This window comes from Elgaria multicarinata, chromosome 10 (assembly GCF_023053635.1).
Source record: "Elgaria multicarinata webbii isolate HBS135686 ecotype San Diego chromosome 10, rElgMul1.1.pri, whole genome shotgun sequence".
NCBI classification, from domain to species: domain Eukaryota; kingdom Metazoa; phylum Chordata; class Lepidosauria; order Squamata; family Anguidae; genus Elgaria; species Elgaria multicarinata.
The window spans coordinates 84,030,321-84,157,738 of record NC_086180.1 but is presented as its reverse complement, the minus strand read 5'-3'; the positions used below and the strand labels follow the sequence as shown (position 1 = coordinate 84,157,738).

The 127,418-nt window shown below is 41.3% G+C and overlaps 1 protein-coding gene across 2 annotated transcripts; it reads left to right on the top strand.

Annotated features, from left to right (window-relative positions):
- Positions 1-22,378: 22,378 nt before the first annotated feature.
- Positions 22,379-102,011, top strand: TBC1D19 (TBC1 domain family member 19). 2 transcript variants are annotated; one of them, XM_063135615.1, is made up of 21 exons: positions 22,379-22,506; positions 31,980-32,052; positions 33,445-33,490; positions 34,378-34,453; positions 36,229-36,303; positions 36,501-36,564; positions 38,241-38,287; positions 41,939-42,049; positions 43,199-43,271; positions 45,906-45,944; positions 51,497-51,609; positions 68,892-68,966; positions 70,799-70,861; positions 79,407-79,491; positions 81,011-81,055; positions 83,550-83,582; positions 84,499-84,608; positions 87,050-87,141; positions 89,043-89,158; positions 90,347-90,417; positions 99,909-102,011. In XM_063135615.1, the coding sequence occupies exons 1-21, from the start codon at positions 22,408-22,410 to the stop codon at positions 99,981-99,983; spliced, it is 1,581 nt and encodes a 526-aa protein (XP_062991685.1). In that variant the 5' UTR covers positions 22,379-22,407; the 3' UTR covers positions 99,984-102,011. The 2 variants fall into 2 exon arrangements, with proteins under 2 accessions (XP_062991685.1, XP_062991686.1); XM_063135616.1 differs by lacking the exon at positions 81,011-81,055.
- Positions 102,012-127,418: the final 25,407 nt, after the last annotated feature.

Sequence of the window (127,418 nt, the reverse complement as noted above, 5' to 3'; positions counted from 1 at the left end):
AGAGTCAGCCGACTGAGATTCTTCCTCACTTTGCAGCACTGGCTTTAGCTTGATGTCTTCCTTCATCAACAGTTTTCTGTTTTAGCAGACTCCTGGTTCTGATACTGCACCGTTCCCATCAAGTTCTGGTTCTTCTGCCTGGGTTAGGCTGGCGTAGACTTGCCTGGACTGGACTGGGCTGGGCCCATAACCTTTGTTGGGTTATTGTGCCAGAACTTTTCTCTTTCTGGAACTCTGTTTGTGCTCAGAAACAAACACACATCACGCAGGTCTTACACAGCAGAGCTGGTTTATTTCCTTCAGGCTTCTGTGCAGTTCAATTCAGATCAGTTCAGATCAGCACTCTGAGGCATGCACAGAGAGCAGTGATCATAGAGCAGTGATCAGTAAGCAGTGATCGTAGAGCAGTGATCAGTAAGCAGTGATCAGTTCCATTTTACACAAGTGAGAAACTATATACACATCTTACACAATTCTTATCTACATTACATACAGCTGTGATGAGGCTAACTTAGAATCTTGGCAAGGTTCCCAGAACAGCCTTTATCTCAAGGTAATTGCCCACAGATAGACTTTCTCTGTTTAACCCTGAGATAGCCATACACACACAATTTTAATGACTAAGCAAGTATTTCTTTTCATATACTTAACAGTGTATGTGTGTGTGTGTTTTAAATTGAATTGGTTATTGTGTACATATGCAAAATGTCAGCTTCCTCCTGCTCCTTGATGGAATACATTCTTTCTGTTTCAGTGTTTGGGTGATCATAGCTAATGGCTTAGAAGTTTATCCTCTTATGGCTAGTAAACATGATAGCTAAATGGAGCCACCATATCCTGAGACAATATGCCTCTGAATCCTACATGCTGTGTAGCCAAACAGCAGGAGAGGGCCGTGCCTTTGTTCCCTGCCTATAAATGCTCAGAGGCATCTCTGGTGACTGCGGCAAAAAGATGCTGGACTACATTCAGCTATCCTACATTCACTATCCTACATTCATTATCCTAAAAATATATGTCAGGTTAAGTACAACGCAGGGATTGATAACAAGAGCTGTTCTTCCACGTTAACGTTCTGCTACAATAGCTTCCTTCGATGATAATATTTGCTGCAACACATTATCAAAGACCTACCCCTGGAAGATACAGATACAAAAGAGGGCAGGGCTCCTGCATCTTTAACTGTTGTGATGAAGAGGGAATTTCACCAGATTCTGCATGCATACAAATAACACCTGTTGAAATTCCCTTTTCTATACAACTGTTACAGGAGCCCTGTCCTCCTTTCCATATGGCCACCCTCGTTTAATCTACCCTTTTGGTATTTTCCACACACACACCTCCATCCATCCATCCATCCATCCATCCATGATTCTTTTCTCCCAGTGGGGTTCCAGGTGTACTTTTAAAAAGCGTAATAATAATATATCTGGAACTGCATACCTGGAGGGAAACAGTTTCGGTGCAATTTTCTGCAGGAAAAAAGGATAGAAAATGAGGGGGCAAGGGAGAGGTGGTGGATATGTTGCGAGTTGAGGGAAGGGTGGTGGGTGGATGGAAGGGGGCCAAAGAGGAGAGAGAAACAGGACCCAGGGGGAGGAGTAGGGATCAGTGGGTAAAGAAATGTGAGGTAAAGCTAGATGGGAATAAGGAAGAGAAACTGGGGCTAATAACCACCTGCCCGCTGCTCCAGCTCATCTGTATAGCCGTATTTCCCATTTTCATGATTTCCCGGCCTTCTTGCGTTTCTTGTACTAGCACTTATTCCATGATTATGAGTAAAAGAAAAATGAGATTATACTAAATTATTTCCATGTAACTTCATAAAAGAATCTTATCTGCCAGCAGTCAAGGACAAAAGTTTCCAGAGACTTACTTTGGATGAATTTTTTAGATTATGCTATCAGCCTCCTCAGTAATGTTTTTGTCTACATTATCCTTAAGAAAATATATTTTGGAGAAGAATGGCTCTAGATAATCTGGACAGTGTTCTGTGTTTATACAATATTATATTTTGCAGGGAATAAGTGCGACTGGAAGGATGTAAACGTTACATTCATTCCCATTAGCAAGTCTTCATTTATGTTATAACATTTTTTAAAGCTTCAAACGTGATATACACATCACTCCATGACAAAAGAAAAGCAGAGCTTAAGAACAAAGATATTCAATGGCTCTGTTCATCTTTAAGGAACTCCTTCCTAAAGGAGACTTCCCAAAGAACTGTCATAAACAAATCTTCTATTAATAAGTCTTCCAAGATTTGGTTCTTTATATTCTTCTCAGAAGTATCTACAGCTCTAGGCCCGAATAGGGCACAAGCAACTTGAGTAACAGAGTTCGGGCTGTACACACTAGCTCCACCCCCATGGCCTTGCACATACACAGTTTCTGCATCATAAGTCCTCAGCGTCCCTGTGTTGAATGAGGAAATCTGCAATGGGCTTCTTCTCATATTCACTTGAATGCAAGTGGTACCTTCATGCAGTCAGGAACACCGATAAAGCAGGGGCCCCAGTTGCACGGAGGCTTCTACTCAAGTTCATGCAAATACTTGTTGAACATGGGGAGGTTGGATACTTAGGGTGTGGGGCTGGCATGCACTGCTCCAGACCACTTATGAATCTTGTCTGTACCCTATTCAGCCATAACACCTGAAGATCAGGTATTAGCAGTGGTGAAGAGCTTTCAGTGACACTGGCAAAGCATTCATCCTGTAGGGCAGGCAAAAGGCCAAAAGCCGAGGTTGCAGTCCATGGGGCATTGTCCTGCTTGGGACAGCCAAAACGCATAGTTCCAATTCCAAACAGAGGGCGGTAGCTAGTTCAACATTACTTTTGATGTAAATTCCATTGTGCTAGCATAAGAGACCTCTATGCAGTGCCAATACCGTAACTGGTGCAACGTTTGCTTTGTGCTAGAAGTCTCTTTCGCTAGCGCAACATGATTTATTATGTTAGTGATAGTGTTGAATTGGATACCGCCCAGAGGCTGTGATCAAACCTGGAAATGCTGTCCAACATTAGAAGGGTCATCAAGAAAAGCCAAGGTTAAACACAGAGGAGTAAGCCAAAGGGCAAGCATGGTCTCAGCCTACAAGGGTGCTGGAGTTGAGTGGGTCTCATGGAGTCTTCAACCTTGGGACCTTAAGCAGAGGATATTTCCTGACCAGGCCCTAGGTCAGGCTTGACAGGTACTGAGAGAAAGGGTAAGGCAAAGCAGTAATAATGGTCGTGTTCATTACACCAGTAACCCCAGCAGCCTCTGAGAACCCACAAAACCACCAGATGGCTCAGATCTATCCAGAATCATGTGGAAGCACTGACTGTATGCAGTGGTGCCTTCAGGAAGGAAGACATGCTGTTGCCACACTTTGCACAATCCTGGCAATTAAAAAATGCTGTCAATGTGCTGATGACACCCAACTGTATCAATTCTCCCCACCCCCAGTTTGTCAGGTGGAACAGATGAAGTGTTGATCCAGTGTTTGGGAGCAGTAATGGGTTCCCTGAGAGTTAATAAAATGAAACTCAATCTTACTACTTTGTTAGCTGCCAATGGGAACATCAATTAACATTGAAGGTGCAGGATAAACATTATGGTAGGGTGACCATATGGAAAGGAGGACTGGGCTCCTGTATCTTTAACAGTTGTATTGAAAAGGGAATTTCAGCAGGTGTCATTTGTATATATGGGGAACCTGGGGGAATTTCCTCTTCATCACAACAGTTAAAGCTGCAGGTGCCCTGCCCTCTTTTAAATCTGGTCACTCTAGTATGGCTCCTGCACTTTAACTGTTGTGATGAAGAGGGAATTTCACCAGGTTCCCCATATATACAAAGGACACTTGCTGAAATTCCCTTTCTATGCAACTGTTAAAAATACAGGAGCCCTGTCCTCCTTTTCATAGGGTCACCCTAATTATGGGCTCATCTACACCAGGCAGGATATAGCACTATGAAAGCAGTATATAAAAGGCAGGAGCCACACCAAGCAGGATACAGTGGTATGAAAGTGGCATATCTTAATGGAATAGGTACAGGGCAAGTGCAAGAGGCACGGCAGGATACAATTAAAAATAATATTAAATATAATAAAACAAGCAGAACTACCCATTGGCTTCCCACAGTGATGAGTTGTTGTATTCATTGTGTGGCATTAAAGCATTTTTTCCCCAAGAAGGGAAGGGAAGGGAAGCACCCTTGTGGAACACTACTCTGTTTAGTTATATTCCACACCTCAAGTGTTTCTATTTTTAAGTTTTCCTTTGAAGTGCTTCTAATTCCCTTTTGGAAGATAATCTTCAGTTCTAGATTTACAGCAGAGCATGTCTGGGAAATCTTGGTTACAGGAACAAATATTATTCTTGTCTGTGGTATATGGTCTTCTCAGACATTTATTGAAGCGGGTCATTTCCCAAGCCGTTCTGTCAAAATTGAAAACTGCTCTACAGTCTTGTGGGTTTTTTTCTTGTCCACAAAATGTGTTAAGAAACAAATTCTTCAGGCTAAATGCAACAGAAATATTTTGGGAGATATTTTTTTTGTTCAGAAAAGAAAGAAAAAGGAGGCTGAGAGGCGATAAAGACAGGACTTTGCATAGACTCCTTCAGCACCCTGTTCTGGTGAAGCATGGTGATCTTCCAACTGCCATTCTGAGGACCAAACTCAGAATATGGAGGTTTTAAAATAAATTCTATTTTATTCTATCAGGTGGAAGGGGGCATGATAATTCTATCAGGTGGAAGGGGGCATGATAATTATTGAGATTGTGGCAGGTGCGGGGGTAGGGAGCCAGCTGCTTCCTCCCTTTCTGAATATTTGCAAGGAAATCTCCCATTGGAACCTGTGGGGGATTTCTTCCCAATACAAACAGCAACTTCAGGGGAGATTTTCCTGAAGACCACAGTGTAGAAGGAATGGGTTAAATTTCCCTTCCAATGATCAGCCCCCCTCCATCTGATGTTGTTTGCATTTTTTTAAAAAAATGTTGCCACCTTGACACTCTTTGAATCTCTTTTTCTGCCTGCAGTTTCATCTTTCTACAAGTGATAGAAATCACCAGCCAATATCAAAAGGAGATACAAAACCATCATTAATAGAGAGGGTTAGATGTTCGTATGGTGTCTTGACTGAGTTTGGAGACTGATTGTAGTCCCCCCCCCCCACAGTTGAAGGTGGTTATGATGAACTCATTCTACTATAGTTTTTGTAGTGCAGAAGTGGGCAATTTGTGCCCCTCCCCCGATGTTTTGGCTACAACTCCCATTATCCCTCACCCTTGGCTATGCTGACTAGAGTAGAAGGGGTTGTAGGCCAGTCTGGAGGACCACAAGTTGCCCACTCCTGTTGTGGTGCTTTAAAAGTCTGTTTGACCAGAAAAGGCACTGGAATGAGAAATGAGTATGCACATGTGAATCTTGGGGTTCAGGATTATCCTTTTGATATCCTGCCTAGCCCAATTCTTTTCTGAGCTATCAGAAATGATGCACAATAACATATAAAACATTTGCAAGAAGCAGTTGAGATAACTGACCCTACTGGAGAGAAGGTGCACACCAAACAAAAGGCTGTTTGACTGATAGGTCTTAGAAATTGATAAGAATTTCCTCAGGAATACCACTGCATGCAGTTTCACAGAGGTCAGCAAGAGGGTGTTAACATTACATCACATTTTGTACAAATCAGCCATCCGTGGATGATGGGAGTTGCAGTCCAGCACTAGAGAGGGCACTAGGTTGGGAGATGGTGTCCTACAAAGATGAAATCTTTTTTTTCTTTATTACATAGCAATTGCAGCTAATGCCCTTGTAGAAATATGAGAGATGCCTGCAGGGAAGGCCCAGGGAAGATCAAGGGCAAGACGAGCCAGAAAAACCATGGTGGGCTAATAATAATAATAATAATAATAATAATAATAATAATAATAATAATATTTCTTACCCGCCTCTCCATTTTGATCGAGGCGGGGAACAACAGTACGTATAAAATACATAAAATACTGATTAAAAACATAGTATACATTGTTAAAACATCCTTAAAAAAACCATCCTAAAAGCATCCTAAAATTCCACTGGATAGGCCGGCTGGAAGAGATCAGTCTTTATAGCTTTCTTAAATGCTAAAAGACTGCTAAGTTGACGAATCTCCTCCGGCAGGCCATTCCATTGTAAGAGAAGGAGTAAGACAGAAAGGGAAAGTTTAATAGAGCACCGCGAGCCGAATGATGGGTGGAGACAATGGATGAGTTAAACTGGAAGAATAGAGCAATAGAGGTACTGGACTTGCAAGGGCAGGCACATGAGGAACAGGATCGGACCCAGAGCTTATGATGGGTACCAAGAAAATTGGTGTGCAGAGGCGGAAGCAAGCCAGGCCAAGGCCTGTAGCCATCAGTGGTAGGATCCCCAGCTCCAGAAACCTGGTCATGTAGGAGGCACGTTATCCAACCAAAGCGACCCTCTGGTGGATGAAATGTGAAGCCAAATTCCCCAAGATTTTCAGGGCCAAAGGAACTCTGAGCTCTGAGTGGTACAGCATAAGGATTCAGAGATATAGGGGTGAAGTGCTTGCCTAGCATGATACTGTAGCTTTCAATAAACCACAAATTTTAGCATCTGTTTGCCTCTGTGAGCTTCTTTAAATGAGCAATTTATAGCACGCTTATGGTTGGCCACTCATGGAAGTTTGCGGGCCCATTACAAAACGTTGCCAACAGTCAGGAGGTGTTCTGTGCTATTCCCTGGACATTTAAAAAAACCCACGGATAATGTGGTATTATCTGGATATAGCAAGATGAGGTCTTTCCAAGAAGGGAACAAATCATGTGTTTGTGTGTGAAGGAGTGTGTCACGATACTACAAGGACAAAATCCCTGGTAAGGCAAGGTTTTTTTCCTGTATGTAGAGAAGCTCAGTGCCTGGAAAATATACAGTTTACTCTTAATAATGTAAAGCTATCTTCCATAAACCCAAGCGGGACAAGAAGGAACTAAAGAGTGCCAGGCTGATCCTATTGAAATGTCAGACAATGCAAGTAGTATTAACTTTGACAAGTGAGTCTCTTTCTAAGTCATCCAGGAAATTAAAATATCTGTCTTCCAACTTAGCGTTGAAATGTTTAGAAAACAAATGGTGAGAGAAATTTGCGAGGTTTTAAAGCTCGGTTCACTCACAGCTCAATCTCAAACTGTGTGCTATGGGATGCTTTTAAAGCATATATCAGGGGGGATTTACTGCACTCATAAAAAGAACCAGAGCCCAACACCTAGCTGAATTGAAAGTACAGGAGACAGAAACCATTAAGGCTTACACGGCTACCCCTTGCCTAGAACTTCTTAGACAAATACAGAGACACAAGTATGAAATCAACAATTTTTATTCTGTTAAAGCCAAGTTTGCCTTGACATGTATGGAGTAAATGTATGAGGAAGAAGACAAGCTTACCGGCACTTTTTTAGTTCACAAATTAAAAAATATATAGTTCCTGTGCCAATATCTCTCTCTTCAGAATCAAAACCAACATTGTACCTAAGACTAGTACATCAAATATTTTTATTCAGAACTGTATACCGCAGAAATCAAATCCATGAAGGAGGCAATTGAAGCCTCTTTAGGCAAGATTCAGCCCTCGCAACTGTCACAAGCATAGATCTCTGGAAATAGAAGAAATGGAAAAGAGAATAAAACCTTTAAAGAATAGAAAAGCAGTTGGGCCATATGGTTTGTGGTCTCACTGGCGGTTTTACACCAAGGTGTTAGGGAAAAATACAATTTCCCACCAACAATCCTTAAGTGTAACGCATCAGTTATCCACAAACCTGGTAAAGATAATACAATCTGAGATCAATTACAAACTAGTTCGTAATTCTAAAATCTTTTCTGTTATTTTAGCAGAGAGGTTACGAAGTCCCATAGGACTACTTATTCACAATAACCAAACCGGAGATATCTGATAACAGTCACCAACACAATTGGTATCACAGTAAACAAACAAGGACCAGCTGGCCCTCCGTCTTGTCCTGAATACTTAAATAGCATTTAACAAAGTCAAATGAAATTTTCCATTTACTGCCTACTTAAAATACGGCCTATCCCTTGAATTCAGATGCCCATGGGAAATAACTTATACATTGTCATTTCCATCAAACTAAAGTGTGGTAAATTATAAGCTAATTAACCAAAGGTATCACCATGAGTGCCATTTTTGGGGGGTAGAAAGGCAGGGTATAAATCAAATAAATAATAAAATAAAATAAAAATACCACATAATTAGAAGGAAAGGGTTTGTTTAATAGTAATTTTAATTTTCTATTAGACACCCCGTCACACCAGAACCCAAATAGCTTAAAATATGTAAATGTGTGCTCTTAAATTGAAAACTCGCCCTTTAATCTAATAAAGTTATATTCAATTTATCTACTGATTAAAAATTGCAGCCCTAATCTCTAATTATTTTCATGGAATTTTCTGCCATTTCAGGGTAGGAATGAGGGGCTAGACATATGTACATATAGCTCTCTTGTGAGCAAAGGAACAAATAAGATGTCTTGCTATTTACTGTGTAATCTGTACAGCACCATGTACATTGATGGTGCTATATAAATAAATAAATAATAATAATAATAACAACATATAATACATATAAGCAAATAAAAAGGTTATATTTAGAAGCAAAGTCGCAGTTAGAATACTGGGCAAAACATAACATGTCTGTATGCAGCAATTTTAGCTTCCTACTGTCCATATTTATGACAGTGATTTACAAGGGGGGGATCTATATATTTAACTATTGGTCAGAATGATGTTTGAGTACTTAATCCTTATAAACTGTAAATTCCTGGGTTAAATGTTTTTCTTTGGCACAATACTGAGGCCTACAACAGGAGTTGACTTCAGTGATGGGGCAGGCTGGATATCTGTTTTGCACCCCAATTCAGGCTGTATCCAGGGTAGATTGCATCCCTATGGCTCATTCACCTTAAAATGAATTCATAGAGAGCTAGATTGAGTTTATTATAATGTCTGCACAGGTTTATGATGAACTATGCTGTGATTAAATTGAGGTGAGTCAAAAGCCCGACAATATTGAGAAGATTTCTCCCCAGTTCCAGGTCAGCTTCAAAATGACTTCTTGTTCAAATAATAGAACTAAAATTTATTAGCTTATTATGCATACGAGCTCAAAGATTTACCTAAGTAACTCTTCAGTTTTAAAAGTATGAAAAACACTATAGCTTCCATTTGTAAAACCACAGCTGCCGTGTTCTTGTTCTATAGTTAAACTGCATAAACCTGAAGCCTAATGAAATTAGTGAGTGCTTTTAAGTGAGTGACAAAACTCCACCTTTGCAGTCGTAAAGTCCCAGAATTAGTTTATGACATCTCCAGTTAAAGGACCCCAGGTAGTTAGTGCCACAGAGAGCTCTGGCAATGTAGATAGAATTGGATTGAAGAGACCATTGGTCTGCCTAACAAGTTGAGATCTTGTTTATTATAATCATATGCCATTCTTCAAACTGCTGTTGTTGGAAAGACCAAATATATTTTGGCACCATCAAGGGAAATTTGCTTTTCCAAACAGATCAGCAATCAACTTCACTAATTCTTTAGGTGCCTAAACAAGGAACAGCTCAGGGATGTGATAGAAATTGGCAAGATTAAAAATCCTCTCTGCCTGATAGTACATTCTGCTGTGACTAGGGTGACCAACTGTCAGGATTTCCCCGGATTTGTCCTGGTTTTTGTTCTTTCCATGGTGTCAGGGGGGATTTTCTATAATTTTCAATAATGTCCTGGAATGATACACCTTCCCCTTTAAGGCTGCCATTAGCATGGCAGAAGGGAATGACATGCTTTCTTGAGGCACATCATTCCCCCACCCCGAGCTCCAATTGAGGTCTTAAAGGGGAAAGTGGGTCATTCGTGGACATTATAGAAAAGGCCCCAATTGGAGTGGATGGTGGTGGTGCAGAATGAAATCCTTTCCCCTCCTCCACTCCAATCGGGTTCTTTAAGGTGGCGGGGGAATAACGTACGTTCTGCAGGACTCAGAAAGCTGCTTCCTCCCCCCCCCCCCACACACTAGGTGTCCTCTTTTTTGGTTTCCCAAATATGGTCACCCTAGCTGTGACCTTTGTGAGGTAGTGGACTTTACTAAACTCCATGGAATTGGAGGGGAGAATTTGAAGGTCTTGGTGCTATACTTTGACCTGTGAAAGGCAGTTTTGTTTTTTTAATCCCAGATTCATCATCACTATTTTGTCAACTGATAAGCTCTGTTAATGTTGAAGGCTGGTTCATGAACAAGTAGATGAAGAAACTGAACATATTAGAGGGGAATAGTAGAATCTTGAGATTTATTTAGACTCTTCCAAGTCCTTCAACTGCATAATCTTTGGGTAGGGGTCTTCCAAATCACATGATGGCATGGAGGATTAGAGAAGAACCCACCCCTCAAATTAGGGAGATTTCCATGAAATAAATTTATGTTTAAAGTCTAAGAATTTATGTGGTATTTGGAAGGGCATGACATATTAAAGAAGTCATAGTTTTGATCAATTTGGATTAGACCAAACTGTCAAGCTATTCCCTTTCCTGGACATTTTCTCACGCTCCCCTATCATTAGCAGAGACTTCTTTTTAAAATCATGTCAAATTTTCACTGTTCACCTAGACAATGTGCCACTTGGTAATTTCTTTTAGCAGAATAATTTTTTTTACATCTTCATAGATCAGAACCCTGATGGGCAAAACTGAAATTAATTTTTGCCCGTTTCCCTGGGTTTAGAGTTATTACTGTCAGCAGGTAGGAGGTCTGCTAATAAATATATTTGCAGCAGATTAGATGACCAGCTAATTGGTATCTCTGGTTTCTTCCCTGTATTGAATTGTGCATTGCCTTTTTAGTTATTGAACCATTTACAGGAGCAACTCCCTTATGAGGAAAGATTACAACAGCTGGGATTGTTTAACTTTGAAAAAGAAGGCAAGTAAAGGGGATATGATAGAGATTTACAAAATTATGCATGTGTTGAGAAAATGGTTAGGGAGACATTTATCTCCCTCTCTCATAATACTAGAACCTGGGGTCACCCCATGAAGCTGATTGATGAGAGATTCAGGAGAGAAAAAAGGAAGGACTTCTTCACACAGCGCATAGTTAAACTATGGAATTCACTTCCACAAGATGTTTGGATGGCCACAAATTCGGGTGGCTTTAAAAGGAGATTGGACAAATTCATAAAGGATAAAGCTATCGATGGCTACTAGTCCTGATGGCTATATCCTACCACCAGCATGAGAGGGAGCATGCCTATGTACACAGTTGCTGGGGAACATGGGCAGGAGGGTATTGGTGCACTCATGTCCTGCTTATGGGTTTCTCATGGGCAGCTGATTGGCCACATCAGGGAGGCTGGCAACCTTGGCAAATTTGAGGTTGGAGCCAATTAGAATTATCCTCCAAAACCCAGATATCACTTCAGGGCCCTGGTAGTGAATTCTGGCAATGCTCCCACGACCCCAGGGCCGGTGCCAGATTATTTTGCACCGTAGGCAAGGCGAGCTACTTGCACACACACACACCCAAATTGCGCATGTGCGCTGAGTGGAGAGCTGGGACTGGCTCACTTCCATTTGGGACCGAGCCGTCTGGAATTCACCGAGACTTTCTTCCGTGCGAACACAACCCGCTATGCATCCTGGCGTCCCGATCCCCTCCGCACGTTTACTCGGGGGAATAAGGCTTCCGAGTAAGGAGGCATAGATGGATCAGGCCTCACTGGTGCCTCCCAGTGCAACGCTTTCTCGGATGCAAGTCCCGTTAATCCGCGCGCGCAGGATCAGGAAGCAGGATAGTTTGCCTTGCGAGGAGTCCACAAGTCCCTAGCTTTCCTGGGGGAAGGGAGAGGGAGTCCCACTTGCCCGCCTGCCTGGACATTGTGGCCTGTTTGAGGAGAGAGGCGAGGTGACCGGGTGCCCTTTACTTGGGAGTAAGGCAGAGGCTGGCTTGAGTCAGGGTCGAGCTTGCCACGTGCTTTTTCTTCTTCTTCTGGCGGCGGCCTCCCGGGTGGCTAGAGTGGCTCTGGGAGGGTGGCTTCTGGGTGGAAGTCTGAACATGGAGCCGCTGCCCCCCCCCCAGTGTCCCTGGCTTTGCTTCGGCTCGGTGGGCGCGGGTCGCCATCTCGCCCACCCAGGCCCAGCTGAATCCTCAGGCCGGGCCGGCTCACAGCCAACAACGTGCAGGAGTGTTGCGCTGCATGGCGCCCCTCTTAGCTTGGTGCTCTAGGCGGCCGCCTGAGTGGCCTCTATAGTAGCACCGGCCCTGCACGACCCCACATTTTAACAGTCTAACAAGGGGAAGAGTAATTGACTCTTCAGATACAAACAAAATTTCTAAGTGAGAAAAGTCAACAACCTGTTCCTAGGCTACATAATTAGGTAATTAGGAATGTTTTCCTGTGTTCCTTCCAGCACATGTATTTAATTAAAATTCGACATTACATGGTTAGAATTCATTAAAATTCATCCCATATTTTTTTGTCTAGAAGTCATAAATGTATCACCACTAGAGACTCAGCTGTGATTTGTTACAACAACATCTTGCTCATTTCAAACTCTTGCTGATTTAGTTGATGGTCACAGAACCTCATGTGAGGCTTAAATTGCCCTTGTGCATATTGTGCACTGTTTCTTTTTTTAATAACACTGTGAGGCTTAGGGTGAAGACAAATATGATGTTGAAAAGGAAACTACAGCAAGTCCTTCAGCCATAGTGTGAGTCCTGCTTCACAGATGAATGGGTGAAATATTTGCAACAAACAAAATGCTGGTTCAGCCATTAGTCTTGCTTCCCCACCCACCTAGTTCAAGCAGGCTACCTGCATATTTTTTCAGAGATGACACATATCTTTTTCTCTGTTCATTTGCCACTTTTCTAAGTATAGCTTCTAAATCATGAGAGGCACTGGTTCCTCTCTATTCAGCACTGGTTAGGCCTTATCTTGAGTACTGCGTCCAGTTCTGGGCTCCACACTTCAAGAGGATGCAGACAAGCTGGAGTGTGTTCAGAGGAAGGCAACGAGGATGATCAGGGTTCTGGAAACAAAGCCCTATGAGGAGAGATTGAAAGAACTGGGCATGTTTAGCCTTGAGAAGATAAGATTGAGGGGAGTCATGATAGCACTCTTCAAATTATTATTATTATTATTATTATTATTATTATTATTTATTTATATAGCACCATCAATGTACATGGTGCTGTACAGAGTAAAACAGTAAATAGCAAGACTCTGCCGCATAGGCTTACAATCTAATAAAATCATAGTAAAACAATAAGGAGGGGAAGAGAATGCCAACAGGTACAGGGAAGGGTAAGCAGGCACAGGGTAGGGAAAAACTAACAGTAGAAAGTAACAGTAGAAGTCTGCACAACATCAAGTTTTAAAAGCTTTAGGAAAAAGAAAAGTTTTTAGTTGAGCTTTAAAAGCTGTGGTTGAACTTGTAGTTCTCAAATGTTCAGGAAGAGCGTTCCAGGCGTAAGGGGCAGCAGACGAAAATGGACGAAGCCGAGCAAGGGAAGTAGAGGCCCTTGGGCAGGCGAGAAACATGGCATCAGAGGAGCGAAGAGCACGAGCGGGGCAATAGTGTGAGATGAGAGAGGAGAGATAGGAAGGAGCTAGACCGTGAAAAGCTTTGAAGGTTAACAGGAGAAGTTTATAATGGATTCTGAAGTGAATTGGAAGCCAATGAAGAGATTTCAGAAGCGGAGTAACATGGTCGGAGCGGTGTGCTAAGAAGATGATCTTTGCGGCAGAGTGGTGAACAGAAACCAACGGGCTGATGTGAGAAGAAGGAAGGCCAGAGAGAAGAAGGTTGCAGTAGTCCAACCGTGAAATAACCAGTGCATGAACAAGCGTCTTGGCAGAAGAGACAGACAAAAATGATCGAATCCTGGCAATATTATACAGGAAAAATCGACAAGATTTAGCTACTGCCTCAATATGAGGAATAAAGGAGAGCGAGGAGTCGAAGATAAAGCCAAGGCTACGAGCTTCCTTGACCGGAGTAAGCGTAACATCATTGACAGTAAGAGAGAATGAGAGATGAGGAGAAGGTTTAGGAGGAAAAACAAGCAATTCAGTCTTTGCCATGTTAAGCTTCAAGCAACGATGAAGCAGCCAAGCTGAGATATCTGAAAGACATGCCGAGATACGATCGTGAACATCAGGAGAAAGTTCCGGAGATGACAGATATAGTTGTGTATCATCGGCGTACAGATGATATTGGAGACCATGAGATTGAATAAGCTTGCCCAAGGGCAACATGTATAAGGAAAACAACAACGGGCCAAGCACCGAGCCTTGCGGAACCCCTACTGAAAGGGGAAAGGAGGAAGACGAGCTGCCATTAGTCAACACGCTGAAAGAGCGACCCGCTAGATAGGAGGCAAACCAGTTATAGACAGAGCCACAAAATCCAAGGTCATGAAGGGAATCTAAGAGAAGATCATGATCAACCGTGTCAAAGGCTGCAGTTAGATCAAGGAGAATAAGAACGGAATAATGGCCTTTAGACTTGGCAGTAAGGAGATCATTGGTGATCTTAGTAAGGGCTGTTTCGGTGGAATGCAGAGGACGGAATCCAGATTGAAATGGATCCAAAGCAGAGTTACTAGAAAGAAAGTAAAGACAGCGAGAGTAGACCGCACGCTCCAGGATCTTTGAAACAAACGGCAACAAAGAGACAGGTCGGTAGTTAGACAGAGATAGCCTATCAAGAGTAGGTTTCTTGAGAATGGGAGAGACTGTAGCATGTTTAAAAGCAGAAGGAAATGAACCAGAGGACAGAGAAAGATTAATAATATGTAGCAAGGAAGGGAGGATAGCAGGAATAAGATTAATAAAGACGCGAGAAGGAATCGGATCACGAGAACAAGTGGAAGGCTTCGAAGAGCGCAGTATTGTAGACAGTTCATCCGCAGAGACCGAAGGAAACGCAGAGAAATTTGCAGGAGGAGCTGACAGATGAGGAACAGGAACTGGAAGAGGAGCAGAGCTGGCCAGATCAGAGCGGATAGTTTGGATTTTAGCATTGAAAAAAGAGGCAAAGTTGTTAGCAGACAGAGAGGCGGGGAGAGATGGCGGATTAGGCTTCAGAAGAGAATTGAAGGACGCAAAGAGCCGCTGAGGATGCCTAGCATTTGACTGGATCAGCGTTGAGTAGTACTGCTGTTTGGCCAGTGAGATGGCAGAAGAGAAAGAGGAAAGTACAAATTTGTAATGGACAAAGTCTGCCCGGTCCCTGGTCTTACGCCAAAGGCGTTCAGCTGCCCGGTTGTACTTGAAAGGTTGTCACACAGAGGAGGGCCAGGATCTCTTCTCAATCCTCCCAGAGTGCAGGACACGGAATAATGGGCTGAAGTTACAGGAAGTCAGATTTCAGCTGGACATCAGGAAAAACTTCCTGACTGTTAGAGCAGTGCGACAATGGAATCAGTTACCTAGGGAGGTTGTGGGCTCTCCCACACTAGAGGCCTTCAAGAGGCAGCTGGACAAGCATCTGTCAGGGATGCTGTAGGGTGGATTCCTGCATTGAGCAGGAGGTTGGACTCGATGGCCTTTTAGGCCCCTTCCAACTCTGCTATTCTATGATTCTATGGTTGCTAACAGGTTCAAACCCTTCTTGTCCATTCCCCAACATAGAACTGGGCATGTTTAGCCTTGAGAAGATAAGATTGAGGGGAGACATGATAGCACTCTTCAAATACTTGAAAGGTTGTCACACAGAGGAGGGCCAGGATCTCTTCTCAATTCCAACTCTACTATTCTATGATTCTATGAAAATAATCCCCAGAAATAAATTAAAAATTACTTAAAAATTAAATATTAATTAAAAATATTAAAAATTCTGAAGTGCTCCAGGGAGTAGGGTACATATGACTTGGTGACATCACTGGTGCTGATCAGTAGCATGCTCAGCTAGCTTTTGCTGCAAACTTTCACAACTGTTTCTTTCAGAGCTTGACCCTGGAGAGGAATATGTATGTACATGTGTCAAATGAATGCAGTCTGGCCATTTCCAAACTGACCCAATTGCTCTATACATGTTATATCTGCCGTGTCTTCTTTCTAAAATTGTGTTTACGACTTTTGTCATGCCATTTATGTTAACGTCTGATCATTGTTCATGTAGAGAAGAAAGTGAAGAAGAGGAATTTGTAATGTGAATGAGTATTCCAAAAGATGCAGTTTTACATTTGCAGTATGAACCAAAGCCAGAATGGCGTCAAGTCTCTGTAAAAAATACCCCTTATATTGGTCAATCCATTTCTTCTGAGCAGTACTATTTCAAACTGCAGGTGGATTGCAAGTGTTGTTCGCAGGGTTGAATGATCCTTGATACAAACAAATTCCATCCACATATTTTTTTAAAAATGACCGTGTCAATGAGAAGAGTTCTGAGAGCAGCAGGCCTGATCAGACAAGCCTGTTTCTAAAGTACTTCATTGTTGTGCAAAAATCTTTTGGCTACTTTAGGCCTGCAAGAAAACAACTCTGGAGGCAGAAAGGGAAGTTGTCAGTTCATAGTTGTCCCCTTTGGTTTATCACTGTTATTCCTGTGGCCCTCTTTTTCTTTCCATTTCTGCCTGTTGCTTTGTGATCACTTTCCTTGTCTTCTTGTTTTCTCAAATGTTTGCACATAGATAGTAGGGAACACCTTATCTTAATTTTGCGGCCAACATTTTGAGGGAACTCCAAGCTGTTTAAGTAGGGTTTGGTGGTGCCACTACTGTGTTTGGGACCACAGTATATATATGAAATATACTGCCATGTTTGCAATTTAATCTTGAATATACCTAAGGTGAAGCCTTTAAAGCTTGCTGTGAAACTTGTTCCCCACAACTGAATTTTATCTTCCCTACCCCGCCGTGTGAAAACCGGAAATTGCATCCTTGCCATAGCTGGGGAATAGCACAATAGCTAACCTGTTTGTGCATTTTGATCACCATCCTGAGTAATCTAATTGAAATCCACATTATGTTTTTCAGAGTAAGCGGATTGCGAATTGCAGCCACAAGGTTATGTCTGTCAGAGAGCTGAAACCTTAACCTATTTCAACTAATACAAAGATAATAATGTATCTAAAATCTAGAATTAAAGCAATATAATTCCCTAAATACAAACACTGAGTCTTTGGCAGTGAAATTTAGTTTTCAGATTCATTCCTCAGTTAATGAAATATATTGCTCTCCACAAAGAATAACTGACAATGGAAGTCCTTTTCTGCTGATATGTCAAAATATATTATCCATTCCACTCTATACTCTGAAGATTACATCTATAACACTAGGATAAAAATCACATTATACTGATATCTATGAATTGGTTATTTTAAAGAAGGTATTAAAATTTTAAGCTGATATGCCATATTTTCAGCAATGAGATCTATTGTAGCTATTTCAGGCCAAAGTTGTGGTTCTATCTATACAAACAAGCCAATAAAGTTTTGCTGCGACAAACAAATTAGCATTGCAGGCAGCAGCCTGATACAAAGGCTAGAGATACAGTAATGCAAAATGTGACTCCTGCAATTGACTCTTGAGCTGCTGTAGGGATAATGTTTACTGACTTGAGGGTGAATGTAACACGGCGTAGGGCTAACTATGGTATGGAATAGGGCAGTTGTGTAAATAGATCTCCCCTGTCCCTGTTTTAAAGGTCATGTTGGTCTTGGCCTTGTAGTCTTATATTCTCTCCTCTATTCCCTTCTGTCATTGCTATTTGCTTCCTTAAGGAAACTGACAACTTAATTAAAATGTAATGGGCTTTATCAAACATTGCATGAGCAGACGTTGTATGCACAAGGGGGCTTTCCTGTCTCTACCTCCCCACTACAGCCCCCAAAATTCTTGTCTGAAGTTTGCAAAACCCTTAGGCAAGACTGAGTATGCTACATACAGGAGTCGTAGTGAAAGGGAGGAAGTATCTCAGATAGATTGGAAATTGTGAACAAACAAATAAGTATAATTTTCTAGAATATGTTTTTGAAGTTTCGAGAGGGATTCAAATGTTCATCCCTCTTTAGTATTGCTCTCTAAATGTACCTTTTTAGTTATTAAGAGTGTACAATATGTATCCAGGGATATGGCATTTAAATATTCCTTAGAGACACGTTGAAAGAGTAAGTTGCCATGTCGTTAAAAGCTATTCTATATTATGGATATAGCTTGCTTCCAGATGGACAGCTCCTAGTACTGCCAGTGAAAAGACACTGTGGAGCTATTCCAACTTTTCCTCCTTAGCAGATTTTCTTTGGTAAGAAAGAAGACGGAAGAAGTGGTGGGGAAAGACGATGGCTGGGGGTGGGGATGACGACAAATATTTTGTTTATTACATTTTTATACTGCTCAATAGCTCAAGCTCTCTGGGTAGGTTCACAACAATTAAAACCATAAAATACAAAACAATAAAATACAGCTTAAAACTACAATATAAAAAATAAAATAATCAAACAGAAGCTAGCAGCAAAAGATTTAAACCAAACTGAACAACAAAAGTGTCAGGGAAAATAAAAAAAAAGTCTTCAACTGGTGTTAAAGTACAATGTAGGCACCAGGTGAACCTCTCTGGGAAGCTCATTCCTTAATTGGGGTGCCACAGCAGAAAAGACCTCTTCCTAGTAGCAGTCTCTTCCTAGTAGTAGTATCCACCTCACTTCCTTTGGCAGGGGATCCCAGAGGACTGCTGAAGCTTATGTTAGGGTCCAAGCAGGTGTACATAGGAGAAGACGATACTTCAGGTAGCCTGGCCCCAAGCCATTTAGGGCTTTGAATGTTAGTTAGTACCAGTACTGTGAATCAGACCTGGAAATAGACTAGCAGCCAGTGCAGATGAAAGAGGACTGGCGCAATATGATCACGTTGGCCAGTCCCTGTTAATAGTCTTAATGCCCTATTTTGGACCAGTCAAAGTTTTTGGATCATTTTCAAAGACAGCTCCATGTATAACAGATTTCAGTAATCTAAACAAAAGGTTATCAGAGCATGGATAACTGCAGCTGGGGTATCTCTGTCCAGATAGAGGCATAGTTGGTATATCAGCCCAAGCTGAATAAAAGGTGCTCTGTGCCATCGGGTCCACCTGTGAAATAGAAGACAACACCATGTAGATCCTCCCATAAAATTCCATGAATGAGGCAGGGTGATAGCACAATAAAGGCCTTGTTTACAAGCATCCATAATGAATATAAGAAAGGATATATAGCTAGGCTGTGATGCAGCTAAAGTTAGTCATAGCTGAGGGCTAAACAGAGGGAGACAACTGAGATCCATGATCTTCCATCTTTTTTAATGTTTGGCAAATAGAAGCTCCAGCAGTGAGAACAATCCAGATGGGGCTGTGGCACTCTGGAAGGGGGTTAATTCTTTCCTCTGTACTGTTTCCTAATGGCATTGGCCCCAGGTGTTATTTGCCGCATTTAAAAAAATATATGTGCATAATCATAGAATCATAGAATAGCAGAGTTGGAAGGGACCTACAAGGCCATCGAGTCCAACCCCCTGCTCAATGCAGGAATCCACCCTAAAGCATCCCTGACAGATGCTTGTCCAGCTGCCTCTTGAAGGCTTCTAGTGTAGGAGAGCCCACAACCTCCCTAGGTAACTGATTCCATTGTCGTACTGCTCTAACAGTCAGGAAGTTTTTCCTGATGTCCAGCTAGAATCTGGCTTCCTTTTACTTGAGCTCACTCCCTGGTAAATGGGCATAGGATTGCAGTCTTGGTTTTCTAAGTTTAGGGGTCAGTGTATGAGATGCAACACGGTAACCAAAATCATTAAAAAAAAGATTAATGAGATTTTGGCTTTGTTGTTCAGAAATATGACTGAGCAAAGGGCATGATAAAATAATAAACAGTGTTGCGGGAATGAACAGAGTCGTCCCCCCCCCCCCCCCGTTCTCATGATATTAGCACTTGAAGTCATCCAGTGAAATTGATTGGCATTCAGTTTAGGACATAAGAAGGAAGCACTTCTTTACACATAACTTATGAATTGAACACTGCAAGATGAATTAAAGGACTCTAGCTAATTTTTTAAAGAACAATTAGACCAATACACAGAGGATGTCTATTAATGAATTTTAGCTATGGTAGTTTTTAAATGGATCTTTCCTATTCTGAAGCAGAGTTTTTTTTTCTTTTGTCCTTGTTGCAGGGCTGTCTGCACTTCTACCTGCCACAGTTTTTTTTCTTTTACTCTCTTTATATACTGTTTCTATCCTCATCTCTCTATGCCATCTTGTGGAGTTCATCAGCGACAGTACACAAGGCTTTCACTACTGTGGACAAAAAACAGAGGATGACCAGGATCTTCATGTCTTGCTTATTATTTATTTATTTATTTATTTATATTATTTATTTATATAGCCTATGCGGCAGGGTCTTGCTATTTACTGTGTAATCTGTACAGCACCATGTACATTGATGGTGCTATATAAATAAATAATAATAATAATAATAATGTATTTGGTGCTGTACAAAATATACAAATAAAACAGTGATACCCTGCCTAGAGGCTTACAATCTAAAATTACATTAAAACATATGAAAGGGGGGGGAAAGGGGTTCACAAAGCAGAAATAAGAGAATAATCATAGTAAAAAGAACAGTAAATCAAGCTAAAACACCAAAAGCTATTGAAAACAAATGAGTTTTCAAATGCGTTTTAAAATCTACAATGGGACTCGTGGTATGTAGTTGCTCTGGAAGAGCATTCCAAGCAAACGGGGCAGCCAGAGAGTATGGGCGAAGCCGTGCAAGAGAGATAGAAATTCTTGGGCGGGAGAGCAACATAACATTTGAAGAACAGAGGGTACGAGGGGGATGGTAAAGTGAAATGAGAGAAGAAAGATAAGAAGGTGCAAGACCATAACACGCTTTGAATGTCAGCAAAAGAAGCGTATACTTAATTCTATATGGGATCGGAAGCCAATGAAGAGATTTCATCAAAGCTTGTGAGCTTTCAGAGTAGTCTTCCCTAAGCAGATGTCCTCCAGGTATTTTGGATTACAACTCCCATCAGCCACAGCCAGCATGACCAATGGGCAGGGATAATAGTGGTTTTAGTCTAAAACATCTGAAGGATGCCTTATTGGTGAAGGCTGCTCCAGAAGCATTTCACTGGCCTTTGTCAAGGACAGAATACTAGACTGCATGGATCTTGGTTTGTTCTAGCAACACAATTCTTATGTTCTTATCAGCTTTACAGCCTTAGAAAACTAGTCCTGGCCTCTGGAGCCTTGGAATATATTCTGTAGTGCGCTGCATAAACAGAGGTAGTCTGAAACAGTTTCATGATATTGAAATGTTCAAAAACAAAAGGCAGTCCTTTAAAATAAATGGCACCCAGGATTAGTAACTGACTACAGTTGTGTTCCTAAAACTATTGATAAGCCTGTGAAATGTGAGAATTTTCTTTGCATTGTTTTGTTTGTGTTTCTGAAGGGAAAATGCACACAGCAGCAGGACACTTTAGGAACTGAATGACATCATACACCTGACATTTCACTGATGAACACAGGAATACTCCTTGTGTATGTGCAATAATGTGTACATGCACACCCTACTCCCACACAAAGACCATTGCTTCAGTTTTCCCTGCCCCATATTATTAACACATAATAATGATCTCCTTCCGGCATCATGCATTTATTTTCTGACATACCCTTTAAATTCTGCCATTTCAGATGTCAGAACAGAACTAGACCAAGTCCTAATTAAAGGCAACCAATTAATATTCATATTTTACAAGTAAAGAACACTGAGGCTGAGATGTATGTAGAAAGCCCCCAAATCCTTGGCAGAGGGTTATTATTTTTTCTTACTTTCAATTTTTAAGGGATAGCAACAAGCTGTGTCAGCATTGTTAAACAGAAAGTCCAATTTTAGAGCTAAAGAGTACAGAATCTAGAGATGTTCAACTGCCTAGGAAAATAATTGTACATAGAATTGCATTTGAGTCCATCCCCAGCCTTGCCACTTTAGAAAGAAAAGCAGGCTTACTTCTGGGTAGGGATGTATAAGATTACACTGTAAGTCCAATTGTAAGAGCCTGAGCGTATGTATATATTATTTTCTCAGCGACTCAAATTTGTGTCCAGGATAGCGTCTAAAATTGTGGCTAACACTGACTGTGGAACGGATGCGGAACTTTCCTTTCCAGGGAGACATTTCCGACGGAATCCCGACAGATGCACTTGCTTCTCGCCGTTGCCTGGAAACGCCTTGGTTGAGACGGGGCTGGGCGTGAGCGTCGTTGAAATCAGTCCGCCCGCTGCGCAAACCCAACCTGCAGGGGCCGAGAGGCCGAGGAGAGTCGCCTCCCCTGCGGGTGAGAGATCGCGGGAATCATGCTGGGCCAGGATGGCGGCCTCTCCCTAACCATTGCCCAGACCGTGCAGAGGCTGAAGGGCTCCGGACTTCACTCCCAGCTGGAGCGGCAGGCCCGGGTGAGGTTGCTGGAGTTGCATTTCAGCGCTCCCCGCCTTCCCTCGCTCTCTTCTCCCCTGCTTCTCTCTCCTCTTCCCCACCTGCTGTTCCTCTCCTTTTCTCGTTATGTTGCTTCTCTCCTCTCCACTTTTATTTCTCTTACTCTTTCGTTTGCTCTGTTATGCCTTGTCTATGTATCCAGTCTTCCCTCTGTACCTCCCGCTTTTCTTATCCTCATCATTGATAATAATGCTTCAGAAATTCAAAGTGCATCTCATATAGGGTGACCATATGAAAAGGGGGACAGGGCTCCTGTATCTTTAACAGTTGCATAGAAAAGGGAATTTCGGCAGGCGTCATTTGTATATATGGAGAACCTGGTGGAATTTCCTCTTCATCACAACAGTTAAAGCTGCAAGAGCTATACTAGAGTGACCATATTTAAAAGAGGGCAGGGCACCTGCAGCTTTAACTGTTGTGATGAAGAGGGAATTCCCCCAGATTCCCCATATATACAAATGACATCTGATGAAATTTCCTTTTCAATACAACTGTTAAAGATACAGGAGCCCTCTCCTCCTTTTCATACAGTCACCCTACATAAGGAGCAAAGCCAAACACAATAAAGGAGCAACCTGTTCAAGAAAACTTTCATGAATGCAAACATTAAATGACTCACTAATTCCTTGCTTAGCAGGTTAATGTCTATATAAATTTAGCAAGGCTAAATGAGGAGATAGATGAACACATTGCTGGATAAGAAAATAAGTGCATTACTTGTGCAATTGCATTAAAAAAATATCTTGTGATCCATATTTGTCTAAGGGATGCAGAAGGCAAAATGCCAAATGTTCAGTAGAACTCGGAACTAAGCCATGTATTGGGTGACCATATGGAAAGGAGGATAGGGCTCCTGTAACAGTTATATTGAAAAGGGAATTTCAGCAGGTGGTATTTGTATGCATATTGCACCTGGTGAAATTTCCTCTTCTTCACAACAGTTAAAGGTTCAGGAGCTATACTACTAATAATAATAACAACAACAACAACAACATAAAAATTATTTCTTACCTGCCTCGCCCTTTGGATCGAGGCGGGTAACAACATTAGAACAGGAATCAATACATCTTAAAAATTCTTGATTTTACATTGATCTGGATAGGCCTGCTGGAAAAGGCTCAATTGAAGTTACAGCACAACAGTAACAGTATTATGTTTGTGCCAATTGTAATTTTGATGGCTATCTGGTTACTTCCATCTTATGATGTGTATTATTTCCAAATTGCCAGTGTATTGCCAACAAGGACTCCTTCCCGTAATTTAGAGAGAAGTATGTAGATAAAGAGGTAATATATTAATTTGCAGTGCAATCCTATACATGTCTGCTCAGAAGTAGGCTGTACTGAGTTCAAGGGCACTTACTTCCAGGTAAGTGTTACCTTAGGGTGCAATCCTATATTCACTTACTTGGGAGTAACATGTATTAAACACAGTGGGATTTATTTGAGTAAATGTGCATAGGGTTGCTCTGTTAAATTAGGGTGACCATATGAAAAGGAGGACAGGGCTCCTGTATCTTTAACAGTTGTATTGAAAAGGGAATTTCAGCAGGTGTCCTTGGTATATATGGGGAACCTGGTGAAATTCCCTCTTCATCACAACAGTTAAAGCTGCAGGTGCCCTGCCCTCTTTTAAAGCCCTAAATGGTTTGGGTCCAGGTTACCTGCAGGATCGCCTTCTCTCATACAGTCTGCCCCATACACTCAGGTCCTCTGGGGTGAACTTACTTCAGTCAGTTAAAACTAGGCTGACATCAGTTTCCTAGAGGATCTTTTCTTCTGTTGCCTCCAGATTGTGGAATGGTCTGCCGGAGGAGATTCGTAAAATTAACTCTCTGTGTGATTTTAAGGCATCCTTAAAGACTAGCCTTTTCCAGCAGGCCTATCAAGATCAATATAAAATCAAGAATTTTTAAGATGTATTGATTACTGTTCTAATGTTGTTACCTGCCTTGATCCAAAGGGAGAGGCAGGTAAGAAATAATAATAATAATAATAATAATAATAATAATAATAATAATAATAATAATATCTGGTCACTCTAGTACAGCTCTTGCACCTTTAACTGTTGTGATGAAGAGGAAAGTTCACCAGGTGCAACATGCATACAAATAACACCTATTGAAATTCCCTTCTCTATGCAACTGTTAAAGATACAGGAGCCCTGTCCTCCTTTTCATATGGTCACCTTAATCACATACATCCTGTATGGGTCAAGACACAGATATACAAAAGTGTGGTCAGGGCTGGCAGAGTGGGGCAGCTTCTGAGACCTCAGCACCTTTGTCCTTGGTGGGCTGCCTAAGAAAACACCTACCGAGGGACCCCGTGGGACGTTTGACCTACCTGGGCAACGCTTCCTATATCTCCTATCCAGAGTCAAAGAGACATGACACAAGTGCTGCTTTTTCGTCTGCTGAATTTGGCAGGTAAATGGTAGCTGCAAGGAATAGATAGCTGTGTTGACTCACCTGCCCTCTTGTTCTGGGAGGTCGCTGCTTCTTGCCACCATGCCCAAATGAGAGAGAGGGTGCTTCCAGACAACACTTTTATTGTGCAGTCACACTGCCTCATTCATGGATTTTTACTTGCGTGTGTCTAGATGTTGTTGCCTTCCATCTGTAGCCCTCCTGTGTTTTCCCACCACTTCTTCCATTTATTTCTGTCCACAAAAAAATCTTGTTGAGGAAGAAAAGCTGGAATAGCTGCACCATGCCTTTTGATTGTTAACACTAACAACCCTCTGCCTGGAAGTACCCAGAGAGAGTACAGGCAGTAAAATCAAGAGGAGGTAGCGATAGGAAGGAGCAGCTGCCTCTGTTCCCATGCCAGCACTTCATCTTTCTGGAGTATATAGAGTTGGCTCTTCCTTGCTGTTGTCACTTCTTGCTTCCCCTTGATTGATCACTTACCCTCCCTCTCTGGGTATTGGGCCTACCCCTGCTGCCCAGAGGAACCAGATAGGATAGAGGTGGCTGCTTTTTGCTACCATCACTACGTTTTCAAGAGGATAAGTGAACGTGTAATGGTGGCAATGAGCAGGTGCTGCTTCTCCCTTTATTGCTTGTCTGCCCTCTCCTTCTAGGAAGAATGGGAATTAGGATTGGACTTTCTGGGTGGGACCATAAGTTACCTCCTGGGAGGAGGTACTCCACTGGACCCAATTCCAATTGCCCATAGACCGAGTGAGAGTAAGTGCTGGAAGCCTCCACTCAATCATGCACTTCTCTATTCAATCATGCACATTGAGAGGGCAGGGAAATAAGCAGAAGCTGCCACAAACTCCACTCACATGCTTATGCTTTGCCTCTGAGCAATGCAGCAGTTGGAAGCACTGTCTTCGGGCAATGCTGTAACTTCTTGCCACACCACCCAGATGGAGGCAGTGAATGGAGGTGGCTCCTTGATGCTTCTGCCACCTCTGCTTATTTCTCACTTGCTAGCCTCTCTGGATGGTGTGATTTTTGAGGCTGGGCCCAGCAGGCCCAACCCTCAATCCCTTGAGGCGATGAGGTAGTTATGATGGCGCCCAGTCCTAACTTATACACCTCCCAAGACCTATTGATCTGATCAGACCTGGAGTCCTTCACAGCTGCTTTTAAGTGTGCATGCATGTGGGGTTGAGGGGTCAAATTGTTGGGAGATGCAATATGTAAGGTCCCTGATTGGGTCTATTTCGGCCTTCAGTCAGCCTTAGAACTATTGTGTAATACACAGATTTGTATCATTGTGGCATATTTCAAATGGTAGACTGAAGCTGTGCTTACTAACTAGTGAGTTCATGACATAGTTGAGGCTTGTACTAGGGGCTTCCTGGCTTACAGTACAGCATCTTAGGGTGCAATCCTGTGCATGTTTAGAGGGGGAAAAGCTCCTACAACTCTCAGCAAGCTCCAACCAGCCATGTTCGGAATTCTGGGACTTTCCTCCCATCTAAACATGCATCGGGTTGCGCCTTTAGTCACTATATTACATTCATTTCTAGAGCATTCCCCCTCCCCACATCCCTTTGTTCTGTCTCTTTCCTAGCCCTCATACCCAATACTCCTTTTATTATCTCTCTTCTCTGCCTATAGTGTAGAGGACAGCCTCTTGTCACCCCTGCCCTGACATGCTCATGATGCTGGAAGAGGATGCTTGTGTGTGTGTGTTAGATATGTTCACTATGAGCCTTTCTTTTTTAGAAGTATAGAAAAATTCAACTCCTCTCCCCCATTTTCTCCTTTTGCTGTTTGGCACTAATTATTTAGGAGCAGTGTATTTCCTATTTCTTTCTCTAAGGAGGAAGTTGATTTTGTTGCTTGTGCCAATAAGGATACTGAAGAATCTTACTCTGTTTTGGTATCTCAAATTATTCTGATTTGACCTCCTTCATCCCCATTGCAAGTGAATAGTTCTAATCCTTAATGTTGAGAAGTTTCTTTTGTTTAAAAAATATTATCCAGAGCTATCTCCCATTCACAAGTATAAAGTTTCTGTTTCAATGAAAGATATGCACAGTGAAATCAGTTGCTGGAATTTGCTTTAAGTACTTTAACATGGAAGATAGCTCTATCAGTGGCTATGGAGATTCAGAAGCTGTAAGTACTGGAATGAGTATCACCATTACATGGAAACATTTACCAAATAATATACCTGAAACTTAATAGATAACTAATAACTTCTATTTCATGCATTTCACGAAAGCCTTTAAAATTTTGTAAAATGCGTGTCTGTATTGGTTAGTTGAACAAAGTGATAGGTGGTAAATATTTACAGCACAACAAGTCATGTAGCACTAAATTGAGTACAGCTCTGAATACATTGAACAACTTAAGGTGCTTCAAAACAAAGGTTCATAGAAGGTGGATATTAGTAAGATACGTTCGTATGTGAAATACATTGTGTCTTACTATAAAGAGGACAGACCTGTATTTGAAGATCTATCATAGTACAGCCTTCTATTTGAAGGCATCCTCTATTTGATGGGTAGCGCAATCCCACTGCGGTTTAAAGATAACGATCCATCAGAAAGGAGAGCAGAATGAAAGCCTTGAAGTTGCCATCAATAGTTAAGTAGTAGACAGTGTAGGCACACAGGTCAGCTGCTCACAATTTTTCCCACTGTGGTGAAATGTATTGTATTTCTATTTAAATTATAGTAATTATTTATAAATATACACATATAAATTAGCGCATGCACATTTTGTGGAAACCAGTGCCCTCTTTTGTCTTTTCTTTTGATGATACATTTCCTTTTTTAAAAAAAATGCCAATGCATAATTGGCCACCTACTTGTATATTTGTTTCTTTATCTATTCCTAATTTCACTCCATGCGATTTATACAATATTTTAAGTTATCTCATTTTTGTAATATCTAAAATGACCAACATATTAGTGAGAGAACTTAGCTTTTACTTATTGCTAGGTATTTTCCATTTCAACCATGAGGCTCTTTTTCATAACTGTGAAAAGTGCTAGGGGTGTGCACTCCGCCCCAGAATTAACTGGAAACTGCGAACATCCGTGGAACATTCAATCTTCCAGAGCAGAGATTGGCCGCTTCCAAACCCATCGATTAATATCAGAGTGGAGATGTGCCCAATCGGAGCTTCTAAAGTCTCAGAAATTATCCTGCTGTGTGTGTTCGTGTGTGTCTAAATTGATTATCTTCATATTTGGAAGACACTGAGTGGGGTGAGGGGTAGCTTTGATATTGGCTTCTGTGGCTAACCAATTAGGAATTGCCACAGCACTGTCCGTGACCATGTTCTCCTCCAATCACAGTGTTCAGGGGAGTGGGAAACAGTAACTGGCTGCTGATTCTGGCTGTTGGGAGAAAGTGAAAGAGTGGGTTTCTGCTCAGACTCCTAGAAGTCAATCATCCACATTTCCACAGTGTGAAAGTGCTGCTGGGCTGGCATAGTGAGTGAGAAAGCTTCTACACCTGAGTCAGGTACAGGCAGGCTCTTTATTTCAGTGTCTGGGTGCAAAGGGTGGGGAGAAGTTCGGGAAATGTTCTTACCCATCCTAAAAAAGCAGCAGCAGCAGTTTAGGTCACAGTAGAAGAGTAAGACATGTTCCTTGACTAAGGGAACAATTCTGTTGTGATACCCATAAGCCTCCGAAGCTTATGGGCATCCTATGCAGTGTCAGGAGCAGTGGAAGCGATTTTCACCTCTACATACCTCCCACTCTGCATTTTGGCTAGACATTTTTTTTCACCTATCTCGGTGGGGCGTGTTGGAGTGGGAGAGAAAGAGGCTGTGGAGGTCTCAGGACATGTTGTATCCTGGCATCCCCAGTCCACTCCCCTCTCCACCCCCGGCATGCCCCATTTATCCCCTCTCTGAGGTCGCAATCTTGGAGAAGCAGCTGGTGTGGTTCTCTCCATGCTGGCTGCATGGGGGTGAGGAGTGTGGATTCTGGATCCACAGAGTGCTGTCTCTGACCTCGGATCCAGAAATCCAAATTATCCAGTCTCCATTTAGGGGCCGTAGGATTTCTCCCTATTTGATATGTATTATGGAACTTCCTGTTTATGCTTGTTATCTTTCAACAGAACATTTTCAGAACAGAATATAACCTGTACATATGAACTTTCCAGGTGACAGGACCTTGAATCCAAGTGCTAGCAAGTTTTTATAACAGGCAGTTGGACAATTTGGAGGTGTGAAAGGATACCCTGGAGGCCTCCCTTAGTGAAGGAGCAGAGTAGAACTGGAAAGGCTCTTTGGGATCTTCTGATTCTTAGGATCAGGAGAATTCTGGGCTGTGGAGCTAGTGTCTTGGCTGAAACTCCCTGCAGCACCTACCTGTGACCAGCAGTCCAGGTTTAACAAGGAGTAGGAATTCAGTGCTTCACCGACAGGGATCGGGATATAAGGTCCACAGAACATGTCCAGGACAAGGAACACTTTCAGAATAAATCTAGCATGAGTGCTAACAAACCCACTGAGCACTTTGTAATGACAATTTGATAGAATATCAGTTAGGATACATCCACATCAATACTTTTAATCTAGAGTGTCAACCTGTATAGCTTTAATTTTGTTTTCGGTGTTCCAGCACAAATATTTATGTATTTACTGCACGTACATGCTTTTTCCTCCAGGAGTTGTGCAGTGTGTATTTTTTATTTGTCTTTTTACTGTAACGAATACTGAACCCGCACAATTGCAGCAGTAAATCTTCTTTGCTGATAGAAGGACGAGGAACCTTGCTGGATTGTGAAGCCAGGTTTAGATTTGCTAGAAGAAATTAGCTGATGAAAATAACAAAAGGTCTGAGTGGTTAGATGTATGCTCAAATGCAAAGGTGAAATTTCATTGTCTAAAAAGGCAAAATGCTCAGCTAATAAAGAAGTATTGAGTAAAAGGCTTGAAAGGTGAACAGTAAAAGACTTCTGAGGGATTACTAAAAAACTGTTATATTTATGTATTTATTATTTTTTAAATTAGTTCTTCTAAAGATGTGCCACATTTTAGCCCAGAAAGGGCCCCCAACACAGTCTACAATAGAACAGTTAAAATTCAATCAAACCAGATTAAATACAGTAAAATGAAGATCCAAATAAACAGCTTGCATCTCTTTAATATGGTACAAGCCATTGCATGAAGTGAACGGATCACCCACAATTCACAGAGATCACAGTGTGTGCCTGCTGTTTGTATAACTATCAATAGCAGCTAGCATGAAAAATGGCTGGCTTGGATGCACCCTTAAAGAGATGTCATCAAATAAAACCAGACGCCTTTTTCTCAACCACAGAATTGATTTAAGGAGCACATGTAATAATCCTGGGATTTAACTGCAGCAGATAGTATTAATGTGCGCTAAATACAGCAGAGTAGCTCATTAGTGGTTCAATAACCTCCTGGTTTTGTTGCCTGCTGGAGACTATGGATATAATAGGTTATGTTCCGCTTAGTGGGTCACAGGAAGTACAGGCTGCCTTTACTAACAGTAATGACACACTTGCTTCTAAAAATATTTTTACTGTTTTTACAATGGAACCAGTTACCTAGGGAGGTTGTGGGCTCTCCCACACTAGAGGCCTTCAAGAGGCAGCTGGATCAACCATCTGTCAGGTATGCTTTAAGGTGGATTCCTGCATTGAGCAGGGGGTTGGACTCGATGGCCTTCCAAGCCCCTTCCAAGGCCGTAGCTAGACCTAAGGTTTATCCCAGGATCATCCCGGGTTTGTCCTTGCCTGAGCGCTGGATGCCCTGTGTGGGACTTAGATGAACAGGTTTGACCCCAGGACAATCCTGGGATAAACCTTAGGTCTAGCTACGGCCCAACTCTACTATTCTATGATTCTATTCAGCGATCGGTTCATTTTTGTTGCATATAGCCAAACCTGTGTTTCTGTCTGTGCAAGCATAAAACACTTAAAAATGCTTTGATTCAGGAAGCTTTGCATAGAAGTATTAGATTTTGAATAAATCCCGGACATTAAATTAAAATTTTCTTTACAAAAGTTAAGAATGGGATGAACTGGAAACCTAAGTGTCCCCCCTCCCCCCCAAAAGAAAAAAAAAACTGTGAGCAAGGTGGTGTTTGTCATTTGATCAGTTACTTAGACTGTGGCCAGAACTATATATTATACAGCCTGGATTTCAATACAATTCTTTGCAAAGTGATATTACTTAAAAGAAGACATTTTGCAAAAGAGTAATAATGGATGATGGAAATGTGCTTAATCCTTGCCTATTCCATCTCTTTGCCTTTTAAACTTCTTTTCCTCTGCTGCTTTTTGTTCACCCATTTCAACTTTGAGTGTGGAACCCTAACTAAGGCAAATTGGACGGGGAAAATGGTAAATGGGGGAAGGACTAAGCCCCTCCCAACATTTCTCCACTTCCTGAAGAAGCTGCTTACAGAGGAGCAGGAGCAGTTGGGGTTTCAATACAGGAAGTATCCACAAATTGTGCAGTTCTTCTAGCCTGTATGTCATCACAGCATTTATTAAGAACACATCATAATCCTTCCCTTGCTTTTTGTGTAATTGTTTATCTATGTATCTAATTCTGAGGAACTCATAAGAGGGTGCTCATAAGAGGGTGCACCAATATAGCTTCATAGATTTTGTTGTTGTAAGGAAATGGTGATTCAGGAAGCTGATGAAATATATGTTGGCTGGGATCCAAAGAACCCAGCAACTAATTCTGTGCATCCAAGGAGGTTTTGGGTTGTGTTTCTTCTCAGCCCATCATGTCAGACGGTATGCTATTTATGAAACCGAAATAGCTTTCAAAAGTGCTTTCTGATGGTGATGCAGCAAAATATATTTTGGTACTTTGAGCATTTAATATGCCCCAACTAAGAATATGTAGAATCTTGTTTCCAAAGATAAGGCACAGTCTATTTCTATTTAAATGTTGAAACTCAAAATTTCTAAAGGAAGTTTATGATGCTGACATTTCTTACCTTTCCCCCCCTTTCACGTTAGCTTAGTCTACACAATCCAGAGATTAAACTAGAATCCTTGAAGGAAGATATTAAGAAATTTCTGAAAACATCAGGTTTGTGGTCTTTATTCATTACTTTTTAAGACCTTTAGACTGCTGAGTATTTGGGCACCATCTACCTACCTAAAGCTTGTTTACTCCAGCTTTGTAAATAAATGTACCAATGTTACTAGTACACACGAGTATACTAGCATACATGATAGAATGCTCCTCCATAAAAACAGCAGAAATATTTATATTAAAATTTATATTCCCATCTTTCTAGCTAAATGAAAACAGAGATAGCTTCTTGAAACATTGTCCATTGAATGGTGTAATTTGGTCTTGATCGTGTTTGGGAAACTTGTGGCCCTCCAGGTGTTGGTGGACTGCAATTCCCATCAGCCCTAGCCAGCATAGTCAATGGTGAGGGTGAGGGCCTAGATCCTGCTGTGCCACACTGGCACGGTGTGGTGTAGTGGCTAAAGGAGTCAGGAGATCTGGGTTCCAGTCTCTACTCAGCCATGGAAACCCACTGGGTGACTTTGGGCCAGTCACACACTCTCAGCCCAACCCACCTCACAGGTTTGTTGTTGTGAGGATAAAATGGAGAGGAGGAGGAGGAGGATTATGTACGCTGCCTTGGGTTCCTTGGAGGAATAAAGGTGGGATATAAATGCAATAATAAAATAAATAAATAAATAAAATCCCTACCCAGTTTACCAACATACCTAGGATTTGACCATTACAGTCTCTTCTGAAACCGATTGTTTGGAAGTAAGTTTGGTTAATTCCATTGGGATTTGCTTCCAGATAATAAACTCTCATCTTAGTGAATGGCAGTGGTTGCTTCCACTCAGCCTGTGCCGTCATCCAGCTACATGCGTTGTGCGCATCCTGGCAGTATGTATCGAAGCCCATAATGGTTCACTTTTGGCACAGCATCAATATTGATTTGAAATCTGTTGTTGCAGTGGTATGCCTGAAGACTGTCTATGTCAGCCTTTCTCAACCTGGGGCGCTCCAGATGTGTTGGACTACAACTCCCAGAATGCCCCAGCCAGCTCTGCTGGCTGGGGCATTCTGGGAGATGCAGTCCAACACATCTGGAGTGCCCCAGGTTGAGAACCACTGGTCTATGTGGACAGATGCAGGATGACTTTCTGCACATGGCACCTATAGATGAGCTTGTGCAATTAAGGTCACAGCCTAAAGTTACAATGTATACCTGGAAATAAATTCTATAAGATGCAATAGGATTTATTTTTCCAAACAAATGTATTTAGGATTGGGGTGGCTGATCCACAAAATACAAACTATGGGGAAGTGCTGAAATAAATCAGATGTGGATTGTGCCACTTGAATGCTTTTAGTAGTGGAATCTCTGCATGCCAACTTCAAAGAGGTTTGATGTCGTTTTTAGAATATGAATTCTTCTAACTTTTGTTTATAACCTTATTTTACCAGGATGGGAAAAGAAGCTACAGAATGCTGTTTATAGTGAACTCAGCATGTGAGTTTGTTTTTGTCTGCATTTTTGCATAGGCATAGTCCTTCTTGTCTTCATATTTGCTTGCATATTTTTTTTGTAATATCACTTAACATGTACAACAAAGAAGGCTTATTGTTTATTGATTATTTTTTCAGTCTGCAGTGGATTGTAAATTTTGCTCTGTGTAGGGAGTAGCGCAGGAATGATTTAGAAAAGATGAATCACAACAAGGAAGTACTGCTTTTTAAAATTCATCTTAATAAATGTGGAGATAAGTTTTTTTTCCAGTTGGAAAAAAGTCAGAATTTAATTTGATGCCTTTTGATTAAAGTTGTAAAGGCCCAGGAAAACAAGGAAAAATCCAGACACTCCTCCCCTCCTTTTTTTTCTGAGGACTTTGGAAAAATAATAATAATTTGGGGGCAACTGGAAAAAACTTGTTATGAAATATTTTGTCTTTTGGAATGAGATGCTCTTTAAGAGAAGGTTCTTTGAAGCTTTGATCCAGTTTGAAGGTAACTAGAAGCAAGAATCCTGCATCTGCTTCACTTTTGTTAATATAAAACTAAAGGATTCAGACTTTTGAGGCTGCAATTCTATACATGCTTACTCCACTAAACAAAGTAGGTCTTACTTCAGAGTAAACTTGCATAGGATTGCTTTAAATGTCATAAATATGCCCAGTAAACAGTGTTATATACTAAGTAATAAATGACACATTTTGTGTAATTCAAAGTTGGCAGTTAATTCATCATCCCTTTTGGACTGCCTTCCCATAGATATGTAATTAGTGTCTCTGAGAATTATTATGGTGATGGGGAAAATTGATCTTCAAGGATTTACCCTGAAGAGTGGATCCAAAACATACATGCACTAAAACCTACTTGTTTTTGTTCTTTTCCTTCAAGTTTTCCTTTACCGTGCCATCCATCAGCACCTCCTGAACACATAAAGGAATCTTTGGCTTATATGAGGAAAGCCCAGGTCTGCTGTGATCATATTGTTTGTATTGGAGTATTGACGTATACCTTTTTTGTACCTTTTCTGATGGGAGGGTTTTCACTCAGTTTGTAATACAAGTGGGACCTGCAGCAAAATATTGCAGTGCGGAGTACTTCTTTCAGCATTCTAGCTATGCCTTCTTTCATTCCATCACTACCTGACTCCCCCCCCCAATATTTGTTTGTACTTCTGCAAACCTTGGGGTTCACCTGAGCCCTCTAATACCTCCCTCTTGTCTGTGGATGGTGCCATTTTGACCACATATGGGAAAATATCTGGAGGACGAGTTTATTAGTAGTATATACAGGATATTAAGACTGAAATCCCTAGCTTAATAAGATTGAACTCTCTGGCACTTGTCCAAGTAACCATGTTTAGGATCACACTCCACAAGTGTAATCAGATTGTTTGTGTCTCATTTCATGGTAGTACCCAAAGATAAGGCAGTAACACCAGGGAGTGAAGGGCTTATTATAAGAGTATAATATAAAAAATGAACAGTCTTACAGGATTGTGAGGAACAAATTTACAGAACTCTACCAAATTGTATTACTTCATCTATTCAACTGTTTAGGCATCATCAGGGGCTTTTTGTTTGAGAGGTCGTATAATATAATGAAGACAATTCATTATACCAGCCTTTAAATTTTGGGCTTTAACATTTAAAGGAGAACTTGGCAAAAGTCAGGAGGTACCATCAAAACCCTGCGTGATTACACACAAAGGAGCGAAAAACCTGGGTGCACCAAAACCGGGATGGTACAAATAAACCCTTGGAAGTTTGCAGGATCAGGACCAAACGTCGTACACAGCCTCCTCTAGCACGGATGCACATGAGGCCCATTGAAAACCCTGCACACTGAGAAAGACACGTGAGCGAAAACACCTTTTCGCCCCAAAGGGATTGGTAGCTATCACTACATGGAGTTTTGCAGGAGAGGGGCAAAACTTCATACACAGCTTCCTCTGGCAGAGACAATGGACGCAAGACAAAATGATGGCACTGTGCAGCTGACAGCACCTGTCTGAAATGGTTTTTGGCATTTGGGGAAGTTGCAGAGCACACCACTGGGGGCAGGGTTAGGGTGAGGGCAGATCTGCCAGCGGTGGCAGCAGTTTTGACCGCTCTTGCCAAGGCACTCTGTAGGCAACCGAAATAACCCACTGTGACCACCACAGGACACGATAACCCATGATGGGTTAAACAACTCACTCTGCAGACTGTTGGCTTTCGGAGTGGGTCATTTTGGCCAAATAGGCCAATTCCCGGCAGACAACATGATAACCCACAATTACTCCTTGGAGGCTTTTTGTGAAACTATATGTTAAACCAATATCAGTAGCAATCTGAAACAGTAACCTGGGCCCGTCCAGCCTGCCATCACCTTATGTGTTCCCCAGCAAGACAGTTTGGTGGTAGCTGGGCAGTGGGTAAGGTGCTTGTTTGAACAAATATGACCCATACCATGCCATTTTAAGATTCAAACTAAAAAAAAAAAACCCACAGAAACAAGCTAATTATTTATTTATTTTATTTATTTACAATATTTATATTCCGCTCCCCATTGAAAATTTCAGAGCGGTGTACAAGATAAAATAAAATAAAATCAGAATAAAACACTTTAAAGTAGATTTTAAAAGAAGCAAAATGTACAGTAAACCGTGGCTAGTCCTAATATATCAGCTCATGAACTGTTATGGATGATACGTAAAAGGGAAGATGGAAGTGCTATGCTGATTTTTGTCATCCGTTGCAGGGAAATTGGGAAAAACGCATTTTGAAGAGTCTAAATAGCATGTGCACAGAACTTGGCATTCCGTTGGCACAAAAGGTAGCTTTATTAACTCCTTTTTTTCTGTGAAGTTAATCATTAGGCATGTCTAGGCCTAATATATCGGAAGGGGGAAGAATTGTTTTTTTAAAAATTCGACATGTTATTAAATGCTAATTAATGGAGCCTTATGTTTGTTTTATTTTGATTGCTTTATTGTAAAGCCATTTTATTCTACTGCTTTTTATGATTGACAGAGGTCAGTGAATGAGCAAAAAGAACTTCTAAATAAATGGAATGAAATGGGAACAGATGAGCCAGGTATGTCAGTCCTGATTTATGCAAATTAAAACCATATAGATATTTGTACTACACCCGTGCAACATGTGTGTGCAAACGTATCAAATGTTATATTTAAAGCATTTTTGAAGTTATGGCCCGGAAGGATGCTGTGTGCTTGATGGTATCAAAAGCTGCTGAGAGGTTCAGGAGAATTGACAGAACCACACTCCCCTTATAAATTTTATGGCACAAATATTCTACTAGTTGGACCAAGGCAGTTTTAGTCCCAAACCTAGGCTGGAAACCAGACTGATAAGGAATTAGACAATCAGTTTCCTCCAGGAATACCTGGACCTGGGAAGCCCCCCTCGTGCTTTGTAGCAGCCTTCTCCAGTTTCATATCCTCCAGATGTTTTAGACTACTGAGGATTCCTGACAGTTGCTGGGAGTTGTCCAAAACATCTGGAGTGCACCAGGTTGGGGAGGCTGCTCTGTTACTTTGCCCCCAAAAGGCAAATTGATTGGACAAAAAGTATCAAGTGAGAAAAGGCAAGATTTTATCTATATTGATTTGAAAGTTTTGTGTATTTGATGATTCTGCATTAGCTTTATGCAACCCATTGTAATATATAGATCTATCAATAATATGACTGTTTAACTTGTCAAGACAGAGTAAATGACAAAATGGAAGTGTTGTTGGTAAGTAGAATGGGATTCAACTTATTCTGGAAAGAGCTGCACTCTTCCTGAAGGATCAGGTCCATAGCTTGCGAGACTTCCTTGATCCTACACTGTTCTTGTACCTTCCGGTGGCGACAGTGGCAAGGACTTAGTTTGCAGAATTACGCTTGATGCGCCAGTGGTAACCTTTCTTGAATTGATCTGACCCGGCAACAGTTATCCATGTCTTGGTTACATCTCGTTTAGACTATTGCAGTGTGATTTTTGTGGGGCTACCCCTGAAGAGTATCCGGAAGCTTTAATTGGTGCAAAATGCAGCAGCTAGGCTGCTAATTGGTGCACAGTATCAGGAGCAGATTACACTTGTTCTGAATATCTGCACTGGTTGCCAGCTGCTTTCCAGGCACAATTCAAGGTGTTGGATTTAACCTTTAAAGCCCTAAATGGTTTAGTACTTGGCTATCTAAGGGACTTGGCTATCTTGCTATGAACCACACAGGTATTAAGATCTGAAGGAGAGGCCCTTTTGAGGGCACCAGTACCCGCAGAATCCAATTTGTTGGGCATGTTTGAGAGGGCCGTCTCCTGTGTTGCCCTCAAACTATAGAATGCGCTCCCTCAAGAACGATGGTTGGCTGCCACTCTCTCAATGTAAAATGAATTGTTTCAAGTTAGCTTTTTAAAATGTGTAATTCTAAAGTTCTAATGTTTTTACTGTTTTTAATCTTGTTTTCACTGTTTTAAGGTTTTATTGTTTTAAATTATTATAATTTACTTTGATTTTTTTAGCAGATAAGGCAGTATATAAATGTTGATCATAGAAATACATAATAATTTGTCATAAACTTTGATACATTTGAAGCATGTTTTGGAGCAGTAAGTGTATGTTCCCAATGTACATTGTTTTGAGCAAATATGAAGCTTTCCAGTTATTACCTGTAAAAATGTACAGATGGAAAAACTACAAAATTATATGAACTGGAAACAATCTGTTGATACTTTTAATTAAATAAGTTTATCTGATCTAATTTCAGATCTAAGTCTCTTCCGGCCTGTTTATGCACCTAAAGATTTTCTTGAGGTAATTGTAAAGAACCCTAGTCTGACCTTCTATTACTTATGTATAGATCTTTGCTCAAGTCTCTCCACCAGTCTTAAAATCTCTTCACTGGCTGCCAATTAGTTTCCGGGCGAAGTATAAAGTCTTGGTTATCACCTTTAAAGCCCTACATGGTTTGGGTCCAGGCTACCTGCGGGATCGCCTTCTCCCGTACAATCCGCCCCACACACTCAAGTCCTCTGGGAAGAATTTACTCCAGTTCAACAAAAACAAGGCTGACAACTATTACCCAGAGGACCTTTTCTTCTGCCGCTCCCAGATTGTGGAATGGCCTGCCGGGAGAGATTCATCAACTTAACAGTCTTCCGGAATTTAAGAAAGCCATAAAAGCTGATCTCTTCCGGCAGTCGTACCCAGTTGAATTTTAAGATGCCTTTTTTAATGGTGTGCTGCTTTTAATGATGCACTGGTTTTAAATGTTTGAATTAGTTGTATGTATTTTATGATGTTTTTATTTGTGTTGTACCCCACCTCAATCCAGAGGGAGAGGCGGGTAACAAATAAATAAATATATTATTATTATTAATATTATTAATATATTTCTCAAGAGTGGGCCATTTGAGCCAATGGATTAATGAATTGGACTTAAGATCATCTTCAATACAATCCTGTGACTTCTTTAGTTTGAGACATGGCACATTGTTGCTACGCATTGCAGGGGAAGATAAGTTGTGTTGGAAAGTTGCTTTTCAGGAAATCTTCCGTGTTACTGAAGCTTTGTTATTGGCAAACCCTTGATATGTTTTTTAAGGGGTCTGCAGGGTTTCCATTACAGTTTAAAACCCCATATCCTCAAGTACTTTGTTCTGGCTAGAATACACCATGGAATGTCTCTGTTGGGACCCTTTTCTCTGTATTTTAGTACTGCTCATTGGGGCAAACTGAAGCCTTTTACAGTCATATGTGCTTGCTGTACTGTTTGGCCTTTCTCATGATGGATTCAGAAGTCAAAGAGCTCTTCTGTGGACAGCTAAGAGGGGGGAAAGCTGGTTGTGCCAGTGAGCAAGCTACCTGTACAAAGGAGGAGGATAGAAAAGAACTAGTAAAATCCCGAAAGAAAAGCATTAACAGAGGAAACCCAGACACAATGTCTGCAAAATTCATTGAGAGTCTTTGAGCATGGAAGTCGGATGGTATCTGATTTTCCAAGAAGCATTTTAATATGGCAGTATAAATCTTAATTAGCTTTTCTAACAAGAAAACAGGACAGAAAGCAAGCATTTGGATAGCTAGTTGCAAAAGTAAATCAAATGTGTCATATTTGAGAAATTTTCCTGTATTGATAGGAATTTCTTCACATTTTAGAATTGTAAATACTAATAGTTGACTCTATCTTAATTTGCATGTATCAATGAAAACTATATTGTGCACATGCTAATGTGGGTAGATCGCTTACCTTGTGAGACCTAACTCTTAAACTTTAAGCGTTCTTGGGTTTCTTAATTTTACTGATGGCTTGAATTATAATGCAACAGCAACATTTATCTGCATACAAGGCTAATTAAATCTGTCTAAATTTAACCTTATAAAAGCAGTTTGCATAAGTAAACAGTGTTTTGTTATGCCTCCTGTGTTTTCTATTGTCACTTGTCATTCTTTGAGGTTAACCTTTTAATGCTTGGCTTCCTTACATAAACTTTCATAGTCCTGTATAAACTCAGAGGAATTATTCCTGTATATGCTGGAGTGCTTTATATGAACAAAGGAAGCAGGGTGAATAATTTACACACTCTTCCTTTCAACGTGACCTTTTCTTACAGGTCATAAGCCCTAGAGATCCCATGAATGCTATGCTTTCTCAGCATCATAGAGTGTTATCAAAATGATTGACAGTAGCTGCATTAGATAAATGAACCTTGGTGAAAGTTGCAACTTTGGTACTGTTGTTGTGGAACAATGTACCACCAGTTTAGAGAATAGAGGCTTCTTAAGGGACTGTCTCCCCAGTGTAGGAATTTGATTTTTCGGAATGAACCAAATAGGATACTTTTTTAAAAGTGGGAGATCAGGGGAGAGGTTGTACCTTTTCTAGTAATTGCCTAGACCTTAAGAATATAGGAGTTGTCTTGTTGGATCAGAGCACAGCCCATCTGGTCTAGCCTAATGCCTCTGGGCACTTAGGAGTACAGCATGCGGGCAACAGCCTTCTGGTGTAGTTATTCCCCACATCTGATTCTCTGAGTTAGATATCCATTAATTGATCTATCTTCCATTTGTCTAATTCTTTTAAAAAGCTTAAACTAGTGGCTCCCTCCACCATATCTCATTGAAGTGAATCCCACAGGCTTGTTAGGCTCTGCCCTCTGATTGAAGAAGTATCTGTTTGCTTTTGTTTCCTTTGTGGAGGCTCATCCTTTTGTTAGTTTTCCTTGAATTGAGCCTGTACAGGCGTCATGCTAACCCACAGTGGATCACCCAAAAACACGATCCACGAAGGGTTAGCTTGTGATGGGGTGTGTGTTCCCCCACCCCCATGACGGGTCAAGTACTCACCCTCATTATCTACCTTCTGTTGTCAGAGTAATGAGCCCTGAGGGTGGTTTGCATGTAATTTGGTGGACTCCCCATAGTTTGTGGTGGCTCTTCTGCAGGAAAATCCCTGCGACCAGTGAGATGGCAGCCTAGAGTGCCCGCCAGTTCCAGCAACACTCTAGAGCGTGCGAACTTTCTCTATGGTCACCATTATATACCAGTAGTTGGAGCAGCCAATTCATCCCTTTTCCCACCATGCTAGCTGCCGGGATAACCGGCAGTGGCAGGAGGACACGATTTATCCACTGAGTGGAGAGCAGTAAGTGAACTATGGGGTGCCACGTAGTTTCTGTGATGGGCTCCCTTATTGTGGTTTTTCTACCTCTCCTCGCTCTGTAGTTCCCCTACCCACCCTCCACCTGTGCACGTGTGAACAGTCCCTGTGGCTCAGTCCAGGTATAACTATGGTTTGCTACTAGGAAGTTCTATGCTTGCCCTTTGTATTTCCTCTCCCTGCTCCTGTCTTTTCTGTGGGTTCACATCCACCAATCTGGATGGCTTTAAAAGGGGGTTGGATAAATTCCTGGAGGCGAAGGCTATCAATGGCTACTAGTCCTGAAGGTTGTGTGCTATCTCCAGTATTCGAGGCAGTAAACCTGTGTGCACCAGTTGCTGGGGAACATGGGTGAGAGGGTGCTGTTGCACCGTGTCCTGCCTTGTTGGTCTCTGACCAATGGCTGGTTGCCCACTGTGTGAACAGAGTGCTGGACTAGATGGACCCTTGGTCTGATCCAGCATCAGGGCTCTTCTTATGTTCTTGTTAACCAGAGTTTGCTGTAATGTCTGAATTGGCAAACTTGCCAAATCGGAATTTAAAACAAATGCACCAACCATCACAGCAAACTATGGTTCATAAAACTAGTCAAGAAGAAAGCAAGCATGCGAGCCCAAGGGCAATCTCTGTTCCTAACCATAGTTATGTTAATTCAGAAATGAGCCTTAGTTCCAGTAAGCTTGGCAAACTTTTGAAAATATCACTTAGATATTGATGCTAATGTAGACATCTTCTGAAGTTTTAGATTCTTTTGAATTCTTTGATATGTACATATACAATACTCATTTTTAGTGATCTTGTTAAAGGTATTGATGAACCTTCGCAATCCAAATTATGAGAACAATGAGCAACCTAGTTTTAGAAACCACTTGGGATTAATTCAGGTTCCACTTAAGGTGAAAGATATCCCTGAACTGGTAAGTATCCATTATCTTTCAAAGCAGATTTTTTAAGAAGTAAATATGAAATAAATAAGTTGTCTAACTTTAAGGTACTAAAACAATTGTCTTTATAGAGTACAGTGTTTGAGAATTACTGAATAAATTTGATACATGTATAGTTTAAAATTCCAGCTGTGAAGGGCTGTTCTTCAGAGTTTCAGCCTGGGTCTTTAAAGAAAATACTTTGTAAACAATTGGAACTAATTTTGTTTCTTCTAGAAGTTTCTAGAATATGTGTAAAGTAGTGTTCCATTATTTCATTGTACTTCCAACGGAGATAGTAGGATTATAATATCCTGGGGCAGGGGCATTTATTACTACACTGTAGTTCCTATCAATCTTACGCCAGATTTGTATTTAGCTTGCAGATTAAATAAATAAATAGATACTTAACTGTTTCTTGACCTCAGATTTCTTGAGCAGCATGGGACATGCCATGGGTTAGTGCTTTACAAGAAGAAGGGCCAAGGTTCAGTCCTCAGCGTCTCCAATTAAAATATTATAAAGAGCTTGGAGAACTGCCGTTAGTCAGAGTAGAGCTGGATGAGAAGTCTGTCTCTTCGTGAAATCAACTGACCCCTCTCAGCTGGCAGCATCACTTCCAGTTCGAAGTGATGCCTCCAGTTCAACCCTTTGATCTTCAGCAAGAAAAAAACTTGCAAGCATTTTTGCTTCCAGGGAAGAAGCTCACTAAGCATTTCAAATATGCTTTTGAGCACTCTACCTTAAGCTCCCTTAACTATGTTCCCCACCAGTAGGATTTTTCTTTCTTTGAGAGATGGGGAGAGGGTAGCAGGTGTCAGTTTGCTTGGGATGTGGGCAGAAAGAGGGTAGGAGGTCTGCGTACACTAGGCTGTGCTTGCCACAATGCTGCTTACAAGCACCCTAGCAGGGTGCTTGTATAATTGAGCAATTCAGCTTTGAATTCTTGCCCCACTTCTAAGTCAGAAAATTCAATTTGTTGGTCAGATGGTGTGATGCTGCATAAATTGGATTTATCTGCTTATATTATTGATAGCAGTTTGGAGATCTGCTGGCAAGTAATTAAAATGTAAAGAAATCTCCACAGTTGTTAATAAAGTATTTGTGGGTTGTTTTTTTCATGTGTGCATTATTTTTCTTAAGAAAGAATATTTCAGTGAGCTAGACTTGAACACAAGCCAGCTGGATATTGATGATTCTGCACATGTGCCCCCAGGTTAGTGTGTCTGTTTAACGTAATGTAGTAAAGATTGTTATTGTTTTTCACAAGGACTCCTGTAAATTTTGTTGCCAACACCAGATACAAAGTTGGCTCTTGTGTCTCTATTTGCAGTGTGTTAGGGAGTCAGGACAGTGGGAGGTGTGGAACCAAAAATACACCCTAATTCCAGGAACTCTCTTTTGATCAGGAGTTGGTGAATTTTAAAATGTAATTTACATTAATGCAAGTGTGAAAAGTCTGATTGGAAAGATACCATATATTTTATTTCTTTATTAAATTTCTGTGCTGACCATTAGCCGAAGTTCTCTGAATGGTTTACAAGGCTGAATAATTGACTTCATGTGAATCTTTTGGTTCTGGAGTTTTAGGCCTTAGCTAGACCTAAGGTTTATCCCGGGATCGTTCCGGGGTCGTCCCTGCCTGCTCCGGGGATATCCTGCGTGTCATTTACATGAACAGGGATAACCCTAGGGCAATCCCGGGATAAACCTTAGGTCTAGCTAAGGCCTTAGTCTCATTCTACATTTAGTCTCAGTTCTCGCGGAGGCAGTAAGGCTGAGTTTGGACTGTATCACTTCAGACTGCAGGCAGGGACTGCTCATACATCCTCCGTGTTCGTCCATACAAAGAAGTCACTGCATATAGAGAACTAACTGTCAGGGGAAAGGGTTCTAGCCTAGCTTTCTTTCTGACATGTTGTAATTCTAGATATAGGATTTCCTGTTCCCATGGGTATTTCATCACATGGGTTCCCACTTACACCCTTAAGAGGTACATGTTTCCCACCTAAGTGAGAATTAGGCTTTATACATCCCATAACAAGACACCCTGTATAGTGTGTGCATGTGAAAAGTTTTCAGTATTTTTAATAGAAGTAAATGTTAAATTGCTATACTTGCCATAGAAGTCATGCAAATATTGTTGAGAATGGGCTTCTTAAATATAATGTGTGTAGATTCTAAGTTTCTATATTGAATGTTGTATAGCTTGCAAATATGTGTTTCCCGCCTGTGTTTTGTGCTATGATCTATTTTGTGCTAGCATCTCGTAGCTATGTGCTACCTCCAATAGCAGAGGCGGTAAGCTATATACATCAGTTGCTGGGGAACATGGGTGGGAGGATGCTATTGCTCTTGTGACCTGCTTGTGGGTACCTGGTCAACAGGTAGTTGGCCACTGCGTGAACAGAGTGCTGGACTGGATGGTCTGATCCAGCATCAGGGCTCTTCTTATGCTCTAAATTAACTTTCTATTGAAATGTCTCCTGATTTTTTAAAAAATGCTGAAATGTAGGAGGGCTAATCCATAATAGCAAGAAGAAATAGTGTTGTGATACTTTAGAAACTAATAATGTTATTGTAACATGAACGTTTGTCCTCCAGCGTAATTCAAACTGTGCTAATTTACTAATATGATCTCAGACTATCTTGATTAATGAAGGATGGCTTATTGTTAAAGTTTGTGCTACAGTAAACTTGTTAGTGTCTTAAGCAACATTTTGTCTTGTAAGTATTATTTAATTGAGCAATCCTATGCACATTTACTTAGAAATAAACCCCACTGTGTTTAATACTCATTACTCCCAAGTAAGTGCATATAGGATTGCACCCTAAGGTAACACTTACCTGGAAGTAGGTGCCCTTGAACTCAGTGCAGCTTACTTCTGAGCAGACATGTATAGGATTGCACTGCAAATTAATATATTACCTCTTTATCTACATACTTCTCTCTAAATTACGGGAAGGAGTCCTTGTTGGCAATACACTGGCAATTTGGAAATAATACCCATCATAAGATGGAAGTAACCAGATAGCCATCAAAATTACAATTGGCACAAACATAATAATGTTACTGTTGTGCTGTAACTTCAATTGAGGTGTCTTTATGATGAACGTGAAATAAATGTAAAGGGCAATCTAGATTGAAAGTTCATTGGAAAATCTGCTAGTATAAATGATTTTTTTTAATGTTAGATCTTTATATCACAACTTCGAAATTACTCTTTTCCTAAGGGGGCTCATAAAAAGAGAGAGTGAAACAATAAAATGTTACTTAAAAATCATACATTAACAAGCAATATGAATAGATTTCATAAAGCTATGATCAGAAGGACACACACAGCAAAATTATTCCATCTTCCATCTAAGGCCACAGCTAGACCTAAGGTTTATCCTGGGGTCATCCAGGGTTCGCCCCTGCCTGAGCACTGGATCCCCTGTGTGTCACCTAGATGAACAGGTTTGACCCCTGGACGATCCAGGGATAAACTGTAGGTCTAGCTATGGTCTCAGATAGTACTCTGACAATCCCTGTCACAAACTGGTCTTTTAAACGCTTTAAAAGGTGGAGGGTGCGGTGTGTGTGAACCTGCAAAATTTGCCTTTTAAACAACAACATCTTTTGCTTCAGATTGCTTTTTTTGTCACGTTCCTATAGTTCAAAATGCAATTTGGAGTAACAAATGGGTGCCATTTTCTAAGAGAAGCTCTGAAATAAATTTGGTTGCACATGTGTATTGTGAGTGTGTGCATATACGATAGCGTGAAATTCTGATAGTTAAATCAAATATTCTCATAGTGAGCTGAAATAGTTTTGGTCTTTTAACACTATTCTTGCTTACTGTTTTAGAACTCTTTGAAAATGAACATGTACGTATTGGTCAAAAAGGTAAGAGCTGGATAATAATGTAACAAATTGCAAGCGTCACCACTGGTTTCTTTCATTTTGTCTTATCTGAACTGTAATAAGGCTGTAATCCTAAACACAATTACTGGAGAGTAAAATGGATACTGTATACTGTTGTTTTTATATTTTTTGATGGTTTTAAATTTTGTATACTTTTTAATGTCCACTGTTTTTTAACTTTTGTAAACGCCCAGAGAGCTTCAGCTATGGGGCAGTATATAAATTTAATAAATAAATAAATAAATCCCATTGAATACAATGGGACATACCTCTGAATAAACATGCATAGGATTGCACTGTAAATGACATAAAATAAAATGTAACTTATACCTTTAAAATGGCAGAACACCTTGCACCTTTGAATAGTGAGTTCCAGATAAAGAACTTCACAGCTGGCTTATTAAAAGCAAAATAGCAAGTGTGTGTGAGAGAGCGAGAGAGCTTTATGCCAAAGTTGAATTCCTGTTTTGAATGTCATTTTAAAATCACCAGAGTCTCCTCTCCCTTCTGTGCACAAAGAACTCTCATTAGAATTAATGGAGTGTATGTCCATGCATCAGAAAAGAATATAAACGTAATTCTACTCAATGGTTAGACATTACTGCAGAACCTAATGAATCCTGCATGACTGACTACCTGTGCAGAATGGTGTGTGTAGCCGTCTCCTTTCAAATAGGTCATTATTCTACCTGTTGAAAAGAAATCAACCCCGTTCCTTTAATTAAAAGAAATCAAGCACATGTGGGAGGGATTAATTTTCTCTGCCTCTCCTTTCAATGCACTCAATGAACTGCTTACTTAATATTTAACTCTTAGTCAGGATAATTTGCATTCTTCTTCTTCGTGGTCTCTGTGCATCACACATATGGGCTCTGAAATTTCCATAGCTAAGAGCCATTTTGGGTGGGAACCCTCCCGTCTCCACTGCGCATGTGCAGGAGGGTCCCCGCCCAGATTCCCCAGTTTTTCGACCGTCTTCATGACTGCCTCGTCGGGATCCTTCTCCGTTCAAAACAACCCATATTCCTTTCAGCCCATATTCTTATCCCCAATATATTATCCCCATATATCCCCACCCCTTTTTTCAGTGCAACTCCTTGGTTGCCATCCATCTGTTTCCTGAGTTCCTAAATAAATGCCAAAGGTAGCTTTGTCAGTCTGTTAGGAAAAACAAACAAATATATTTGATGCCACAATACTCTTTGCTGCTTTTACCTAAATAAATGTTTTGCTTTCCAAACTTTGCTTTGCCAAACTATTTTTTCATATTACTATGAAGATAATACATTTTTAAAAAAGATGATCTATTTAACATACTTTATTTTTTGTTTGTTCCATTGGTTCTTACATTTTATATCCTGACATCCCTACATGGAGCTCAGAACAGCATTTTCTCAGCAACATGAAAGCCTATTGAAGTTCTAGAAGAATGAGTCTGAGCTTGTTGGGAAGTTTGTTAGTGAACTTGCATTCTTCCAGTACTTATGAGGGTGACACCTGAAGGTGAAAGGCATTTGTTTCTAAATGATCTTTAATGGCAGGTTCCTAGAAATTTTTGGGGAATCTCATACAAAACTAGAGAAAACCCTTCTTTCAGTTTTGAAACTGATGTATTGATATCATAGATTACTTATATTCCCCCAACCATTGTACAGTGTTTTCCTCCCTCCTAGGACAGAGTCACACATTACAGTAAATGCTGCTAGTGGGCATGGTTTATCTTAAACCATATCAAAAGACAGTATGGCAGCAATGAATTTTTGTTTTGCTTCTGGAAGATAGGAGAAAACCCATAATAATCTGTTCCTGAGTAGACAATCGCTTCAGATATTGAATAGGCCATCTGGAAATCAGTGACCACCTTGATTTGTTAGCAGCACTTCAGATTTGTATCAAGCCATTGTTGAAATGGCTTATATTCCTCAGTTCCTTGAAGCTTTTACATTACATAGGATTATACGAAAGCTGGTGGGTCATTTTTCATGGAATATTAAATGCACAAAAGGAAGAGGAAAGGAGGAAAAATATGTGAAGATCTAGAAGGTCTTTGGTAAGTGACAAAGAGGTGCAAAAGCGTAATACACTGGGAATTGTGATTTGTACTCTGTCATAAGCTCATTGTGTGGCTCATAAGCAACAAATTAGGCCAACTTATTAACTAAAGGTTTTATCCTTTCCTTGTAAACTTTTCAAGAAGAGCTTCAGTTTTATTATTTCCCGACATTTCCTGGTTATTTGAGACTGGAATCAAAATTACACCGAAGCCTTCATGATCCTAAGCAGCCTTTAAATGAGGCATCTGTTGCTATTGAGTTATCTTTGACTTGCTGCTAATTGGATAGCCTTAACATTCATGTCACTTGCTTAGCCAGTGAATGCCAAGTATTAGCTTGGCCTATAGCCCCAGTAATTTATTTTTGGTTTGTTTGAATCTTGCCAAGAAGCAGCAGGAAAAAAACCCCACACATCCATGATGGGATTTCTACCGTCACTGTTCTGATTTACTGCTCGAGTGTAGCTTTGCCTATACTTTGTGGAACAAGGTATTTGAAGAATGCAAATACTTTCAAGTATTTGCACTCTTCAAATACTTGAAAGGCTGTCACATAAAAGAGGGCCAGGGTCTCTTCTCGATCCTCCCAGAGTACAGGACACGGAATAACGGGCTCAAGTTAAAGGAAGCCAGATTCCGGCTGGACATCAGGAAAAACTTCCAGACTGTTAGAGCAGTACGACAATGGAACCAGTGACCTAGGGAGGTTGTGGGCTCTCCCACACTAGAGGCCTTTAAGAGGCAGCTGGACAACCACCAGTCAGGTATGCTTTAAGGTAGATTCCTGCATTGAGCAGGGAGTTGGACTCGATGGCCTTATAGGCCCCTTCCAACTCTACTATTCTATGATTCTATGAATTTTCATTTTGTGCTTCAAATGTTAGAAAGAAGAAAAGAAGGTAAATGCTTTAAAGGTGCATTGTGGAGTAAAAATTTGCAGGATCAAACCCCCTCTTTATTAAACTGAGGCTTGCAGTGGATATTTCAAATGGAGATGATTGGTTTTTTTTTTTTTATCCAGCTGTCTATATGGTGTATTTGTTCTATGTGAGAAAGAACAAACTTATTTAATGCTATATTTTAATCACTTGTAAGATAAAAATACAGGAATTGAGAGACGTGCCTGGTAGATTTGATATTTTTGCACCATTTTTCTGGTAATCTGGGGTATTTATTCAGATTTTCACAGCCAAGTTAGCCATACCTCAATCTTTACCTACAGTCGGTTCCTGAGTTCAGTTGCTGGGTAGAAGATAACTGCATGTTAGCAACTGGTTCCAATTATTTATACCGGGCTTGGCTGTCCGTCTCATAGGAAGTTGTCATATACCACTATTGATCCATCTAGGTCAGTATTGTTTCTACTAACTGGTAGCAGTTCTCCATGTTTTGAAATAGGATGTTCTCTAGCACGGACAACTTCCTTCCCCCAAAAGTCCTTTATCAAGTGCAATTTCCCCTTTGCTCCTCAAATGCCTACAGTGTCTTCTGTAGGCTTGTTAAATTCAACTCTATGGTCGTTTAGCTGACTTGGAACGTTTACACCATCCCTTAGGGATGTGTCATCCTGATCCAGATGCTTCCCTAGAAATCAATTTAAATGCTGCTCTGCCACCTTTTTGATCGTACCCGACATCAGTCTGGTCTGTACCAGAACCCACAGTCTACTAGGTATAAATTAGTAGTTTCCTTTAAGTCAACGGATCACTGTCAAATTCTTCTCATATTTAGTACAACAGTTGTATTGTTGCACAGTTGTACACCATTAAGCTGAAGATTCTTTGTTTCTCAAGAAAAATGGTGATACTGTTTTATAGTGTTGTTTGTTTTATACCTGAATTGTCTTCATGGTTTTAAAACCACCTAGAGAGCTTTTATACATTGGACGGTATAAAAATGCAATAAATAAATAGATGCCTAAGGGTGCTGACAGTTGGGGGACAGGCAGCCCAATGTATGTAGGCTTGTAGGGAGAGGGAGGAGGGAAGATTGTGGACTTACCTGCTTCCGCGATCCTCCCCCAGTGTCTTGATGGCTGTGCAACGTCCTGGAAGGTAAGAGGGATGTTGGGGCTGCCAATTTTTTTTAAAAACGGGAGACAGAGTACAATTGCGCTCCCCCGCAAAAGTAAGGTTTTGTTTTGCTTTTATTAAAAAAACCTGCTATCCCCCCATGGGCACGGAGCCTCCCCATACAGCTCTGTGCCCATTTCCACGTGGGGAGGAAAGGAAGAGGTGGGAGCGGCGGCCACACCATCTGCGGGATACTTCCGGAACCGTGGGAAACATCAGGTTTTCCGCGGTTCCCGATATCCCGTGTAAAGCCTGTAGCCATCCCTGCTTGTCCCTGGGATTCCCTGTGCATCATATGGACGCACAGGAACCCACATGAGACCAGCTTGGATTTAATGGCTGGGTTAGACATGCCCTATGTTTAGAAATCGTGCTTTAACGCTAAGAGGACAATGGTATAGTCTTTCTTTAACTGATTACAAAATACTTACGGACGAATAAGTGATAGGATGTTAGGGAGAAATGGGCTGCAACAGAAATATACCCCATAATGAGGGCTAAAATATTAAGAGGGTAAAGAAGAAGTTCAAATACCTTTTTAAAATATTGTAAAATGGAGTCAAAAAATGGTGTATAAAGGTAATGGAGAAATATTTGTTGATAATGGCAGTGCAGCTATTTGTTAGTGAAGAGAGAAGAGCCTTTGCTCTTGAGGAAATGTCATATCTTCGGTATACAGTCTGTGGTTTGGGAAGGCCACATAGAAAACTTAACAGGTAGTAAAATGAAGGCTTATTGATTGGTTTCAACACCCATAGTGCTAAAGTGCAGTCCTTGTTTTATTAGTCTCTACACAAGATGAAAAGGGAAAATGTTTTTTTAAAAAGTATATCTCCATGTTGTGCCTGTACATTTTCTTTCAAGAAAGGGAAGTAAACCAGAAATTTCAAGTGAAGGGAAGAGTTCTTCCATCACAAAAAAATAATATTTGTGAGAGAAACTCTGCTGGCTTTCTGGATGTGGGATCAGTACAATTTCTCAAGAGCAATAGAGATTTCAGGACCTTCAGAGCAGTTAGTAGCCACCAATAATTTAAGCCAGCCTTCCTCAACCTGGTGCCCTCTAGATAGGTTGGCTTATAACTCTCGTCATCCCCAGCCACCCTGGCCAATGAGTGTGCTGGCTGGGGACAATGGGAGTTGTAGTCCAACAAATCTGGAGAGCAAGGGAAAAAGGGAGAGTGGAGCTTTGGTGGTATAAAACTATATTTTTTATTCTTAAATCAGTACTTCAATGTACTCTGGAGAGCACCAGATGGAGAAGTCTGAGTTTAGTCAATGTGATGGAGCTACATTCGACAGCCATCTTAAATCAGCTTTTAGAAACAAGGTGAAGTGAAATGTTAAATATATAAACTTGAAATGTGTTTGTATGCTGGTTATGTATATTAACATCTACGTTTCTTATAGTTCTAAATGAACGGGATAGTGCAGCAGCTCAACAATACGTTCGGCAGGGATGTCCAAATTTGCTACGAGCTGAGTTGTGGGCGCTGATTCTGAATATTTCTAGTCAACCTGAGGTAAGTAGGAAAGCAGATTAAAAACATGGCTGTATATGTTTTAATCCGTTTATATCATGTTTTTATACTGTTTGTTTTATACTTTGAATTGTTTTAGTTTTTGTGAACCGCCCAGGGAGCTTCGGCTATTGGGCGGTATAAAAATGCAATAAATAATAATAATAATAATAATAATAATAATAATAATAATAATAATGCTGCGTCCAGTTCTGGGCTCCACAATTCAAGAAGGACGCAGACAAGCTAGAGCGTGTTCAGAGGAGGGCAACCAGGATGATCAGGGGTCTGGAAACAAAGCCCTAGGAAGAGAGACTGAAACAACTGGGCATATTTAGCCTGGAGAAGAGAAAATTGAAGGGAGACATGATAGCACTCTTCAAACACTTAAAAGGTTGTCACATGGAGGAGGGCCAGGATTTCTTCTCGATCCTCCCAGAGCGCAGGACACGGAATAACGGGCTCAAGTTACAGGAAGCCAGATTCCAGCTGGACATCAGGAAAAACTTCCTGACTGTTAGAGCAGTATGACAATGGAATCAGTTACCTAGGGAGGTTGTGGGCTCTCCCACACTAGAGGCCTTCAAGAGGCAGCTGGACAACCATCTGTCAGGGATGCTTTAGGGTGGATTCCTACATTGAGCAAGGGGTTGGACTCGATGGCCTTGTATGCCCCTTCCAACTCTGCTATTCTATGATTCTATGATTTGTTGTATTTTCAACAGCTAAACTATATCAATGTTTGGCTGTAGAATTAAGTGTTTACACTCATTTTGCTTGTTATTACACATGTGTGTTTGTAATCACGTAATGGTATTTCTTAGACTTTTTGAACTTGAGCCTTTATTCCTTTAGACTATCACTTTGGAGCATTCACACTGCTTCAGGGCCAAATTTGAATCCATGGGGGAAAAAACATTTCCCCCATTTTGTCCTGAGGAAAAAGGAATATTTTTTTTGGAAAAAATAAAATAAAATGCAATATTAGCACTTTTTACAGATTGAAAGTCAATTTGTTACTTCAGGAACATCAAATGTAATTATGGTCAAGTTGGTTTGGCATACAATTATTACATTTGTTATATTAAAAGTACAGTGTATTCAAGCAATTATTTCAAATTGAATTTACTTTTTAAATTTTTTACTTTTTTTTGCGGTAACAAATAGAGCTACAAGCTCCTGAACTGTAAGGAACCTGTTTGGTTTTGCCAGTTTATGAGGAGCAGGCAAAAAACAATTAAAAACAAGAACAACAGAAGAAACTATTAACATTAGTAACAAAGAAAATTATTTATGTCTCCGCTAGTCCTCCACAGTGTCAAGCAGACATCAAGTACCCATTCCCATAAAAAGAACTGAGAAAAAGTGTGTTGGGGGGACCAAGATTTTATGAATATGCATTAAATTTATTCAGACTCATTTCTTGACCTGTAGCTATCACTATCACTTTTGGTCACTGCTTCAATGGCAGTGCCCCCTAGAGGAAGAAATGCATCTTGCTCTTGCATTTGAGAGTTGTAGTCTCAGTTTGCAACGTAGGACTTGCTCTTGTCCTCCGTGCACAGAAATTGTAATAATCTGATACTGTACATAGTTTTTAGAACTCATTTGGAGAAGTAAATATCTGAACTCCTTGTCTTAAATATTTTATTCATCATGTTAAAGTAAAAATTTCCATAACCCATTTTTTCTGCACATTTTTTCAATTTTTTCAATTTTTCAGAAAATAAGATGATAGCGTGTGTTATGATGAAATCAGACTTCATTATTAATGTTTTAAAAGTAGTACAAAAAAGACTTTGCTACGTCTAAGTGGAAATGTTTGGTTTTCTGATACATATACTTAAATCAGACACTCAAGAAGAAATAGTCCAGGTCTTTATTTATAGTGAGTAATGGATTATATACTTTTGAAACGGAAAGCACTGCTAAGGATGGTTAATGTAGCTTTGAATTGTTCAAAATTATCCTGACACTTAAAGCCTTGTTAGTTTCCTCCTTTCGTACAGTAAACGGATGAGAGAGATGAATTGCAATTGGCTGGCTTTGATGTGTGTTATAATATACCCTTTCCTGAATAATTTGTATTTTAGTGGCATTTTTATCTTAACTTCTGCAGTAAAATATCTGGAAAATATTGCCTTGTAAAGATGTCAAGAAGCTGTGTACTAGCTGACCAAGCTGATCTGTCCCATCGTATGTTTGTCCTGTAACATTGCTAGCATTCGTTGCCAGTGTTATGGAGACAAGTGTAAGCCGGCAACAAATGTTATGGCGGGGGGAGAATTGAGGGTAAACGTTGAGAGCATAAGTTAAGGCAAAATGCCAAAACCTTAGATAAGATCCCTGCTGGATCAGACCAAAGGGTTACCTAGTCCAACATAGTGTTTCTCACAGTCGCCAGTCAAGATGCCTATGCAAAGCCCACAAGCACGAAATGATTTGTATAAAGGCTTTACGATTTTGGCAATTTCATTTCCAGGCCCTTTCATAATGAATTTGTCCTTTTCACAATTGCCACACACTGGCTTGATGTTTTCGTTGGGCTATCCACCCATTATAATAAAATTTGAAAAGTAAGTGCTACCTACCTGTGTGCAATGGTAATCACAATGTCTTTGCACTCCTTGTTCAAAATATTAGGAAGCGGAGGCAGCTTTACTTCACAATGAACCCTTTGGTAGTATACTGCCTATATGTTTTTCTTTACATTTACCGAAAGACCAGTCATCTTAAGTAACCAAGGCCTTGCTGAAGCTAAGCAAATCTTGGTGTAGTCAGTAGCTGGATGAGAGTCCATCTATGAACTTTAGGTACACTGCTCTAAGTTCCATTGTGGAAGAAAGGCAGGATATAAATACAAAAATTAACTGAAGTAAGTAAAGGGATAGAACTATATCTATTTTACACAAAATTTAATGCTGAACATTCAAATGTGTATCCTGGAATATTTAGAAGGGGTGCAAGCTGAGAAGAGAACTCATTCCCTGGCAATTCAGCAGAGGGGTAGGTCCTTTCAAGTTGAGACAGACGTCTTTCCGTGTTCAGAGGGCATCTGTGCTTTAGGTCCCCCTTTTCTCCGACTTTGCTTGGCCAGAGCAGGGAAATTATGCGACTCCTTATATTTTCTTAGTGCGTGTCATACTGCTTATGATGCACACTAGAGCCTGTGTGGTGTAGTGGCTAAAGTGGTTGGACTTGGAGTTGGGAGATCCGGGTTCTAGTCTCCACTTGGCCATGGAAACCCACTGGGTGACTTTGGGCCAGTCACAAGACTCTCAGCCCAACCTACCTCACAGGGTTGTTGTTGTGAGGGTAAAATGCAGAGGATGAGGAGTATTCTGTACGCTGCCTTGGAGGAAAAAAGGCGGGATCTAAATGTAATACATACATACATACATAAATTATATGGAGTTGAAGGAATAGTGATGCACTATTGTGCTTATTGGGCTTAGTTTCAGGTACTTTGAGCTTGGGCTATTCTCAACTCTGGCTATGGTACCACACTGGCTAATGTTATAGTTGAAGCAGCGTGGCACTGGTGAATGAAATAATCATGCTTAGGTGAAATGTTAGTGGTTGTGTGGATCGTTAAGACACTTCCTGGAGTTATGCAAAAGTTGGTTCAGGGTTGAGATGAAACGTGACTCTCTGTGAATGTTCACAAAACAGCATAGGGTGAAACATACACTCACATCTCACAACAACTAGAAGTTTGATTTTAAGAGAGAAGATAATGTACCTAGCACCACAATCTAGGTGCTTGGAAAAGCAGAATGTGGGAAACAGGCAGGATACAATCCTGGCTCACAAACAGAAGCTGGGGGTGGTCAATAGGAGGAGGAACATAAAAACACCATGCAGGGAGGAAGCCCTTCAAATTACAGCACCTTAAAAGGGGCTTGATGTGTTCCAATTAGCTGCTGTGGCTTCAAGCTGTCCGAATCCTTCACAGGATCAAGAGGCTGTACAAAGGGGCGCTGGTTTGTGTGTCTGTGTCCAGTACTATTTGGGAAGCTTTATGGCTCCCTCTAGATATGTTTGTTTAGAAAGGTTTGTGCAGAATCATGCCCATCCACACTCACTCTCTTAAAGTGTTGTAAATATGGTTCTATGGTATATAATTGTATACTAAACACTCTTGTTTCTAGTTGACTTTTATAAAACTATTGTTATCTGTAAGTATCAATATTTTAGTATAAGAATTTGGACTGCAAGGAGTGATATGTATGTTTACTGTGCAACTCTTAAAATGTGCTTATTTACCATGTAATTTTTAGAAGCTATGGAGCAAAATGTAGAGGTCCTTCCATATGGTCCTTCCATGTCATGCTGCTATGGTTTATCCCTACAACTCTACCTTGTGCCATTTGGAACTGAATTGTGCGCTGAGTTACATTTTTCTTTATTAATGTATTCAGGAATATTTCTATTTTTCCTGTAGATTTACAGTCCTATGGCTTTTATTTGCTTTTAAATCTAATTCAGGGAAATAGCTTTTCTTGTTAGAAGCTGAAAGGTACAGCAGAGCTTTTTTGGGAGAAGTGTGTGAGCATCCAAATATGCTTATTTCAGAGGAGAACTTCTAATGTGAACCAATTTGTATTCCAAGAAGCTTAGGTACAGCCACCAGTCCGCAGTTCAGTACCACATTATACAGATAGGTTGTTTACAGGGAAACACATTAAATAAGCAGTTAAGCTATTCATGCTATAGCTTTTATTAGATATTTGAATACCAATTCAAAAGTTACGTTGAGGATGTGTTTGAAAAGCAGGATGTCCATCTATAAAGAGCTGTGTGGAAATTTATCATCTGTTAGGCTTTTTCTTCATGAATAATATTAGGAAGTGTATCCACATTTTAAGGGGCTAAATAAGTTCAATAAGTTGTTCGTTGAAGTTAACAGCAGAACCCCTGCAGGTATCAGATGTATGGTCCATATCTTGAAGAATCACAACTTTTCAGGAAGTTCATCCATGTACACCTGTTGGCGGTACTCCAGATCTTACTCTGGATTTATATTATGTTCTTGGATATAAATGTCTAGAATATTATTTACACATTTCAACCAATATCTCATGTCTCTACGAATTGAGAATTCTATGTTTTAATTTCATTTGGGAATATATATTATATTGTATGGTTGCTCACTGGGGCATCATTTAAGAAAGCAATCAGTCTCCTGTTCTGCATTTCAGATCACATGTAATTACTTGATTATTACCAGATATTTAAAAAAAACCGCCACAACAAATGTTATTAAAATGCCTTTGAGGGCAATTAGTATTGAATGTATCCATGAAAAGTTCTTTTTTAAAATCTTGTTATGAACAGTATAACTGGAATGATTCACTTGTTTGAAGCTACTATTTATCTGAATCTTACTCCCCACTCCGCCTCAAGCCCTCTAGAATTTTTCTTAATTAATTAAGGAACTAGTTGAGAGCAATTTCCGAGTGAGGATATGGTTTATCTTTTGGAAACTTCAAAATGAGAAAGTAATTGAAACTGACTTCAGAATTAGCCAAGTAGGGAAGTAACAGGATGTTTGCTTGCTTTTGCAGTTTGTAATGGATTTATTTATTTATTACATTTTTATACCACCCAATAGCCGAAGCTCTCTGGGCGGTTGGCTCCAGCATTTGTCTCCCATGGAGAGAAGGGCTTTCTAAAGGAGGCTTCTGATCCAGCCGAGCATTTCTGCTGACAGATTTGGGGAGGACATGATTTCTGTCAATGCACCCTCCTTCTACAGTCTCCCATGCCCCCAGAAAATCTACTCTGTGGTGCTGGGGGACTCCCCAGAACAGTGGGAGAGGTGGTGCTTGGGGCTTCAGAAGGCTGGGGGAATTGGTAAAAAAACACCTTTCTATCATTGTGGGCATTCTCTGGCTGTTGGCATGTTTTGATGCCAATCGTGTGTATTATTATTTTTAATACATCCATATCGATGCGCAGGAGCGCACCTTCAACACAGTAATTATGCCCCCCCCCGGTGTTTCTGTGTATTTGCGCTGGTGTGCTGTCAGGATCTGTCCTGTCCTGCATCACCATCTGGTGGCAGCTTTCCATATAACCAGCCGCAGGGCTTCGCAGGATGTGAGCCCTGGCTGGTAAAGTCTTGCAGGGTTCAGACCCAGACCAGTAGGCACTCCCAGGTGGGCTCATATGGAACAGCTGGGAGCTGCCAGGAAAGGCCAATATAAGAGCTGCATTTCACCTTCAGCCATTGCCATAGCAACACGGTCTCTTTTGCTAGCTGCAGCTGGTTCCTGACCATTTGCTACCACAGTTTTTGCCTCGCCTAGCTGGACCTCTTGCTTGTCTTGACCACGCCTCTGCCCCGTTTGCTACCTGGTACATGCCTGAACCTTGCTTTGTCTTTGCCCCCTTGACTTTTGCCTCTGGCCCTTGTTTGGACTGTTTCTCCTGGACTCTGCCTCTTGCCTTGATCCCTGCCCAGACCTTGCCTACTTGTTGACTGGACTTCTCTTCTGCCTCTGGCCCCGCTTAGACTCTGAACCTGTGTCTGACCTTGTGCCTGTTTCCTGGATCTGCCCCTTGCCTCTGGCCCTCTGTTGGACTCTGTCACCTGAGACCCGTGCCTCACTCCCAGCTTGCTCCACCAGTGTTCCAACCACCCAAGCCAGTTCCGTTTCATCCGTCCTGGCCCCGGCGTTCCTGCGTAAGGATCCTGCCGCCCACGCCCCGGATCGTGACATGTGCATCTGGGAGGAGGTATTTAAAAAAAAAAATCCGTGCCCCATACCCATACCCATCTGTCTGTTTCCGCCCACTTCTCTTGATATACCTTTGGAAGCGCCATCACGGGGCACATGTCCTTCCACAATGGCTCTCCTTTATTCACGTAAAACTTATTTATTTATTACATTTTTATACCGCCCAATAGCCGAAGCTCTCTGGGCAGTTCACAAAAATTAAAACCATAATAAAACAACCAACAGGTTAAAAGCACAAATACAAAATACAGTATAAAAAGCACAACCAGGATAAAAACCACACAGCAAAATTGATATAAAATTAAAATACAGAGTTAAAACAGTAAAATTAAAATTAAAATTAAGTGTTAAAATACTGAGAGAATAAAAAGGTCTTCAGCTGGCAACGAAAGGAGTACAGTGTAGGCGCCAGGCGGACCTTTCTGGGGAGCTCATTCCACAACCGGGGTGCCACAGCAGAGAAACTTCCCTCGCGTGTGGCCCGTGAGGGACCACTGTGGAAGCAGGAAACCTCACAATTATCCCTCCTCCATTGTGAAATGGCAGTAGGTGTAGATTCTCTGCTTATTATGCTGAAATATGCAGAAGTCTTCACACACCACCGCTTTCCTCTGCCCTTTGCCACAACTGAAAATTTCCTGGTTTAATGAATCATAGTTTCCAGTGACATCCAGTCTGGTACGCTGTGGCCACCAAGTTCAGGAACAAACAAGGATCTGAAACCACAATTTGATATTGATGGATAATTAGCTCCGGAAGTCTTCAGTAATGATATGCTGAGAAAGAAAGAGGAAGCGAATGGCACGGGTGAGCAACACGGTTCTCTCAGCATTGCAATACCGATGAAAATCAGCCTTGCATGAGCTGCCCCAGCAGGGAATGTTCTTTTAAAAGCAGTTTTTATCTAGATTGTGTTCTTGGGAGAAGGAGTTAAGCCCACTTCCTGTGCATGGCAGCACAGGGAATAAGCAAGACAGGAAGTAACAAGGTTTGGCCCAATAAAGAGAAGCTGTGCTGGCACTCCCAGAGGTTGTGGTTGCTACAGTGATGTCTGACTGGCCAAGTTAGGAAAGGGGTGCTGCGGGAACAACAATATTTTGGCAGGCGTGATATTAAAAGGCGCACTACTGGGATACTTTCCAGGTGCCTAGTAGGAGTTGGGAGAAAGCCATTGAAAGCTTGGATCAAACCCCACTCAGGACTCTGGTACTTCCACTTACACAACAGCATAATATAGTGCACGATCATTTCTTCTTTTGAGGTACCCAAGTAAACAGCACCCTAGTCAGCATCTAGTTTGATAAGATTATGGATGGTTGAAGGCCAAAACTTCTTTTGACCTTCAAATTCTACAGCTACAAATGCAGCTCTTCCACAAACCAATTTTTCATTTAAAAGACAATCAAGTAGGCCAGATGATATCACCTGGCAAGCCAGATCTGGCCTAGGGACAACGAATTGCTCACCTTAGCATACAAGTTCAGTTGAGTGTCTTTTTTCTCATGTTTAATTTTGAATAAATACACCATATCAGTAGACAACTGTGAACACCTTGCAGTAATTTTCCATAGTATGTTAACGTTTTATCTCCCCACCCCTCATTTTCTTGGTAAATATTGGGGGGGGATCATTGCCAATTCTACAGTACCTCCTAACACTAGGGGCTTATCTACACCAAGCAGGATATTCCACTATGAAAGAGGACTGGAAGTGGTATATAAAAGGCAGGAGCCACACTACTGCTTTATAGTGGTATTGAAGTGCACTGCAGGATCTACACTACTGCTTTCTAGTAGTACTGAAGTGCACTGACAACTCTTGGGGCCCATGACACATCTTCACCAAGCAGGATATAACACCATGAAAGCAGTATGAAAGCAGTATGTGGTATGTGTCAATGGGCCCCAACAGTTGTCAGTGCACTTCAATACCACTATAAAGCGGTAGTGTGGCTCCTGCCTTTTATATACCGCTTTCATACCACTTTCATAGTGGAATATCCTGCTTAGTGTAGATGCGCTCCAGATCTCTTGAAGCTTCCAGTATTCAAATTAGTATGGAATGATTTAGCTAACTATTACCTTTTAGCGCTCTACTGTGTTAGAAAATCAATTCCGGAAGTTGATTTTACTCTAATTTCAGTCTAATTTTACTCTAAGGAATTCCCAATTGTGGTTTTTGATTTAATTTCTAGAGTGCTAGTATGTCCAACTCTGGCGTATAATGGCATGCCATATTTTTTTCATTATAGCTTTGTTTCCCCTCAGATGTCTCTGTTATTATTATTGGTTTGGGGATGGGGTTAGTTACAGAGCAAAATAGAATTCAAGAAGAGCTATGGATTTATTTTTAAGGAATTGGTATAATTTAATTTCCTTGAGCTTTTTAAATTATTGAAAACAAACACCTTATAACGAGATATTTGTCATGGTAGTGAATAATTTAAAATTAGTTTCTGGAAACCTGATGAGATGAGATTTGTATCTCCACAGTACCATAGACTGACTAGTCACCATGAAGGACTTCTTTGGGTTGTTATTCCATACTGTAATTTATTTATAATCATAGTTGCCTTGCTTCTTAAGCTTGAAATTAATAATAAAAGCTGCCCTTCAAGTGATAAGCAGATAATAAATATTTCAATAAAAATAACTTATTTTTCAACCCTGTTTCCACATGATGCCACACAGAAAGTGACATTGAAGCAAGTGTTAATTTCTTCAGAAGAATCGTGATTCACCATGCTTCTCTTTGAACACCGTTGCATGTTAAGGTTACTGGTTCCTTAGTACTTGTTTCGGCTTGTTTCTTTAATTGAAAAATGAAATTCTGCTTGGGCTCATCATTACTGACAAACTTGTTTCCTCCAACATAGTATGGGATGTCGTTATTTCAGTCATTCGGGCATCAACGTAAGATGATCTTTTTACAGCTGGCTGTATGTATTATACTTGCGGTAAATATGCCATTGAGAACAGCATCTCTGTGGTGGATCCTTCCTCCGCCATAGCGTCTACAATGGGGTGAACAGATGATAGATTGGATGTAGTAGATAACAGGATTTTTTTTTTTTAAATCAGGCTGTTAGAATCTCTGATCTGTAGTAAATTTGATGTAGATTTGTAGTTGTGTATACAGGACATCCCAGTGTATGACTCATGGAGTGCAGAGGGGAATTGGCTCTGCCTTCTAAACTGCCATTTTGCATTTGGCTCCACAAGGTCCTAGTTGATAGATTAAAAAAAAAAAGATTCTGTAAAGCTCATTATATGGATTGGGATTGTTGTCAGAAAGTAATTTTCTCCACTCTTGCTGCAGCTGAGATACGAACAACTCCTTCCGTCCTCTCTTCCTGGTATGCTGCAATTAACATGCTTCCACAATTAAACCTAGAACTCTTCAGTGGACCATAACTTCTCATTTTGCCTGAACCAGGAAACTATGTTTAATTGAAGAGTTCTGCAATAACCCAGACACAGGGGGGTTATGAGGAGGGAGGAGGTGGCAAGAGGAAGGAGCATATGGTCAAGGTAAGCATATTTCAGCTTATTAAGCTTGATTGTTTGAACTTGACCAGTGACATGGAGCAGGACCTAGGAAACTGACAGTGTAATGGCCCCAGTGCATACTATAAATGCTCCGAAATCCAGATGCACTGCTAGGAGAGGGAGAATTCAACACAGTGCTACTGTTTATGACAGCATTCCTGAGTGAATGTAACATATAGTCTGGTTCTTAATGATAAAACTTCTACAATATAATGTTGGGTTTCTTTGTTTTTTTGCTGTTACGTTTTTTCTTCCCATTATCAGATTAATGTTTTACCATTTGGTTCTTTTCTGTTATATACTAAATGGGGTTGCCATAACATCTAACTTCCCTCCCACCTCTAGCACCAAATCTTGGGAGTTTAATTTATGTAACAGGCAATTGAAATGTATAACGTTGCTTATTTGTGCAATTTATGATATAAATAACAAAATCACTTTCAAATTTGTGTAAACCCTTTTTATTTTCAAAACCAGGACCAGTTCCTAGCATAACTTGTTTTCTTATATTTGTTAAGTGTTTTGTGAGAAATATCTGCATATTTGACAAGCAGATTATTTATATATTCTGAATGTGTCTAATTTACATTGTATTTCATTAAAAGTGGCAATAAGGTCTTATACTTTCTGCTGCTGAACTTACTACATTTTTGCCATTTGCGCAATAATAGACATTGTCTATCATCAACTTTAAAATCCTAAAACAGGAGAAATTGTGTTTATGGAAAAAGCTTAAGTACAATAAGCACAGCTTTGAAGTGTATATTTTGCAACTATTACATTTTCATGCACTGTCTTTTAAAAGGAGACTCAAATTACTGTTATCTTCCTTGCTTTTCCCTATTATGCAGAACTGCTTGAAATGACCACCTACAGAACTATGTTAGCTGTCCTGATACTTGAATACCAAATCATTAATGTTATTCTTCCAACTGTGGGTTCTGTCTTCTTGACAGGTTCCATGTGAGCTGTGTTTATGGCCGTACCATTGCTTCTAGGTTTTGCTTGGCTGGAGTCTGCTTTTAGCTACTTTGTTTTGAAATTGTTTGTGAAGAACAGGTTATGGCTCTGCACAAATTCTTCAGAAGATCTCTAATGTTCTTAGTTATGGAAAATTGTTAACTGTTGCCCTCCAGTAATGAAAACTTTTCAGTAGGCTATAGAATTCCCTTTGTCCTACAGGTTTATTTTATGGACTCTTTAAGAATCCCCCTCTTCTACTGTCTGCTCAGAATATTTATTTATTCATTCATTCATTCCACTTTTTGTATGCCACTTTTCACAGCGAAGACCTTTGAAAGTGGCTCACATAAAACAAAACATAGAATAATTCTTTAGAAAATATATAAACCCATTATCTAAACGTTTACAGCTGCAGATTAAAACAGCAGATTAAAACAATCTAGAGTTTAGCACTAGTCCCCTAATTAAAAGCGGATTGAAATAAAAACAAAAACTGGTTAAGATGGAGTCATATTCTTTTTAAATTTACAAATGTTTTCTGTGCTACCAAAATGAAACCTCTACAGCATCAGTACAATTAAAAAGACCATTCAAACCACAGTAAAACAGATAAAATCATAGCACGCTGAAAGCGTGGTGGAACAAAAATGTCTAAACAGCCCTAGTAAAGGAAAACAGAGAAGGGATCCTCCCTTGGGTGGGAGTTCTACAATATGGGTGCTGCCACCAAAAAGGCAATGTCCCTGGTGCCCTCTAGTTGGATAGATCTCACTGGTGGGCATATGAGCAAAGCCTGAGAGGCTGATCTTAAGGCAGGTTCAAATAGATGCAAGCAGTCCTTCATATAACTAGGTCCCAAATTGTTTAAGGTTTTGAAGTCAGCAGGAGCACTTTACATTTGGCTTGAAAACAAATAAGCAACTGCCACAGTATAAATGTTACATGTTATGAATGTCTGAGCAGCTGCATTCTGTTCCAGTTAACATTTCTGAACAGTCTTTCAAGGTAGCCCCATGCAGAACACATTGCAGTAGTCTGGATGTAAGTGAGGCATATGTAACTGCATCAAAGTACACCTTCTCTAGATAAGGGTGCAGCTTGTGAATCAGCCTAAGCTGGTAAAAAGCACTCTTAGCCAACAATGTCATTTGCATATCATCAATATCATTGAGTCCAGGAGAATCACTCACGGTATCTCTGTCTTATCTGGATTACTTCAGTTTGTTTGCCCTCTTCCATCCCTAAAGTGCCTCCATACCGCCTGTTCAGGATTTCCATTGCTTCCTTGGCACTAGTACCATATTTCTTTGATTGTAAGATGCCATCAATTGTAAGATGCACACTAATTTCAGTACCACCAACATAAAAAAAGCTTTGATTCTAAGAAATAATAAACGCACCCATGATTCTGAGACGCACCCTGTTTTTAGAGATGTTTATATGGGGAAAAAGTGCATCTTAGAATCGAAGAAATACGGTAGTCAGGAAAGAGAGTTGCTTATAACTTGCATACTAATAACACTTCAGCCCAAATGTCCAGATGTCTTTCCCCAGTAATTTCATGTAGATGTTAAACAGCATGAGGCACGAGCCCTTAGGGATCCCAAAAGCCAATGGTCATGAGGTGGAACACAAATCCTTCAGGATCACCTTCTGAGTCCAACCCCCAGGGAGAACAGAAGTTAACGTATCACCGTGCCTTGAAGGTCCATTCCATTAGTCATTTCAGAAGGATACCATGGTCGATGGTATCCAAACCTGCTGAGAGGTCAAGGAGTAAGAGAAGATGAGGAGTTCTTAGACCGAACAGTGGAACTGCAACAGCAACAAGAAGCACATGAGATTGAAGAGCAACAGCCAGCTGAAGCAGAAGTGGAGTATGCTAAGGGGAGGAAAGCCAATGAAGAGGAAACTCTCTGGAAAAGAGTGACAGTTAGGAGCAGAAGAACTAGAAGGCATTCTGCACCGGTGGAACCATTAGAGTTAAGCAACCGCTTTCAGCTTCTGGAGGATGAGTCTGAAGGACAGCTTGCAGAGGAAGAAGTACACAGACACCGTGCAACAATGAACAAGAGGCAGAAGGTAGGTCAACCAAGAAGAAGAGAAGAGTAGTCATTGTGGGAGACTCCCTGCTGCGTGGGATTGAAACCCAACTATGTCATGAAGACCCATGGACTCGCCAGGTGTGCTGTCTCCCTGGAGCACAGATTAGAGATGTGACTGAAGGGTTACCGAAGCTCATAAAGTCCACGGACACATACCCCTTTCTTCTCATCCATGTGGGAACAAATGATGTCACCAAGCAGAGCTACGAAGAAATCATTTCAGACTTTGAAGCTCTGGGAAGGAAACTGAAGAACTTTGGGGCCCAGGTAGTTTTCTCATCCATCTTCCCGGTTCTTGGAAGAGGATTAGAAAGGGAAAGAAAAATACTCCGGATGAATGACTGGCTACGAAGGTGGTGCCGACGTGAGAGTTTTGGATTCTGGGACCATGGACTACGCTACGTGGAACATGGACTGCTGGCAAGGGATGGGTTGCACCTCACAAGGGCTGGAAAGAATGTGTTCGGCCACAGCATGAAGAACTTGATCAGGAGGGCTTTAAACTGAATCTTACGGGGGCAGGAGACGTAAACCTCGAGGCAACAATAGATGAAGGCCAAGGCACCACAGTACAGAGAACAGCTCCAATAGTGCCCCAAAATAGTGTCCGCAACAATGTGGGAACAAAGCCAGACTATAAAACACATGGTCTTCGATGTCTATATACTAATGCCCAGAGCATGGGAAACAAACAGAACGAACTTGAACTCTTATTACATGAAGGCAAATACGACTTGATAGGTATAACTGAAACTTGGTGGGATGACTCCCATGACTGAAATATAGCAATTGAAGGATATAACTTGTTCAAAAAGAACAGAAGAAATAGAAAGGGAGGTGGAGTTGCACTATATGTTAAAAATGCCTATCCCTGCACAGAAATACAGGCGGATCAGACTGGGAGCCCCATCGAGAGCCCCATCGAGAGCATCTGGATTAAAATAAATGGGGCAAAGAATAAAAAGAACATTATAATCGGAGTCTACAACCGACCACCCAATCAAGGAGAAGACGAGGACGAAACTTTTGAGAAACAAATTGCCAGTGTTTCAAGGAAGTGTGATGTAGTAGTGATGGGGGACTTCAATTACCCTGGTATCTGTTGGGAGACCAATACTGCCAAAAGCGGCCCTTCCAAGAAATTCCTGACATGCGTGGGTGATAACTTTCTCCTACAGAAAGTGGAGGAAGGAACTAGAGGATCGGCAATCCTTGACTTGATATTGACCAATAGGGATGACTTAGTGGATAAAGTGGCAGTTACGGGAACTCTGGGGGAAAGTGACCACGTCATACTTGAATTCTTGATTATGAAGGAGACAAAAGTTGAGTGTAGGCATACACGTACTCTGGATTTTAGGAAAGCTGATTTTAATAAACTCAGAACTATGATAAGTAAGGTCCCGTGGCAAATGAGCCTAATGAGAAAAGGAGTCCAAGGTGGGAATTTTTATAAAAGGAAATTTTAAAGGCACAATTACAAACAATTCCAACAAGGAGAAAAGATAGAAGACAACAGAGGAAACCAATGTGTAGGGTGACCATATGAAAAGGAGGACAGGGCTCCTGTATCTTTAACAGTAATGTAGAAAAGGGAATTTCAGCAGGTGTCAATTGAAGAGGGTGAAATTCCCTCTTCATCACAACAGTTAAAGCTGTAGAAGCCCTGCTCTCTTTTGTATCTGGCCACTCTACTATAGCTAGTATAGCTTTAAACTTTGCAAAATCATGGAAGACGGGTGAGGTGCCGGACGACTGGAGGAGGGCTAACGTTGTCCCTATCTTCAAAAAAGGCAAAAAGGAAGAACCTGGGAACTACAGACAAGTCAGTCTGACATCCATCCCTGGGAAAATTCTGGAGCAAATTATAAAGAAGTCAATCTGTAAACACCTTGAAATCAATGCGGTGATCACTAGAAGCCAACATGGATTTGGCAAGAACAAGTCTTGTCAGACAAATTTGATCTCATTTTTTGATAAGGTAACCTCCCTTGTGGACCGTGGGAACGCTGTGGACGTCATATATCTTGAATTCAGCAAAGCTTTTGACAAAGTATCACATGACATTCTGATTAACAAACTAGCTAAAAGTGGGCTAGATGGAACAACTATTAGGTGGATTCACAGTTGGCTACAGAATCGGACTCAAAGAGTACTTATCAATGGAACCTTCTCAAACTGGGGAGAGGCAACGAGTGGGGTACCGCAAGGCTCAGTCCTGGGCCCAGTGCTCTTCAACATTTTTATTAATGATTTGGACGAGGAAGTGCAGGGAACGCTGATCAAATTTGCAGATGACACCAAATTGGGTGGGATAGCTAATACTCTGGAAGACAGAAACAAACTTCAAAGTGATCTTGATAGGCTGGAGTGCTGGGCTGAAAACAACAGAATGAAATTTAATAGGGATAAATGCCAAGTTCTACATTTAGGAAATAGAAACCAAAGGCACAGTTACAAGATGGGGGACACTTGGCTCAGCAATACTACAAACAAGAAGGATCTTGGAATTTTTGTAGATTGCAAGCTGAATATGAGCCAACAGTGCAATATGGCTGCAAGAAAGGCAAATGCTATTTTGGGCTGCATTAATAGAAGTATAGCTTCCAAATCACGTGAGATACTGGTTCCTCTCTATTCGGCCCTGGTTAGGCCTCATCTAGAGTATTGCGTCCAGTTCTGGGCTGCACAATTCAAGAAGGACACAGACAAGCTGGAGCGTGTGCAGAGGAGGGCAACCAGGATGATCAGGGGTCTGGAAACAAAGCCCTATGAAGAGAGACTGAAAGAACTGGGCATGTTTAGCCTGGAGAAGAGAAGATGGAGGGGAGACATGAGAGCACTCTTCAAATACTTAAAAGGTTGTCACACAGAGGAGGGCCAGGATCTCTTCTCGATCCTCCCAGAGTGCAGGACACGGAATAATGGACTCAAGTTAAAGGAAGCCAGATTCCAGCTGGACATCAGGAAAAACTTCCTGACTGTTAGAGCAGTGCGACAATGGAATCAGTTACCTAGGGAGGTTGTGGGCTCTCCCACACTAGAGGCCTTCAAGAGGCAGCTGGACAAGCATCTGTCAAGGATGCTTTAGGGTGGATTCCTGCATTGAGCAGGGGGTTGGACTCGATGGCCTTTTAGGCCCCTTCCAACTCTGCTATTCTATGATTCTATGGTTGCTAACAGGTTCAAACCCTTCTTGTCCATTCTCCAACGTAAGTTATCCACCAGGGTGACCAAGACTGTTTCTGTCCCAGAACCAGTCTGAAACCCAAATTTAAATGAATCCAAATAGTATAATCTCAATTTGGGAGGCCACCACTCACTTTTGTAATTGACAAAAATAGTAATTAGAAGCTGGAAATTAAAACAGTTGGATCTGAACATTTTTTTCCAGACGGGTTCTAGTTATTGCATTGTTCAGGGAAGTAGAGACACACCATCCTGCAAAGAGGCATTAACTGCCTCTTAGGTCCACACTGCATGAAGACCGGATAGTAATCATTGTCTGGATATGTGGAAGGAAGTGATTTGAATTTAAGTATTAGGCTCACAAAAGTATTTTGTCTATATTTCTTAGTCTGAAAAAGGTTATGGTCTTTGACGTGCATAAACTATACCCTATTTATTTTAATACCGTAAGTTACATTCAACACCATTTTTCTGATTGTGCCCAAATATACTTGGTGAGCCTGTTTTTAAGACGACTTCTCCTCCTCTTCCTCCTCCTCATATGTAGGGTGAAAAAGGTGGAATACAATAATAATAATAATAATAATAATAATGATGATGATGATGATGTTTGGATAGAAGAAAAATCTTCCAACACTCAGCATGCCCCAGCCAGCAAGGGTTAGAGTTACATATTGTGATATTTCTTTTAAGTATCACATGATTAATATTTAGAATTATTGATTATTTCGTTCTAGGATATTTTATACTATGAACAACTCAAGTCTAATGTGATCCAGCATGATCTTTTGGTGGACAGTCTGATATATAAAGTGAGTAATTCTGATTTGTATACTTTTGTCTGTCTGTCTGTCAGTAATATACACACTTATTTTACTGGGCACAGTTTAGACTTCATAAAATGAAAAGAAGTATCAGCATCCTTCATTGTTAAGGGCTGTACTGTTACATTTGTAAAAAGGTTTATTTAACATTGCATGTTTTTGTTTGTAAACTGCCCAGTGCGCTTATTATTGGGTGGATTATAAATACAATAAATAGATATAAATACACAGTAAATTTCTTCTAGCTCTTCTAATTAAGTCAACTGGTTTTGAAATGGGAAAGAAAGAAAGAAATGTGAATATTTTGACAGGGCCTGAGCAGACTTCCTTCTTACCACTTGGATCCAACATTCTGGGCAGCGCCATTTTGTGTTCTGTAGTGCTGGCAGCCCATAGTTGGAGAGGATGCTTTTCCAGGAACAACGTTAACAAGAAAATAATTGTATCCGTCTGTGTTTTTTATTTATTTATTTTGAAGATCACCTGGATGATCCTTAAGGTAGATTACAATAGATTGCAATAATATTAAACAAACAACTGCCATTTGTCCTTCCTTCAGTTCTTTCGTCCCAGGGCTACTGGCAGTTGGAGTAGGGTGTCTCATGCTTTTGGCGGGGGATGGGTAAGAACCTAAGAAGGGCCCTGATGCTGGATCAGACCAAGGGTCCATCTAGTCCAGTGCTCTGTTCACACAGTGGCCAAGCAGCTGTAGTCCATGGAACAACAAGGCAGGAAATTTTATTTGGGTGGTTCTTTGGGTGGTTCACAAAAATTAAAACATCCAACAGGTTAAAAACACAAATACAAAATACAGTATAAAAAGCACAACCAGGATAAAACCACGCAGCAAAATTGATATAAGATTAAAATACAGAGTTAGAGCAGTAAAATTTCAATTTAAGTTAAAATTAAGTGTTAAAATACTGAGAGAATAAAAAGGTCTTCAGCTGGTGACGAAAGGAGTACAGTGTAGGCGCCAGGCGGACCAGGCAACAGCATCCTCCCACCCATGTTCCCCAGCAACTGGTGCACACAGGCTTACTGCCTCGAATACTGGAGATAGCACACAACCATCAGGGCTAGTAGCCATTGATAGTCTTCGTCTCCAGGAATTTATCCAACCCCCTTTTAAAGCTATCCAAATTGGTGGCCATCACTACATCTTGTGGTAGTGAGTTCCATAATTTAACGATGCGCTGTATGAAGAAGTACTTCCTTTTATTCTGAAGAAGAATCTGCAAAATTAAATCTTGCCTCTCTTGCTGTCCTAGAGTTCTTTAAGAGTATGAATATGTATGTCGATAGCAGTGATCCAGTAGGCATTTTATACTTAGACTTTCAAAAAGCTTATGACAGAGTTTATTACCAAAGGCTTCTGAAGAAACTTAGCAAAAGAGGAGGGCTTCTCTTTTGGACAGGTAAGTGGTTCAAGAACAAGAAGAAAATAGGAATAAAAGGACAGTTGTCAAAATGGAGGGATGTTACGTGGTGTTCCCTAAAGAATTTTATTGGACCAGTGTTTTTTAAATCGCTCATAATCTGGAATTAGGACTGACCAATGGTGTCATCAGGTTTGCTGATGACACCAAATTATGCAGGGTGATAAAAACAAAATGGATTGTGTGGAGTTCCAAAGGGATCTCTCCAAACTGAAAGAATAGGCAGCAACACTGACAACAGGCTTTTGGCCAGTATGTGAAGGGAATGGTCACTGCTCCTAAAGCTTTACAGTACTGTCTTGTTGTGCTTACACGCTGCAGGAGCATCCCAGGCAGAAAAGATGTCTCACAACTTCAAACTGTTATGGTTTCTGATTGCAGGATGTGAAGCTGACAGCCAGCAATGATGACTACTACTTTGTGTTTGAGGATTATTTATATCAGGTAAGTAATTACTGCTGTTGGTGGAAAAGTGGCATGTAATGTAGAGTACAGTTTGTTCCATGCACTGTATAAACCAAATAAAAACAACAGTTGTCCCAAGAAGACTAACAACACAGTCTCATGGATGTCTACTCAGGTGTAAATTCCACCGTGTTCAATGGAGCTTACCTCCAAGTCATTGTATAGAATTGCAGCCAAAGTGGCTTACTGCTGCAATTGATTGGATCTATCAATCCTGTTGATTGCTAACACTTGCCATAGATCGCTTTAAGCCAGCAAAGTTGAAGATAACCAGTAGCCACAAACCAATATGATTAGGTTATATGTAAGCCACATGTGGGATGGGATGGGCATGCAATGTGGATTATTAGCTTCATTTGGTTAGCCGTCAGGTATATAGATCTGGGACTTTTTGATACCTGGATCAAAAATAGAGTCCAGGAAAGGTTACACTTTGGGATGCTTGATGTTTCTATATTTTCAGTTAATGTCCCCATGGGAATACTTGCAGTAGTGGCTATGTAGCCTATTCAGAGTAGCTTCAGGGAGCAATAGGGTTTCTCCAATGTGACTAGTACGGCTGTGCACGGATCCCCCGAACCGCTTCGTGGCCCGATCCGGAACTTCTGGATCGGGCCCAAACCGCTTCGGGTCGATCCAACCCTCCTCCGCTCTGCGGAGCGAGATCCGGAGGGGCGGATTGAGATTCTCCCCCCCCCTTCCCTACTTACTTGCCTCCACGGCGGACGGTGGAGGCAGGTGAGTGGGGAAGGGGGGACAAAATGGGGGCCGAATAAGCCCCCCTGCCCCCTTACCCTGCCTCCTTACCACGGACTGTGGCGGCAGAGCCAGCTAAGCCCCCCTCCCCACCCACTTCTACGACCTGGAACGGAGCACAGCCCTAGTGACTAGAGTACATTCTTCCACATGAAGGAGAATGGAACAGATTCTGCATGTACAGAGCGTCATATACACATCAGACTCCTGTGGAACCTTGGGTTGTGCCATTACTTTTGAAAATGCTGCACATCAATGGGCAGGGGAGAAGTAGTAGTGCTGTTATTTTATTATTTATATGCATAGTGCTTTGCAGTGTGACATAAGCTAAAAGGGGGAGGGGTCTAGCCCCCCCCCTCAAGCAAATTGCAGTTTAAATTTTGACATTGGATGAAATGCAATATTGAGAAAGAAGGAAGAGAGAGGTAAGTGTTACAAGGAGGAATGTGAGCAAAAGTGGTTACATGTACTAAAATCTTGTTTCAGTTGGGAACAGAACTTAAAAGGCAAAAACCAGGGGTTCACAGAAAAGGTGGGTTTTGAAAGATGTGAGATATGTGGAACCACTTAGGAATTCTTGGAGAGACTCCCAGAAGTAAATGCAAGTTTTCAAAGTTAGAACATAATATTCTGCAGACTCCTATCCTAAGCCTTTGCACAGGAAAGGTTGTCTTCTTTTTTATATATAATACTGTTTCCTACCCTGAGTACTAGAGATGGGATAGTGTAAGTCTAAATAATAAAGCAACCATAATTTATTATCTTTGCTTCTAGTAAAGATAAACCATCTAATTTGTATGGAATTCTCTATATTGCTTCTTTCAAATCTCTTCAAATGGAAGCTAATTACATTTGCAACTTTCCTAATGTGCATTTGATTGCAATGTCAATATAAATGTCATGGGGGAAGCTTCTCATTTTCGTGGTACTTTCAACTCAATTAGTCGTCGCTATTAGGGTGGGCTTGTCATTTTGCTCTTTGTAGTGACATAAAATAAGTTTTAAATCTTCTGATTGCTGAATGTGCCGCTCCTTAGAGGACAGTCTAATCTGCGTAGTCCTGTGATTTTAGTGGTGGCAAGAAATTAAAACAAACAAAAAAATCATTTTTATCCTGCATATTATAAATATACATGTTGCCATTCATTAATTAAAAATTACCTAGCAGAATTTATATCACCAAGTGCATCTTCACTAATGCTACAATTATCTTAACAGATCCATTCAAGTATAGATCTTTATGTAACCAAAAGATCACCATCCACAAGCGGGGGAGTTGTATGGTGTGTTTCTTTTTGTGGGGAGTGCCCTCAAGTGAAGACTGAGCAGGCCCACTGCCCATTTTACTGCAGGTCTCACTTGTAATCCTTAATAAATCTTTTGTTACGTTATTTTCATTCTGTTATGACATTCTGAGGAATGCACTTCTAATTCAAAACTAAGTTTCATACTCAAGGGAAGCTTCTTGACTGGCATCGGTATTAATAAATATTTTTCAGTTAGTGCTTGCTTGACAGTTTTGATGGATGAGAGGCTCAAATACCACTTTCCAAATGGATTAGCTCTGAAAAACTAACAACAGGACGGACTCTTCTCTATCGGAGTAAATAATCAGATGCTATTCAAAGCCCGTCAAGGCTGCGGATTGGGGGACGATGGATAAATATGCAAAATCAGTTCATTCTTTTTCGATATACCAAACTGTATGTTGTATGTGCCCTTATATGTGTAATTCATCAAGGAAAATGTTACGCGATACAGAAATAAACAGAATTAAATTGCCTTGAAAGTTTGGCCATAGCAATTTTAGGCAGCTACCTATAGGTATAAGTCCATGTCTTATTATTTATTTAAGCATACTTGACTTTTCATATAAATGTAGGGATTAATCATTTGCAGGGGGAAATCAGTGGAGTTACCTGACCCGCTGACCACCTGTACTCCCCTCAAAATGCCTTTCTGGATATTTTGCTGCTGTTTTTTTACTTAGCCATTGGTTATGGGGAAAAGGGGAATTTTCAGGGCACAGTTGATTGTTGTTGTTGTTGTTGTTATTATTATTATTATTATTATTATTATTATTATTATTATTATTATTATTTATATACTGCCCCATAGCCAAAGCTCTCAGGGCGGTTTACAAAAGTTAAAAATAGTGAACATTAAAAAGAAATATACAAAATTTAAAATCATAAAAAGCATAAAATACCAACAAAAAACAAACAATGGCCTCATCTACACCAAGCAGGATATTGCGCTATGAAAGCGGTATATAAAAGGAAGGAGCCACACTAATGTGTTATAGCGGTATTGAAGTGCACTCCAACTGTTGGGGCCCGTTGACACATGTGATATACCACTTTCATACCACTATATCCTGCTTGGTGTGACTCTTGCCTTTTATATACCGCTTTCATTGTGCAATATCCTGCTTGGTGTAGACGAGGCCAATATCTATTTAAAAACAACTATTCTGGGAATGGGAATGTTAAGCACCTGCCTGCCAATTCTCCCTTGCAAACCACCCCTCTGCCCACATTTATATTAATCAGCAGAAGACACTTGTTTGCTGGTATAATATGAACCTCTGTGCTGAATCCTTGACACTAGGTTTGATTCAGCACCAGTAGCTAGGAAATAGAAACCAAATGCACAGTTACAAGGCAGGGGATACTTGGGTCAGCAATACTACAAACTAGAAGGATCTTGTAATTGTTGTAGCTCACAAGCTGAATATGAGCCAACAGTGCAATATGGCTGCAAGGAAGGCAAATGCTATTTTGGGCTGCATTAATAGAAGTGTAACTTCCAAATCGTGTGAGGTACTGGTTTCTCTCTATTCGGCCCTGGTTAGGCCTCATCTAGAGTATTGCGTCCAGTTCTGGGCTCCACAATTCAAGAAGGACGCAGACAAGCTGGAGCGTGTTCAGAGGAGGGCAACCAGGATGATCAGGGGTCTGGAAACAAAGCCCTATGAAGAGAGACTGAAAGAACTGGGCATGTTTAGCCTGGAGAAGAGAAGATGGAGGGGAGACATGATAGCACTCTTCAAATACTTAAAAGGTTGTCACACAGAGGAGGGCCAGGATCTCTTCTCGATCCTCCCAGAGTGCAGGACACAGAATAATGGGCTCAAGTTAAAGGAAGCCAGATTCCAGCTGGACATAAGGAAAAACTGCCTGACTGTTAGAGCAGTACGACAATGGAATCAGTTACTTAGGGAGGTTGTGGCTCTCCCACACTGGAGGCATTCAAGAGGCAGCTGGACAACCATCTGTCAAGGATGCTTTATGGTGGATTCCTGCATTGAGCAGGGGGTTGGACTCGATGGCCTTGTAGGCCCCTTCCAACTCTGCTATTCTATGATTCTATGACATCACTTGTGAAGGAAATTGAGGATTGTTTTGTTTCTGTGTGGTAAGTGTATGATATACAAATACAGTGGTGGCCAAAATTGTGGACACTTTTTGAAATTTTCATGGTTTACAACTTTGCATGCTTATAGAAAATGTTCTGTTTCACGTAATTCAAATGTTTATAAATCAATTGAAAGAGAATTTAATGCTGAATTCAATACAATAAACAGAATGCAAGTATCTTCAGTGCAAGTTATGCTTACTTTAGTCTAAAAACAAACACAGGTGGGATTGAGTGAAGAAGCGGATTTTATTTATTTTATTTTATTTTATTTATTACATTTTTATACCGCCCAATAGCCGAAGCTCTCTGGGCGGTTCACAAAAATTAAAACCACAGTAAAAAACCCAACAGGTTAAAACACAATTACGAAATACAGTATAAAAAGCGCAACCAGGATAAAACCACACAGCAAAGTTGATATAAGATTAAAATACAGAGTTAAAACAGTAAAATTTAAATTTAAGTTAAAATTAAGTGTTAAAATACTGAGTGAATAAAAAGCTCTTCAGCTGGCGACGAAAGCAGTACAGTGTAGGCGCCAGGCGGACCTCTCTGGGGAGCTCGTTCCACAACCGGGGTGCCACAGCGGAGAAAGCCCTCCTCCTAGTAGCCACCTGCCTCACTTCCTTTGGCAGGGGCTCACGGAGAAGGGCCCCTGTAGATGATCTTAAGGTCCGGGTAGGTACATATGGGAGGAGGCGTTCCTTCAGATAACCTGGCCCCAAACCGTTTAGGGCTTTAAATGTCAATACCAGCACTTTGAATTGGGCCTGGACCTGGACTGGCAGCCAGTGAAGCTGGAAAAGGACTGGCGTAATGTGATCTCGCCAGCCAGTCCCTGTTAATAACCTTGCTGCCCTGTTTTGCACCAGTTGAAGCTTCCGGACCGTTTTCAAAGGCAGCCCCACGTGTAACGCATTGCAGTAATCCAAGCGAGAGGTTATCAGAGCATGGATAACTGTAGCTAGGCTATCACTGTCCAGATAAGGGCGTAGTTGGTATATCAACCTAAGCTGATAAAAGGTGCTCTTTGCCACTGGAATTGCAAACCCTACTGGCCAATCACAGCCCTTGTTCTCGGGTCCAATCACATGGCAGTAGCTGCGATACATCATGTTTCAAGTTGGGGAAAGTCAGTTTTGCTGTTTGTTCTGTAACTGAAGCGCAATTGGAGATGGTGTGAATATTTGAAGTATTTCTCAAATTAAAAGTGTACGTACGTACATCATAAACAGAGCAATGGCACCAAAGAAAAGAATTGATTGGACACCCAGGAAAAGAAGCAGGATTGTTGTATCACGTGAATCACGTCTTTCAATTGATATGTAAACATTTGAATTTCGTGAAATGGAACCTTTTCTATAAGCATGCAAAGTTGCAAAACATGAACATTTCAAGAAGTGTCCACAATTTTGGCCACCACTGTATATGTGTGGGTGTGTAAGTCTCCGCTGTGAGGAAACTACCTGCTCCCCCATTTTCATAATTCCTGATTACAGTTGTATCCCCATTTCCTATACATCAATAATAATAATAATAAAATTATTTGTTACTCGCCTCTCCCTCTGAATCGAGGCGGGGCACAACACAAATGCAACATTATTATTTTTATTTATTATTATTTATTTATATAGCACCATCAATGTACATGGTGCTGTACAGAGTAAAACAGTAAATAGCAAGACCCTGCCGCATAGGCTTACATTCTAATAAAATCATAATAAAACAATAAGGAGGGGAAGAGAATGCACCAAACAGGCACCGGGAAGGGTAAAACTAGCAGTATAAAGTCAGAACAAAATCAAGTTTTAAAAGCTTTAGGAAAAAGAAAAGTTTTTAGCTGAGCTTTAAAAGCTGCGATTGAACTTGTAGTTCTCAAATGTTCTGGAAGAGCGTTCCAGGCGTAAGGGGCAGCAGAAGAAAATGGACGAAGCCGAGCAAGGGAAGTAGAGACCCTTGGGCAGGTGAGAAACATGGCATCAGGGGAGCGAAGAGCACGAGCGGGGCAATAGTGTGAGATGAGAGAGGAAAGATAGGAAGGAGCTAGACAGTGAAAAGCTTTATAGGTCAACTGGAGAAGTTTATATTGGATTCTGAGGTGAATTGAAAGCCAATGAAGAGATTTCAGAAGTGGAGTAACATGGTCAGAGCGGTGAGCCAAGAAGATGATCTTAGCAGCAGAGTGGTGAACAGAAACCAATGGACTGATGTGAGAAGAAGGAAGGCCAGTGAGAAGAAGGTTGCAGTAGTCCAACCGAGAAATAACCAATGCATGAACCAGAGTCTTGGCAGAAAAGACAGACAAAAATGATCAAATCCTGGCAATATTATACAGGAAAAAACGACAGGATTTAGCTACTGACTCGATATGAGGAATAAAGGAGAGTGAGGAATCAAATATAAAGCCAAGACTACGAGCTTCCTTGACCGGAGTAAGCGTAACATCATTGACAGTAAGAGAGAATGGGAGATGAGGAGAAGGTTTAGGAGGAAAAACAAGCAATTCAGTCTTTGCCATATTAAGTTTCAAACGACGATGAAGCAACCAAGCTGAGATATCTGAAAGACATGCCGAGATACGATCGTGAACATCAGGAGAAAGATCCGGAGATGAAAGATATAATTGTGTATCATCGGCATACAGATGATATTGGAGGCCATGAGATTGAATAAGATTACCCAAGGGCAACATGTATAAAGAAAACAACAACGGGCCAAGCACCGAGCCTTGCGGAACCCCTACTGAAAGGGGAAAAGAAGAAGATGAGCTGCCATTAGCCAACACGCTGAAAGAGCGACCCGCTAGATAGGAGGCAAACCAGTTATAGACAGATCCACAAAATCCGAGGTCATGAAGGGAATCTAAAAGAAGATCGTGATCAACCGTGTCAAAGGCTGCAGTTAGATCAAGGAGAATAAGAACGGAATAATGGCCTTTAGACTTGGCAGTAAGAAGATCATTGGTAATCTTAGTAAGGGCTGTTTCAGTGGAATGCAAAGGACGGAATCCAGATTGAAAAGGATCCAGAGCAGAGTTACTAGAAAGAACAAGACAAGAAAATCAAAACATCATACAACTAATTAAAACATTTAAAACCAATACATCACTAAAAGCAGCACATCATTAAAAGGCAAATTTAAAATTCAAGTGGGTAGGTAGTGATGTAGATAGACTGGGTTGCAAGCAATGTCTGTCCAGAGATGTCGAAACTCAACTTTTCTCACTCATGGAAATACAGGGGTCGCATTCTTCCTGTGGAAGGCTGAGAGGCTGTACCTAATCCTTGTGTGGCAGAAAGCGGAACCTTTGCAAGTGATCCACACTCTGAACTGTCACCAGCAGTTTACTTTCTGCATTCTGTTCACCTCAGTTGTTATAAATTAGCTTTTAATTTTTCCTGTTTGTTATTACTTTGCTGGGTGTAGTATATGTTAACAGTTTGGATAGGATCACAAGCTGATAAGTAATGTTGACTTTAAAGTATGTGTTTAAGATAAAGGCACTTTGTTTGACCAAAAAAAAAAGTAAAATTGCAAAATAGTAAGTTGTGCAAGAAGGTAAAACCATATCTCAGCTAGAAAATTATTATGTCCTCTATCAGAAGCACAGAGGTTTTTCCAAGACATTTTTGCTTTTCTTTGACAAATATAATTATCAGATGACTGTGTTTATAAAAATATTAAACAAAAAGGAGCTGTCTGAACGGATGATGCACATTGAAATATTGCCATGGCATTGAAAGCATTCCTGGTAAAATGAAGGCAAGATAAACTGTGCTTCCTGTTCAGACTTACATTAGTTGCCTAAAAGGCCAGTTCTTTTGTTTAGATTTTCAAGAGATGGAAGCACTCTTGGAAATTAATTCGGTACAGTGCTGTATGTTTTCTTAGCAGGACAAATAGTAGTCTTGTGTGTGGTTGCGATCAAGTTGGGGGAATGGTGTGTGTGTGTGGTTGCAGGGGAAGGGGGGAGGAATAATCCCCCCCTCCGGCAATCACAATGGCCCTGATCAAGTTTTCTAAATGAAAAATAGGGAAGCAGGAGACCTGGTCACAGATGTTCTCTCCTGCATCTTTGGGCCATAAAACTATGAGCAAATCTGATTTGGTCATAAAACTATATGTGTCTTGCTCCAAATCTGAGAGTCAATTTGCATGTTACTGGGAACTCATGTATTTAAGTTCCCTTCTTCAAAGTATCCAGAATATAATTGTTGGGTAGGCTAGCCTGGTATATATTTTGTGACACATTTCCTGCAAAACTTAACTGCCAATTTCGGCTCCTGCCTTCATGATTTTTATTATCAGAGCAGTTTCTGATCACTCCTCTACGTTTTTCTTTTTGCAGGTATTACTTTGTTTTTCTCGGGACACTTCGGTATTAGAGCACTTTGCATACAACAGTGCTACTCCACCCAAGTCGTACATTCGAGGTAAAGAAACAAATATTTTATTTGCTGTAGTTATAAAGACTTACGTTGTGTGTGACCCACTTCTGGTCTGCTGGTGGTGGTCATGGTTGGACTTGTATTTGGAACCAGATCTTCCTGAAACAAGTCTGAGCGCTCTTATGAACAATATATTTGTGGCCCACAGTTAATAGCCCCCTGTTTGTGCAAGACTGCCTTGGGACTACAAGAACCAGTGAGTTGCCAAGCACCTGACAGTCTACAATACAGGGCTGATGGGCTACATTTGGCATGGTGGGTCACAAGTTGTGCAGGTCCTGCTACAAGGTAGAACTACTCATTGGACCTGTTTGCACAATCATCAGCAGCTAAACAAGCCACAATGGCTGGGTTGTGATTGGAATAATCACCTGCCCAGCTATGGCTTGGCATGTTGTCTGAACCCAACTGACATGGCTTTTTTGAGGAGGAAACAACCCTCAAATAACCCAACAAGAGTCCCTCAAACAAGCCATACTGCCATGGTTAGAACAACATGAAAAGCTGCAGTGGGCCAGGCAAAACAAGCCACCATGGCTTGTTTATCTGACAGTGATCGTGTGAACCAGCTCATTATGTGTACTTCCATGGTTTTGTTTTCTGTCATCTTTTTTTCTTCTATACAATGTAATTTGAAGTGGAAGACCAGTGTTTTGGGGAGAGGTGGGTTCCTCCCGCACCTTACTGTGTTTTTCAGCTGACAGACCCCAACTGCTTTTATTCTTGCCAAGAAAAAAAAAAATACATGTATCCCAACTTTTTTGTTGGTGAGATAGTAAAGGCAGCTGGGATATGCATGCTTTTATTGTTCTTTGTTTCTAGTTGTCTAATAGTGAAACATTTCAGCATTTTAAATAGCTGCAGTGTTGAATATTATTTCTATTCCCATCATAAAAATACAAAATCTACAAATGTATGTTTTCTACAAAATAGAATAGACATGGAATACTTGTGATATTTGTGAGAGCCATGGTGCCTATGTGTATATACACAAAGACAAACCTGTTGCTATAGCACCCCCAGGACCAATTCCCCAATTAAACTAGCAGCCTCACACGGCCGCTTTGAAATAAAAAAGATTTGCAGGAGATGTCAAACATCTATGTTACTTTAGCATCCAGTGTCAATAAGATCCACTCAGTTTTCTCTCTCAACCACGAGCAGCAGACTTGCCTGCATGTGGAGTCAGAAATGCGGAGGAGGATTGGGTCCCAAAACATATGTAAAATACATGTAGAAATTTGATGAGGCTTAATATAACATATGTTTAATATATGTTACCTAGATCTGTACAAAGCCTATTCATTGTTGCTTCTTACCTATACTGGTAGATTATTTTAAAGATTGCTCTGCTTTGCAACTTTGTAGGGTTGTACTGTTATACTTCCAAATCTCCCAATTATATTTCACTGTCTTCAGTGTGTCGGGTCTACATTTTAAAGTTGAGAAAACCCTGTATTCTCTTCCTCTTTGTATATATATCTGTTTTCTGTACTTTTCACAGGGAAACTTGGAATGGAAGAATATGCTGTATTTTATCCACCAAATGGTAAAGAAAGTTACACTGTTGCCTCCTCTAGTGGGAAAAGGGAAAACTGCACCAATTTCAGTGGATTCTTATAAATTATTTTTTGCACTTGGACTGTTAAGAGAGACAACAGGGTTTGGTGGAGAGTGTGAACCTTGTAGTGTTCCCTTCACTATGAAACACGTCCTCCTTTCTCAAGTGCACAGCAAGTCTTTCTGTTCCAAACCTCCGTTCTGGATGCTCATGTTCATTTACAAGCTTTGTTCAGGTTCCTGAGCTCTTCTGTCTGCTTGTCTCTTTTTCAGGCTGCTTGTGTGAAAGATTAGGGAGACATTGCTGACAAAAGGGCTCTCCTGCATTTGTAATAAGTCTAATGTGTGGCGCAATATGGCCATAAATGTCAGCATATTTACCTAACTTCGGCTGTCTTCTCAGTTGCACAAATTGTTCCAGCCCAGGGGCATACTCTCATAGCTTAATAAATGGGGCCAGAGAATGCTCTGTGGTGGGAATATGCTTTGTATACAGAAGGTCCCAATCCCTGGCACTTCCAGTTCAGAGGATCATTCTGAGGCATCCAATGTACAGCTGTGTTATGAGCATGTGTCTGGGTGAGCCCCAGTCCCTGATGTCCAATTCACAGACATCTGGCCCACATTTCTAAAAAAAAAATACCCAGCAATAATATAGCAACATCTCAGTTGCTACTTTCATAAACTCATTTTGAAGCAGGCATTTGTGATCCTGCAAGCTGGCAAGGACCTTTAAAGAGGTCTCCAAAGACCCCATGTTCATCACTAGCTGAATCTAAGATGGTAGAACAAAGCAATGCTTTGCATGGTAGTGTCAGCAGCTTTTAATGCTCTCAGTCCTGAAATATGGAACTTCTCTACTTGAATCAATTGGTGTTTTTTTTTCTCCCCCTGACCTTATTTAAAAATTTGTTTTTATGGTACTGCAGATTCAACTTTTGCCATTCTCCAAAAATATTAACGGACTCTTGATAACTTCAAGATCAATGCTTCCCTTCCGGGGAAATAAAAACCAAGTGCAGGGTTTGTTTGTTTGTTTGTTTGTGATAGAAGGAGAATCAGACTCTTGCATGAATTTGTGGTTCCTGTATTACTCTACCACATGAATATACCTTATATGAACAGTTTTTCTTCTTCAGGGCATCCACAGGCTGTCTGAGAACAATCATAAAGATTGGAGTAGTGATTGGTGTTTAGATGCCACAGTAGGAAAAAAAGCTTCGCAGTAGAACACACCACCTTCCTCTATTCCCATTATTTCCTCATTGCTGAAACATAGTTTTGGCTAATTTAAGTTAGGCAATGTCTGAAGGATTTGGTCAGCTTGTGCGCTTTAGGTTTGTTTACATTGTTGGTAGTTTCTCATACTAGAGCTTCCTGCTCCATTCCTTGTAGGGAAACACCCGAACAGAACTTCCTTCTTGCATGAGCATAGCATTCTCCTATTCATAGAAGAGAAAGGGGAAATACTGTTGGGCTGTAGGCTGCGATATCATGATCTATGAGTCCCGAGCCCAAGGCAGTGTAGGATTAATGGCTGGCAACTATCCACACTGGGAATTGCTGTGGTGTGTGTGTGTGCGCGTGTAAATCTAATATTAATTTGTTAACATTAAAATAATTTTTCCAGATTTTAAGTTAAGGCAGAATGGCCATATTCCACTTAGGGTGGCTCACAATAGTTTTAAACCATAAACTCACAGTAATTGAAAACAATATAAAATAATAATAGAAGGACAATAAAAGTACAGAGGCAGAGACTATAGATTAAGCAACCTTTAAACAAAAGAAACACATAGCATGCTAAAGCTTGCCAGAGTAAAAACGTCTTCACCAAAAGGCAAAAGACATCCAAACAGGGGGCATCCGTACTTTATGGGGCAAGGTGTTCCACAATATTGGTACAGCCGTTGAGATAGCCCTGTCTCTTGTCACTATTAAGTATGCCTCTACCCCAAGCAGGACACAGAGGGCTTTTTCAGTAAAGTACGATAATGCTAGAGAAGTGTTTTACGCTGTATTGAATTACATTCTTACCTAAGGAAGCATTTGCCACTTTTCTTACCCATTCGGCCATCAGTAGGCAGGAGCAATTGTGTCACTTGGATCATTTCCCTGTCTCAGAGATCGATGAGGGATTCAGACAGCTTTGGTTGTGTATGCATTTAGCCACTTCTGTGCATTTAAAGCAACTCTGCAGAATTTGTGACCCATTACATTGACTAACTCACCCGCCTGCCAAGTGTTTCTTAATGCCCCCCTTTTTTTATTCCAGAATCTGGTCATCAACAAAAAGAGGAGGTTTATTGGGTCACTTGGGTACCATAAATGAATGGTGGGATGCATTGAACTTGGTGGTCACAAGTCATTGTGGGCATTCTCTAAGAAATGTTTTGTGGAAACAAAGCCTGATTTTTCCTACAAGGTTCTTAAATCATGAACAATGCTATTAGTTAGTAAAATGGAACATCTTTCTTTTGTAGGTGTAATCCCTTTCCATGGCTTTTCAATGTATGGTAAGTGAATCTTTAATACTAGAATCAGAATTAGAAATTAGGTATGATTCATTGAATAAGGAAGGTCATTTATGCATGTTGTGGAAGATGGCTCTTCCTTTTGAAATCATTTAGGTTTTGGCTACATGTTTGGAATGTTTTTGTCATGTAGCTTGTGATTCATGCACTCCTTTTGTGGAAGTTCATCTTCACCTACGGTTGCCATCACTATAATTGCTGGAGGTCTTGAAGAGACTCAGGCTGATTCCTGGCCTGCATTCCAGCCCTTTGATGTCATTAGTGGTAATTGGGTTGTTCGGTAGATCGTCTCCTATATTGGGCTTGTCTATCATGAATTGAGGAATCCTTGTTGGGAAATGGGGCCCCTTGGTCATTATTGGAAGAGGAGTCTACTCCTAAGTCCTGCTCCTGCAACCAGGTTAGGTTTGCATGGAGATGCTGTTTTTGTCAACTAGTATCTTCATGTGGACAGTGTATGTTTTCCTGCCTTAATTCCTTCTCTGGTTGACAGCTCACAAAAATGCCAATGCCATAACTGAAATTAGTATGCTTGCATATGTGCAACCCATGTGATGGTCCCAATTCACACAAATGATGCCTTCAAGTCAATTTTGACCAACTGTGAGACTAGCACTCCCAAAGTGATCAAATGTGTGAACTGGCTCATGATTTTTCCATAGATTATAAAGAGCAAAATCTAAATTGGTCTTAAGAGAAGTGGTTGCTCCATGTTCATGATTGTTCCATAGCCATGGCTACATCAGTACTCTTTCTGTACTTAATTCTAACTCCATAAAAGATTGGGATTATTTCAGGTTTTGCATCTTTAGTTTTACTTTTTCATTGGCATGTTTTATGCATTTTGTCACTTGTGCATTTTACAAAGCTGAGATTACAAATGTTTTTACCCTTTCAGTCGCTCCACTTTGTTTTCTGTACAACGAACCTTCCAAGTTGTATCAGATATTTCGTGAAATATACGTGCGTTATTTCTTCAGACTTCATTCCATCTCTTCTCATCCTTCTGTAAGTTTATTTTGAACAAATTTAATTTGTACCTTCTGTTTCAAAATACTTGCCTACAATAACCCTGGTTCAGGGAGGGTTAGCCCTGGTAGGCAGCATATAAATGTGGAAATAATCAAACAAGCCAATAAAGAAAATTGTGCCTGTACACTGTGTCCTATTCTGAAAGCTCAAGGTCACTGTATAAACACACCTTAACTTTATGGGGCTTGTGCAAAAATGATTTTAAAAATCTCGTGTTGATAAGATGTCCTGTCCGTGGCATATGCAGCTGTCTTACACTATCAAATTTCAGGTCTGTCTAGATCAGTATTGTCTACTTCAACTGGAAGTAGCAATCCAAGGTCTGTGGAAGATGTCTTTCCAGTCCAGCTGAGATAACTTAACTAGAAGTAGTAGAGATTGAACCATAGCTATACTCAAGCTTGTCTGCATCCTTCTTGAAGTGTGGTGCCCAGAACTGGACACAGTACTCAAGATGAGGGCTAACCAGTGCCAAATAGAGGGGAACCAGTACCTTGTGTTATTTGGAAGCTATAATTTTATTAACACAACCCAAAATAGCATTTGCTTTTTTGTTGTCTCCCCCTCCCCAATGGCTATGTGCTACCTCAAGTAAGCCTATATACACCAGTTGCTGGGGAACATGGGTGGGAGGGTGCTATTGCACTGTGTCCTGCTTGTGGTACTCTGGTCAACCACAACTTGGCTGCTGTGTGAACAGAGTGCTGGACTAGATGGACCCTTGGTCTGATCCAACATGGCTTTTCTTATGTTCTTATGTTCTTCAGTTTGAACCATGGATCTTCCAGCTGGGGTTTTGTTAATGCGAAGTGCAAACAAGGAACTCTAGCTTGAATTCCTGGTTCAGGCGTAATGTTAACAAAACTACAAATAGAAGCTAGGTTTTTTTAGCTGCTCCCACTTTCAGCGGGAAAGATCAGGCTCGTACATGTGATGTGCAAACATATTTCTGGTAGTCTTAAGCTTTTGTGAGCTAGATCCTACTTTGTCATGTGCACGAAATGTTCTAAAAAGATGTATGCATATAGAGATGAAAAAAAAATTGGAAATGGGGGGAGGGATTTGGAAAGAACCTCCCCAATTCAGATGTCCTTGAGTCATTATGAGTTGAGCCCAATCCTCCTCTGAATTTGTCCTTGGCTTGTAATGGCTCTGTCTGCACCACGCCTCTTCTCACTAGTTGTTTTCCTCTCCTCCTTTCCCAAACATTATCAGGCTTGCCAAATTGTAAGGACAGAAAACAGCAATCAAGGCTATTCTAACCTGTTCTTGCACTGTTGACATGAACTCTGGGAAATGTCATTTCTTTTTCTGAGAATTTTCCAAAACGACTTGGGAAATATTCAACCCATTCCAACTCAAAGCGGGCACGTTTTGTGCATCTCTAGCTACATGCATAGATTGGATGCAGGTTAAAAGAGACATTGAGGCCAGAAGGAAAGAAAAACAAGCAGGAGCACTAGATATGATAGTAATAATAGAATGATGATTAAGGAAGGCTCACAGGAGTGCAGAAAAAGTGCTGGATGCTAAGTACAGCTTCCTGAGAACTGTTCAGCTTTCAGTTTAAAGAAAGTGTAACTCTCAGTCTTATGGCTACAAAGATATGCTTGAAAGTGTGAAAGTGTGGGGGAATCACTGTTGACTTCTAGGAAGCCAAAGAAGTGACCCCATAAGATTTCCTATGACTGGGTTTGGACGTCACGATAACCCATGATAGGTTAATTAAGCCACAATGGCTTAATCCATCATGAGTTTCATGTTGTCTGGTGGGAGTTTTTAACCCATGATGGCTTATTTGAACAAAATAACCTACTCTCATAATTTATGGTCTGCAGAGTGGGTTATTTAAACCATCGTGGGGTATCGTAGCATCATTGTTTTTTGGGGGCTGGCTAGAGAGCTGTTTGGCAAGAACAGTCAAAACAACTGCCGTTCTGCTCTTTGCCAGTGTGAGGGTGCAGGGTTTTGATGATGCATCGGGCGCCTCCCAACTAGGGCTGGCTTTGAACGGAGTTTAGTCCTGAACCTGCAAACCCCAAGGTTTTCTAGCCACTTCCCCCTTTTTGGTGCACTTGGGGTTTTCATTATACTTTAAATTTGTGGGACGCAAATATTGGTATGTGGCCTGCATGGCAAGCATTTATAATATAATTCTTTGTGTGCCGTGTTTGCAGAAGCTCACAATACTTTAATTTGAACAAAGTCTCTTTTAAGTCATAGGAACAGTTACAGGAACAGTTTCAGTGGGTAACTGTTTGTTCATGACATAGTTTTATCAAATCACTTTGACTTGTCATGCATGTATTTTAAATGTATGCGTTATCTACGTTGCATATTTTCTAATGTTTCTATTTTTAAAGTTCAGTGGCAGGTTTTGTACCTTATATATGTTTGTTTCCTGTGTGTTTTAAAAGGGTATTGTATCATTATGTTTGCTGTTTGAGAACCTTCTCCAAACTCATCTACCACAACTGTTTTATCATCTGAGAGAAATTGGGGCACAACCGTAAGTATTTTTCCTTAAATTTGAGCATTGACCTGTATTGAAACTTAAAACCTTCTAGAAAGTCAATGTTTTATACTATAAAGCTTAGTAATTCTGGTAGAAACTTACAAAAACTAATGCAAATTGAAATGGGTGTATAATTCCACTTTGTACATTTTGAAAAGTACTGTGGAACTCTCTTAAACCATCTATAAATAGAATGGGCTCGTGGCAGAGTTATCTGCAAAAACAAACACCACAAAACATTTCCTACAGCCTCTTGTGTTGTATAGTCTCATCTATCATGTTCTTAAATGTTCACACTGTTACATAGAGAGTTACCCATAAGTGGACTAACTTTTCTTTCCAAAGCTCTTAGGCTCCAAAAGAAGTATCTCCACTACCACCATAATGGCATGTGCTTTTTATATTGTATTTTGTATTTGGGTTTTTAGATTGTTGGATGTTTTATTATGTTCTTAATGGTTTTAATTTTTGTGAACCGCCCAGAGAGCTTCGGCTATTGGGCGGTATAAAAATGTAATAAATAAATAAATAAATAAATGTGCCTTTTCTCAGAAAGGACCATGATGAGCTAAGGGTAAAGGCAGGCATAACATTTTAAACCTCCTGTATTATTGGAGTCATAATTAGCCCCAAGGATGTAAAAATATGTAAAATATTCCACCCTAACTTGTGTCATTTCATATTCTATGTATTCTCCAACTAGTAACGTGTCAGTTGCTTTGTAGCATTTTGCTCCCTCTGTGTTTGAGAGAGTGAGAGTGAAATTAAGGATTTTTCTAAAAGGTCATTGAGTGAGGGGACGTGGGAGGAAACATTGCATGTCCAATGTACTGGGGGTCTAAATGACACTAACATGGTGAAACCTCATTGCATGAGTTTTCATTGGATAACATGCTAGCTAAGTTATGTAGATGCAGCAGTTAAGCTAAGGAGTTATTAACTATTTAGTGTCTTTTAAAAATCATGCCTCCAGAAGGTTTTTGAGCTGTAGGAAAAAATACATGAGCAATATCAAGGTTCTGTGAGCATTAACAGTAGTGGCTCTTACAGATTGCAGTTACCATCCATGTATCATTATACCCTTGTACTATAAGAAATCATTTTAATACAGTTTTGTATTTTATGTTAAATCAAAGTCAATGTCAAATACATCTCATTTTTTTAAAAAAACTGTGATTTCACTGGGATCTTTCTGACCCCAATATTAGGTTAGTCAATTTCTTTTCAATGTGTGGAAGACTTAAGTGTGGCAAAGGTGGTTTGCTAGCATAATTGCCCTTCTAAAACAGGTACAGCTTAGCCCTAAGGAAGTAGTTTTTCAACCGATGGGTGAGGGCCCACTACTGGGTCTGAGGCTGACTAAGGTGGGTTATAACAACAAATATATGTTTTAAAATTAAGAGGTGGGTCCCAAAATGCATATTTGGACTAAAGGTGGATCTTGGGTCTGAAAAGGTTGAAGACCACTGCTGCAAGGCATATGTTCAAAGCAATAAAAGAATCAGGCTTCTTTTACATGCAGTGCGAACACATACTGTGCTCTTATCCTTGTTCAGGTTCTGCATTTATAATTAATGTTGAATTGTACTTTCTTTCTTCAGTTTTGAAGCATGCAATACTGTTAAATTTAAAAAGCAAATAGATTCTGAATGAACCTGCCTGAACTCAATGTATCATGCCAGATTTAGGAAGAATTATTTTCTCCAGCTGACAAGGCTTAGCGAAGATGTGATCTTTTCAATATAAAGCACAGAAATCCATATAAACAAATCTATTTATTTATTTATTGCATTTCTATACCGCCCAATAGCTGAAGCTCTCTGGGCGGTTTACAAATTATGCTGTTGTGTATTAGAGAGAAATATAATAGTGTTTTTTTCCCCACATTCTTGCAGTCTAAGAATATCATTTAAATGGATGGTACGAGCATTCTCTGGTTACTTAGCTACAGATCAACTCTTGCTTTTGTGGGACAGAATTCTGGGATACAACTCTCTGGAAATTCTTGCTGGTAACGTAAAATATCTTTTGTAGATCATGTTTACATTCTCATTAAAAATAATATAATACCAGTGCAAAAGATGTTAGGTTTCTCATACATAATTACATGGTATCATGGTCAAACCTCAGATTCCACTTAAATCTTGGTAATTGAGATTTGATGACAAGGGATGGACCATTGGCCCCATTTTCTCACTTCTGTTACTTGCCATTCTGAGACCTGCCTTACCTAGATGCCTGTGAATAACCTCCCAGGTCTACAGACATCAGCAGCTGGTGATAGCAAATGTAAGTGCGCTGGCAGTTACTGCAGTAAGTCAGAAAAGCCCACTGAAATTTTTGCAACACTACCATTGAGGAGGCACAAGGAAGTCACAGTAAGGTTATTGTTCTTTGTCTCTTGTCAACTGAAAGGCAACACGTGCTTCCGAAATGGGTGAATGTAGGGATGGGTGCACGGTCAGGCTGGATCAAATGTTGGCAAAGCTGAACTTCCAATAATTACTTTTGCATAAGAACAATTTCAGCTCCCAATACCTGAGGGATGATCTCGGGTGTGAATTTTATTTCATAGGTGGAGTTCCTTACTGTGGCAGTGACTGATGGCAGCTTCCTCACTTCCTGTATTTTTTGGGAGTGTGAAGGGGATTGTAGTTTTGCCACTGCTCATGGTGTCGGCATCACCAGTGAAACTCTTACCAGAGGCTACTGGCGAGAAGAGCTCTCTTGGTGTTACTGACAAAACGGCAAAACTTTTATTTCTTCCCCTGAAAAATAGGGCGGCAAATGGAAAAAGAGGAAGTTGCTGTTCTCCCTGAAACGGTTTGATAAGTGTTACCTCCCTTAAAAATGGATTAAACGAGCCACTCCATTCTCCACCTGTAAATGGAGTGGTGCATTTTAGGGGTGGGGTTGGGTAGTCATTGCTCTGTTGAGTTGTGTTGTGTACAAACCAATGAAAACCTAATTTAAGACACTTGTCTGTGTCGTTTCTGTTGTGCTTTTGAAATAATATTCTCATACCATCTTTCTTTGAAACGAAACTGTCACAAGATGACCAGAACTGGAGCCTTTAAAGCTGGCTGTATATTTCCAAAATGAAATGCTTGTTGAGTGGAAATCAAGAATGGCTAGATCAAAATATCTTTTCCAGCTAATTAGAACGCCGCCAGTCTAAATATTGTGCATTCTTTTTCAGTTCTGGCAGCTGCTGTGTTTGCTTTTCGAGCAGTGAATCTAATGGAGGTGACATCACTCGCTGCAGCTGAAGTAAGGATAGGTTTCAGTTGGAGAACATGGAAATAGTTTTTGACATGTTGCCAACCGCTGTAATTTAAGCTGCATGTGCACATAGCATGCAATGTGAGGCTCTCTGCTGAAATTCTTACCTTGGCTAAAAATTCAGAGGATGTTATGAAAATACATGGACTAACTCATGATTCTCCATTTGCATGTAGAAAGAACTGTTTAAGGTGAAACATAGGTTCACCTAAAACGTCGTTGATTCATTTTTTCAATTCTGCTCAGGCCTTTCACATGATTGTAGTGTACATTTATAAAATTTGTCCCATAGAATATGTAGCTTAAAAAAGCGTTTACACAAATATGCTTCCCACCAATTGCTTCTGCAATGTTTTATGCTGAAGTCAATTTTATATGGTCAAAAGACCATGTTTAATACATGCTATCAATGAGACTTACTCCCAGGTAAGTGTGAATAAGATTGAAATTTTAATTAAATTTTCATCTTCATATACATCATCGTTCTTTACATACAGCAGTGCAACTCTTTCGTAGTTCACCTTAATTAAGGTCTTTCATGTTTCTTTTTCACCCTTCCTTTTCAACGTTTATATTAGTATTCCAGAATATGAGAAAAACAGTGTTTGAATGGACTAAGGGTGCATGTTTAGACAGAAAAAGTCCTATGACTCCCATCTAGCAGAGCTTCCTGGGGAATGCTGTGAATTGTAGAAGTTTTTGTTTTTTTTACTAAACATGCATACAATTGCATCTTTAGGCACCACCAAGTCCAGTGTCCTGTTTCTAATAGTGCCTGGTCAGATACTTCTGGGAAGTTCACAAGCAAGGTGTGGTAACAACAGCTCCCCACTCTTTCCCAGATAAACTAGTCACCAGAATTCAAAATTTACTGTCTGAACACTGATTCCATTATCTGGGCAAATAGTAGTTGATAGACTTCGCCTACATGAATTTGTTTAATCTCCTTTTAAAGCCTTCTAATCCAGTGGAGTGTGTGGATTTCAGCAGCAGCAGCACAATTTTGCTTCTAAAGTGATAGACACTTAGCTACCCAAGTTTGTTATTAGAGGGAGTGATGAAATTTGTATGCCACCTTTCATCCAAAAAGGGTTTCAAGGCAGTTTAAAGAAAAATAAATCAGAGCTAACAACAAACGTGGTGGTGGGAAAACCAGCCCCCACCCCACCCCAAAACAACAGTATTAGGTGTTTGCAGAAGTACTTGTTGTCCTTCCTAATCTACTGACCATTCAGCTCATTAGGTGATCTTAAGTTCCAAACTAGATGTGATGTTAAATGTATGTAAGCAGCTGTATGTGCGTGCGCATGTGTGTGTAACCAAGAAGGATGAGGGCTGTTGAAAAAAAGAGGGTTGTTGCACGTTAAAACCATATTTATAGGGGGAAAAGAGACTTGCTACACCTTAGAAAGAGTCTTGTTGCACTTTAAAGGCAAACAATTTATTTATTTATTTATTTATTTTATTATTGTATTTTTATCCCACCTTTTTTCCTCCAAGGAACCCAAAGCGGTGTACATAATTCTCCTCTCCATTTTATCCTCACAACAACAACCCTGTGACATAGGCTGGGCTGAGAGTCTGTGGCTGGCCCAAAGTCACCCAGAGGGTTTCCATGGCTGAGTGGGGACTAGAACCCAGATCTCCCGACTCCCAGTCCAACACGTTAGCCACTACACCACACTGGCTCTTATGGCATAAGCTTTTGTGGACTACAGCCAATTTCATCAGATGCATCTTTGTGGACTGTAGACCACAAGCCCGCTTCCTGCCCTGTCCGAATGGCTTGGGGCAGGGGCAGCTTTTGCGGGTGGGAGGGCGTGGAAGAAAGGTGGCATATGCAAAGGCACGTGTGCCACATGCCACGTGGATGGAGAAGAGCCAGCCCTCCCTGTCAAAGCTTGACCTCTTTCGCTTTCTGGCTCCCACCCTCCCTCTCTTTAACTAGTATGGGATTAACCAGCTGCTGCCTTTGGAAGGGGAGGGGGGGCTGAGTAGGAATTTTACCCGTCACAGATTCGCAGTTGTGTACAGTTTTTTTGCCTATTCCTTGCTGGAATTATTATTAGCGGAGGGTGAGTAAATAGGTGGATTGATTGGATTGACAGGGGTGTGCGGCAAGATATTACAATAGCAATGGTGAGCACTCTGGCACCTTTTGGTGATTGGCATATCTGGAGGTCCTGCTCCTCGAGGGCTGTGCAGCTCTTGTGTCAGGATATGGTTTGCCTTTGGGGACCTTCCTGCCTCACCTATTTGGAGCTGTGCAGAGGTGACGCAGGTTGGTCTCCCCACACTTCCAAGGTGTCCCACAAGAGAGGGGCCGTGGTTACCCGACTCCTGGCTTTGGAGAGTAGCTTGCCCATAATGGCAGACTAGGTGCCTGAAGAAAGGATCTAATAGACTCCCACACTTTCACATGCAGATCCAGGGAGGGGTGAAGTTCCCTTGTTTAAATAAAGAAGTTTATCCCAATCTCTGGTGTCTCTGTCTTTATTCTATGCTTCCTTCTCCACTCGCAAAACCTCTCACCATGATAAATTTATTAGTCTTTAAGGTGCTACAAGAGTCTTTGTTGTTTTTGGTTCTACCCTTCTGGAAAGAGGGAGAAAAAAAATCTCTCCATTCCATGGCCAATTTCATGTCTTTTATATAGCGCTCATTTAGATTTCCTTATTAATGAAGTTGCTCAAGTCCCTTAGTCATTTGCTTGTCCTGTTCTTCATTTTTCAAGCTATATGATACATTTTTTGAGATTGGGCAACCAGAACTTTCCATACCAAATGTGGCCGTACCAAACATTTATATGATATGGCCCACCTTATTTTCAATTTTCCTAATAGCCCCTAATATACAATGTGTTTTTCCACTGGTGCCATACACTTGAGTTGATATTTTCATTCAGCTGTCCATCATAACTGCAATATAAAATAATTTGGCGTTGGTGGGAGGGGAGGGGTGTCATAGAATTTCCACCCACAATTATTCCTAGGCTAATTTGACTATGCTGAATCTGAAAATTACTGTTCCCAAATTGATTTTTTAACCAGCAGGCCAATTTAGTTGCTGCTTGTTTTCCCCTTAAAGCCATAGGATCAAGAATCATTATTCTAATACACCAACTTGAATTCTGGACTTTCAGTTGAGAAATTGCCTAAAGAACAGTGATTTTTTAGATTCAGTATGGTCAAATTAGTCTAGAAAACTGGCTTGCCGAAAATTAATTTAAAAATGCCTCTTGCATCCTTTTCCAGACCATTTATTTCTATGACATATAGCCTAGATTATATAGAGCATCACAAACCCTAATATGGGATTTGATTTTTTATGTGCCCACTGTATCTAGATTCTCATTTTGCACTGACTATCCCAGCTCCCCCATCTTGACTTTGAGACTTCTGACATTAACATAGGAAGACCTGCACATTGCATCCTCCTCCAAATGTCCATTTTGCTCCCTTTCAATAGCAACTGTTATATATGCTTATTAATCTACTTCATCCTCAATTTGAAGACCTGAAACATTACACCATCTTAATGCAAGGGTATGTCCCAAACTTGGCTCCCCACCCCACCCCCAGGAGTAATTTTTAAAGCTGTTGTGTTATCTTTTTAAGATTAGGTGCCAGCAGCCTGGATCCATTATGATTCAAACGGAGCCTGTCTGTTTCGTATAGGCTCAGCTTGCCCCAAAATATTCCCCAGTGTCTAAAATCCCATCACCATCTTCCCATCCATCCATTGAGACATGACAGCTTCGCCTATCTAGTTGACCCTATGTGTACGATGGGCAGATTATTGGGAAATGATACCTTGGAGGCTGTGTTCTTCAACATCTTATCTAGTGATATATAGTTGACTTCCCTCATGGCTGTATTTTCTATGCCAATTGTGCCTATGATTATCATGACCATTGGCTTTCCTCTTGCACTAATAGCTTATTTCAACAGTGTGCAGGGCCCAGTACCTTTATGTCAAGTTTCTATGCAGTCACCAAGTCTCTCAAAAGCCCACTTCTCTGGATTCCTAATGATCAAATTTCCCACTACCAGTCTCCACTGCATGCACAGAGGAATATCCTCTGTGCAATAAGACCTCACCTGACAATTGGGTCCCTTCTAAGGGATTGTTTCTCTTTTCCTCAGTAAGAACATAAGCAAAGAGCCATGCTGGATCCGACCAAAAGACTATCTAGTCTAGCATCCTGTTTCCCACAATAAGCCAGTCAGATGCCTTAGGAAAGCCCACAAGCTATGAAGACAATGGCTCTCTCCTGCTCTCATTCCCCAGCATTGTATTCAAAGGCATGCTTCTTCTTCTTCATCATCATCATCATCATCATCATCATCATTTATTTCTTACCCGCCTTTCCACTTGGGTTGAGGCGGGGAACAACAGCAAATATAGAACACATAAAAACTGTTTAAAAACATAGTATACATGATTAAAACATCCTAAAAACATCCTAAAATTCCACTGGATAGGCCTGTCGGAATAGATCAGTCTTTATTGCTTTTTTAAATGCTAAAAGACTGTCAAGTTGACGAATCTCCTCCGGCAGGCCATTCATGACCAGTAGCCACTGATAGCTTTATCTTCCATGAATTCGTTTGACCTTTTAAATATGTCCAGATGGTGGCCATCACCATCACCAAATTCCAGAGTTTAACTTTTCTCTGTGGGAAGAAGTACTTTTTAGAAATCTGTCCTGAATCTCCCACTCTTCAGCTTTATTGCGTGTCCCTGGGTTCTATAATTCTGAGAGAGGGAGCAAAATCTTTTCCATATCCATTTATGATATTGGTTGTTTTATTTTCTGGCTCTTTCCTAATGATTCCTAGCATGGAATTTACTTTTTCACAGTTTCTGTACACTGAATCGATATTTTCATTTAAATATCTGCCATGATCACAAGATCTCTTTGCTGGTCTGTCACTGCCAATTCAGGTATCATGAGTGATATGAAATTAGGAAAAAAAAATTGTCCTGAAGGGTGTCATTTTACACTTACTTACATTAAAATGCATTTGCCATTTTATTGTTCACTCATCTAGACCCTCATTCTCTGTAACAGCAGAGATCCGTGTGAGAATGGGAGCCTCTCTTCCAATTGTTGGACGAGTGCACAGGTGCTTCACCCACAACTTGTTTCAGTTGGGTCTGATTGGGATGGCAAATGGCAATTGAATAGTCTTGACCTGGAAGAGCAGCTGTTCCAGATCGTAACTAAATCCCAAGCTGCCTTCTCTCTCCCTTCCCCAATCAGGGACAGAGAGGAAGGAGCGAAGCCAACTGAGGTGCAACCTTGTTGAATGCTCCTTGAGGCTGTGGCTCAATTGCTCTCGTGCCATCTCTCCCTTTTCAGGGGGCAGGGCCGGTGCCAGACTATTTTGCGCCCTAGGCAGGTGAGCTGCTTTCACCCACCCACCCCCACCCCAGCGTACCGGGGCACGGGGCGCCATCTTGCCTGCCCAGCTGAAGCGAAGCCAGGACGCTGGGGTGGGTGGCTTCGGAACGGTGCGCCCAGCTGGAAGCCGCTCTGGGAGAGCGACTTCCGGGCACACCGTTCCAAAGCCGCCCGCCCGCCCCTTTACCCCAGTGTTCTGGCTTCGCTTCAGTGTCCACCCATCCGAAGTGAAGCCAGGACGCTGGAGTGGGGGCGGGGGGCGGGCATGGCTTTGTTTCGGCTGGGTGGGCGCCCAGCCGAAGCGAAGCCAGGATGCTCGGGCGGGCAGCTTCGGAACGGCGCGCCCGGAAGCCGCCCTCTCAGAGCTGCTGTGGGACAGCAGCTTCCAGGTTTGGTGTTCGGCGCCCCACTTACCTTGGCGCTCTAGGCGGCCGCCTGAGTGGCCTCTATGGTAGCACCGGCCCTGTCAGGAGGAGCAGAGCTTTGGGATGGCGAGAGGATAGGTGCTTGAGGATCCGTGTCTGGCGGGCCAAATTCAGCCCATGGACTGGATGTTCTCCATGCCTGCGCTAAACTGGGGTCAAGCTATTTGAAGAACTGCTTCAAGATCATCATTAGAGATCCTATTCATTCAGCCGCCTTTAAGTTCAATAGATGGGTGGGGTAGAGGGACAGAGCATTCTCCTTGTAGGCCTCTGTCTTGGGGAACTTCCTCCCAAGCGATACGTGGTTGGCTCCCTCAATTGCAGTTGTAAAAAAGGGGCTTTGAAAAGTCATGTTTCAAATGACTTTTAATGGATGTGTTTTATTAATCACCTTGATATTTCATTGATGTTTGATTGCTGTGGTGCTAGAAATATTTTATGCACTGGCTATTGGAATGTGTGTGTGTGTATGTGTTTTGTATTTTTGAATTTTACAGTTTTCTTACACTATTATTGTATTTTTATTTTTCTGCCTGTATTTTGTTTTCAGCCTTGGAGGGTCTTTGCAGTTAATAAATACTTAAATAAACAATATACAGCTAAGAGATTATTAAGGCTGCAATCCACATTCACTTATTTGGGAGCAAGTCTACCGAACAGTGGAACTGGCTTCTGATTAAACATGGGTTATGCTTTTGCTGCACACGTCATGGTGTCTTTAAGCCTCTACACTTTATTTTTCAACATTTTCTATTCTTTTGCTCTCCCAGGGACTTCGCTAAAATATCTTCTCCCGCTTAACTAAATTTTACTTTAAAACTGTATGCTAAATTTTGCTTTAGGATCATTTTAACTGCAGTAAATTAAGGCTCAATGGCTCTGCTGTACATTGCTACAGAATTAGCTTCTCGTAGCTCAATTCTGAACATGAGATGCCCTTGGCTTACCTTTAATTGCTCTATAGCACTTCTGTTATGCTCACACAGGCGCTTATCTTGCCTGGCTCCTTGCCTTTTTCTTATTATTTTGTTGCTGTGGCTCTAACACTTCTAGATAAATGAATAAATACTATTAGGGTGAACAATGACAATGAAATGCAAGTAAGCAATTTTCAAACATTATAAAATAATTGTGGTTAGCCATGCACCACTGAGCAAGTTATTATTAAAGAAAATGCATAACCAATTGCCTTACTTCTATGTTCCTATAAGGATTGCAGCCTTATTGATTTATATTTAAAGGGTTTATCCAGCCTCTTCCTTACTTTGCAGAGCATATAACTGTTTTCCTTCTGTCATTTTAAAATTTAATCTAATGAGTAATTTCTCCAGTATTTGCATTGTCACATATTTTCAGAAACAACTGATCTTTACTTGGCGTTTGAGTTGTTCCTCCACCCTATGTGTACTATTATGGGCTTTTGTTCTATTTATTTTTGTGACTAGAGTCTTCAACTAACTTTACATTTATAAAACATTTAATTCCCGTAGTATGTTATCAGTATAAAAACAGAAACTCCCAGTCGGATGCAGGCAATCTAAAAGTCTGCTGGGAAAGATCCCTTTTCTTGGTCCTCCTAAAATGTCTGGACACAACACAAGATCTCGCAAATTTCATATACAAATTTGTATTGTGTGTGTTTTTGTATAAACATATATCAAGTAGTATAGAAGCAGCTTAAATAATTTAAATTTCCAAAGGAGGCATTACTAAAAATTTCCTAGTATCAATAATGATTAGCTCTATCTCAACTGGTGTTGGCACCTGCAAAAATATTTTGTTTCCAGCTCTCAATGCCCTGGTTCAGACAACACGCTAAACCATGCTACTTAACCACAAAATGGTTAAGGGAATTCCTTAACCATTTTGTGGTTAAGCAGCATGGTTTATCGTGTTGTCTGAACCAGGCCATTGATTGTGGAGGCAAAAATGGGAAGAAGATGCTCCCCAGACTCAGGCCATTCGAATCCTGGGTTGTTGCGCATGAGCAGCGTGCTAGTCCGTGTGGCCCTGTCGCTCCCACTGCAAGCAGGAGTGGCTAAACAACCCAGGGGCATTCCTTCCCTGGGTTGTTTAGCATGGTATCCAAAACCCAGACCTCAGTATTGTCCCTCAACAAGCTAGAGCAGAGCTTTCCAAACTGTGTTGCGACACATTAGTGTGTCAGCTGCAGTGTGTAGGTGTGTCGTGCGAACGTAATGAGAAACATCTGAGTCTATGTGAAATAAGCAATACCAACTTGCATGCATTTTTATGCAGCAAAGGTGCCGATTAGTATGGTGCGCTAGTATATTCCCTTTCCGTTGTATCCGTGTATGCCCACCATGGTCGAGGGATCATAGGTACTACGCATGCGCAGTATGCATAATCGGGTCGAAACAGCTGATTCCACGTCACGTCCGGTGACGCGGCTGCACCTGAAGTGATGCATTCGAGAAATTCCATGGGTCCAGTTTTTTGATATAACACCGTCTCAACCGCCGCTCGATCGCAGCTTGACAAAATTGGTTCATTGTGAAAAGTCTTGGAAATGTGTTTTATTATCTTGCAAATTATATATTTTTAAAAATATAAATGAAAGGTTTTCATGAGATATGTTTTGTCCCCATACATTTCGTATGGGGACAAAACATTTTATGTATGTGTCCGTATCTCTTATAAGGGGTTAGTTTAACTTTCAGTTTGCTAGTAAAACTGAATTACTGTGTCTCGAAATGATGCATGTCTAAAAAGTGTGTCACCAACATGAAAAGTTTGGAAAGCTCTGAGCTTAGAGAATCAACCCTAGAACAAACCATGGGTTCTTTCTTTGGCTTGTTGGGGGTGAGACAAGCCAGAGGTTTAGGTTTGGACACATTCCTAGATTGTTTAGCTGCTCTCACTTGTAGCTATGTCTGCTTGTGCGTGTTGCCTTGTTTGTGACACAAACTGGACCAAACTGTACACATTTCTTGTTTTCATAACCACATCCTTCAACTCCCTCCTCTCTTTCTCTAAATCTCTTAAAAGTGTCATGGATTTTTAAAGTTTGCTTTGCAGAACTTCACTGGCACAGACACATTTCCAGTCTGGGCAAAATATCCCTCAAGAATTGTCTCTGAATTCTGCTGTCTTTGAACATGTTTTTTTTAATGCTAAATACTGCTGTGTCAAATGCCTCTGTTCAAGCAGGGTGATAACATTTTATTTTGAAACAACTTTTTAAAACAAACAAATAAGACCTAATTGTAATAAAATGCTGCCCTCAGGCTGGATGACTCAGTATAAAATATTCTTAAAATCACAAGTACAACCCAAGACTAGCAGGATAAGGATTCATAATGCACAATTATTTTTAGACCCAAGTTGAAATGTTAGACCCTCTTCTGCACCCATGATACCACATATATTTGAACGGGGTTTCAATCCTAAAATAAAAATTCAGTTTACTTGATCCCGGTGTGTACAGAGCCTCCCTGCTTAGCAAGGATGAGAATTAAATATTGATCAAAAAAGAAATGCATCGGGTAGAAGCTGAAGCAGGTAAACGAAATTCTGCATTACTAAAGGAGATGTTATTAGTTAACTTTGCAATACTTTTTACTTCTCTGACGAAAACTTGTTTCTCAAACAGAAATACAATGAAGCATGTTTCTCTTTTATTCCAGGCTGTACTTGCTGATCTTTCGACTCTGAAAGTTATGCCTCTTCTTCAGATTTTTCTGTTTGCCACTGGCACTTGATCCTCCTCGGAGCTGTTGGACGGCATTGCTAGACTTTCATCAGAAGCTAATAATAAACTATGCAACACTTTCATTATATCAGATGCAAACATTAATGATTAAGGTTTTGCAAAAAGTTAAATCTACACTTTTCACTTGGAAATTCCCTCCCCCCCCCCCGCCCCGATGCTTCTCCGTATCAACTTAGCATTCTTGCATGCTGCTGAATTTTAGCCAAACTGACTGCAGTACCTGGATGTAATGCAAGTCAAATAGCTGCCTGTCCCCTAAGTAATATCACCCAAACGCATGAACTGCGAAATTTAGCAAGAATGAAAGAATGCATAATAATTCTAATCTCAGTGCTACCGTCTGCTATTATAAGGCTGGAAGGGATGTCTTCAATAGTTATAATCTGTTATCTGTCAATTTATAAGTCCTGCAGTACTTGAAAAAAAGTATTTAACTTTAAAATTCAAACTCTTTCTATGATAAGTCATGGCAATACTTCTCTTTGCAATCTTTCTATAATATTTCTGTCAGGAGGAATGGCTTGTTTTATTTTTCTTGACTGGATGCTGATGTGTGTGTTTTTTAGAGATTGAAAGATGGTAAGATGGCGGCATCACTTTCTTTGGTGTATCTATGCCTGGGAGTAACAGGGTTGTAGGCTCTTGAAGCACTACAAAAATCTGCAAAAAGCGATGCCCTGTCATAATACTGCCTGCCTTCAGTTCTCTGAAACAAACTCATCTTCTTACGAAAGCTCTTACGCCCTTTCCCCTCACGCTTTCTCCTTGGTTCTTTCTGACCGTGCTTTGAAAAGCTTTATGTCACCGATACCCCTGGATGCAGCTTTCTTCAAAACCTATCCAAGCCTTTCTGTACATGAGCCAAAGCAGTTGCTTGTGAATGACGTCAGTACTTCTCTTTCCCCCTAGCTCCCTCACCTCCTCTTTCGGAGCTGAATGTGCTGCCTCTGCCACTTTCCCAGCCCCTGCTGGTCCAGGAACTTGTGTATCATCTCCCTGAGTCTCAGCTTGTATTCCTGTGTGACTTGAGTCGAGCTGCTATTGGGACAGATGATCTTTTTCTGATGATGATGTCGTTTCTCCCGGGATCCCTGTAAGCCTCCCTAAAAGCCTAATTGATTACCAGATTATTCTAATTTAACCACATACAGCTGTTGGCCAAGATTGGATGTCAAGACATTCGTCACGGTAAAGCCGTATCGTTGATGTCCCGTGTTACTTTCTGCCAATTTCTGCCCTTAAGTCCATTTTGTACTTGCAGCTCCCAGGGGCTTAAAGATAGAACTTGTCATACTTTTGAATCAAAAGGCTGCCTCTCAGTTCCATTCTGCTCTACCTTATTCAGTATTTAAGCCTTGTAGACATGAGAATGCCATTTAATTATGGCTTTTCATCTGATCCACAAGATACTTCAGTATCACACAACCCACTTCAGAAGGGCTTGCACCAGGGGAATGTCTCGGGGAGCCATTTGTTCACCTGACACGTATATTTGGCATTCTCATGCAGATTCCAACCTGCTAGGAACGGTGAAAAGTGATTTCAAGTTCAAATTTAGATTTTTTTACTTGTATGCATGTATGACGGTGATGACCTAACTAAGATGTATCCATTTTCTGAAAATGTATTATTTCTAAAGGTTAAGTTGAATAATTTAAAATGTTTTATTTATTGTATTGAATGTGATAACTCTTTTGTTATGAAGCTTCATTTGCATTGACATTGGGGCTTAATTCCTCCTGTTGACGATTTTTTTTTCCATAATTTACCTGCTGGCTGCAGAATCTATTAAATTTGGTGATACCTACAGACCTCTGTAAAGCATTTCCCACTTTTATTCCTTATTTATGTACAACCTTGTTTGTGAGGGTGTGTGTGTCTCTCTTTCTGTATCTGAAAAACAACTAAACAGTTCTGTGTTCAAGTTAGCTTTAGATCCTAGCAGGATGCAGACAAGCACAAAGGTGTATGTGCTAGATAGCATGTGTATAACAGGTATTGTCTTCTTGAACAGGCTGTCCACCCCCAGTGTTCATAGAACTAACATCTTGGCTTCAGGTCCCTAGTTTGAAATCCAGCCATGTTGCTGACACAGGTGCAAGCCGAAATGTTTAACTAAATAATTTTAAGCCTATTTCTGTTTTGTCGATCACTTGCTTATATTATCTATATATGGAAGTTGAAGGCAGACTTTATTTTACACATACATCACTTGGTGCTCAACACTTCACAGCTCAACACTTGATGTTTCACAGATGAATGTGTGAAATAGATTATAGAGAAGTGATATAAAGGTTTTGCCTGTGAGGGGACATGCATACAGGCAAGCATGTATGTGCAAACCAGCCTGAAATGGAATATATATTGTTATCTTGCTTGACAATCTGCCTGAGGTATCTGTGTGTCCATTGCCAAGAGACTATTTCATTTATTATTTCACTTTATTTTATTTCTTAACATTATTAGCATGTCACAATCCAATGAGTAGCTTATACATTGGTGTAGAGCAGCGTTTCCCAAAGGGGGCGGTACTGCCCCCTTGGGGGAGGTGGGATTGCATGGGGGGCGTTAAGAGGCAAGGGGGCAGCAGGGAGGCACTAAGAGGCAAAGGGGCGGTAGGGGGACGGTCGAGGTGGTCTTTTCCGAGAAGCGCCTCTCCAGAAGGTCTTAAAACCCAGGGACATTTTTATGTGAGAAGGTAGTTTGGTTCCAAGCGATATAAGGGAAGAATCCACAGATGTATTAATACCGTTTAAGAAGAGTCCTTTTAACAGTGAATTGAAATGTTTCAAAAGCACCAAAACATTAATGAAGAGACATACCCTGCTTGGTGTGCCCCGCCACGCCGGCTGCAAAACAGAGGTGTTCGCTCTCTTTTCCCTCCCTCCCTCGGCAAGCCTGTGGCGAGTGCTTCAGATTTTGAATAAATATTCAATTAATTGTTACTGTTTTGAATTTTATTGTTCTTCTTCGTGGTCTCTGTGCATCACACTGATGGGCTCTGCGCCTGCGCGGAGCTTCTTCGGGAAACTTCCATAGCCTAGAGTTTTGGCGGGAACCCCTCCCCTTCCTGTGCCTAATACGCGGGTTCCCGCCCAAGCTCCTCAGTTCTTCGTTGACTGCCATTGTGGCAACTTCAGCGTGGAAACCTCTCCAGTGTTAGACGACCTAGAGTAAAAAAAAAAAAAAAAAAGTTAATTGTTAGAGTTTGTTTAGTTTATTCTCCCTTTACTATCATCTTGTATTCTACCTTTCTGGTTTGCGTTTTATTTTTCTGGTTAGTCTTCTCCTATCTGCGATCCCTGATCGCGGTGCCCTGGCACATGGCCGCTAAGGCACCTTTCCGCAAGTGTGTCCGGTGCGGGAGCAAACTCCCTCCCTCGGACGGACATTCGCTGTGCGTTTTATGCCTGGGAGAAGGACACGTAGTCGAAACCTGCCATCACTGCATGTCTTTCACCAGGCAAAAAAGAAAACATCGAGCAGATCGCTTGAGGTCTTTACTTTGGGATAAAGCCCTCCGTGCAGTGGATAGCCACCCTAAAACCTTAAAATCGAACCCTATGGCTTCCTCCACCTCGGGGGCCTCCCCCCGTCAACATGGCCTCAGAGTAGTACAACTCTCCCTGACCAGGTCGGGTCCCATTTTGATTCGCAACCCACCTACTCCAGGCCACACCCCAGCCGCAAGTCGACCCTCTAAAAAGCCTAAGAAATCCAAACACCAAGAAATAAGTAAAAAGAAGAAGACGAAAGGGACAATGCCCCTACAATCCGCGCCGACATCCACACCGCGGCGCTTACCAACGCCGTCACTGCCATCATCGGTCCCGAGACAGCCACCGACACCACAGTCGGTACCGATCCCTACCCCAGTACCGACTGCCTCCGTATCTGAGGGAAAATTGGTGGAGTCAACCCCACCCAATACGGCAGTGCAGACCATATTACCGGTCTTGCCTAGCCACCAACAACCTCCACTCCCTGAGTTGAATACAGGGCTGGAGCAGCTGCAGCAGCGGCCCAGCAGGCCAAGGTCCCCGCTCGCAGAATGGGACAGACCCTCGCAGTACTCTTCATACGATCGCAGAAGAGACTGGCCATGGGAGTATTACCCACCTCCTGCATATGAGCACGATCCACGTCGATACCCTCCTTACTCCACACCTCCGTACCGACACTCGGTACCGTCGCCTGCGAGACGAAGGGAAACCCGCGACGATAACATCCCTTCAGTTGCTCCTCGATACTCGGTATCAAGCCCAACTCAGCTACCCCATATGAATCCTGGATCCCAACACGGAATGGAGCAGGATCCTCATGAATCGCGCACTGATGATTATCGTTCGGACACTTGCTCAGTGTCCTCCGTAGCCCCATCAACTCCATCTCCAGACGCAGTCGTAACACTTCAAGAACCCGCCTCGCCCCCGGAGGACATAAGAAGCTTTACCGACCATGTCCTCCGTATGGCCCAAACGCTAGGATTGGAGGTGCAACAACATGTCGAAAGACCCAAAGACCCGGTCTTCGACACCGTAGTCACCGAAAGCCCTGCATCGGTAGCAATACCATATCTCCCCACTCTACTACAAACGGCTCAGACTGCTTGGAAAAACCCATCCTCCTTGGTCCCAGCTTCAAAACGCTTAGAGAGCATGTATAAAGTACAAGAGGGGGAAGTGGATTTCCTGTTTAAACATCCAGCCCCGAATTCCATAATAGTTGACTCCGCACAAGGAAAATCACAGAGGACCCACGCTTCCCCAGTAGATAAGGAAGGACGGCACCTAGATTTTATGGGGAGGAGAATATATACTTCGGCATCGCTCAGTATGAGAGTCGCAAACTACCAGGCTACTATGGCCCGGTATCAATTATTTTTATGAGAAAAAATAGGATCCCTTTGTGATGAACTTCCCGATGAGCGCAGAGACCTAGCGAGGGTTTTCCAAAACGAAGCCTCCAAACTAGCAAAACAACAAATACATACCGCACGTCACCAAACGGATTGCGGAACCAGAACCATGATGGCAGCCATCGCTCTCCGAAGACACGCATGGCTTCGCTCCACATCCATAACCCAGGAAACCAAAACTAGAATTTAAGACCTCCCGTTCGACGGACTGGGGCTCTTTAACACGAAAACAGACGAAACGATGGACTCCGTGCACAAAGCTAGAATTACCTCAAAGAAACTGGGCCTCACTCAATCTCAACCAACTTTCAGACAGCGCCCTTGGTACCGACAACAGTATCAATCAACTACTAGATCCAATGTCGAACGCCCATTTCGCCAACACCAACAGCACCAGCAAGGCAAGAGGCCGCACTACAATACAGGGAAGTCCCAGACCTACCGAAAATGCCAGGACTTCTCAAAAAAGCAGCGCCTTTGACTCCTTCCCACAACTGCAAAGCACTGTCTTCTTCGACGGACATCTAGCAAACTTCTGTCGTGCTTGGGAATGCATCACATCGGACAAATGGGTCCTGAGTATCATCGAAACCGGCTACAGCATAGAATTCGACAGCCTCCCTCCCTTTTCAGGCGTGAAAGTTACCACACCACTACTGGTACTCAAACAAGAAGTAGGCACTCTTCTACAAAAAGGAGCCATCCGGTCCTTTCACCATCACGAGATCCCGACCGGTTTTTATTCAAGGTACTTCACGGTCCCGAAAAGGGACGGCGGCCTGAGGCCAATATTGGACCTCTGGAATGTCAACAGGTTCATCACTACAAAAAAATTCAGGATGATCACCCTTGCAGCAATCACACCGCTGCTGACCGAAGACGACTGGTTCGTCACCATAGATTTACGGGATGCCTATTTCCATATTTCAATTCGAGAAGACAGCCAATGGTACCTGCGCTTTGCAATAGGGAAGAACTGCTATCAATTCCTTGTGCTCCCGTTCGGGTTAGCCACAGCGCCACGAGTCTTTACGAAATGTATGGCGGTTGTATGCGCCCACTTAAGAACCCAGGGCATACAACTTTTTCCGTACATAGACGACTGGTTGCTCGTCGCAAATTCGAAACATCGACTCAAAAACCACCTCTCAGTCACCCTACAGACCCTCAAAGATCTCGGGCTATGCGTGAACCCAGAAAAATCGGTCTTGCAACCTACCCACGTCATACGCTTTATAGGGATAGACATCGACGCAACCAGGTCCAGAGTTTTCCTCCCCATCCACAGGGCACGACAGTTGTCGACCCTAGCCAAAAAACTTCGGTCCCAGAGAACAGTGACTGCTCATACCATCCAAAAAATCTTGGGTTACATGGCAGCAATGACACCTGCGGTACTGCTCACCAGATTGAAAATGAGAACCCTCCAGTACTGGTTTCTGCAAGTATTCGACACCCAACACGACAGTCAAAGAAGAATACTCCGATTACCTTGGAACGTCAAGAATTCCCTGAGATGGTGGGAAAACTCAGGCAACCTTCGACTGGGATCCCTTTTCACACACCCCGTTCCACTCTGACGGTCACGACAGACGCTTCGCTATCGGGATGGGGAGCACACTGTGGAACCCTCACAACCCAAGCCTCCTGGTCAACAACCGAGAGGGCATGACACATCAACTACCTGGAGCTCCTGGCGGTAGAACGGGCACTCAAGTCGTTCGTGACCGTGCTTCGACATCACCATGTCACCATAGCCTCAGACAACACTACTGTGGTCTTCTATCTGAACAAGCAGGGAGGAACTCGCTCCAGCAAACTTCTCAATCTCACATTAAAGATCTGGGATTGGTGTATAACCAACGACATCCAGATCATAGCAATACACATTGCTGGTCAGGACAATACAATTGCCGACCTCCTAAGCCGTTCCACGATGACAAGCCACGAGTGGGAGCTTCACGACGAAGTAAGAACAGCCCTATTCAACCAATGGGGCAAACCGACAATCGACCTATTTGCAACGAAAGACAACTCAGCCTGTCAACAATTTTGCAGCCGTGCAGGCAGCAGTCCCAACTCTTTAGGAGATGCCTTCAGCCTGAAATGGCAGGGGACACGCTTTTACCTATTTCCCCCCTTCCCGATGATAACCAGGGCTCTGGCGAAAATATAGAAAGACAACACCGACTGCATCATGGTAGCACCGTGGGGGCCGCGCCAGCCCTGGTTCACCAGGCTACTTCTCCTATCCGAGAACTCATTCCTGAGCCTGCCCCTACAACCAGACTTACTGTCGACTCACCAAGGCAGAGTCAGACACCCCAACGTCAGCGCCCTCTGACTGACAGCTTGGAGAATAACACCCTAATCCCAGAACCACTACCAGTACCGATACAAAACATCATCCTGGAATCTAGGAAACCATCGATGCGACGATCATACCGAGCAAAATGGGGAAAAAATTCTAGTTTCGCCAAAACAGCATATTTTGACCCCATTGCGCCATCGGTCCCACAAATCTTGAAGTTCCTTTTTTCTCTTCACCAATGCGGACTAGCACCCTCTTCATTAAAAAATATACCTTGCAGCCATCGCAGCACACCAAGGTCATAGTCACGGCCCCTCTATGTCCTCTCACCCCCTTGTTAAAAGTTTCTTAAAAGGTCTGAAAAACACCATCGGCCCAATGCGGTCCATAGTTCCAGCATGGAGCCTGTCGGTGGTCCTCCATGCACTCACCAAACCTCTTTTCGAGCCTTTGGCTAAAGCCAATCTCCGACTCCTGTCCTTCAAAGTCGCCTTCCTGATCGCTGTTACGTCAGCTCGGAGAGCGGGGGAGCTTACAGCCTTAAGAATAGATCCACCATATCTGACGTTCCACAGGGACAAGGCAGTCCTGCATCCTGATGTGCTATTTCTCCCTAAGGTGGTATCAGACTTTCATGTGGGACAGGATATCATACTGCCATCCTTCTTTCCTTCACCATCAACCACCCTAGAGCGCACCATGCACTCTCTGGACGTCCGCCGAGCTATCGCCTTTTACAAAACCAGGACCGAACCCTTTAGGACGCCGCCGAGGCTGTTTGTTGCCTATGGAGGGACATTAAAAGGGTCGGCCATCTCGTCTCAGCGACTAGCCTCATGGGTGGTCCAGACCATCAAACTGGCGTATAAACTAGAGAAAATGCCAATTCCTCCACAAGTCACTGCGCAATCTACAAGGGCCGTTGCAACATCGGTAGCATTTGGCCGTGGGGTCTCTATACCTACATTATGTAAGGCAGCGACATGGGCAAAGCCCTCCACCTTTATTCAACACTACCGCCTTGACGTCCGGGCCAGGGAGGACTGCACCTTCGGACGGGCGGTACTTTCCGAGATTCTTCACTGATAACACACCCACCTCCAGGTATGGCAGCTAACTAATCGCCCATCAGTGTGATGCACAGAGATCACGAAGAAGAAAGTCAGGTTGCTTACCTGTAACTGTAGTTCTTCGAGTGGTCATCTGTGCATTCACACAACCCACCCTCCATCCCCACAGTGTTGTTATGATTCTGTTTCTACTTACATGTATGCACATATGTATATGTATAGAGAGAGAGAGGGATAGGCATAGTGTTAAGGCATGACTTAACACAGTAATAATATACTCGTTCCTCGGTACTGGGTAGGCCACAATGACCGTCTCCTAGAACTGAGGAGCTTGGGCGGGAACCCGCGTATTAGGCACAGGAAGGGGAGGGGTTCCCGCCAAAACTCTAGGCTATGGAAGTTTCCCCGAGAAGCTCTGCGCAGGCGCAGAGCCCATCAGTGTGAATGCACAGATGACCACTCGAAGAACTACAGTTACAGGTAAGCAACCTGACTTTATCTTCCTTAGTGGGTCGTTGAAAACCGCTATTCTGAATAATGGTTTTTATAGTGTAGGGTAGGGGGCACTGGGCATGAGTTTGTGGAACCAAGGGGGCGGTGACCTGAAAAAGTTTGGGAACCACTAGTGTAGAGCATTGGTTCTTAACCTTAATTCACCAAGTACACAACTTTATCACTGAATACAGCCCCAAGTACAGAATTAGGACATAAAAACATCACTCCAGAAATATATAGGTATATTTATGATACATATGTACAATACACAGATCTTGAGCATATATTCACTGTGACCTTTGCTCCTGATGGTCATCAGCTTGATGTTAGATTTATTTGAGCCTGAATGGCATTATTTTGAGAACCTGTTTTTCCTTCGGCTGTGTTGCTATTATAGTGCTCTTTTTGTTGTTTCCTTTCTAGAGGCTCATCACACATAGTCTCATTGTAAATGGATGGAGGAGTATTATCTTCGTTGATTTTTGCTTCAAGCGGGGAGGAAGATTCTTGTTTTATTCCTCTTCGTTGTGTCTAGAAGAGAAAGTTAGTATTGGAGATTTTATCCTTGTGGGTTAGTGGTGGGTGAACAGTATTTAACTCTGCTCCATTGGCTCTCAGAAGCAATTGCAAGAGGGGAAAAGATGCTGCTTAAAATTCTAAAATCCCAAATGTCCTCCACTTGACTCCATATGTTGCCCCCAAGATTTGCAGATTGCATCCTGGGGTGGCTAATGGCTCTGCGTAACCATCACTGGTGGTGACTGAAAAGCCTCTAGCTTTTGGGGGTAAGCAATCAACTGCTCCCAATCCAGTTTTACACCATCTGTCAGATCATTTGTCTAAAAGAGTGTAGGTGGACTGTTGAAAGATGCACCCAGATGACAAGGTTCTAGTCACATGAGCCAAGTTTAATTATGCATGTAAGGGTGTTGCCTTTCCCCCCTAACAGAGTTCTTCTGCTAGTCACTTTGGAATACTGTCCTGTTTAAACTGCTATATTATAATGCCTTTGGAAACTGGAAACTTCTGCTGGTCCAGAATGCTGCAGGCAAACTGTTGGCTCAGGGTTGGATACAAGGAGCATGTGAGGCCCTTGTTACAACAGCTTCACTGACAACCAGTCTGTTTCTGGGCACAATTCAAAGTACTGGTTATGACCTAAACCCTTATACAGCTTGAGACCAGGTTTCCTGAAAGACTTTTGGAACCTAGACTGCTGAATACTGATGGTGCATGCACAGAATCTCTTTGAACAGAAGAACTTTTGGAGGAAATGGCACTTCATTCATAATGGCTGAGCATGTGAGGGGGATAAATTAATATTCTGATGATCCAGGTAATTATGAACTGGCAACATCATTTTTTTTTAATAAATTTTATTTTTCTACAATACTTAAACATACACCAATACAATTAAAGAAACAACATACTACATAAATGTTGAATAAATGTTGAATAACAATAATATAATATCTATATAACATAATCAAACATAACATATAAGTGCTCCCCCCACCTCGGGATCTCATTCCTGATTCCAAAATCTCATACTTTCTTCTGCTGGTGGCTTCCCACTTCCCTTAAAAAACACAAATATTAGGAACTGTTTCCAAATTCTTTCAAAATCATTTATTTTAGCTATACCTCTTCTCAATTTAATATTACAAGTCAGTTTGTCATTAATAGCTAAATCCCAAACTTCTTTATACCATTCTTCGATACAATATTCCCCTTGAATCTTCCAGTTCCTTGCTACAATCAATCTTGCCGCCGTCAGCAAATTAGTTATTAATTCCTTAATTTCTTTTTTACATTTTACATCTTCCAATAGTGACAGTAATGCAACTTTTGGTGTTTGTTCTATCTTCATTCCCACAATTTCTTCAATCTCCAAAAAACACCATCTTCCACAATTTTTGTACATATTTGCATTCCCACCACATGTGTAAATACGTTCCTTTACCCCCACATCCTCTCCAACAATCATTATTAAGGGGGACAGAATACAATATATGACTGGAAGATCTGTGTCTTGTAGTTTAGGGGGAAAGAAACACAAGGAAATTAGCTACCATAAAGTAGAGGACAGCATTTTGTCTGTTTTGTTTCGATGTGCCTACTTGGCTTGGTTGATTTTGTATGAAATGAAATAAAGTTGTTACTGTTATTTTAAAAAATGAAATTATTATTATTATTATTATTATTATTATTATTATTATTATTATTATTATTATTATTATTTATATACCGCCCCATAGCCGAAGCTCTCTGGGTGGTTTACAAAAGTTAAAAACTGAACATTAAAAAGAAATATACAAAATTTAAAACCATAAGCATAAAATACAAACAAAAACAGACAATATCCATTTAAAAACAACTATTCTGGGGTCAGTTAAAAACTCAGCATATGCTGTTAAATACATACATTAAATACATTGTTCCTTTTGCAGTGTGGCTTGGACAAATTCAGTTCCCACATTTGTTATTCTCAAGGTTAACAGCTCTCATAGACCACCAAGTTACCTTTGTCTACTTGAAGGGTACAGGGTAATGGAAGGAAATTCCTCAAGCGCTGGCAGTGGGCTGGTAATACCAGCAGTAGCCCTCTCACTTTCACAGGGGGAGGTGGCATAACCTCGCTGAAGAGGAAAGACTTGTAGGTGAAACTGGGTTCAACTGGACATTTAGGGTTCAACTAGATGTGATGTGAAAGACCCCAGCTGGGATGTCCTGCCTTTTTTCTTCAGTCAAAGCAGCCATATAGGGCCACTAATTGGAAGAGGGAAGAAACAGTGGCAGAGAGGGTTTTTAGCTGTTTCTCCAATATAAATTCCCACCTCCCAAAACTTTACAAGGGGAATTTTTTTTACTTCAAAATCCAGCTTGAAAGACACATACGGTAATTACATACTGAACTTTAGTTCACAATGCTTAGAACGTATTCCCCAACAAAGCATGACAGAATCGCTTTAGATTAAAATGCATTGCCGGATGTTACTCTGTGACAAGAAGGACTTGGACGAAATGTTTGAAAATCAAAAATAAATATTGTTATCCAGACATGTGGATCTCATTAAACAATGGAAGGCAATCAAGTTATGAGAGCGCATTTAAACTTGGTCTCTCAGATGACCGGGAATGGCTTTTTAGTTTGTAGTCATGCCAACGAGATGAACCTCAGAGATATGAATATCAGGGATTTGTAACCTGAAAAAATATATCGAAAACCACGCACAAATGCATGCACATACACTTTATTGCAAGCATTTCACAAACCTTCAATAATTAGGGGGGAAAGGTAAAAAAACCAATCTCAATATATAAATCTCAAAATTTGATAGAATATAGAGTAACAATACATTCTTTCTCACACATAAATCCCACTGAGTTTAATAAGACTTCCTTCCAGGTAAAGGTGCATACAATTGCAACCTAAGTATCTTTTCACAACAAATAACATATCTCTCCTAAATAAATTCAATTTGCAACAAACACTAAATAAACGGTATCTTTGCACTCTCTCTCTTTCTCTCTCTGAAACAAACACTGCCAGATCGAGAACTTCAAAGAGCACGGAAAAATGATTGGCATTCCCTCCTCTGAACACTGCGATTGGAGGAGAACACAGTCATGGACAGCACCGTGGCAATTCCTAATTGGTTAGCCACAAAACTACTCCACCCCATCACTGCACGTTCCTTATTGGGAGTTTTTCAATTAGCCGCACCACACACAATGGTTGAATAATTTCGGAGATGTTAGAAGCTCCAATTCAGCTGTCTCTGCTCTGAAATTATTTGATGGGTTTAGAAGCAGCCAATCTCCACTCTGGAAGGTCGAATGCTCCGAGGATGTTCGCGGTTACCAGATAATTCTGGGGCGGAGTGCACACCCCTATTGCTGAGCACATTCTGAGTCTTGGAATGTATCTATCAGAACTGAACTGAAGTACCCTAAACTCTTTTGATTTCAGCAACCTAATTTAGGTTGGGGGAAATCATTTTGTTGTTGCTACAGTTGGACTACTGGGAGTCATAAATCTTTGTCAATCTACTGCAAATCACCCGGAGCACTCACACTGGATCCCATCTGCCTTCTGTCCATCCATGTTGTAGGTGCATCCTTGCTTAAGAATATAAGAGAGGTCTTGTTAGATCAGAATGTCTACTTGGAACTCCATCACACCAGCATTTTAATGCACTCCCAACATGCCTGGTGTCTGTTTTTGCAGTGTGGCACTCACATGATGTACCCATCGTGCTGTGATCTCGCTGTGATTGCGCCGTTTCCCCCTCCTCTTCCTTTTTATTTTTGTATGGGGAAAGTCCAGTTCTTTTTGCCATGTGTGATAACATCACTGTTCCATTTCCGTGTAATATCCTTTTCGATGCTATTTGGGATCGTCCCAGTTTTTTCTGCTGGGGTGTATGTCTGTGGAAGGGCGTGTGTGTAGGGTGGTGTCGCTGATGAAAGCAGAGGGTGGGGTGGTTCTCCAGCGTGCCATTTCAATTTCCTTTCCTCATCATTTTCCTTGGGAATGCCTGCTGGATCGTTGGTATGTTGTTTGTTGAATGAGGATGAGTAGGCCAGTCCATGGACATGTAAAGGGTTCACTTCCCCTAATCCCTTAAGTACACCATTGCAGCATTACACCATTTCAGCCTACCAGAATTGCATTCAATTGTATTTGTGCAGAAATAAATAAATAAAAAACAACAACTTGGGAAAATAAAAATTAGGGCAGGGAAAGGAACCCACATCCCACGTCCATCTCAAAGTCCCTCCCAGCCACTGAACTGCAAAGAGAACTGCAAAGGGAAGGAGAAGAGAGGAAACAGGGCAGTATGTTAGCAATACGAGCCCGCACGGGTGAAAGGCTGCAAGTGCTGAAATCGTGCAACAATGCACAAATGTGAAAGTGATCAGTGCTTGACATGCTGTCAAAACGGAGGTGGATAGTGCGGGGACAACCCTGGGTAGAAAACAGGTGTGATGGAGCTCAAACATTCTTTGCAGGAGTCCCAGGAATCAGGAGGCACTAGGCAGTTTACCAGAACACATGGCCAGTGGACCAATCCACTTTCTGCCCACTCCTGCTCTCAGACATAAACAAGGCCTAGTGGTGAAAAGGGAGCAACCATAGAGAATCTGGGAGATACAGCTCAGCTCTCCTGAGTCTTCCCTTTCTTTTCCAACTGAATTGACATAATTTTACTAACTGACAATTTATTAAATCTTAATACTGTAGTAGCTCTTTTGCAAGCTACTAAAGCTAGAGGTGCCTAGATTCAAGCTGAGCAGACTGACATGTCAAACTTAAAGAGTTGCCAGCTGGCCACTGTAGTACTGGTTTGACCAGTAAAACCATGCATTCAGACAGAACACGAGAATGAACTTCAGAGTGTCACATCAAATATTTTTTGTGATTGCCCTCATCAATCAGGTTTCAGTCATTTCCCAGGTGGCGAAGTGGAGCTGGCAGTCTTCCCAGTCCTCACCATGTAGTACTTTGGACGCAATGACTGTATGCCTGATGTCAAGAAACAGTATGTGGCACAAAAAAAAAAAAAAAAAAAAAAAAAAAGAGGGGTGTTAACTGCGAATCAGGATCTGAGACCGTGAGCATACAAATACTTAAAAGGTTGTCACACAGAGGAGGGCCAGGATCTCTTCTCGATCATCCCAGAGTGCAGGACACGGAATAACGGGCTCAAGTTAAAGGAAGCCAGATTCTGGCTGGACATCAGGAAAAACTTCCTGACTGTTAGAGCAGTACGACAATGGAATCGGTTACCTAGGGAGGTTGTGGGCTCTCCCACACTAGAGGCCTTCAAGAGGCAGCTGGACAACCATCTGTCAGGGATGCTTTAGGGTGGATTCCTGCATTGAGCGGGGGGCTGGACTCGATGGCCTTATAGGCCCCTTCCAACTCTACTATTCTATGATTCTACTGAATGGACTTGTAAAAGGAATCCTAGAATGAAGTTCAATAGCCTGGCCCTAGACTATCCCCATGGGCTGCTGTGTCCCATTGCCCGCTCCCAAAGATTAAGAGGCCCCTGCAACTCACCTCAAAGCGTATAAGGAATATCAAGGCTGGGACCCCAAGAGGTAGCACGTTGTTTAGTTCAAAGTGTTTGTGACTTTGCGGCAGCTGTGATAGGGAAGTAGTAAGTTGGAGGAAACAAACACAGGAAACTTGCCACATTGAAAGGGCTGGGGAAATGGAGGACTTCAAAAAGAGCTGGGAAGGGTGAGAAATCGGGCACTGGGCTTTTGGTGATTCCTTATTCATGGGCGTTTATGGGTTCTTTAGACCAAGAGTCCCTAACCCCCGGGCCATGGACCGGGCCGTGCAGGTGATCTGCTTTCACCCACCCACACCCACCCCAGCATACCTGGGCGTGGGGCGCCATCTTGCCTGCCCAGCCGAAGTGAAGCCAGGACGCTGGGGTGGGCGGCTTTGGAATGGCGCGCCTGGCCGGAAGCCGCTCTGGGAGAGCGACTTCCAGGCGTGCCGTTCCGAAGCCGCCCGCCCACCCCAGCGTCCTGGCTTCGTTTCGGCTGGGTGCCCACCCAGCTGAAGCAAAGCCAGGACGCTGGAGTTGGGGGGGGGGCTTCCCAAAACCATCCCCTCAACCCCACCCTCCAGTCCATGGAAAAATTGTTTTCCACGAAAGCGGTCCCTTATGCCAAAAAGGTTGGGGACTGCTGCTTTAGACAACACTGTGATCCTCCAGTTTCACTTCGGTTTCTTCAGAGCACTTTCCCATTTTTTTTAAAAAAATGGGGGAAATGGCATATTATTTCTGAAAGTGCTGCTTGTATTTGTGTATTTTTGCTATTCTGCTATAGCACAGCTCCAACTAGAGGTTATGTAATAGAAAAGCAGGAAAGGAAAACTCGGAACTCAATTCTGCAACGAATCTGAAAGTAGATACTGCAGATAAATGGTCTTGTATAGAAAAGCTCTAAAAAGAGCTGCCACTGTTTATTTATTTATTACATTTTTATACCGCCCAATAGCCAAAGCTCCCTGGGTGGTTCACAAAAATTAAACTATGAAGAGCATAAAAATAACCAACGAATTTAAAACACACATATGAAATACAATATAAAATGCACAACTAGAATAATACCACACAGCAAAAATTGATATAGGTTAAAATGTGGAATTAAAACAGCAAAATTTAAATTTAAGTTAAATTAGGTGTTAAAATACTGAGAAAATAAAAAGGTCTTCAGCTGGTGACGGAAAGAAAACAATGTAGGTGCCAAGCGAACCTCTTTGGGGAGCTCGTTCCACAACCGGGGTGCCACAGCAGAGAAAGCCCTCCTCCTGGTAGCCACCTGCCTCACTTCCTTTGGCAGGGGCTCAGGGAGAAGGGCCCCTGTGGATGATCTTAAGGTCCGGGCAGGTACATATGGGAGGAGGCGTTCCTTCAAATAACCTGGCCCCAAACTGTTTAGGGCTTTGTTGAGACTAACTTGGTAAACCCACTTAAGGGCCCCCTTCCTCCAAACTGTTTTGTCCCCTCGCCCCGAAATCACACACAATTATGACAAAACAGTGATTTGGAGAAGGGTTGTCCCAACCCTACTTATATCAGTATTGTGCAGTTCTTTGGGTGTGCATAGTATGTTGTTGGTTTTCAGTGTCTTCATTTCCCCTCTTAACGTTTAAATGAAAGTGAATGCTATTTTGTTGTCATATTTTAACATGTTGTTGTGTAGTGTTCACTTCCTCAAGCAACAAAAAGCTCCGGGTTTTGTTTCCTTTGGATGAGAGAGCATCTGAGGGTCTTTCTTTTTCTTTTTGGAGGGGGATAATGTTTATTTACAACTAGCGCACAGAACCAGCTTTGCACAGGATGAAATAGCTTATTAGTTTGATGCAGTGAAGCCTTCAAGAGAACGCCATCCTGAAAAATTCTGCTCCGTTTTTTCTACCATTCCTATTCAACTTGATAGCAAAGGTACAAAAGAAATTGCTTTTGAAAAGAAATTCAGAGAAGAAAAATTATGAGAAATTCTCATGGATAGGATTTGGAGTGCTTACTTATGAGGTAGCTGAGAGGAATGTGTGTGAGTGTACTGTCTTTTATTGCCCAATTATCTCACTGGCAGCCTGCAGTTCAGGGAGCAGCTGCCTCAGACATCATGAAGTAACTGCTCACACATCGGGCTTTTTTAGATTAGGAAGTGTGGGAAGCTGAGGAGGCTGCAGAGTGTTTGAGAGATGTGTAATAGAAAGGAAGGGGAAAAAATACACCCAGCACCCTTGGTCACCTGATAATTATAAGGACACCACCAAAGGAAATTCAAAATAAATTCTAAAGCACTCTGATAATGAGACAGAAAAGAGGAAGCCTCCTTCAGAGGGAAAGAAAACACTTGAGAAATTGGAAGTTTTCCTTTTTCCAACACTACCTCCAACTTTTCTTCAAAGCTGGAAACAACATTGCCACCTGCTATAGGGGTTTCAGGGAAGAATATGCATCTGGCTTAGACACAGTATTCTGAGAAAAAAATCTGTTTTTTTTTAACTGCCCTAGCAATAGAAGGCTTTGAAGAATTTTCTCCAAATATTCCTTACCATTTGGTTTTGTGTTAGCTGCCTCCTCACCCGGCCCCCATGTCCTGGAATGGCATTGGGTATTATGGCATTATGGAGGATGCAAAATGGGGGTGAGGCTGACAGGACAATTGCTGCTGTTGCCACTTGCTTATTTTTAATAGCACTAAAAACAAAAAAGCCTTTGGGAAAAATGAAAACACCGTGCTCCTGTCCCTGCCAATGGGAAGCCCTACCTGTGAGAAACAGTTGAAGAATGTATCCTTCCCTGGAGAAATTCAGTGAATTGGATGCCCCTATTTTCAGTGATTTCCCAGCCCCCACGATGGCCTGTATTAGTTTTTTTTCATAGAATCATAGAACAGCAGAGTTGGAAGGGGCCTACAAGGCCATCGAGTCCAACCCCCTGCTCAATGCAGGAATCCTGCATTGAGCAGTTTTTTTTTTATTATTATTAATTGCTCTGCATCCACTGGCTTCATATTGCAGGGACCAGCTGCTGTTGCTGCTGCTGTGCTGGGACCAGGAACCCATTTGCAAGATGGCACATGAGCCTTTGCCCACAGGGGAAAGGCTTTTCAGGGCTGAACCTGCTTCTGTGCCATTTTTAAAACATCGTAGGAAATTAGCTCAGCCTCTGAACTTGCTGGTTGGAAAAGGCCCCTTTCCTCTGTAAAGGGAGGAGGACTTCTCATATATATATATATATATATATATATATATATATATATATATATATATATATATATATAATATTTTTATTAATTTGATTTTATAACACATACAATAATCATGCTACATCAACTTAATATAACACAATAATGAAATTAAAAAAGAACTTATTGAAATAATATAATACTGTCTCATGCACCCCACCTCCCGGGACCCTTATTCTCCTTTCCAAAATTGTAATGTATCCTGTGACGGTTTACCGGTTTACTCCTTTTCCCTTTTTCTAATACAAGTTTAACAAATGGACTCCAAACCTCATCAAAGTCATTTCGCTTCAGTAATCCTGGAAGAGGACTTCTGTGTGATGGAGTAGTTGCTCATTGCAAAGCCAGACAATCAAAGTAAATAAAGAGGAGGAAAAGGAGGTGGGGGAGAGGAGAGAGAGAGTTTGTGTGTATTTGTTCGCTTGTCTACTTGCTATTTCTCTATTTGCTTTGAGGAGCCAGCCAGCCAGCCCACTCAGCACAATCCTAGCATGTAAACTTGTTTTAATGGGGAAGTGGAAGGGTGTATAATTAATTTGTGAGTCTAGCTTATTTTATTTATTTATTTATTACATTTATATCCCACCTTTTTTCCTCCAAGGAACCCAAGGCGGCGTACATAATCCTCGTCCTCTCCATGTTATCGTCACAACAACAACCCTGTGAGGTAGGTTGGGCTGAGAGTCTGTAACTGGCCCAAAGTCACCCAGTGGGTTTCCATGGCTGAGCGGGGACTAGAACCCAGATCTCCCGACTCCCAGTCCGACACTCTAGCCACTACACTATTGTTTTGTGAGACTGGAAAAATCATAAACTGACTTTTAATTTATGCATCTGTCTGGAGAAATCATAATGCTTTCGTCAGATTGGAGAAATCATGGGCTGGCTTATAATTAATTTAGGAGTCTGGAAAAATCATAAACTGGCTTATAACGCATTTACACAATGTTATAACCTTAACAAAAAACCTGTGCCCGATAGATCAATCTTTAAAAGCTCCTTTGTACCATTCCCAGTGATCCCTTGGCTCTGCCTCCGCTGACCTGCTTTCCAGCCCACCAGCCAGACTGGCCACAAGCCGCCAGTGCCAACCTCTCTGCCCACCAACAGGGTGGAGAATTTCAAAAGGCTACTTCGTCACAGTTCTATTTTGAGCAAGCTTGCTCAGCAGTTAGCGTTGGATACATTGTGCCCATCCTGTCTCATGGCCACTGGCACCCCGAGGCATAGCCCCAGCACCGTGCACCCCAGTAGCCCCCGGAGGGAAGGGTCTGTCCACTGCATTCTACTGAGGTGCGCTGCCCCACAGTGAGGGAGGGAAGGAGAAACCACATAACACTGTCTCTCGGCCTCGTAACTCCCCTGGTTTCAAACTGTATTGTTGCAAAGCTATGTACTGATTAGGCAAGTCTGTCCCCAGTGGCTGAAGATGTTACGACAGGCTTCAACCACATAAAAAGTGAACTGTGTTTTGAAAACAAATTAACCCTGAGCTGCACAACTTCAAGGTTCCCTTACTATGCATGCCAAGTTTCACGTGTCCAGGTTTTATGGTCTTGGCACTATGGCAGTGACAGAACGACAGACAGACACACATCCTCTTTTTTAGTATTACATAGCATAAGTGGACATAAAGAGGCATTCGTAAAGGCAGCAGATATGTATTTATTATATTTATTTATTACACTTACGTACTGCCCCCATAGCCAGGGCTCTCTGGGCGGTTTACAGAAATTCTAAAATTAAGATAAAAACGAGTATACAAAATTTAAAATTCTAAAACACAGAACATACACACATAAAGCATTAGAAACCATTTAAAAAAAACCACTAACATGTGGGTGATTAAGGTGTACTTGCTACCTGGTCCCTATAAAGAGGCTCTGTGACTCCATGGTGTTTCCAGACGTTAATTCGGTCCTGTTTAGCTACAGAACCTATACCAATTGGGTTCTAGACACCTGGGGATAACCAAACTAAGTCCAAACAGACAAACATAATTATAGACTAAAAAGTAAACTGAAATCAGTTAAATGTTTTATTTAAGAAAATTACAAGCATTAAGAAAAGAGAGCATAGTGGTTCTATGAGTGTTAGAAGCTTTTCCTGGGAGCACGTTATCGGCAGTGAAATAAAATGTAACATAGATATAAGATTAACTAAAAGATTTGTGATCACCAAATCTGGCATTACAAATGTAGCGAGATAAATTGAGCTTCTGACGTTGTTGTTATGACTCCTCATCCACTCTCCTTGCAGTTTAAAGTGAAACGAAAACATGCTAAAATAGTTAGCTCTCCTTTTTACTTCCTCCTGCACATTACTTGAATATAAAAAGCTACGCTAAAGCATTACTAAATGCATCTAGACACATGAAGAAAAGGATTAACATTCTAAAGTCTAAGAGGATCTACAGTAACCCAAATCCTTGGGTCCGGTTTTCCAGAGAAGACCAGAGGTGAAGCAGGAGGGAGCGAAGTGAAGCAGAAAAACCAGAACACTCTCACTATCTGTGCTTTTATACACTTGTTCTGGCCAGAAGTAGGGCCTCCAGTGAGTGATTGGGCAACCATCTTCCAATCAAAAATAAGATGCCACCCATTCACCAATCAGAAACAAGGTGTCTATCTTTCCCCTCCAATAACACGATACTTTATGCCCACGTGGTTTGAAAATGTTTTAGGCACGGTATAAAAGGGTTAATCTGAGGATTCTGAAAACCGTCTGGGACCATTATCTTGCTTGACATGTTTCTCTCTGTTACATCGTCCTTGAACTCATGGCCATCTTTGGTTATATCTGCCTCAAAACCTCCTCTCAACCAATGACCATGGTCATTGTTATGGCTTCCCTGACCAATAAGCGTTAAGTAATGACATTTTCTTATGTGCATGGGTACAAAATGAAATGTCTAACAGTGATTTCCCTCAACCTAGTGGCCATCTGCACATGCTCAGTTCTTCTGTTCTTCCACTCGTATCAGAGCCGTGATCTTGCTCTTCGCTGTGGAAACCACTTGCAAAGACAGCTGCATTTTTTTTCTTTCAAAGCCAGTCCTGTAAAGTCTTTGCCTGAGGTATTATAATGCAATAACATTAACTAGCATTTATTTATTTATTTATTTATTACATTTCTATACCGCCCAATAGCCGGAGCTCTCTGGGCAATTCACAAAATTGAACATTGAATAAAAAAAACCAGGCTTTTCTTCCCCATGGGATGTAAGTCTGGGGTCTTCTTAAATATGACTCTGGGGTCTTTAACAGGATCTTTTTGTCTTCCTAAAACCCTAATTCAGACCATTTCAGATCAGATCAAAGTTATTTAACACTTTCAGTGCCAGATTGACACCCGGCTTCCACCCAGATCTCCTCTTTCCTCCCTCTTCCAAACCCTGAACTCCTGTTTCTTCTCACACCTGTATCTCACACACATATCTGCCCCAGCATCTTCATTTGGTGGGGGTTGCCTTCGTCAAGCCCTGATGTCTACCTCTTAAAATAGGGTGACCATATGAAAAGGAGGACAGGGCTCCTGTATCTTTAACAGTTGCATAGAAAAGGGAATTTCAGCAGGTGTCATTTGTATATATGGAGAACCTGGTGAAATTCCCTCTTTATCAGAACAGTTAAAGTGCAGGAGCTATACTAGAGTGACCGGATTTAAAAGAGGGCAGGGCACCTGCAGCTTTAACTGTTGTGATGAAGAGGAAATTTCACCAGGTTCTCCATGTATACAAATGACACCTGCGGAAATTCCCTTTTCTATGCAACTGTTAAAGATACAGGAGCCCTGTCCTCCTTTTCATATGGTCACCCAACTTAAAGCATTCAAGAGACATCCCTCTACCTCATTCATGGATTTTTTTGGTGTGTGTGTGGCTCTACCCCACAATTGAGTATCCTGTATGCGTCTAATTTAGTAGGTCTGGTGAGTATGGAATTTTAGAACTGAGTGGGTGTGGTTTGTGATGTAATAGGTAGGATGGGGGGGGAAGGAGTATATAAAGTGTGATTGAGGGGAGGAGTAAATTATTGTGTGGGTGTGTGTCGGAGTTGTTGTGTGGGAATTGTTTTGGAGTGAGGAGATTAATTGCTAGGGATTTAGGATTGGTGTGAGGAGAGAGAGAGGTGATTGGAGAGTTTGGATTAGGCAGGATTAGAAGCATTATATTTTCATTTGAAGCTTTTAACATTACAATAAACTTATTATTATTTTGCTACCTACCAATCACCACGTGTCAGTTTGGCATTATTTACCTGCCTCACAGTTATCAAACACCTTCGCCAGAATATACCCACAGTACATTTAAAAACAGATCCTATATTTAACCTGTTTCCCTCATAGCTAGGGGAAAAGTTTTATTTAACTCTCTCTCAGGTTTTCAAGTGGTGGCGTTTGGCCTGAGAAGGGTTTATGCAGCGGGCCTAGTATTGGTGTAATGTAACAGTGGGAGACGGTAGTTTAGACAAGATTGACTTTCAATACCAAATCTCCCGAGGTTTCCTACTATTTCTTTCATCGTTTTTTTTTCTTATTGTGCTGTTAAAATTTGTTAAGGATGAAAAGGCAGAATAGTTACACAATGCCTAGTTAGCACTAGGACCACTCCATCTGGAAGTATCCACAATATTTTGATAAAAATAATTTCCAAGTGTATTTGTTTGAATAGTATGTTTAAATCACATTAACAGCACAAAGTTATGCATATCTACTCGGACGTGAGTCCCATTGAGGTCAATCAATGGGACTTACTCCCAAGTAAGTGTGTGCATAGGATTGCAGCCTAATCTAGGGTGCCCATATGAAAAGAAGGACAGGGCTCCTGTATCTTTAACAGTTGTATAGAAAAGGGAAGTTCAGCAAGTGTCATTTGTATATATGCAGAATCTGCATATATACAAATATCTTTATCACAACAATTGAAGTTGCAGGAGTCCTGCCCTCTTTTATATCTGGTCAAAAAGGCAGTGCTCCTGCAGTTTTAACTGTGGTGATGAAGAGGGAATTTCACCAGGTTCTGCATGCGTACAATTCACACCTGCTGAAATTCCCCTTTCTATATTTAATTAGGAAAAACAGTTCAGTATTTTACTGAACTGTTTTTTCTAATTAAATATTTTAGTTCAATTACTTTTGTTTACTGGGAAAACTTTTGCAATATTTATAGAGCATGTAAAATGCACATGGTATACACTGCATGAAGTAGAAAGGTTTGAGTAAAAATGGTTTTTGTAATAATTTGTTTCTTTTGTTTACTGGTGTGAACATATTTAAGGCTTTGGATTCTGGTTGGGTGGACATTTTCCAATTCAAAATTTCTAGACAACCCACATCACTAGAAGATAGAAGCTACCGTTTTTAGATTTCATGCCTGGATATCAGTGTAATTTTATAGATGTTTACTCAGAAGTAAGCACCACTGAATTCAATAGGCTTAAAGTTGCAGCTTGCCCAACAGGAAAATATTTGGAAATGCTCCATGTCAGAATGTCATACTTTGACCAAATCTTTGAGGCTGGTCCAGGGTTAGTGTAAAACCTGACAGAGACAAATCTCTAGAATTACAGACTTGAAGGGGACCTCAAAGGTCATTTGGTCCAACCCTCTGCTGATGTATGAATGAATAAATTTATTACGGTCATTGACCAGATGTAGGAAATCCATTACTAAAGCATCCCTGATAGGTGATTATCCAGCCTTTGCTTAAAAACCTCTAATGGAAGAGTTCAGGACCTCCTAAGACAATCTGCTCTACTGCTGAACAGCTTCTACTGCCAGGATGTTCTTTATGTTGAGTCTAAATTGTTTTTTCTTGTAATTTCAACCTATTGTTTCAGGGCCTACTCCTTAGAACAACTGAGGCCAAATTTGCTCTACCATCTCCATGACAGCCCATCAAATATTTGAAGATGGCTAGTGTTAACACCTCTAATTGTATAATGTGAAGAAATGGTATCAAACAACATACTATCCCTTTAATGCTTTACAAAATGCTGTCCAAAATGCTTTACAGTTCTGAAGTGCCATGTTCTTCCTGCTGAAGATATAGTCCTTTTTCTGCAATTACGCAAAACTAAAAATGATGCCCCTCCCATATCAAACTCTGATGTCTGTCTGGGTTCCCTTCCAGTAAATGGACTCTAGCTGAAGTGTGCCACTTGGCAGTTCTGGCTTGTTTTCCCCAGCTGATTGGCTAAGTGACCTTAGACAAATCAAGTTCTCTCAGCCTCACCTCCCTAAATGATGGAATAAAAACGGAAAACTTCTTTGGATGCTAGAAAGGGAGCCTTTTATCCAGTGACCAGAGCCAATATTACTTGGGAAATAGATTTTTGGAACAGGGGATATCTTTTGCAGCATATAAGGGCTGTATGCCCAGGAATATTGGGTCTGTCAACTGACTCACTCCTGTGTAATTGTTTCTGAGCTGCCACCACTGGACTCATCTCATGGATATAGCTCTAGGAAGTAACAATTCAGGATGGGTGTCAGTTGAATGATCCACTCCTTAATGTCATAAGAAAATAATGTAAGAAGAGCCAAGCTGGATCTGACCAAAGGCCTATATAGCACAGCACACAGTAGCCAACCAAATGCCCATGGGAAGCCCACTAGTACATGAATGCATCCTCCACGTCCTCCTCTGAATACCAGCAACTGGTGTACATAGGCATACTGCCTCTGATACTGGAGGTAGCATATAGCCATCATGACTAGTAGCCATTGAAAGCCCTACCTCCATGAATTTGTCTAATCCCCTTTTAAAGCCACCCAACTTGGTAGCCATCACTACAACCTATGTTAAAGACAACATGATAGTCAATGGTGGGGTAATAATGAACTTGACAGTTGTTTAAGGGGTACTTCCCACACAATATGATAATAATCAACTGTGGTGTGGCTTAAGATCAGTGTTGAGTTGACTATGAGCCTTCTCTCCCCCCAGTCCTCCCACTAGTATCCCATCAGCCATTGCTGCTGAAAATCTATCCTGCCAGCTGAACTAGAGCAGCAGTAACTACTTTGACCACTCTTGTCTTGTGACTCTGTGGCTGATGAAATAACCAACGGTGGCCAAGGAAATAACCACACAACACGATAACCAATGGTGGTTCAAATAGCCACCTCTGCACAGCATTAGTTAGTTTGGCCAAATAACCAACTGTTTGTTAAAAAAACTGCCTCCTCACAACATGATAACCCATGGTGGGTTAAATAACCAACCGTCAACTATTTAAACCACCATTGGTTATCATGTTATCTGAACCCAGTCAATGTGCAGCTACTGTGTGAAGAAGTACTTCCGCATCTATCCTGAATAATTCAGAACATCATTCAACTTCATGGGATGACACTCGACTGGAGTATTACGAAGGAGAAAACTGCTCCCTATCCACACCATGCATAATTTCCTACACCTCATTGTTCCTAAGGAATGTTGAGAAATTCAGGAGAAATGTCTCACCTCAACAAAACCAGTGGTCCCTAGATTCTTTGGTCTGATATAACAAATGTTTGACTCTAATTTGTTATATATTCTGGGATGTATATACAAAACTTCTAATATTAACACATAAAGTACCTAGATTTTTCTCTATAACGTACATCAACTGAAAGATAACAGTCCTTGCCTACATATGGCTAATATGTGGCTATGGCTAATAGCCATACATGGCTAATGGCTAATGTATGGCTAATAGCCTACATGTGGCTAATAATGTAATAGGTACAATGCAAAGGGGAAGAAGAGATGGGGGCAAAAAAGGAAAGCAAGCAGCTGTTCCTTCTCTGGCAGATGGGGAGGGCTTGGTTGGTCTCCCCTTTGCCATGATGGTCTTCTTCAGAAGGCAGAGGGTGCAGCTGCCCTGTAGCCCTGGATCCCCTGGCTAATAGCAGAGGTCAGAGAGTGCTTCCCTTCAGCCCTGCAGTCCCAGGGCATTGATGTATTGGCTGATTACGTTCTTTTAATTTTTTTTCGAACAGCCTGGTTGTATTTGATTGCAATATCTGATGAGTTTAAAGACAATGAATAGATTAAGATCTCTCTCAAAGTGGTGAATATATTATCTGGTGAGTCATCCATCATCTATGCAAAAATAATAATAATTGGCTGCAGTCCTAGGCACACCTTGGAAGGAAGTCCTATTTAAACCCAGAGGGGCTTGTTTCCGGATAAACAGGAATGGGGTTGGGCTGCACATGTCCGCTTGGACATTCCTTTTAACCCTTCCCCACCCACCCCGAGCATGCAAACAAAGCTCCCTAATTAGGATCAGTCTATAAAAAACAGAATCTATAGAAAGCTGGTAAGAGAAAAAACTCGCTTCCCACCACGCAGCTTTATAATGGGTCTGAAGCAAACGACGGCTGGGGAGCCTTTAATTCGTCATCTTTGTTCCACGTGGCAGGAATCAGTTATAAGTGATGGCAAGAGAGCAGCTGAGTTCAGACGACACGCTAATCAGCTGTGTGTGTGTAATAGGAACCAGATGGAAAACAACCGTTGATTAGCGTGTCATGGGAACGCAGCCAGCAAGTCTCGTGGCTGCATCAGGAGCTGCACTGAGCATACTTCTTCCCCAAAAGTTCTCTAGCTCTGGTCCATTTTCTTTCCTGTTTGGCTGAGTTCGGACAACACGCTGATCAACGGTTGTTTGCCATCTTGTTCCTATTACACCCCCCTTCCCGGTGATGAGCATGTGGTCCGAAGTCAGCCACACTCATGGCACCTGCCATCCAGATGTTTTGCCCCCAGCATGACCACCCTTTCTTCCTTGCAAAATAATAATAATAATAATTTATTTTATTTATTTAAGCATTTTTATGCCGCCATTCAGCCAAAAAAGTCTCTCACGGCGGCTTACAAAAGTATTTCTTGACAGTCCCTGCCCACAGGCTTACAATCTAAAAAACATGACACAAAAGGAAAGGGGATTGGGAGGGAGGAGGAGGAGGAGGAGGAGGGGGGAAAGGAAAGCAATTTCAGGCACTACAATCTTAGTTGCAAAATAATAATAATTTATAATAATAATAATAATAATAATAATAATAATAATAATAATAATAATTTGTTACCCGCCTTTCCCTCTGGATTGAGGCGGGGTACAACACAAATAAAAACACCCTAAAATACATAAAACTACTCTATTTCTTCGATTCTAAGACACACTTTTTTCTCCATATAAACGTCTCTAAAAATGGGGTGCATCTTAGAATCGCGGGTGTGTCTTAGGTTTTTTTTTTTTTTCCTGTTGGTGGTACTGAAATTAGTGTGCGTCTTACAATCAATGGCGTCTTACAATCGAAGAAATACAGGTAATTCAAATGTTTAAAACC

What these genes read in the sequence shown, in the direction of transcription:
- TBC1D19 (XM_063135615.1), top strand. Translation starts at nt 22,408, where the DNA reads ATGCTGGGCCAGGATGGCGGCCTCTCCCTAACCATTGCCCAGACCGTG. An exon ending in AGCTGGAGCGGCAGGCCCGG is followed by an intron (nt 22,507 to 31,979) that starts GTGAGGTTGCTG and finishes CTTTCACGTTAG; the next exon opens with CTTAGTCTACACAATCCAGA. An exon ending in TTCTGCACATGTGCCCCCAG is followed by an intron (nt 43,272 to 45,905) that starts GTTAGTGTGTCT and finishes TTACTGTTTTAG; the next exon opens with AACTCTTTGAAAATGAACAT.